The sequence below is a fragment of the Carassius gibelio genome, chromosome B19 (genome assembly GCF_023724105.1).
Source record: "Carassius gibelio isolate Cgi1373 ecotype wild population from Czech Republic chromosome B19, carGib1.2-hapl.c, whole genome shotgun sequence".
NCBI classification, from domain to species: domain Eukaryota; kingdom Metazoa; phylum Chordata; class Actinopteri; order Cypriniformes; family Cyprinidae; genus Carassius; species Carassius gibelio.
In genome coordinates, this window is record NC_068414.1 from 11,696,344 (window position 1) to 11,840,522 (window position 144,179).

A 144,179-nucleotide genomic window follows, 5' to 3' on the forward strand; every position below is an offset into this window, starting at 1 on the left:
GATTTATTTGCACATTCGCACAATGTTTTGACATTTCAGAATGGTATGTTCCTTTGTTTGTTATTGTCTCTTAGTACTTTTAGATACTCCGTTATTTGTAAATGTTTTGTTAGCTTCTAATATACGGTTTAATCCCAATTAAAGCTTTAACACAGCAGAGTACATGATTGCGCTGTAGCATTTTTGTAACAGTAAGAAGCGTTTGCTAGCGAGAATTGCTCGCCTCCATAACAACTGGTAAATCCTGGAGTTTTCAAACAAAAATGGGGTCTAATGGGGGCGTAACCTTAACAAAAGTTATTTGTTTTAAAACGAAAACGCACTGGTGTAAACGTAGCCTAAGAGCCACTGCTTTAGAACATTGATTTTGAAACTTGTGAATCCATTAGAATCATAGAAGACAGAATTGTGATTCATGTATGAAGAGATTCTTTTGTGCACCCCAAGTTTTGATGGCATGGCAACATGCTCTTCTCTAAAGCAGTGCAGCATGGCCTCGTCTCCTTTGTTGCATGCCCCCAGGTTTATGTAAATTTCTGGGTTTGTGATGTCACCAACCCAGGAAGTAGCTCGTTGTAGTCCCTACCAGCCTTGTCCCCAACAAAGTAAAGCATAATATATACCCCAATAATGAGATTACATCCGAATTTACTAATCCTTACAAAAAAAAAAATATATATTTTTTTTAAATGCCCCCTTGTTAAGGAATTGTGGTACGACGTGACAAAAAACATTTTCTTCAAAATCCAATGTGGACATTGATTTAACTATGTTTGATATATTTTGTTATTTTTCTCATTGTAAACATAGCACAGAATATATAGGAAATTTATTTATTTTATTGGAAAAATATTATATTTAAAATAACCATTTTCTTTAACATGCCTCAAACTACTGTACCTAACTATAACAGACAAAAAATATTAACACCAAAAAAAATTGTCAGATTTGTGAAACTCTGATCTGCTGAATATTACATTATTTTCATTTACTACCTCTGTATTACTTTGTTTTATCTATTTATTCTTATTTCATTTTTTTTTTGTCTTCCTATATGATTTCTGTATTCATAATGTCATCCAATGCTGTATTTAATTGTTGAAGTTAATTGTTTATACATAAAAAAATCTGAAAGACAAATCTCTTTTGCAATTGAACTTTCTGCATTGTAACTTTGCAGATATTGTTTATGCTCAAAAAGCAACATTACACACTAAATAACGTTAAAAAAGAAAAAGAAAAAAGTGTGTAATCAAAATCAACCACCCCTTTAAAACTAAAACTAATACTAATAATAGTAATAGTAATAATAAACTTTTCCTTTTTGGCCAAGTTGTGCAGCCCAGTAGCCAATATTAAAATAAATATAATTAAAATAAAACATTAACTGCAAAAAAAAGATGATATATTTGGTCTGTTTACCTGTTTACAAGTCACTTTTGACCTGAGACTTGTTTATATGGAAGCCCGTTCCCGCCACTAAATCAAACAGGAATGAAGTCAGAATTGCGAGATGTACAAATCCACAATTGCGTGTCATTTAACCATTAGTCAACAGCAGACTTCAAGTAAATATTTAACATCTTAGGGGTTCTGCTGACAAATATTAGGAAACCCCTGCACCGAGATATTGTCATCTGTAATAAAAAATAATAATAATAAAAACAATAATTCTTTCTTTATCACAAGCATGGCAGTTACTCTAGTTAGTAACATTTTCCAACTATAATGATTCACAGACAAATAGAAGTGTTTTAAAACAGAGTTTAATTTCCACATAATAATCACATTTCCAAAATTCACAGATTTTCACTGTTTTGAGTGAGCGTGGGAAAGGCGAATACTAAGACGGCTGTGACACACACTTTCACACAGTTTGTGTCTCCGCTTTCACAGCAGCCACAGGCAGCCAGACAGGAAGGGCCGTTCACACACCGTCCTGCCCCAGAGAGATCTCCAAACACACCCCAGATACATGTGATGCATGTGACCCTCTGGGGCCAGGACCCGCCCCATACACAAGCAGAACCTTTCCTACCTGGTGTGTGCTTACGACCGACACGCTGAACACACCGCCTCCACCTCACCGTCTCAGACACACACGTGCACCTCAAAGACACTTTATCTCACATCAAAAGCACACATTGTTTTTGATCGATTTTTTTGGAGCATGCTCAGGCATGACTAGAGTAACATGAGCTTTGTCGAGGAGCGTAGAGTGAACTGTGTTGAAAAGCTGTGACCTGGAGCTCTGTCGCCCAGACAAAGGTGCCTCTCATGTGCCCCAGACGTGGGATATCCCTCTCATCTCATACCAGCCAGCCACACAAGCGCAACTCCCCGCCTGGCTGCTCTCCAAACACACATTTATTTTTCTAAAGAGCTCATGAATGCTTCAGAGTTGCTTTTCTCCTCTTCCACTGTCCCTCATCTGATCTGACAGACAGCAGGAGAATTTATGGCATGTGGAGAGAAGGTTGAGATCTTATTGCAGGTCCTTGTTAGCAGTGCTGGGTAGATTACTTACAAACTGTAGTCTGTTACTGATTTCAGTTAACATGACAAAAATTGCAGTGTGTTGTAATGTAATCTAGATTACTTTATGCATTCTGACTACTTCTGGATTACTTTTGACCTGAGACTTGTTTATATGGAAGCCCATTACAACCACTAAATTAAAGAGGTATGAAGTCCAAATTGCGAGATATACAAATTCGCAACTGTGAGAAAAAAATTTGTGACTTCATATCTCACAATTCTGACTTTATAACTTCCAATATTGACTTTATAACTCACAATTGCGTGTTATAAAGTCAGAATTGCAAGATATGAACTCCAAGCCTTCCTGCTTGTTTGTTTTTAATATAAAAAGTTCAATATTTGGCAAAAGTAACCAAAAGTGAAATGAATAAGCCTCAGGCTGAAGAATTCAAAAAGCTCAAACAAACCGTTAAACTGTGCCTCCATTCTGCATTCCACGGAGAAAAAGATGCAGTTGAAGAGAGTTCAACACTTTCTTCTCAATTACATAACAAAATGATATACAAATTTTTATGCTTAAAGGTACAATTTGTAAGATATTTGTAGTAAAATATCCAAACACCACTAGGCTAGTGTTATATATTTTCTCCAGCTGATTACTAACAATATCTGTAATGTAATGTAATGTAACCAAACGACCCAAGAAGAGTTTGGGACAAGAGGAGAGAAAGAGCGAGGATCAATATTGGTGTTGCATTTTCTAGATGGAGAGAGCCTCGCGACAAACTTCAACTAGAAAGAGATGCCGATCTCACTTGTGTTTTACTCGACAGGTAAGTTGATTTGATTCGTATCTTTACAGAAAATGTATACTATTATAACGATCAACAAGATCAGTATTGCAGGGCATACACGCCAAACGCAGGACATCGCGTCTGATACATAGTCTGATCACGTCTTTACATAGACTTTATGTAATCTACTCGCGCAAATCGTTGAACTCGCGTTTGGAAATTATGACATCAAACACAACATTTATAAAACTTTACCTCATCCGTTAAATCCATGATTTATCTTTCCGTCTGATTGATGGCCGTCAGCGGTTGGGTAGAAGACAACAAATCCCATCATTCCATGCTCTTTCTTAGCGTCATCAAACCACGTGATTGTTATTGTTTTGGTAGTGTGCCCTCTAGTGGCAGGTCCTACAACCTGTACCTTTAACTAAATATTTAATAATCGCAGGTTTGTGTAATTTCCTAAGTTTGCAGTTTTTGAGGAATACTGAATCTGTTTGTAGCCCAGTGCTAAAACACATTTCAGTTATCTAAGTGCTAAATAATTTAGATTAATTAAGGTTCATAATTATACATTAGAACTAAAGAAATTATCTTAAAGATATAAAAAATTTGAATTTAGAAGTAAGCTCAAGAAACAAATTTATTGTAGTTCATTTTCATTCTATTCATTTAGGGTAAGTGAAAGGGATTATGGGAGTTGTATTTTTGTTATATAATTGTTTGTTTTAAGTATGTGTTTAAATTTATTTTAAGGGTTTTGTTTAAAGAATTTCATTGGTAAAGTGAAATGTGTAATGTACCAGGTAATATTTTGATGTTTGGTAGTAAAAAAAATAAATAATAATATATGACGTTTGGTATGCATGGAATGACGTGAGGTGAAAGGTAAACAACCGGGAAAAAAAAAAGAGGAAGAGAGACGATATAGCGGAGCAGAAGTTGCTTCGAGAAATCGCTCCGTGTTTTTAGTGTTTGGACATTAAAATAGAACGTGACAAACGTTGTATAGTTTCCAGTTGGACTTTGGCTGTGTTTGTGCACACAGTCGGACTGAATTGTGTTTTGCCAAAGCTAACATTTCGCCGCCGAGAGGAAGTCTGCCGTGTGAGTGATTTCCAGTCCATGGACATCGCGTGTGAGAGACTTGCCTGCCTGTGACGGTGCGGTTATTCGACGGACGAACTTCATTTGGGATTAAGGTATCTTAAATTTGTTTTTTTCCTTGCTCCAAAGGGAGTGAAGGGGTCATTTTGTTTATTGGCCACGACGAACACAAGCAACGCTCCAGGCCTGCAACGGTTAATTGTTATATTTTAGCTCTTTTGCCGGCTAGGACTGGGGTGGGTGAATCACGTGTAGTGTGTGTGTGAGCGTGGGCCCGCGTGCATGTTTCATGTTAATGTGTTATGTACTGTATTTTAGCTTACTGTTAAATGTTAGCTAAAGTGAGGCTAATGTGGCCTACAAGTTTCTAAGCTCTTACTACATTTTGAGGTTATTGAAGTACGAGTAACATTTTGATTTCTTTTACATTTTGAGGATAATTCAAACTTGAGGTTTGAGGTGATTTAATTTTATTCAATAAGTGAGTATTTGTTGAATACTTTTCTTCATTTATACATATTGTGTATTATTTGTTAATTTATTTTTTGTTTATTGTGAGAATTCATTCTTTTGGTGAATTTAATATTTTATTTATTCAGTAAACCCTATTTTTATTTAATATTTTAATAACTGAGTCCTGAGTATTTATTTAGTGAAAGATATCATTGGGTAATAGTTTTAATATGTAAATAATATTTCATGTGAATATAGTTTAAGTCAGTTACACAAAAGTAGGTACACAGGGTTGTGGTTTAAAAGTTTATTAGTTATTCAAAGCACATGTAAAGTTACACAAACAGACAGTTAAACAGGTTGTCAGCAAAGATTCTATAGATTACATACATTTTACTGGGATTAAGTTAAGAACCCAGGAACGCCCTTTAGTACCAGGAGATAGGCCTAGGGGGCGCTACACAAATTGGAGGCACCGCTGGGATCCTTTGCTGTAACTTCCTTCCTGTTAACGTTGCTGATGCTCCAGAGAGTGCTAATTTGAACTTACATTGCTCTCTTTGATCTGGATAGAAAAAAATGGAATTAGGAAACAGTTCTGCTTTGCAACAAGAGCTGCTGGATTGGTGTAACGATGCATTGGTTCAGCCCGATCATGCATTACTGTTGTTGGATGTTCCAGCTAATGCTGCCATAGCCTTTATTGAGAGCACAATTGAAACTGTGAAAATATTTGGCAGAGTACGTGTTCGTTCTTCGAAAGAAGGTCCGTCTAAAACAAGTTTGCTGGTGCTGTGTGAATGTCGTGAAAAGATTGATCCTTCTCGAGTCCCTACTGAGGTATTACCTAGGGATGGAGATCCTCCATGGAAGATTGTGGTTGTCAGAGACAAAGAGTCTGGTCCTGATGATTTTTCAGCAAAACTCAGAAAACTTCTACAAGATGAAGGCAAATCCATGACTGATGTTCAAGCTTTGCTTTCCCCTTTTCCCACTAGTTCTCCTGAAGCAGTGATTCGTGCAGTTGGTGAGCTCCTGGAAAAGACAACGAAGCATTCTAGTGATTCCACTGCTTACAAGCGACTGCGTGTTTTCTCAGGGGTGGTGCCTACCCCGGCGGGAGAGGAAACTATGGAGAATTGGATAGAGCAAGCTAAGTTGATGATAGCAGAAAGTGATTGCGCTGAAAAAGAGAAGCGTAAGCGCATTGTGGAAAGCTTAAAGGGTCCTGCCCTTGAGATCATCAAGGCAGTTAGATTGTCTAATGGTGATGCTAGTGCATCTGAGTACCTGGTTGCCCTTGAAAGTGTTTTTGGGACTTCAGAATCCGGTGAAGATTTGTATTTTGCGTTCAGACTTCTTCGCCAGAACTCCGGTGAAGCACTGTCTGAGTTTCTCCGTCGAATGGAGAAGTCATTGACCAAAGTAGTTCAGAGAGGTGGACTACAACCTACACAAGTTGACCGGGTGAGAATTGAGCAACTTCTTCGTGGTGCTGTAGAGTCCGACTTGATGTTGCTGAAGTTACGGCTGAGAGAGAGAAAAGAGTCCCCGCCTACTTTCTTGAAACTACTGAACGAGATTCGGGAGGAGGAGGAAAATGAAGCCGCACGGTGTAAGCTTGATGCAACAGTGAAACCGGTGATCCCAAAAGCGCAGCCACCACCAAAACCGACTGAGATTCAAGCATTGAAAGCTGAGGTCAAGGAGCTGCGTGCCAAGCTGGAAGAGTCACGCAAGGCACCAGAATCACCTGAAGCCCCAAAACAGAAAGAAAAGATGACTTCTGAGAGTGCTGAAGCACGAATAGACCCTGAAGTACAGAGCTTGAAGACTCAAGTCCAGCAACTGCAAAAACAGCTGTCTTTAATGAAAGTAGAGGGCAGTGCAACCCCGAAAAGAACGACATTTCAGCGGCAAGCTGTGAGCTCTTATGAGAGAAACAGGCCCTCAGTCAGCCGTGATGATTTCTTTTGTTACCGATGTGGTGGCGATGGGCACATTGCCAGCCAGTGTCAAGAATCAGAAAACCCCCCGGAAGTGATCAGAAAGCTGCTCCGTGCACTAAAGAGAGCCAAGGGTGGGAAGAGTGAGTCGATTCCACATCCGACTGTGAGCAGAGATGCACACTGCAAGAAGAGCCATGTTTGTAAACCTGCTCAAAGTAACCTTCCTAGTGGTTTGGTAGGTCCCGCCTCCACTATTTGTGTTAAGATCAATGGCCATTCATGTAATGCCTTATTGGACAGTGGATCTCAAGTCACAATAATATTTGACAAATGGCAAAAGAAATACTTGCCCAATGTTCCCATCCACCCCATCACTGGTCTTTCAATATGGGGTTTGAGCTCCTCCAGCTACCCATATCAAGGCTACATAGTAGTAGATGTGGAGTTTCCAGCCACACTTACAGGAGTGAGTGAGTCTATCTCTGTGTTAGCATTAGTTTGTCCCGAGTCAAGTGGCCCAGACCATGTTCCTGTCATCATTGGGACGAATGCCAACTTATTCCATCGTTTAGCTGCTCTTTGCAAAGATGCTGACATTCCAGACTCACAGGCTCACGCTTTCAGGATTTTGCCACAGACAAAACCAGTGAAACTCTCCCAAAGCCAAGAGGTGGATGTGGAAGAGCCGAAGGGGGAAGTAAAATGGATGGGTCCGGGTCCTCTATCTGTCCCTGCCAGAGGTGAACGATATGTCGTCTGCAAAGTTGGATGCAAGGAGCCCTTAGAAAAAGACATAGTCATGGTTGAAACACCTCTTTCTGTGACCCTACCTGCTGGAGTGCTCATTCAGCCGGTGGTGCTAACATCATCTGAGCTAAATGTCAACAGTTTCGAAGTACTGCTGAGAAATGAGACATTGAGAGAAGTCACTATGTTGCCTGGAACTGTTCTTGCTCATGTGTATCCCACTGACACAGTTATGATGGCTCAGAGACCTAAATCTACCTCCAAGGTCCTTGATGAGACATTGTTTGATTTTGGTGAATCTCCGATTCCAGAGGTCTGGAGAAAAAGACTGCGTCAGAAACTGTCCCAAAGAGGTAATGCATTCTCTCTTGATGAGTGGGATGTGGGTCTCGCCAAGGGTGTGGAGCACCACATAAGACTCAGTGACCCCAGACCATTTAGAGAAAGATCCAGACGCATAGCCCCAGCGGATATAGATGACATACGCCGCCATCTAAAAGATCTGCTGGCAGCAGGCATCATCAAGGAATCCAGAAGTCCTTATGCGTCACCAATAGTAATTGTCCGAAAGAAGAACGGAAGTGTTCGCATGTGCATTGATTATCGCACCTTGAACAACAGAACAATCCCTGACCAGTACACCACTCCGCGGATTGACGATGCCTTGGATTGCCTGTCCGGCAGTTGTTGGTTTTCTGTGCTAGACCTTCGGAGTGGGTACTATCAGATACCTATGGCTGAAGAAGACAGGGAAAAAACAGCTTTCATATGTCCCCTGGGGTTCTATGAATTTCAACGGATGCCCCAAGGCATAACTGGAGCCCCAGCAACCTTTCAACGGTTGATGGAGAGAGCTGTGGGTGATATGCATCTGCTCCAGGTGATTGTCTATTTAGATGACATCATTGTATTCGGACGAACCTTAGAGGAGCATGAAGACAGACTACTGAAAGTGCTTGACAGACTTGAAGAGTGTGGTCTGAAGATATCACTTGACAAGTGCCAGTTTTGTCAGCCACAAGTAAGGTATGTTGGGCACATAGTTTCTGCACTAGGAATAGCCACCGATCCTGAGAAAGTGAGTGCTGTCAAGAACTGGAAGTTGCCTACAGATCTGAGATCTTTAAGATCGTTTCTCGGATTCTGCGGATACTACCGACGGTTTGTTAAGAACTACTCGGCCATAGTTCGACCACTCACTGAGCTCACAAAGGGCTATCCTCCTAAAAACAGGCGCAAGGCTGCTCAAGAGAAGAAGCATTATTTCAAAGAGGGAGAGCCTTTTGGGGAGCGCTGGGACGAAGAGTGCACCAAGGCATTTCATAACATCATTCACTGCCTCACTCATGCCCCAGTGCTAGCATTTGCTGACCCATCAAAACCATATGTACTCCATGTAGATGCAAGTCTGAATGGTTTAGGCGCTGTTCTCAATCAAGAATATCCTGATGGTCTGAGGCCTGTTGCTTTTGCAAGCCGCAAACTCAGTGTCCCTGAGCAGCGATATCCTATTCATCAATTGGAATTTCTTGCATTGAAATGGGCAATCGTGGACAAGTTTCATGATTATCTTTATGGGGCTAAGTTCACAGTGAGAACAGATAATAACCCGCTCACATACGTCCTAACAACGGCAAAGCTCAATGCAACTGGACATAGGTGGTTGTCAGCTCTTGCCACCTATGATTTCAAAGTCCAATATAGACCAGGTCAACAAAATATTGATGCTGATTTGCTCTCACGTCAGTTACCATCCACTGAAGTGTCACCTGACTGGGATGAGATATCTTCCCCTGGGGTTAAAGCCATCTGCCAAATAACCACTCCATACCTGAAAACTGAGTCAAGCAGACTTATAGATCAATTAGGAGCCAATTCTAAGAGTGTTCCTAGCATCTATGCCTGTCCGACACAATTGGAGATAAGCAACTTAGAACAATTAAGCCACCATGAGTTGAGAAGTGCTCAAGAACAAGATTCAATCATAGGTGTAGTAAAGAAAGCAGTTGAGACTGGCCAGTTTCAGTCTATGGCTAAGAATCAAGATCCAAGCATAGTGCTCCTGCAAAGACAAAGTCCCAAGCTGATTGTGAAGAATCACCTTCTCTTCAGAGTGGTGAACAAACAGTTTGGAGACAAAAGACAACAGTTAGTCTTACCTGAGAAATACCGTCAGATGGTCCTGCGCTCCCTACACGATGACACTGGACACTTGGGAGTTGAACGGACGACTGAACTCTTGAAGGAACGATTTTACTGGCCAAGAATGACCACTGAAATTGAGAGTTACGTCAAGAACTGTGGGAGATGCATCGCAAGGAAGTCAATTCCACAACGAGCTGCTCCATTGTGTCAAATTACGAGTACAGGTCCACTTGACCTAGTTTGTATAGACTTCTTGTCTATTGAGCCAGACTCCCGAGGGATCGCAAATGTGTTGGTCGTAACAGATCATTTTACCCGCTACGCCCAAGCTTTCCCGTGCAAAGATCAAAAAGCTATGACTGTAGCCAAGACCCTGTTTGAGAAATTCTTTGTGCATTATGGATTACCTTCACGAATCCATTCCGATCAGGGACGAGACTTCGAAAGTCGCCTTATCAAAGACCTTTGTGTGATGTTGGGCATTCGTAAGTCTCGAACCTCACCATACCATCCGCAAGGTGATGCACAACCAGAAAGGTTCAACAGGACGCTACTGTCAATGCTAGGAACTTTGGATCCTGCCAAAAGGTCACAATGGAGTCAGAGCATCAGTCAACTAGTCCATGCATACAACTGTACGAAGAATGAGGCTACTGGCTATTCACCATACTTACTAATGTTTGGAAGGGAAGCCCGCCTGCCCATTGATGTATGCTTTAACACTTCTGCTGATGAGAAGGATGCAGTAAAGTACCAACAGTATGTGGAGAACATGAAAAAAGATCTGCAGAATGCGTACAAGCTTGCATCCGACGCTTCACAAAAGAACCATGATAGAAACAAGAAAACCTTTGACAGAAGAGTGAGACATCATACTCTGGAGCAAGGAGACAGAGTGTTGATAAAGAATCTGGGATTCACAGGTAAACACAAGTTACAGGATAAGTGGAATTCATTGCCATATATTGTTGTGAAGAAATTGCCAGACTTACCTGTTTACAGATTGAAACCTGAAAGAGGAATGGGAGGTATACGGACACTTCATAGAGACCACTTGTTACCCATAGGAGAGTCTGTGAGGTTGCCGACCCCCGAAGAAAGCAAACCGAACACTCATCGCCCTGTGACCAGAACCCAAACAGATCAGAAGCGGGTAAGAAAGGAAACAAGGAAGGAGGAAGTCAGAGAAATGAATGCTAAAGATGGATTTGAAGAGTCCTCATCTGATGAGGAATGTGATGTGTCGTATTTCCCTCTGAGAGATGATGTGAGCGAACTATTCAGATCGATACCTTCCATTGCTTCTGAGAGAAAAATCTTACCTGAGAGTACCCTAGTGTCTGATAATTTGGAGCAAAGCCATACTCAAGAAGTTGGAGAAGCTGGAGAAACCCTTGTGGATGATAAAGCAGGAAGTAGTTTACAACCGCAACCAGACCCTGTGGATGCCTCAGAATCAGAAGAGGGAGAGCATCCTGCTGAGTGTGAAGGGGTTGAAGATGAAGTGCCTGTGGAAGAACTTACCTGTGAAACCCGTCCTAAAAGACAGGTAAAACCTGTGACACGCTTTACATATGATGAGCCTGGGAAGCCAGTTTATAAGCCCCTTACTGTGGTTCCCATAAGTCAAGAGCCCGAAAAGAGGAAGTGCAAAACACTTTGGTGTCATCCCATGGCCCAATGTTTTAGATGCTCTCTTGCTAATCCTTTCCCTGAAAGAAGAGGACTTATTCATGTCTAAATGATAGCGCATGAGGACATGCTAGCCTTCAGAAGGGGGAGAGTGTAGCCCAGTGCTAAAACACATTTCAGTTATCTAAGTGCTAAATAATTTAGATTAATTAAGGTTCATAATTATACATTAGAACTAAAGAAATTATCTTAAAGATATAAAAAATTTGAATTTAGAAGTAAGCTCAAGAAACAAATTTATTGTAGTTCATTTTCATTCTATTCATTTAGGGTAAGTGAAAGGGATTATGGGAGTTGTATTTTTGTTATATAATTGTTTGTTTTAAGTATGTGTTTAAATTTATTTTAAGGGTTTTGTTTAAAGAATTTCATTGGTAAAGTGAAATGTGTAATGTACCAGGTAATATTTTGATGTTTGGTAGTAAAAAAAATAAATAATAATATATGACGTTTGGTATGCATGGAATGACGTGAGGTGAAAGGTAAACAACCGGGAAAAAAAAAAGAGGAAGAGAGACGATATAGCGGAGCAGAAGTTGCTTCGAGAAATCGCTCCGTGTTTTTAGTGTTTGGACATTAAAATAGAACGTGACAAACGTTGTATAGTTTCCAGTTGGACTTTGGCTGTGTTTGTGCACACAGTCGGACTGAATTGTGTTTTGCCAAAGCTAACATTTCGCCGCCGAGAGGAAGTCTGCCGTGTGAGTGATTTCCAGTCCATGGACATCGCGTGTGAGAGACTTGCCTGCCTGTGACGGTGCGGTTATTCGACGGACGAACTTCATTTGGGATTAAGGTATCTTAAATTTGTTTTTTTCCTTGCTCCAAAGGGAGTGAAGGGGTCATTTTGTTTATTGGCCACGACGAACACAAGCAACGCTCCAGGCCTGCAACGGTTAATTGTTATATTTTAGCTCTTTTGCCGGCTAGGACTGGGGTGGGTGAATCACGTGTAGTGTGTGTGTGAGCGTGGGCCCGCGTGCATGTTTCATGTTAATGTGTTATGTACTGTATTTTAGCTTACTGTTAAATGTTAGCTAAAGTGAGGCTAATGTGGCCTACAAGTTTCTAAGCTCTTACTACATTTTGAGGTTATTGAAGTACGAGTAACATTTTGATTTCTTTTACATTTTGAGGATAATTCAAACTTGAGGTTTGAGGTGATTTAATTTTATTCAATAAGTGAGTATTTGTTGAATACTTTTCTTCATTTATACATATTGTGTATTATTTGTTAATTTATTTTTTGTTTATTGTGAGAATTCATTCTTTTGGTGAATTTAATATTTTATTTATTCAGTAAACCCTATTTTTATTTAATATTTTAATAACTGAGTCCTGAGTATTTATTTAGTGAAAGATATCATTGGGTAATAGTTTTAATATGTAAATAATATTTCATGTGAATATAGTTTAAGTCAGTTACACAAAAGTAGGTACACAGGGTTGTGGTTTAAAAGTTTATTAGTTATTCAAAGCACATGTAAAGTTACACAAACAGACAGTTAAACAGGTTGTCAGCAAAGATTCTATAGATTACATACATTTTACTGGGATTAAGTTAAGAACCCAGGAACGCCCTTTAGTACCAGGAGATAGGCCTAGGGGGCGCTACATGTTCTTGTGTGAGTGAGATGAGTAAATGCATGTTCACATTACGTCTAGATCTACAGTATCATCATGTTCACACTGCACAGCTCTGCAATTACTCCTGATTTCTCTCAACATGGCAACACAAGAGCTGTCAGTCAATACATGGAGAAACTTTTTTTTGTGTGTGTGAGAAAGTAACTTGAATATGTAAAACGATATTTTCATGTAAATGAAAAAGTAATCCATTGCTTTACTCGTTACTTGAAAAAAGAAATCAGATTACTTAACAAGGATTACACACATGTTATCATAACCAATCTGTAACACAAGCCCCCGTTGTCGTTCGAAGCCTAAAACAAGTCTTAGTTTATTACAATATACGTGTATACAGAACTACTGAGACAATGTTTCTTTTAAAACATAACTCCACGGCTGTGTGCAGCCTGCTTGATATTATTTTCAGCCTGCTTAAATTTAAATATAATTTTCATATCATGCAGGAGTAGCTATAGGATAAGATTGGGGAGGATACTGATTGAGAGCAATGTGTATTTACTTTTAAATTATACAAGACATAAGTTCAGCATGTGCAGGGTGATGATGATGATGCATCAGCCAATGTGTTATCTGATCATTTAGTTATCATAGCATAAAATGTTCAATTAATGAGGGTCTCCCAGAAGGGTCTAATTTGAACTTATTACTCAAAAATAAAAATGGTCATTTTTATTCCACACATCCAAAACATGTGCATGCCCATAAATCCTTTATTAGCAAAAAGACACACAAAAAAAAAACAATGATATCTGAAACTTTGACATAATACAGTGGTCATAGATCACAATTTTCCAGAGACACTCTAAACAGCTTCAATTGACCAATTCTCACAAATATTCAGAATGAAATGACAACATTATAAAAAGAATATCTGTTCACCAAAAGTGCTGAGATGAGATTCTGTGCCATCTATGGTTGAAAATCTCATTCTGTGTAGTGCAGTATGCTAGTGTTTAATTCTGATCACAGCCAGAGAGGGAACTTTATTATAATCTTTTATAGAGCCCAATTAAACACTGACTGCTTGGTGTTGTTTCTTTAAAAATAGTTGCAGTCGCTTAATGCATTTCCATCTTTGATTTAATTTGACTTCAGTCAAATGAAGTGAACAAATTGTGGCTTTCAAACATAAGTGCCTAAAGCAGTGGACCAGCTCGAATCACACTGAATAATCTGCATGCACTAATAAGCACTTGCTGTCTTGACAGCTATTGCTGCTTTCAAGTGGGTACTGATTTTGGTTTTCCTGCTCTACAGTTTCACGTCACAGATGATATAATTGATAAAACAAAAAGTGTTTACAGTGTTGCATCGCTGGCTGTGTGATTATCATGAAGTGGCTCTTCAGAATCTACATGCTTATAAATGCTACTTATTTCAAACTGAATGCAACATTGATTGAAATGACACTGTTACATCATCACATGACCTCATTACAGTTATGAATCCAATTTTGTGTCGAATTATCTTAACGTCAGGAGGAAAGATCAAATAATGAGTCAGAAGTGTTAAAATCACAGATGTACAGTAATAGCTCCTAGTTTATGTATCACACTGAAACGTTTATCGCATTGCATTCACTATTCTGTCAGATGAAGAGGGTCTTTTGTGTGTAAATCTGTAAACTGTAGACAGAATCAATTCTGGAGGAGCATATCACCATGCTGTCGTGTGAGTTATAGCCTACGTAAAACCACTTTTCCAAACGCAGTATATCAGATCTGTGGGTACACTGGAAAAACATGAAAACGTCTCAGATCAGTTCCAGAAGAAGCTAATAAAACATTTTAATGATTTTAGGAACTATTAGTGGGGAGATTTTCATTTATTTTCTTATGATATGCAGTGATTTAATGATATAAATAACATTAAATATGTCCTCACTGAGATAAGCAAACAGAGCAACTATAAATAAACATTTCAGTGAGCGATCCAACAGAACAGCGTCCAGGGAACTTGCATGGATCAAACTGTTTTCTTGGCACTCAAGCGTCATCAACCAAATCCAAATCCTCGGGCTGGATTTACGAGATACTAGCGCCATCTAGTGGCACGGAATATCATGTTCAGAAAGAGCACTCCTAAAAGGGATCTGTCACTGGCAAATATTAGAGAAATGTTGCTATTGAGAGAGGGAGAGAGAGAGAGAGAAAGAGAGAGAGAAAGCGCTGATCATTTATTTCATTTATATTATAACTATATAACTAGAACACATAAATACAACTAGAAGTTTTGATTTATATCACATTTCAAAAATCTTCTGTCACATATTCAGTAAGTGCACTTACCTTGATGTGTTGACAAGCACACTAAAGCACATGTGAAGTACTTGATTATAACTTGAACTGCAGTTATTTAATATTATATGTATTGTTAATATTAATGTTAATTACTTTTAAATGTCCTAAATTTCATCTTTAAAAATGTATAATTACAAATATATTTAAATTCATGATGTTCTCATAGACATTAAAGTATATTTCAGTCAATGCATTTTGCAATACACAATATTTCAAAGACAACAGAATTATGAAATGACAGGATGTACTATATGTGGTTAAAAAAATGTCTAAAGTTCAGCTAATCGCATTTAACCCTCTGGTGCTCTTCAGTCACTTTAGACAGAAAGAAATTATGTTTAGATTTTTTTCTTTTAATCACAGCTTCATCGCAACGGTATGAAAGTAACTTTTATAGCATTTGGTATGTGAACGCAAAAAATAATAATTTGAGGGCATTCAGTTCACACTTAAATGTATTGGTATGGCTATAACCATACACTCAAACCGAGAATGAGAGATTGAAATCATATCAGACCCAGAAGGATTAAGCTCTGATAAAACATTCCTTTTTATTTTTATTATATTTTTATAGAATTGTAATGTTTTGTGTAACACAATGCTTTCTCTGCGACCAGGTTTGACGATAGTAATAATAATTCAAAAACTGACGCTTTCCATTCAACATTTCTGACATTTATAAGGCTCCAGAATGCATGACGAACTCCAGACTGGTCTGTTACTACTTGGTATTTATTTGTGCAAATGTTGCAGAGGTCTTGAGAAACACAGGATCAGTATCAGCATTCATAAATAACATTCAGTTTGCATATCAAGTCAAAACCTGGATAACAACACGACACCCACATTCCCATCCGAACACAAAGTGTCCATGCATACAGCCGCACATGAGTGCAACGATGAAGGACTAAAACATTAACGTATTGCTGCATTGAGAGTTAGTGCATTAAGACTGTTCCTTTACTAATTACTGATAGACAGCGGTGGGCAGGAATACAACGTGAAGAACAACAGACCTGACCAGGTTTAGAGAGAAACACTCAGATTAACTTTTCAACTAGATCTTCCACACGGTGATCAGGAAACTCGGAGGCTTCATCTCATTCACATTAGCAGGTACTTGTGCACACTATTACCATGTTCAAACACAATATGTTACAAAATCATGCTCAAGTCCTTTGGGAAAATGAGAAGATTCTTGTTCAACATGATGGATCAGGGCTGCATCATGATGGTGAAATGGTTGATTGTGATTATTTAACTCTAAATGTATTATCACAACTTTTGTCTTTTTCACTTTTATTTTACATTTCATCAGAATGATTTCACTTTCATTTAAGCCCAAATCAAGAGATTTAGTTGCTGCAAACAGCAGAAACGACCGGGTAAAAGAATACACATCTTTTATTTGAGCAGAATATCTCAGAGATGTTTTTAGCTCAAAAGTGCTTTTTCCGTAATGTAGAGAAAGCGTGTGTGAATGGTTGCCTAGTTGGAAAGATTAGTGTTGCTCATCATTTTCAATTGAAAGTAGTTTCGGAAAGTAGCTAAAGTCTGTCCAAAAAGCTGCTAGATTTGTCGCTAGTAGCTGCATTTCCATTACCCTTTAAATTGCACAAACTGAAACTGCAAATTGAAAATAAGCTCAATGGAAACACGTCAGACTCCCATGCATCACAAAAAGGTCCTATGCTCGCATGAGGTGGTTTTTCAGGAAATTCAAAAATGAATATTTCGCAAAACTCCAATGGAAGGTTTTTCACATTTACAGGTCACATGGGCGTACGTAAAAGTCACATGATCATTCTTTAATGTACTATAACTTCCAAGAAGCACCTCATATGCGGCCACTCTCAAGTATAAAGGGCTTTCCTTGCCATTAATGCTTAAATAACCCTTAATTACACTGTGGCACGTTACGTCTATCACAGCCATTGAAGCTGAGCATGGCCGCTTAAGTCAATGCTCATGTTTATACCAGTCGTGCCACAGCATGTTTCAGAAGCATCCCAGAAGAGGCTCGGGTATACGGTGCTTCGCTAAAGATAACGCCTCTGTCTCCTTCTAAAAATAATGGCTAGTACGGTGGGGATGATATACATAAACCTATCAACATCCAACAGCATGACTTATCGCAAGAGGAAAAAATTGTGTTTAGGTCACTTAACACTGGTTAATGGAAACATTGTCATTTTGCAATAGCTTTTTATCAACATTTATCAAATGTCGCAAAAGATTTGTGCAAATCTGTAATAGAAATGCATCGTGAATTAAAGAAGAAAAAAACAAGCTTATCGATTAGCTGGCGACACTGATTAAGTAAACCACTGGTCAGAAAATGTATCAATTCATGAAAGGAGCTATGATTGCGGGGGATTTAAACTCTTGACATCTGGCAACCGCAAACATAAATTGAGTCTTGACACCAATGTACAAAAACGCAAATGACAAAATAAACTGAAAGGTTTTCAGGACAAATTATCAGTGGGCAAATATCACAGAAAACCGTGATGGTGATTATAATACAATTCATCGTGAAGCCCTATGACGGATGAAGAATAATTGTGAGCTATATTCTCCAGGCATGCTCTTATTTTTGCATAAAGATGTTTGGTTCTTTGTTTACTGAAGCCTTGCCAATGCCTCCCCAATGAGACCTAAAAGGGCAGAGAAAAGCATCCCAGAGTTCATGTCCACATCAAGGACGACAGTGTTGATGTTCTGATGAAGCACATTTTGGATTTCACTGTTAAGATTGGCAATTGCTCTGCTTTTCACTCTTGAGACCTTTGTGCTTGTTTATATGGAAACACTTTTCCTGTTTCCCAGTCATCGATCTGTTAACAGAAGTCCATACTCATATTTGTTCTCCAGGTTGCCGATTTGATGGTGTTCCTCAACAGAAGAATAATACAGTCGGCAGTTTCATAAAGCTGGAGATCTTTCTGGTACTATCATACCTGTTTGTTTGAAGTCACAACCAAAGCCAAAGTCTCATGAAGACAAATTCAAATGATCCAAGAAATGCATTACCATGCACCATCACAGGACGTTGCAGGTCCGATTGCTCAGCGCAGAGAACTGAATTTTGGGTCTCTGTTCTTGGAGTCTTTCCGTCTTGAACTGTGGCTGTGATAAGGTCTTGGCGAGGAGTTGGAGGTCTTGTGCGTGTGATGAGTGGTCTGTTTTGCCTTGGATCTGTGGTGGGAGTGATGTTTGTGAGGGGTGTTGGTCGACTGGCGTCCTTCAGTGGTTTTGGGAGGGTGGGGTTCAGGTGATGGGACGATCTCTGGAAGAGTCTCCAAGACGGCCGGCATGGCTTGAGGTTTGGCCTGCGGACAGGAGCTTGTGAGGAGAGGAGATCGAGAGGCCGTTTCCAGCAGACCTTTGGTTCCCTGTGTGCACTGTGGAGGATGACAGGAAAGATGGATGGAGGGTTATGATGGTGATCAAGAACCAGGGATAAGGGAATGGGTGTGACAAAGACAAAAAAAGAAGTAGATTTGTTGTTAGAAAGAGTGGAAGTAAAATATTTTGAGGTGGTTTAAAAGGAAAAGCTAATATACAGTAGCTGAGCAGTAAAGCTTGAGCCAACCAGATATCAGCATCACTGATGACTCATGCAGATGATTCATCTTCTGCTATACTGAACTAAATATGAACAACTGAGTCATATTGAAGTGCTCGTATAAATTCTGCTAGGAGAGAACAATGGAAATTTACAGCAGCAAGATCATGAGATTAGACAAAATACCATCTTAAAGGGTATTTCACTGAAAAAAATTAATTATATGGTAATGTATTCATCCTTGTGTTGTTTAAAACTTATCTTATCTCCCATACATTAAAGGAGATGTTTAGCAGTAGATGTGCTGCAAATTAAACATTCAAACTTGGCCCCTCCTCATTGGTGGAACACCATAAGAAGCCACGCCCCTGTTGCTGACATCATCAGTGTTGCCAGATGGCATTTTTGGGTTTGATTGTGTGGGTCAAAATTGGTTTGGGTGGGTAAAAAAAAAATGGGCTAGTTTGAAAACAGTTTGTTATATTTTAATGTTTACATTTTATAGGAAAGTAACAAATTTGCCTATAGAAGGCAGATGTGATGATTCATGAGTGATGGGTTTTTAACACAATAAGGAATCAGATTTAAAAATGTGTTGCTGTGTTTTAAAGTGATTTTTATGTAAAAGTTCATACATTTAAGTTGTAGCTACAGTAAAAAGTGAAAGAGCTGAATATAATGGGGTGGGATTTTCTTGAAGTGTGCAGGTTTTAAAGAGATTGTGTGCTTAAATTAATTTAGCCAATCTGGCAACACTAGACATCATATCAGGTACCAGAACACATACAACCCAACCGACTCAAGACTTCCTGTGGAAAGATAAGTGATGATTTAACTTGTTTCCCAAATATTGTGTTTATCATGCATAATAATTCCTTTTTTTTTTTTTTACATATATGAATGAACACACACTGGCTGCAATTTGCAAGCAATTTTAGCCATCTCCAGGCTTGTTTACTTGTGTCAGGACAGAGGAAATTATTGGAGCTCTCCAAACTTTGAAATAACCAGAATATGATTTACATCAGTCTATTTACTGACTGTTCTCATATGACAATGTGTCATTAAAGATGCATATTGTAATAAATAAAGAATCAATATGATCTGAAGCACTTCAAAAAATAAAAAGACAAATAAAAAATAGAGCGAATAAGACTGAATAATGTAAATGTTTTTTTCTGGTTCCTCTCACAAAGCTATGGCATGGCGTCAAAATTTATATCATATTGATAGATCATTCTGACTTACTGATTTTTTTTATGATAATTTTACAGGAACAAGTACTGTAAAAGCTTGAACATGCATCCATTGTATGGAAAACAAAGAGCTTGGACATTCTGCTTAACATCTCCTTTTGTTATCCACAGAAGGATTTGGAACAACATGAGGGCATAAAATGGACTTATGTTTGGATGAATTTCCCTTTAAGATTCTGGTCCATGGCATGATACTACAGCTTGTGTGGTAGTACCACACTGACTAAATGAAAGTCAAAACATTTATACACAAACGAAACATGAAATAGTGGTAAGTGGTCAGACTGGGAGGAGGAGGAGCAGTGCTGATCGTGTGCTGATGCTGTAAAACATCAGCCGTCGAGCATCAGCACCATTAGCTCTAGCAGCAGCATGCAGACCGAAAGCATGTGGAGCCAATGTGACACCACCTACAGGAATATATAAGTGTGCCCCAAACACCGGCCTGAGTCTTACCAACCTCCCCACAATCCCCTACTTCTGCCAACTGAAGCATCAGCCGGCACAAGACAGGGCGAAATCCAGGCAATCTTTCTCCTAAATACACATGCACACACAAACACACACACACACACATATAGAGGACAAGGGTTAATGCGCTAAGACCGATAAGTGTGTAATGCATCAGAGCATGCCAGGAAAACATACACAACTGTGAGTAAACAAACAACTGGATACCTACATAACAAATATGCATGCATGACAAGAATTATGTGGTTTAGTTTGAAAAATATTTATTTAACATTAAAATGCATTTTTAATATTTACAAGCAGAAATATGTTCAAAAAGTACAAAATGTCAGGAATGTTCCTAATTTCAAATTTAAGCCCATGCATTTATAATACATAAAACCCCATAGGGACATTTCCAGGTCACATGCAAACCATTTCACAATATATGCACATGCACACAGACACAAACACACATCAAGTACTGGATCCCTACACTACTGTGCAGAGATGCATTAGCACCTTAATAACTTTACCATTTTCCATAGTTTAATGTAAGTGATATTTACCATAGCTATTTATTTTGGACTTCACAGAACAGGATGACATGGACTTTTCCGTAAAGTTACAACCAAAGAAATGCACATAAACACTAGAGCTTTTAGCTATTGGTTTGTTTGTTCACTGATGAGAGGCACTTTTGTTTTGGTGATATAAACCAGAAAGATCAAGGCACATTCACATTGATAAACAGCCACAAGAAAATTCAAAAACTAAAAACAAACATGTTGCTTGTTTCTTTGAACCAAACAACCCAAATTATACAAACAAACAAACAGCTTGAGTTGTTTTTACATGCTCAAAACAAACAACTTTAATAAATTAATGAAAAATAAACAACATTTGTGAGAGGTGTTTGCTTATACTCAGATGTTTTTCAAGAGCACCACTGTGCATCATAATCTCAAGTCTTTGAACCATCGAAGAGCTTAAAAAAAGAAACACCATCACCTGAAACTACAGCGTCTTTCCTGCTCACAAACTGTGAATTCTACCTAGTGTCACAGGAAGCCAAAAGTTTCATTTCCTTTTTTTGTAATAAGATGCTGCACAATTGTGCAATGTAACTGCTACACCCATTGCTCTATAAACCATAAACACTCTAACCCACTATCTACAAGGGAGCCAATCCATAGAGAATGAGTCCGTTAACAATTATTTCCCTTTCAAACTCAGAGTAAACAACACAAATCTCATCTATAGAAGTGACTTTAACCAGCTGTAACAGCTCTCCTCAACACCAAACAGATCTGAGACAGCCGCACTTGGCTGTAGCCCAGCAAGCTGAAGGCTGTCGGACATCTAAATGAAGGGTGCGACCCATGCCAAAACGCATCAAACAACGCAGCAAGAGGAACAAATGCTGGCTTTGGATCAGACACAGGAAGTCAGGCTGTCGAGTGGCTCTGAATGGAGATGGCAGGTTGCTGTAGGGTTACGACCGGGGGTGGAGGAGGAGGAGGTCGGCCTGAGGTGACTGCTCGTCCTACCATGTTTTTGTCGTTTTTAGCAGCTGGGAGCTGGATTTCCACAGCACTGGTCTGGACGGAGTCATCGGAGGGCACAAAGCCTCGCCTGTCAATCAAACTGACAAGACGAGAGGAGGCAAAGGAATTACATCAAAGCCACAGTGATAAACAGAGGCTACATATTGTGGATCCTGTTTTTACTGGCACACTGGAGACCATATACACTCATCTACACGCGTCTCACCTGGGAGGCATGGGTCCACAGAGCACAGAACAGCAGTTTTTGATAATGCTGTTGTAACTGTAAGGATTTCCAACATCCTCACCTCCACTTTTCCCTGACCAGGAGCCTTTAATCTGTAATAAATACACATACAGTCCATGAAATATCTAGGCCTACATAATAAAAATATATATATATATATTTGTATGCATTTTCTATTTGGTTTCATTGTGAGTATTTGCGGCATGTTTCTGTAATTAGTTATGGTTATGAGTATTTGCGGCATGTTTCTGTATTTGGTTTCACTGTGAGTATTTGCTGCATGTTTTTGTATTTGGTTTCATTGTGAGTATTTCCAGCATGTTTCTGTATTCAGTTATGTTGTGAGTATTTGCAGCATGTTTCTGTATTTGGTTTCATTGTGAGTATTTACAGCATGTTTCTGTATTTGGTTTCATTGTGAGTATTTGCAGCATGTTTCTGTATTCAGTTATGTTGTGAGTATTTGCAGCATGTTTCTGTATTCAGTTATGTTGTGAGTATTTGCAGCATGTTTATGTATTTGGTTTCATTGTGAGTATTTGCAGCATGTTTTTGTATTTGGTTTCAATGTGAGTATTTGCAGCATGTTTCTGTATTCAGTTATGTTGTGAGTATTTGCGGCATGTTTATGTATTTGGTTTCATTGTGAGTATTTGCGGCATGTTTATGTTTTTGGTTTCATTGTGAGTATTTGCAGCATGTTTCTGTATTTGGTTTCATTGTGAGTATTTGCAGCATGTTTCTGTATTTGGTTTCATTGTGAGTATTTGCGGCATGTTTCTGTATTCAGTTATGTTGTGAGTATTTGCGGCATGTTTCTGTATTCAGTTATGTTGTGAGTATTTGCGGCATGTTTATCTATTTGGTTTCATTGTGAGTATTTGTGGCATGTTTCTGTATTTGGTTTCATTGTGAGTATTTGCAGCATGTTTCTGTATTCAGTTATGTTGTGAGTATTTGCAGCATGTTTCTGTATTCAGTTATGTTGTGAGTATTTGCAGCATGTTTATGTATTTGGTTTCATTGTGAGTATTTGCAGCATGTTTATGTATTTGGTTTCATTGTGAGTATTTGCGGCATGTTTCTGTATTCAGTTATGTTGTGAGTATTTGCAGCATGTTTCTGTATTCAGTTATGTTGTGAGTATTTGCAGCATGTTTATGTATTTGGTTTCATTGTGAGTATTTGCAGCATGTTTTTGTATTTGGTTTCAATGTGAGTATTTGCAGCATGTTTCTGTATTCAGTTATGTTGTGAGTATTTGCGGCATGTTTATGTATTTGGTTTCATTGTGAGTATTTGCGGCATGTTTATGTATTTGGTTTCATTGTGAGTATTTGCAGCATGTTTCTGTATTTGGTTTCATTGTGAGTATTTGCAGCATGTTTCTGTATTTGGTTTCATTGTGAGTATTTGCGGCATGTTTCTGTATTCAGTTATGTTGTGAGTATTTGCGGCATGTTTCTGTATTCAGTTATGTTGTGAGTATTTGCGGCATGTTTATCTATTTGGTTTCATTGTGAGTATTTGTGGCATGTTTCTGTATTTGGTTTCATTGTGAGTATTTGCAGCATGTTTCTGTATTCAGTTATGTTGTGAGTATTTGCGGCATGTTTATGTATTTGGTTTCATTGTGAGTATTTGCGGCATGTTTTTGTATTTGGTTTCATTGTGAGTATTTGCAGCATGTTTCTGTATTCAGTTATGTTGTGAGTATTTGCGGCATGTTTATGTATTTGGTTTCATTGTGAGTATTTGCGGCATGTTTATGTATTTGGTTTCATTGTGAGTATTTGCGGCATGTTTCTGTATTCAGTTATGTTGTGAGTATTTGCGGCATGTTTATGTATTTGGTTTCATTGTGAGTATTTGCGGCATGTTTATGTATTTGGTTTCATTGTGAGTATTTGCGGCATGTTTCTGTATTCAGTTATGTTGTGAGTATTTGCGGCATGTTTCTGTATTCAGTTATGTTGTGAGTATTTGCGGCATGTTTATCTATTTGGTTTCATTGTGAGTATTTGTGGCATGTTTCTGTATTTGGTTTCATTGTGAGTATTTGCAGCATGTTTCTGTATTCAGTTATGTTGTGAGTATTTGCGGCATGTTTATGTATTTGGTTTCATTGTGAGTATTTGCAGCATGTTTCTGTATTTGGTTTCATTGTGAGTATTTGCGGCATGTTTCTGTATTCAGTTATGTTGTGAGTATTTGCGGCATGTTTATCTATTTGGTTTCATTGTGAGTATTTGGAGATCAATCTGTATTTATTTACCATTATGGGGTCAGCTGTGGCCTAATGGTTGGGTCGCAAGTTCGCAACTTATAAATTATCTTAAATTTAGCCTAAATAGTTGAGTGTATTAGAAGCAAAAACAACTTGTGCACTACTTAAGTTATGAAAGGAAAACACTTACATCCTCATTGGTAGTAAGATTTGCAGCTACCAGGTATGTATGGAAGCCTGAGAGGCCCAAAATGGACCAAACTGAAAAGAAGCAAACCACTAGCTCAAGAGCAGTGAAGAAAGTAAAGGAAAACTTCAGAATTGGCACCAATAATGAATATTAATAGCACACAGTGCAGGAATATTCTGGGCTAAATATAACTCTATCATCAGAATCATTTTGACTGGTCCCTCGGTTTGTAAAAACATTGCACTTATAATGAAAGTGCACCAAACTGTTGAGCCCTGGATATGAAACGCAGAGGAAAAAAACAGATATCATGGCCATGGATTAGGAATTCATTCCCTTGTTTTAGTTAAATCATGGCAACACTTTAACTAAACTAAAGGGAATAAATCAGTACAATATGGTCATGATTTAACTAAAACAAAAGAAAAAATACAAATGTGGCCATAATATCTATTTCCCCCACATGTCATGTGTGGTACTCCATACAGAAGTGTTCAGAGCAGAAATGTGACATTTTGGGTAGCTGGAACAATTACATTAAGAGGCACTCAAATATGTATTGTAAAAACCATGCAGACTATACTAGCTATATCATACGATCACAAATACTATATTTTACATTGCTGTTTTTTCCAGTATGACTTGCCCCATAGATTAACATTGTAAGCACATTGCTACAAACCTAATTTTCATTTGTTTTTATAAACTGAGGCACAAGTTGACATTATTTTCTGTCATTTCTTGTTCATTGAACTTCACTTGTATTTAACCCAGCGCATTCCTTTATGGCAATAACAGACTCTTTGTAAGTTAAACATCTGAAATCACACAACGAATGAAAGGATATCTGGCAGGACTCTCTTGGAGAGCAATAACCAACCCATTTCCTCCTCGTGACCCTATAAAAGAGAGCATTAGTCACTAAAAGCTTTTATCAGATCTTAAGTCATTTAGGTCCAGTAAGAGATTCACATGGCATCTGTGCTTGCCTTTATAAGATCAGCATACTGCAAACAAACCAACTCTATGATGGGAACACTACCAGTCTATTATCTGGACAAATCTTACTAAATTAAATAGCTTATGCTTAAAAAACGGAAATTAGTTTTGTTTAAATTGTTCCAATTCGGAACAATGGAACATTATAATGTTACATTTAAAAACCAACAACTCCTTCAGTGCTGTTCAAACGCATCCCATGATGCACCTCATGAAGTACATGTCTCTATTATAAGTTACACTATTATTCAAAAGTTTTTGGTTGGTACAATTTGTACGGTAATATTGTGAAATATTATTACAATTTAAAATAACTGTTTGCTATTACAATACATAGTAAAATGTAATTTATTTCTGTGATGAGAGCTGTATTTTCAGTATCATTACTCCAGGCTTCAATGTCACATGATCCTTCAGAAATCAGTATAATCTGCTGATTTACTGCTCAAGAAATAGATTTTATTATTATTTTTTATTATTAGCATTTTAAGGAAAAGCATGATTTATTAGAAATTTTTTAGGATACTTTGATGACCAAAGTTTAAAAGAACAGAATTTATTTGGAACACAAATCTTTGTGTAACATTATAAACACTTCTAAAGTCCCTTTTTAGAAAGGCAAGAGCTACTCTGGTTACTCAACTGGAGAGTGGCACGATCTCACTGAACGAACACACCACTCAGAGATGTATGTATTTGTTTGAGCTCACAGAAACAGGAAGTGTAGTCAAGGAAAATGATATGACACATACTCAGAGCCAGGTGTGTGGTTGCACAAGCGAAGATGAAGGTCGTGAGGAAAGACAGCGAGACGATGAAGGCGTAGAAGAAGCGATAGTTTCGTTTTCCCACACAGTTGCCGACCCAGGGGCAGTGATGATCGAAGCGCTCTGTCAAACACACACACACACACACACACACACACACACACGCTTGTGAATTAAACAGGCTGCTGGCTTAGGAACAAGTGTGAACTTCAGATATCAAACTGCTTCATCAACCTAACGCTATAAATAACACCGCTAAATCTGAGAAGGATAACATCCTACATGAATTCACAAGCAGAAGAGTGTGAAAACTGCACATAATAAACACTCTGGCAATTCATATTGAATGTTAGGAGTAGAGTATAGTCACATAGTTGAATCTTCGGAGCAGTGTTTGCCTGTACAAAAACAGGAGCAACTGTGAAGTAAAAAAAATGTACATTCTTCATAGAGGAATTGATTTTTAACTAAATAACAAGCAGTTAAAGACAGAGCTACTGTGAGCTCCAGTCTTGTTAATCAATGCTACATGCATTTACTGAAACCAACCGATTTAAATTTGATTGGGTCATTTGCAATGCTTCATGGGACTCTACTGCTTTTCCTCAATAAGGTTGTAAAACCACACAGTTCTGAACTTATTTTTCATTTTCAGACACTCAAAGCATGTGGTTTTGCTAACACTTCAGATTAGGGAACACATTCACTATTAACTAGTAGCTGATAAGCTCTTCTAGATGATGGGCTCATGTTGCTTTCACAAATGTGCATTACAGAGACTCAAACTCAGAGCAGATGTAGAGCTGAGTTTATGCGGAGCAGCATTTACTGTGAGACCCGGGTCAACTCTTCTCTTGCAGCACATACATTGAATTAAACTACAGCTTTTGCAGTTTGATCATCCCACTAAGCCATATCGCACTTCCGGTTTTTATTTCAAGTAATACTGCAGCTCCAGCATGCATCACTGGACACACACACACTGCGATGTTGCTCCAGTTATGTCTGACCCAGTGATATCTCCGGCACATCAAACAACGTTAATGCACTTAGACTGGTGAACTGATGTGAACTGATAATGCATACCTGGAGTGCAGTATAAGCAGCTCTAGAAGCAGATGCATGAATTTAAAATGTTTACTTATAACCTCTAGTATGAGCAATAGTGATAATGAATCTTGCATTAGCTATCTCCACTAATAGTTATCATTAAAAGCATGCGAGCACTGCTGTAGACTTCTGGAGGCTCATCTCACCCACACAGTTGTCACACAGGCTGCAGTGGGAGGTGCGCGGCGGACGGAAGATCTTGCAGGTGAAGCAGTACTTTAGTTTAACCACCTGCTGGTTGATGACGACCTCCTTGGTGCGCGGCGGGGGGCGGTAAGACGAGGACGAGCCCGTCGGGTTGTCTGCCAGAGAGGAAAACACATTAAAGGCTCTTTAGAGTTTGCTCGAAACAACTGAAACACTTCCTGTCTTTTGAAATTAGGTGAACACTACAAAAACAAAACCACTGGCACAAGGGAGAACTGTTTTATGCTTGAAGGAAATCAATTTAGTGTAATCATTAGAGCAAAGCGTTGTTTAAAGGTGCTGCAGTGCTTTCACCACTTCACATGAAAAAAGATCCATTAATAATATGCTACATTAAAAGCATTAAGCAAGGAGGCAATCAGAAAACTTTGTCTCATGAAAAAAACGATACGTCTAATGTTGGATTTGTGGTTGTTTAAGTCACACAGAGTAAAAGAATCTGTTAAATAAATGCACACCACTGTATGAGGTTTCATACAGACTCAACTAATTTTAAACTCACTTCTTGTAATCTTTCGCTATCATGATGAAAACAGCTGTGTTCCAGTTCATCAAAGCAGCGACACACGCACCTATACTAAATTTATTCTAACGTCGATTATAACGATGGCAACAGATGTGAGTAAAGGTGATCGCCTCTACAAACAGACAAGCACACGAATAGTTCAGAGATTTACAGACTGTACACATGAAATAAGATTTTGCATTCAACTGCTGATTTTTCCATTGTGCTTCTATAAACATGTTGCATCTTTTTCAATCTTGCAAATGGCACAAAGTGGTCTAAAACCATGGCACACATGGCAAAGTTATATAAAAAAAGAACAACTACTCTAGACACTGCTTTTGCACTGACACAATGAAGATCTATAGATAATCAAGTTGCTTCTTTTCATTTAAGAACACTGCAAAAGATGATGCCCATTTAGGAAAAAGCAGCAAATGAATGACCCCTTAGAGCCGGTTCACACACATTGAGTTTTTGTTTTTATCATGTCAGATGCATGAAAGTGGATTGGAAAAATGTGATTAAAAATTTTGCATTGTTTTTGGTGTGTGAATATATGTGTTGCATCATTTGCAGTGTCTCACACACGGTGTTCTAAAAGCATGGCACATTAAACAAAAAGATGTTTAAAAGATAACTTTTTAAAAACGTCTAATTCCACTACACTGCAAAACATGTTATTTTTGGGAACGGCCTCTAATATGTGATTTTCTGTCTGTGCACTAGAATTACTTCTTTTTTTTTACTTGCTTTATTCCAATCCAGTCAAACATATCAGACGTACACAGTATTGATCCTCAAATTAAAGTGGGCCAGCAGTACACAACACAACAAAATTTAAAAAACAAACATAAGCTCACAACACAACAGAAATGCTCCCAACCACTAGGGGGCAGTGTTGGCAGTGAAACACTGAGGATTGTAAGTGATTGTTCTTAATATGTGTGATCGGATTTTAAATGAACAACGTGTTTTTACTAAATGTTTTGAAATCCTGGTAATCTTCATGTATCGATTCATGAATTGAGCAGAAAATAAATCAATATATTTTTGATTTGGACAGTTTAGCTCTGGGCAGCGTTCAAGCGTAGCCCCACAAAAAGGACAATACATGGTGAACTGAAATAACGTCAGGAGCAAGCAGTGTTAAAACTAATCAAGTACTTTAGACTGCGAATACTTGTGACATGCACACAATTGTCCGTTTCTGCAGACCAACTGCCCCCTAGTGGTTGGGAGCATTTCAGTTGTGTTGTGGCTTAATTTTGTTGTGTTGTGAGCTTATGTTCGCTTTTTAATTGCATTGTGTTGTGCATTAGGGCTGCACAATTAAATCAAAATTTAAGCAAAAAGGCAATAAAGTCGCAATCAGACAGAAGCTGTACATCTTTAAATGCTAACCGACATAGCCATTATCACTGCTTAGAATACAAAGAAATATTGTGTGCCTTAATTATTCTGTTTAAGAAGCCACATCGTATCACACAAGGATTTATTTCAAATACACGACTGATCTCATGAAGTGAGTTTGAAGTAAAAACATGCTATTAATAGGGATGCGCGATAAAAATCTGCTGATATTTAATGCATCTTGTCAGTAAAGCCGGTTCTGTAATCAGAAGTAAATCTCTACATGTGTGTGATTTCACATGGAGCACATTCACTACACAAAGCCGTTGTTCACCGACAAGCTGCGCCAAACCACGATCATATTTTGAGCAGCTTGTCAGTGAACAACGGCTCGGTGTAGTAAATGCTGCTCAATCTGAAAGCAGGTGATGGAGATTTACTACTAATCATAGAACCGGCTTTACTGACTAACTGTGCATGTCAATCGCGATTAATCGTGCATCCCTATTGGGCCACCGTATCAAATGCTCTCAAAAACAAACTTGACTTAATATCTGCCACTTGGATATAAATTCTGATTTTAAATTTCGACTTGCAACAGATATACCGCAAATAGCAAACTTGCAACATTCATCACAGATATAAAACATGACAACTACACGCAAACTAAGCCTTTATTCCAGAAGCAGCCTGCAGTGAAGGTCAGAGGAGGACAAGTAAGCCAGAGGGCTATGAATTCATCTTGAAACAGAAAAATAAAATAAAATGCTGTCACAGAAAAAGAGACACGTCATGCACTTCTCCATTTCCCAGTTCCTCACAAACACATCAGTCTGAACCACTTGAGCGGATCAGAAATTCTACGATGATGATTATTTTTATTATTGTTCAAACTAATAACTGCAGCTCTCTGACTGGCAGATTATATTCCTGTTTGGAGGACATCTGAGATAATGGATGAGTCTGCACCGCAATCATGTGACCTCGTTCAGAGAGAAACATACTTCTCACTGCAACAACCAGACGTGAATGTGCTACTACTGAGCAGGTGAAGATCTCAGTTTGAGTTCTGAGGAGTGTGTGTTCATGACAGTCGTCCTCTGTAATTAGGACAGGATGGAGAAGAAGAGATGGCAGCACGTCCACTCGTCCAGGCCAGTGCAAAGGCTTATTTAGCATTCGGCTTTCTCTGTTAGAAGCCAAATTCCCAAATCAAACCAGCTCAGGCACTTCTCTCAAACAAGGTTATTATTTACTTTTATGCATTTAGCATACACTTTTATCCAAAGTGACTTACAGCAGATGAAAAGGGCCAACAATATCCATGATCTGCTTTCCAAATCATGGTCACTTTAGCAAAAAAATTGCAACAGCAAATCTGAGTGTTAAAAGTTTAACAAACTAGAATCCATGCAGTCAGTGATTTACCTCACAGGAACTTCCAGATCGTAGGGACTGCTATTGAGACGACTATATTTTGTCAACAGAATTTCATTACACAAAGGTAAGTGTGAGTGCAAATTTACAACATTTTGTAAAAGATAAAAACTTGTGGAAACTTTGGCAAACTTTTGCAGACAAAAAGGTTGACCGTCTGTTGTTAATAGTTACGTGATATATGAAGCTCACACAGAAGTCACTCTCAAACCAAGCAGCTTCCAGACGGTCAACGATGCAAATCCACGGGACCAACGTGAACCCGATGCAAAATTAGCATTAGGAAGTCTTTCGTGTAAAACTCTTAATCCAAACGGATACTTTGCACCATGCAAAATTTTTATAAGGTCTTATGCTAAATATGCAACAAACGACACAAAGTCAACAGTCCAAGACGTCCATCTAGTGCATGTTTAAAAATGCATCATATAAATAACAATTCAATATTATATTTTCATTTATTTGTCAGCCAATGTTATTTCTGTTCATACACTGTAAAACTAAACAAAAAAAAGCTGTTTCAACAAAGCGTTGTGCTGTCTTAAAACTTTGTTCAACTTGAAACAATTTAGTTTTTTTTAACAGTGTAGTCGATTTACTTTTTTTTTTTTTTTTTTTGGTTTTAAAATTGAACATTTGAAATTACATGATTCTCTTTCTATATCTGTATTCATGAATATGGAGGACCTTAATGCATTTGCCGAAATGTAGCAGCGACAGAACACACTGCACTGAGCCCTCCATCCCATAATGCATTGCCCTAGACTTGACCTTACATATCCATAGAGATGAATGAAGCAGCAGCATCACACATCACATTTAGTCAAACCTAGACTAAAAATGCTAATCAATCCGGTGTGTTTCTGTAGATGATAACTGATAGCAGTGCTGTAGTAATCCTGAGACGAGTGCTCCTCACCGATCTGCTTCTCGACGTCTGCCGCCTCCTCTGGTGTGGCCCGGGGCAGAATCCCTGGATCCGTGAAGCTGGTCTGGAGGAGAGAGACCATCACAAACACAAACAGGACCCCTCCGATGGCCGGGATGCAGCCGGTGAGGTTCTGCACCAGGTACGGGCAGCTGGAACCACACAACACCTCCGTCAGCAAAACACCAAAATATACAGATCTGAGCGTTAGAATCCAACACAGTTTCTACTTAATGTGCTGCATCCACAGGGAAGAGCTGTACAATACGGTGATTAACGCCACAATTAAATGAGCCACGTTTAAGTAACCATACATTGTTAATTAAGTCCCTAAAAGTGACCTCAACACAAATGATGTCCTGAGAGAGACTACAGTCACTGTGTGAAGCAGAACAGGGAGATCTGCTCTAGTGTTTATATCACAGTTATTATTCTTGCCTACTGAGTATATAGTTACTATTATTATTATAATAATAATGAAGGTACTGCATACAGATAACATTGAAATTAGCTATGCTAGGGTTGTCACAATAGAAAGCTATGTTTATCTTGTTGTTGCAGCAATATTATCTTCATTATGTAGTTTACACTTGACTTAAAAATGAAAACCCTTTCATTTCTATTTCATTATTTCCTTTTCGTTCTACAGTGAACACAAAATCTGATTTCTTGACGAATGTTAGATTAGATTACATAACTTGTATTGACATGATAACATTGCTCACATTTAAAAAAAAAATAGCAATACATTATTCATCATGCACTCATCTTCCTTTATTCTTCTTTTTTACCTTTTAAAATTTCAAAGTCAAAAGTAATTTAAAAATGATCTTAAAGTATAATGCATCACATTACACTTGCAATTTGTGTAATGCACTCTTTCCAGATCAAGAGATCTTTAACAGTATCTAGCTTGAATTAACAAATACGTCCAAATCCATTGGCATTTTGAAGCAGGTGTTTTTTATTATTATTATTATTATAGTTTAAACCCTGAGCTGCACAGTCTGTGACTCGTCTAATGTGTTTCAGACAGTGCTCGTGTTCTCCAGAGAACAGCACACTTACTCGAATATGAAGAAGAGTCCGCTGGTGAGCAGGATGAGCGCCAGTGTGAGCGGCAGCACGCCGCTTTGACGCGCCGCGATGATGCGTCCGTCGCAGCAGAAGCGGTTTTTCCCGGGAAACACCTCCCATTTCCTCCGGAGTCGTCTGGACGTGTGATCGGGCGGAGGCGTCGCGAGCGCCTGCGGATCTATCTGCTGATATTCTCGGTTTTTCATCCTTCCCGGCGATCAGCGTCGGTCAAACATCAGCTGCTGCGCGGAGAGATGTCGCGCGATGGCGTCATGCTTTATTAGAGAACAGACCGCAGTCCGATCGGCGCGCGACGTAACGCGACGTCACAGACGCGTCCTCGCTGCAAGCTTCAGTAAAGCGGCGGCTTCGCTGTGGTCCTTGGTTTAATAAAAACCTTGGTGTAATAAATGACGGACGCAGAGCGAGCATCAGTGTTTACATGAAGAGCGCAATGAATGATGATCCGCGCGCAGATGATGCTCGCACACAGGATGTGACGTAACAGTCCTCAGATGCTCTTCACATGACAGCAGCTGCCCAATATCTCTCATGGCATAATCTGTTGAAAGCTTCTCATGGATTAACCATCAATGGTGTTTAGAGTCATCCTGACATATCTATCTATCCATCCATCCATCCATCCATCCATCCATCTATCTATCTATCTATCTCTCTCTCTCTCTCTCTCTCTCTCTCTGTCTCTGTCTATCTATCTATCTATCTATCTATCTCTCTCTCTCTCTCTCTATCTATCTATCTATCTATCTATCTCTCTCTGTCTGTCTATCTATCTATCTCTCTCTGTCTGTCTATCTATCTATCTATCTATCTATCTATCTATCTATCTCTCTCTGTCTGTCTGTCTGACTATCTATCTATCTCTCTATCTCTCTCTCTGTCTGTCTATCTATCTATCTATCTCTCTCTATCTATCTATCTATCTATCTATCTCTCTGTCTGTCTGTCTATCTTATCTATCTCTCTCTCTCTCTGTCTGTCTATCTATCTCTCTATCTCTCTCTATCTATCTATCTATCTATCTATCTATCTATCTATCTATCTCTCTGTCTGTCTGTCTATCTTATCTATCTCTCTATCTCTCTCTCTCTCTGTCTGTCTATCTATCTCTCTATCTCTCTCTATCTATCTATCTATCTATCTATCTATCTATCTCTCTCTCTCTCTGTCTGTCTATCTATCTATCTCTCTCTCTCTGTCTGTCTATCTATCTCTCTCTGTCTGTCTATCTATCTATCTATCTCTCTGTCTGACTATCTATCTATCTATCTATCTTTGGACATTAGTGTTAAATATCTTGTATGATTAGCTCTTGAGTTCGTTTTTTTTTTCTTTATTGTTTTCATCTTTTCCTTTTTCCAAAACTAAGAATTGCAGCAGCTACAAGGATTATTATTGAAATGTCTCTGAATCACTTTTAATCCATCAATTTAACCCTTTTGAGAAAAGGTTATAATCACAGTTCTACTTTAAGTAAATACTATTCATTTATAATTTTTATTAATCTTGAAAAAGATTTCACTAGACAAACAAACTTCAAAAATAAAATTCACACTGATATGATAATCAGAAATGTTTCTTGAGCAGCAAATCATCATATTAGGATGATTTCTGAAGATCATGTGACACTGAAGACTGGAGGAATGATGCTGAAAATACAGCTGCACATCACAGAAATAAATTACATTTTAAAATATATTCACATGGAAAACAGTTATTTTAAATTCGAATAATAATTCAAAATTGTATTGTTTTATTTGTTTCAAGAAATGCAGCTGGCATAAGAGGCAAGAGGCATAACATTAAAATCTTCCCGACCTCAAAGTGTAAAATTCAATAATATCTGCTAGCATAAAAAAAAAAGACTAAAAAATAAATTCAGTTTTACATTTTTGTCCATACAGTGGGTACGGAAAGTATTCAGACCCCCTTAAATTTTTCACTCTTTGTTATATTGCAGCCAATAAAATACTGTTAAACCAAATTAAATCATGTCAAAAATGCTTTTCATTCTGAAAACATGTAGCACTTTAGGGTCACTGTGTTGAGTGAGAAAAGCTGTTTTGTAGTCAAGACTTAAAAATAAAATAAATCTAACTAAAGAAATATTCACTTCCACACACACACAGAGAGAGAGAGAGAGAGAGAGAGAGAGAGAGAGAGAGAGAGAGAGAATCAGTGACAGCTTGCCCCATTCTCACATCATTTGTGTTTGTGGGGCCGGACACGGCTTAAAAGTACTCATCCAGTTGAATCAATCAATATATTCTAAAGCTACAATCAACACATTCTGATGCAGCTTCAATTTAGCAGAGTATAAATGCCTCTGTGATCCCATTCATACAGTTCACATAGTAGTGTTCATACTCAAACATCCCTATTTCATCTATTTATATTCCAAAACCGTTATTTCAATGCAACACAACTAAGAATTTTGTTATTTATATTAAAGTAAAAAAAATTATATAAATATTAAGAGAATAAAAATGTAGTTCTGTGTTAACTGTTAGTAAATGACGACTGTGTTGAGTCATTCTGTTCGTTCTTCTGGAAGTGTTGCAAAGTATTTTGCATCCTGTTGCATTTCTGAGGTTAGAAATGATAAACTATAATTAGATTAGTTCAAAAGAAAAACACATACTTCATGTTTGTGACTAAGTGAAATGAAGGACTAAAATAAGAACCAGAAGGAAGATATAATGGTAGAGAATTAGATCTTCTCTATCTATTATATCTTATGTATAATGTATGTGCATATATATATATATGCACATACATTATACATACACACACAGAACAAAATTATAAACGCAACACTTTTGTTTTTGCCCCCATTTTCATGAGCTGAACTCAAAGATCCTAGACTTTTTCTATGTACACAAAAGGCCTATTTCTCTCAAATATTGTTCACAAATCTGTCTAAATCTGTGTTAGTGAGCACTTCTCCTTTGCTGAGATAATCCATCCACCTCACAGGTGTGGCGTATCAAGATGATGATTAGACAGCAGGATTATTTCACAGGTGTACCTAGGCTGGCCACAATAAAATGCCACTCTAAAATGTACATTTTTATCACACAGCACAATGCCACACATGTTGCAAGTTTTGAAGGAGCGTGCAATTGGCATACTGACTGCAGGAATGTCCACCAGAGCTGTTGCCTGTGAATTGAATGTCCATTTCTCTACCATAAGCCCAGGGCCTCCACATCCAGCATCTTCACCTCCGAGATCGTCTGAGACCAGCCACCTGGACAGCTGCTGCAACAATCAGTTTGCATTACCAAAGAATTTCTGCACAAACTGTCAGAAACCATCTCAGGGAAGCTCATCTGCTGCTCGTCGTCTTCATCGGGGTCTTGACCTGACTGCAGTTCGTTGTCGTAACAGACTTCAGTGTGCAAATGATCACATTCGATGGCATCTGGCACTTTGGAGAAGTGTTCTCTTTACAGGGCAGATGGCAGACAGTGTGTACAGATCTTTGCAACATGGGGCCGTATATTGATCTGTACATCTGTGTATAAGAATGAGTAAAGCTGTTTGTTGTTAGGAAGACAAAAAGATTGAAAAGTTTAACTTTTAGACTGGTCTAGAGCCCTGCATTGGGGAGGAAGGAGATATTTGAGTATCGGTTCATTTTTGTGAAGTGCACCATGATTATTTTCTTTATTTTATAAAAGCACAACGTTTTGTTGATAGTGAGTGCACACAAATAAAAGTAACCCTTTACAGTTGCGAATGATGCATTACTCTTACCTTTATGAGCAAAAATGATGGCGTTTCCACAGAAAAAATTGCAAGTGATTGTGCTGGCATCTCCATGTCCTGCAGAGCACACCTTAGCTAGATCTTTCCGCACAAACGATTGGATATAGAGCACATTTATCTAGGTTTAACATTTAAACTTGCTTGAACTGTTTTTTTACAGTATCTATAGATTTCATTTTATGTGACAATAGACGTCACATAATTGTGACATAATTGTCGACTATTAGACATATGAATAAGAGTGAGTGCGCACGTTAAAATAAAATATCATTTTCAAATAGAGTAAATTGATTACTTCATATGAAGCGTTCAGATGCAAAAGCCTCTAAGTGCCGTTTGAAATCTTCTAAAAATTAGCATTTTTATCAGGCTCCCATGTGTAGGTTCTGTAATTTCACTTTAATGGCAATGAATACTTAGTTTATTTTCTTTCCCAATAAAGTAAAATAACTGAACATAAACATAGGAGCATGAGAAGATAATCAATTTAGAAGAACATGTTGGATGGCACTTAGAGGCTTTTGCATCCGACTCTTCATATATAACTTTCTACAAGCCTAGAACTTATTTTAGCATTCACTTATTACTTTATTATTATGCAGTAGATCCTTATGAGTGTGTCAGCGAGTCACAATCGATCATATATGGGTTAAAGTTGCCTTATAGTTACTATAGCAAAACTTACTATAGTATTTTTTCAGGTGGGTTTAGAGAGCAATTCCTGTCCTGTTTATTAATTATGTCTATGTATTGGATAAAGCAATCAGCCTTGAATGATGGTGTTTTCACTGTAAACACAAAGTGCTGTTATCTGCGCATAACCGCTAGATGGAGCTGTGGGATCAAACATTATACTTCAAACTCAGCCTGCTTCCCTTATTAAAAGGGTTTGGTCTGATATAACGACATTAATGCAGCCACGTGTCTGCGTGCTCATTATGATTCAAAAGCGCATAACATGCATGTATAAAATACAAAGAATTAATAATCATTGAGGATTTAGAATATGCTTATAACACAATTGTAAAACACATTGGGAGGGATACATCTATAACAATGCACTGCTTTCTAATCACTCGGTTTGCAGTATGAAACATTTACACCGTGAACAAGAAAGCAATTTTTATGTATGCATGGAATGTGCCGCTAATCCCACAATGCAATGCGGTGGCTTTGACCTTGACTTTCCCGCCTAATGAAGTAAGTGTAAGTAATTACAGCTGCAATTTTACCATCTCTTTGAGCCTACAGTGTTCTTCATTTCATCAAGCAGCCTTGGTGTTTCTCGACACGGTTAATACTAAAACCATACTGCAGCAGATGCCTGTAGAGTCAGGCCTCCAGTCTAGTCTAGTCCTATCAGTTGTGAAATTGTGGATAATGCTGATTACAGAAGTGAACAGATTTTTGCAGGTTACGGTGAAGTAGTGACAATGCAAGCAAACGGGACATGTACTGAAAAATTATCAAACGAAATGGGAGACTCGAGTTCGTATTGAAGCACCTACCTGAATTTTGACAACGTTTTGGTTGTGCAAATCACTTCTGTACTGATATCACTGTTCTAGAATAGATTAACGAATATTAGTTGTGTCACCAATGTAATACATAAGGATTTGGTCCTGTTAGGAAGCTTGTGTGCCTGAAGATCAATTGCTTTGTTCTGAAACCGGGATTGAAATTATTGCGTTTTATTCTGGGTTTCACACTACAAGTTTCTAGACGTAACGTGCGAGTAAAGATTGTCGTGTTCACATATGCCCAAACGAACCAAGCTAATGGGGTAAACACGCCAGGTATAAAAGCACCCTTAATGCATATTAAATTTGGATATTAACTCTAATAATTATTGGACAGCAACTATGCACAGATGGTTTTTGACAGACTGCATCACAACATCTGAACATGTATTTTATCGAAGTCTTGCGACTACACTTGAAAATCAGTGGCATATGAAAATTTTACTTCCATTATAAGTGCTTTACTACTACCTTTTAAAGAGAGATTTTAATCTAAATGTTTTTATGGTAAATAGCGATGCAACAAATGCAGTCTATAGAGCTTGACGTGTATTAAATTCATAGACCTCCAACTGCATGATTATAAAAGTCGTTACAAATGAATCAATCACACGCGTTTTACCAAGATTTAATGTACATTTATTCTTAACACGTGGAACATATAGTATAAAGATTTCATACGGAATAAATGATTTCATTAAGCCAAAAAAGGGGGGAAAAAAGGAATTTACAACAAGTTTTTAGCTACATCATCTGAAATACAAATATGAATCCATAGCACTGGAATCGACTAAGGAAACCGCTGGGAAAGAGGGAAACCAAACTCGTTTACTGTATCTGTTCTGATGAATGATGATGAAATCAGTTGGAGTAATGGACTTGTCTGGTTTGATATATGCCTCTAGAGCTTTAACGAAAGGAACTGAAATGTTATGTGCATGGGATCGCAAGGGCAGAAGATTGCATCCCTACAGTCAGAGATGTGCGGACAGGAAGGTGGTAAATAAACACATGGCAATGCGCAATGAGAGATCTGTAGAGTGAAACCTTTAATTCGTCAAATATTAAAAACGGTGAAGAGCGCCATAAGATGAGAGAGAAAGAAAAGAGCAAAGTGTAATTTACAACATCATTATATACACTGCAGCCTGGACTGCATCTAGAGCTCAAGACCAGTCCTAAGAGGTGATTTCTTTAAGGGTCAAGTCATACAATCGAGGGACAAAGAAGAGGTCGGGGTGTTGTAGGTTCACGTTACTTTGGGGGGAAAGCCATTTTTTCCTCTCTCAACATGAACTAAAATCATCATTTTTTTAAAAACTACAGTTTTTTCGCTGCCAAGCCAGCGTTATCTCAGTGTGAAACAGTATTGTTACAGTATGTTTACAGTTTTAAGGTGTACAGTACAGAAAAAAAGTCCTACAATCTACTGCACAGGCCTCCGATTTACATGTCTGTTCACAGCCAATGACCTGGTTCCTTTAGGGCTAAGTATATATATAATCCAAGTTACAGCAATTAATACCACACACCAGAGTCTGAGAGTCCGTTTAGCCTCAAGAACCAGATAATGGTCGCCTCCGTGCCCGTCCTCACGGAATTTCCCCCAAATTCACTGTAAACGTGACAGCAACTTTGGTTACAGTTTTGTTGTTTTTTGTCTTTTCGTCATTATTTTTCCTTATAAAAAAAGTCCAAAGGGCAGCGCACTCTTGCAGGCGAGAATCTCAAATTCGTATCCATACGTGTTAAATCCGTCGCGACTTATATCCGTCCTTGAGAGCGAAGCAAGGGTAGACAAACAGTGGAATCTGAGGTGATTTTGCATAAATTAAAAAAAATCAACATACAGTCCATCAGTTTCGCTGTTAAATTTTCTCCACTCACGCAGACACACACACACATTAAAAACAACGAGTGGGGAAAAACATGATCGCCCCCACGGCTGTCATGACTTGCCGATCAGAAAAAGTACGTCACAGATTACATGGGACACCAAAGAGTTCATGAGCGGGGACACTGATATGTCCAGTAGCCGTGACTCATACAGCCTGAACTCCGAGTGGTTCTCTTCCACTTTGGCAAAAGCGTGCAGGGCACGAGCCGCCCGCCGCATCATGTCCACACTAGTGGGCTCGAAGTGCGCACCCTGTAAGTGCATCAACGAGCCCTGACTCTGTTGGAACTGGGTGGCTGCAAGACTGTCCTCCAAGAAGCCAAGAAGGTTTCCTACACTGCCTTTTTGCACAGCAATAGCCCGGGCCGTGACGCTGTCGCCTTGCGCCAGGTTGGCTAGCAGCACCACCGCCATCTCCCTACAGACGGGCACTTTGCGGTCGCCAACCATTCGCACGAGAAAGCCGTAGAGCTTCTCAAGGCGGCTGAAAGGCGGTGTAGCCAAAATGAGGTCAACATTGTTATCCTGGATGCTAAGCTTGCTGAGGGTTTCCAGGACAAGTCTCTGGGGAGACAGAGTCCCGTTGAGCCCCAACGTGGGGAAAGGGTCAACAGCTTCCGCTGAAGGGCACACGGCCCAGTGGAGCAGTCCATCCAGCAGCGGCAGGCAAATACTTTCAGGGTAGATGGACAGATCCAGCTGGCCTGAGATGTTCGCTAACGTGACCAAGCAGTTTTCCCGCAGAACTTCGAGACAGTCCCACCACCACTCATCTCGCTCACAGCTGACCCCTTCGTCTACCTCTTCCTCTTTCTCGTAGGTAACCAGGGCCTGCTTGCGTTCAGGATGCCAGTGGTGCAACAGCACCAGCCGGCCAAGCAAAAGCAAAAGTCCTGGATGCTTCGACATCTCCAGATCATTGCCAGGAATGAAGGAAAGGCTGCGAATGATGTTGCAAACGCAGATGCAGCGGCGGGCGAGAGAGTCCTGCCAATCCGAGAACATACAGAGCGGGGTCTCGTCTTTGCTGTGTGGCTCGTCCTCTAAGATCTTGATATTGCGACTCTGTAGCGCTAGGTCGATGCCAAATAGAAACTTATTCTCCTTGTCACTGTTTTGATTGCCTCGGACCGCTTCCTCCGTTACAGAGCCTTGCCGAGCTGAGAGTACGTCATCAATGGTGGCCGTTATACTCGTCGACGTGCTTGCTGTTGTAGTGCTTTTACCTTCGGACGATGGTTGGACTGGGGATGGTGGAGGTTGTACTTTCTGATGCTCTTCGTTTATCTGAGGCTTCTCAGCATCCTCCGTAACAGTCTCCACTACTTGAGACACCTTCTTGCGTGGCTCGACACTCACTGGCACCCGTTTCCGATGCTTCAAGAGCTCCGTCCTGCTCTCAAAATGGGTTTGTATGTGTTCTGTGGTGTCTCCACCACCCACACTCCAATGAATAAGACCGCTATCAAACGCTTGTCGCCGACCCAATTTACTAGCGCGCCCAATCACAAACAGGTCTTTTTTCCTCAATATCTTGATGGGAAGCTTGTCGAATTTACTAGCCTGCTTTGGCTTCTCCTGGGAGGCACTGGTGTCCTGCAATGGGGTGGATGATCGGAAATCTTTGCAAGAATTATCTTCGCCTTCCCTCTCTTCTACATCATTCTTGTCATTAGATTTTTGGACCAGTGTAGTCTCCTCTTTCTCTTGCTTGACCTGAACCTGTGACGTCTGCACAGTGTTGCTCTCTATATCTTCATCGTAATCCTCATCCTCCTCTTCCATCTGCTCTGCCTCTGGCCCTTCCTCATCAGACATCTCGGGGTCAATGGCATCTGGGTCAATTAGTGTACGTTGCCCAGGGTCGCCAACCTCATACTCTTTCAATATGCCAAATATCTCGATTAGGCACCTTCGGAAATACTCAACAATGAGCTCAAGGAAGCCAGGAAGCTGAAATGAGAAGATAAAGATCAATTAAATCACACTAGTTGACTAACCTGGCCCATCTCTAGTCATATGGTCTATACCAGCGATCACAATACTCGGTCCTGGAGGGTCGCTGTCCTGCAGAGTTTAGCTAATTAAACACACCTGAAGCAGCTAATCAAGGTCTCAATAGGTATACTCGAAGCTTCTAGTCAGGTGTGTTTGAAGCAAGTTGAAGCTCAACTCTGCAGGTCACCAGTCCTCCAGAACCAAGTTTGGTGACTCTGTTCTATACAAACTACTCACCTGATTCAGATTAAAGTTAGAAATGCTGTTGTCGTCATACAAAAGAATGTTAATGGTATCCAAAGCCCAAGTGCTCTCAGCTAACAAGCCTGATTTGAGGGACATCATGACTCGCCAGGCCTCTGGTGTTCCTAAAACCAAACAAAAGCAATTTTTAGACCACCCCCAAAACCAAAATGGATTGGGACACAAGTACTCATGGGAACAATGCAATGAGCCTCTTACCAATATCCTTCATGGTAAGCCGACGCCGTGGTTTCAGAATGGGCTGCGTGGCCTCTGTTGAACCTGGTGGGAATGCCACATCTCTCCGAATCAGAGGGGGCTGCACTGGCGCCTGGGCAATGTGTGATGCAGGAACTGGAGGTCCAGCCTTCTGGATCTTCATCCCTGCGTGCATGTATAGAGACTTACTGGGTGAGGTCCTGTTCTCCATTGGTCTTGGCATGGGTGCAGGGCTGGACACTTGTGGAATGTGGTTCTGGGAGGACTGAAGGGACTGAGGAGGTCTGGACATTGGCGGCCCAGAGGCCCCAGGCCCATACGGGTGCTGCCGCTGGTTAACATGGCCAGCCCAAGGTCCCTCGTGGTTCATGCGCTGATCTGAAGGCATCATGTCTTCAGAACGATTCATGCCATGGTAGCCTTGACTTTGGGATGGGACACCAGAGGGCCCCTGGCGATTGTGATAGTTTGGGTAGTTCATCTCATTACGCCCAGGCCACATGGGACCTTGGGGTCCATCGGGAACTGAAGGCATGGAGCCACTCATGGAGCTACCCATCATCTGTGGTGGCATGGAGGGCTGGGAGTTTGGACCACCCACGTTAGGTCCTCGATCTCTCCCAAAACCGAAAGGAAACTGGCTCTGTGGGCCTGGAGGGCGTCTTTCTGCGCCTGGATAGGCATTATACTGGTTATACATATCAGGTTGGGACTGAGGTCCACTTGGAGCCTGGGGTCCCGGCTGCTGACCACTGAAAGGGTACATGTCCCCTTCATGACGCTTTGCAGGAGGACCGTAAACACCATCAACTGGTCTCTTCTGTGTGTAATTCTGTATTTGAAAATTATAATTTTTTAATATTTAAGGCAATGTCACATCTAATAACAATGTTATAATTTTAAAAAGATTGTATTTCACTGACCGGTTGCTGTTGCGGGTAAATTCCTGACTGTTGGTTTGGGTATGGTCCACTAGGGGGAGCACCTTGGCCAGGGTATTGATTACTGTAAGAATCAAGCCTGCAAACCAAAACATACTTGTAGTTTCAGAAAGGCCCAAAAAGCATGGACGCTCAAAAGCAAATAGCATAAAATGTTTATTAAATGCTAACCTCTGTTGCTGTGGGGGCCGGTTGGGTGAGTACATCCCTGCATCTGAAGGCATCATGTTAGGCTGTGGACCCATACTGCCATCTGGGCCCATACTTGAATCTGGTCTGTGAGGAAATAAAAAAACAGCAACTGAAGACACAACTCCTTGGTTTGGTTGTGTGTTGAAATGTGAAAAAACCATTGCAAAGCGACTATAACGTGCAACATTATCACTCAATCTGATTTCTGTATTAATGGATTGCTACAATAAACTCACTGGCTACACTTGATGCAAATACTTGGAATAAATGCACTCACCTTCTCTCATATCCTGGACCATATGGGTACTGTTGTCTTTGACCCATCTGCATATTTCCCATTGGTCCTGGGGGGCCTCTGTTATATTGTTCAGTTATGCCACTGTTTGGGCCTGGACCTGGGCTCATGAACTGCTCCCCTGCTGAAAATGTAAGCAGAGAGTCAAACCGAGTGTCCTCTTTTGTATACTAAAATATAACACACAACCTATAATTTTATGAGTTAATTACCACATGCCAAATCATCAAAAAGCACAATCTACACTTAAAAGTATAACAGTCACCTTTTCTCATTCCACCGAACGGGTCCTTATTGGGCTCATAAGGGCCCATGCGGCCCATCATATCTGGTCCACCCATACCAGGCTGATAACCTGAATTGGGGGTCACAGAGTTTCGTCTGGAAAAAGCTGGATCCCCACCGTCAGCAAACGGGTCCTGCAAATTCACACTGCTCCTGTGTGAGACAGATAATGTCAGATGTACTCTGGCCCTTGACAGTCATCCTGAATATCCTATCCCAAAACTGAGAGACAGCATTGAGATGTACCTAGCACCAGGCATGGGCGGCATCTGAGGGTGCGGTGTTGAGGCAGGTGTAGGGGGCTTCAGGTCTCCCCCTTCGGCCATAGAGCTGCTGGTCGACTGAGGCGTCTGAGGACCCTGTAACGATCCCGATCCAGCTGGGAGAAAAAAAAAAGATTGGATCTGTCAGTCAGCAAATCCTAAAAGAGGTTCAGTCGACATCATATTGTGTGTAGTAAACACTGTGCTTTAATAAGAACCACAAACCAGAAAACCCAAATCCTTGTCCACATGACTAGAATTTAAACATCAAATACATTCCCACAGCCTGCGATTGTCGCTTTCACAGCACTTTTTACTGTCATTGTGGACAGACAGCATGCCAACACGCAGCGACACGCTTTCGAGGAAATGCGCTGAGCTCGGCTCATTTGGCAACCTTCCCCTGCCTGAAATCACGCTGCTTTTCATGCCGCTTAATCTCATTTGAGGACTTTCCCCCACTGGTGACACAGGGAGAGGTGCTCTGCCAGCTAAGTGCTCAGAGACTATCATCCTTCGGTTTAAAGCTCCATATCCCAGCATGAGAGAGTCTCCATTACTAGCACTCAACCAGCAGCTAACACTTACCATGCAGATAAGTGCTTACTCATGTGTTGAAGAAGAAGAGATGAGGCAAAGCTTTACTTTGACGTCACCGTTTCTCCAAACGCTCTGTCAGATGCCAAAAGCAAGGAACACACTTTGCTAATATACACTCACGGTTTGCTGTAATACTGACCTTCATCTCCACACTGTTACCTCAGATCTCGGGTGAAACTTTAAAATATTTTGTCCGGGATGCCATGAGCCCGGAGACCAGTGTTGGGAGTTACGTATTACAAGTAACGTGAATTGCGCAACAAGCTTACTTTTAATAAAGTAACTATTAAAGTAATGCATTACTATATTTGAGTTCGACATTTTCAAATAAGTGTACTAACTGACAGCTCTCAAGAATATCCTTTATGTACTCAATCCCATTTTAGTAACTAATGTGTTTGCTGCTGACCTACTAATACACAAAAATGACTTTAGATAAACATATTTGCGTTTCATGATTTATTTATTTTTTTTATTGCTGAAGCTGCATCTTATTCTTTATACAATCCAGAATGGCAGCACAGCCGAAAGGTTGTGGAATAAATAGTGCTCATAAATGGCTGTTCAGTTAAAATGTGCAGTGGCTTGGACCTGAAAACAGTATTTCCTTATGACCCGACTGAAAGGAGCAGTAAACGATTTCAGAGAAACACTTGAAAATTTAAATGAACACTCAAACAATTGTGAATACTTGCTAACTCTCGGTTCTGTGCGTGCTGGAAAAGATACTGTATTATAACTGTATTATAGTGAAAAAACCGAAGCGGATTGGAGAGATCAGGCCAAGCACCACAACATTCTTTTAGCCAGTTAGCAATAGGGTGTTTAACCTCCATGATGGGGCGAGAGAGATAGAGAGAGCCAGCTGGAGGTTTGTAGACTGTAGAAAAAGAGATGGCCTAGGCATTAACAAACAGGAAAATATCTCAGAAATATAACCAGTAAAGAAGATTTATGAATGAGCTAGGACTCCAATTTATATTGGAAAAGCTTCCCAGCGCTGGATGTTAGAGAGTGGGAAGGACCGAAAAGGATGCCAAGGTTGCTTTATTTCTGCTCGACATGTAACATTGGCTCTACCATTTCACAGAACCAAGACATGCTGCTGTAGATTAGCATTAGATTCATCCATACTTCAGAGAGGCGTCTGAAGGGTGAACAGTTAGCCCATGCATGCGTTGCATAGCATGGGATGAATTTGGGGGCAAAGCAATGAAGGCAGGGGTGTGTTTGTTTGGGTTTTTCTTAAATTACTTACTGCACCTTTAAGTAAACTGCATAGGGGTCCAGACCAAAAAATAGATGTAAGAATAAATAAATGTTTTCCCCAGTTTGAAGCACTGAATGAGTGATTACATATAGGCTCTCTTATAAATCAGCAATTATAGACGAGAATTGTAAACAATATTGCCAATATCCACACAGCTGACAGCTGTACCTGTTGTAGTTTGTTGATGCTGTGCACTTTTACTTGCGCGTGTCTCCGTCACTGACATCCCTGGCTCTGCTCAGCTGAGCTGTGTTTATCAGGTGTGTGTCAGCGCTGCTGTGCTGCAGAGATCAGCACGCTTTAAAACTGATCTTTACACTAAAACTCTGATGTGCATCATCCCAATTTAATAAGCTGAACATAAAAAATGCATTCAATAAGTCATAGTTTTGGTCGCATATGCAGCCGTTTTAGTCTCAGTCTGGAGCCCTGCTGCACTTTGATCAGTTTAATCGCTTATTAACCCAACAGATAAACCCGAAATCTGACCGAAAATAGACCGAAATACTCAAATTAACAAGGGAGGCCCCATGTGCCTCATTCCTGATCTAACTATACTGTTACTTCACGTCCTTGAGTGCTCATGCCCGTCCCTCCAAGGCCACACGCCTCACTTCACTTGTGTGTGTGTGTGTGTAAATGTCAGAGTGAATTGAATGAAGCAGAGAGTGAGACACACAAATGTGTGTGGATGAGCAGCATGTTTGAGCGCCACATGTTGCAGCTCATCTTGCGGCCAGCTAGAGGATGACTCATGCTTCCATTCATTAGCTCGCACACAGACTGGGGTCACCGGCAGGTCAGACATATCCTTATCTCACACTTCACTCCTTAGACACACACACACAATACTTCAGCCTCCCTCCTCTGGGCAAGTACATCACACTAATGTAGATAAAGAGAGGGGAGGGTGGGAAAGAAAAAAAGATGAGGAAGAAAAACCCAGCGTGACTTTACATGCCACCACCACCTTCGTTTTTTTCCCCCATTCATCTTTTTTCTGGCTTGGCTCAACCCTCCAGGGGGTTGCCTCTGAATCCTGAGGCCAGGAAAAAGCCGTCTGCAGCAGGGAAAGAAAGCAGTCAGCCCGGAGCACCTGACCCAGTGCCAAGCAGACATGCTCTACATCACAGGGGATCCCCTTCCTCGCCCCATTTCTCTTGTAATCTCAGTCACTCTCTACTGAACTCTCTCTCTGGCTCAGAGTCTTTTACATGGGACGCCGTTCTGGACTGAAAAAGCTGGACGGAGTGAAACCGAATGGAGCGCATAACCCATCGGTCTGCTGAAGCGTGTTTAACACCCAGGCTTTTAGCCAGCTTCATACAATAGGCCGGACACACTGCCATTGATGCAGACAAATGCTGTGCTTGCTACAGTAAACACGCTCGGGATGCCTGTCCGGTGCATTGCTGCTTCTGATTAATGCATTAAATAATCATAAAAAAAACAACATGAAGCACTGGGAACTTCAAGGACGCATCTAAAGTCTATCAGTTGCATATGTGCAGATAGTAGTGTGTTCATTCTGATGATACACACAGTTGAAGATGATAAACAGTCACACTTTTCAACCATTTTAACGACTGTTGTTGTAGTTTAAAAAGTCATGAACTTTCACTAAAAGAACAAATGGAAGGATATTCATTTGTATTTATATACACCTATATAGATCTTAGAAAAACAAAAACAACAAGAAAAAAAATAAAACAACAAGAAAAAATAAATAAATAAATAAACATCACATTTTAGGCCTAAATAATTTTGTAGGGCTGGAACCACTGATCAAAACACTGTGACGTATTGCATGTGTACAACGTAGATAAACTATAGCAGGTTAAGACGTGACTAAAAATGATGCTATTCATAATAGGGTTGGTTGAGGTTTATAAAATTGTCGTTGGACGAGGTCTACAGTGAAACGATGGACGATGACATTGGTGGAGGCGGGGTTTGTTGTGGGGTGTAGTTAGGGGGTGTGTCCAAAGCATGAATCCTTATAAGGCATGGAAAACAGACTCTTCATAGATCAGTGTATAGAACTCATTATAATCAGTGATGCTGTCAATACTGGATGCAGCGCGACATCATAACCGTCACAAACAGTGTGCACGATCAGGAATCTCGAAATTGAAAGTGAAACTAAAAAGCGATCGTGCACTCAAAAGCAATTTCAATGACATGCATTATAGAGTCTCGCTGATGCCTGAAATATAAATGTAGTATAATTACCTAATGATATAATATTCAAAAACATATTTTCCTCCCATCTCATATTTATTCCCTTGAGAGTTTCCATAAACACGTCATTATTAGGTGTGCGGAAGATTGCGGGGATCACGATGCCGGCTCAACATCATGAAGTCTACCAGCCATTTGCGATGGACGATTGCATCATCTATGGGACCAATCCTAAATAATACTGTTGTGTATATTGGCAGCAAAACTCATTAATATTTCCCAGCTCTACTCTGAACACAGAAGGGCATAAATAAGCAATGCTATCCCAGCAGAACAGAGTAGTGTGGTAGCTAGCAGTACCGTAAATCACTATAAACAACACAAGGAATGAGCGTCAATCATTACCAGCTGTACTAAACCACATCAAAGAAAAACTCCATTGAAACAAGACATGCACACTATAAAGATTCACATTAATCTAGCTGTTAAAGGTGCGTTATCGGAGCAATGGGAAAGGGTTTATGTCAAGGCAGTAAACCTCTTTCAAGGCTGATTATATGTCCGTTTCCTGGAAAAAAAAGATCACATTGTATCTGCATTTGGGAAACTGGCGCATTTACCTTTCCTTCAAATTTATCGCAACTTGCTTCAATTCTGCATAACACGCCAAACATACATCAGAATAAGAAATGCTGAAAGAAAGCACTAGTCAGAACATTTTTCTGAAGACAGAGTGTGGAAATACACAAATGCAAAATGGCATTTTGCAACCAAGCAACAAAGTGCAATGAAGACCGAAGCACTAACACTGAAAAGAGGTCTTTCTGCATCAAACCCGGCAAGGACATGAGGTTGGACTGGTTTCATATAAAAGAGGTGTCTGCACTGACCTGGTGAAGGAGGCTGGACCTTGGCCTGGTTCTTTTTAGGGTCATTGTTGAAGATGTCGGGCGGCGGGTCTTCCCCTCGCTCGATCTTGCACTCGAAGGCGTACAGACACTGGATGTACTGTTTCTTCAGAGAGCTGGCAGCACTACTGGAGGTGCCCACATTCAGGTTAGTGGCTATTTCCCTCCACTTCTTATTCTTGTTCACCTGATAACGGCAGACAGACAGAAACAATGACTGAGTGGATTCAAACCCAGCACATACTGTACAAATATAGCTAAAACTAACATAGTCTGACTACAAAAGTCAACAAGAAATCATAAATGACCCTATAAAACTGTCGTTATGTTCTGGTTCTTATTGTGCAAATCATATTACAATTATAATAACAACCAAGGCTGTGTGGATAGCAAAAATAAGATCTAATACTATTATAATTCTAGTGATCAGCTCTAGTTTTCATTTCTTATTCAGATATACAATACAACATTTTTTAACTTAAAGTAACAATGCACATAGCATACACAGATTACTGGCTGTCAAGTACAATATGAACAATGCTTAGTGAGGTACACACATTGACAGAAAACAGCTTAGACTAAAAGATTGTTCTTGAGATTTAAAAAGCCATCTCGGTATCAGTTGAAAATTATATTAGATATGGCAAATACAACCTTAGTTTATCCTATTTTCGGTAGCCGAAATGTGGGTGCTTTACTAAGATTGTTTTAATCTGCAATCCAGTCAACTATATAGGAATCAAATTACCCTCTAAATTAGAGCCCAATGAAACCCTTTTTATTTTTTTTCAAAAAATTTCCCTTTTTCCATTTTTAATGGTTAAATTTAAGTTTATTAACCAAAACGCTTTATTAAAAAAGTCTTAATATCAACAACAATTTTACTGCAGTTTGTTAAGTTTAACAAAAATTGAATTTTTAGGGCCCTATGAAATTTTTTCTGGTATTCAAATTAAGTCATAAATGTTTTGTTTCTGTGTGTATATGATGATGTGCACATACTTACTGAGTGAGACGGCAGATGCTAAAAACACAGCTAGCGTCATGCACACTTCAGTATTTATATTAAATGAAACCTGCGCCACATGCAGGATTCATATATGAATGGTCTTTTTGGGGCAGAATTTTCAGACGCTAGTCCATACCCAAATTCCGTGACATTCCGGCTTATACAGTAAATTCCATTTTTACGACCGTGTTCCCCAATTCCGTCTGCGTTTTCCATATTGTGTTGCGTTAAAAGCCTTGTTTACACCCTTTCATTACCTATTAGCTCCTAAAAAAACCTTTCTGTAAGGGTCAGTTTCCATATCACACCTGAGTGAGGCCGCCAATCTCTTTGACGGACACGTAGAGGCGGAAGAGGTCCAGGGGCTTGCGGCCCACCGCGGGGAGATTGTTCATGCCCATGGCTTTCTCCTCAGTAAACGCAAGGTAGCGATCCACCCACATTTTGCGCTCCGGTTCTGGCCCCAGCTCATATAGACGGGTAATCTTCTCATTAGTGGTGGTCGAGGAATTGGACTTCTACAGGGACAAAAAAAAAGGAGCAAAAAATGGTAAAATGCACCCAAGTATTAGATTACTGCTGTTTAGTTATGGGGGAAAAATTCCCCAATGCAATTTTTATAAACGGGAAGCACACACTAGTGGGTATATCAATGCACTGTATATGTGCAATGTGCATTTCAGCGGAAAAGCATTTTCATTAATGATGTATGAAGCCAGAAAGCCCTGAATGTGCGTTTCTCCTCCTGTAGTCTCCAGCTATCACAGCTCTCCATACAGAGGATCAGTCAAGAGCCGTTCACAGGGCTCAGGGCAGACCGCCCGCATCAGCCCGGGCCCGACCCACTCAAATATTAATAGCTCTTCACCTTCTTCGATTCGGTCTTAGGCGTCCCATCCACTTTGTTATTCAGCTTCTGAGATTGGTTGAGCTTGTCCATGCCAAACTCTGGACTGGGAGCCATGCCTAGGAGACAAATGCAAACACTGTGTCACTGTGGGCCAAAAAGCATTTCATCCTCTTCAAAAAGCTCTACAGTTTGAACTCTAAGCAAAAAAAAACTAAAATGCTAGAAGCAAAGCAAGTGAGTCACACTGCTTACCGGCCGAGTTGTTGGACATGTTTCCGGGCATAGGGTACGGTCCCGCTTGATTCATCATACCCTGCATGCTGTTCATGGGCGGGGCATACGGCGACCCGGCTCCCATCATTCCCTGGTTGATGTTGGGATACCCAGGCGGTCTAGAAGAGAAATGAATGAGAATTTAGCTAAACTGGATGTTTTCTGTGTCTGTCTGGATAGGGGTTCACGCTCCAGGCACACCTGTACCTGTGTAATGCGTTGGATGGGACATGGTGCATCCCCGCCGCCGCAGCGGGATCCTGAGGCTTTCTGTTCATCCCAGGGGGCGGACACATTCCTGACGCCACCTGAGGAGGCATGCCGCCCATGTTGGGGCCCATGCCAGGGCCGTACGGCCTCGTACCCATCTGCCCTGGACCCATGCGTCCCGGAGGCATCCCTCCATACGGCCCCCCTCCACCCTGCCCTGCCATAGGGTTCATGTTCCCGCCCATGCCAGGACCACCCGGATAGTTAGCGTTCGGCATGCCTGCGTAACCCTGAGGCCTCGGGTAACCTGTGCAACAGATTTGAAGGTTAATGCACACTCTTGGCTTGTGTAAAATGTGTTTGATGTTCCTTGAAAAGCATCAGTGTTCAGTCGAATCTAAGCTTCTCACCTTGTGGTCCGTACTGGCCACCCTGTGGCCCAAAGTTGCCCATGGAGTTGTTCTGCGGGAAGGAACCCATCCCACTATGCATTTGGCTTCCAGATGACTGCCGTGGGGATAGAGTTGAGCCGGGTTGAGGAGAGCCGTAAGGCATCTGGGGGTTCCTCAGGTAGACTGTAGAGAGCAGACAGAGTCACGCTACAGTAAACCACCCTCCAGGTTATGCTTTCATGCTAGGAGTTGTGCTGCGGATCCAAGCTGGACTCATGAGCACAGCCAAAGTACACATGAAGATGGCCATGTTTTGACCAGTCTGTCAGTGAACAACGGCTCTGTGTAGTGAATGTGCTCCACGTGAAATCACAGATGTGTAGAGATTTACTGCTGACTACAGAACCGGCTTTACTGACAAGATGCGCATTAAATATCAGCAGATCTTTATCATGCATCCCTAACAAAATCCTATAACCCACTGATCTATACATGTTCTCTATTATAGATCAGTGCTGTGACCGCTTCTGTGTATCACTGAGCAACACCTTTAGCAACATAAACAACCAATAACTATAATGTATTTTGGCAGAATTAACAGTTTTTTTTATTTATTTAATGAAGTAGGAGTTACCCCTGCTGGTGTAATGTTACATCTTTCATCATTAATTTTGAGACCCCCTCCTTCCCCGTCTAATAAACACTTCTCAAGCGGAGATATGCTGATGTGTGTGCAGCACGAGTTTCCGAAGTGAAAGAGGAGGGAATATTACTGTAGTTATTGGTCTTCTGTTTCAGACATGATTCTGTGTGTCTGTCAGTGTCTGCAGTGCCGTGAATCAGTCTGCTTTAAAGCTAAAAGACTGAAAACAGATGTTTTCTCATGCTGAGAGATAAGATGTGTGTGTGTGAGTGAGTGAGTGAGTGGTGTTAAAATAAACGACAGAGCGGATAAGAGCTCCTCTTCTCTTGTTTTTATTGGAGCTCCATTAGATGAGGCATGTTCAGACCATTCTCTTGCGTCCACTGTTGCTGTCAGGAACTATTTTTTTAGCAGAAGGACAGCATTTAACAAACCTGCTTCAATACACTTTTTTTGTGTGTGTGTGTGTGTGAAACAAAGTGCCGTGCTTCACTCAGACCAAACATTTAATAAACACAGCCTTCACCATTAGAAAATAGCCTTAATCCATATTGTGACTTCATTAATCGTGCAGCAAAGATCAAGTCACAGGACTCACCTCTATCCTGACCCATGGAGGAATGTAACATCCCATCCGACTGGACACTGGAGGGTCTGGGGGGCATCTGGGTTCCTATAAGAGGGGTAAACGTCACAGTTAAACTAATGTGACCCTAGAGCACTAAACCAATCAGAAGTAGCTCAGGTATATTTGTAGCAATAGCCAAAAATACACTGTATGGGTCAAAACTATCGATTTTCTTTTATGCCAAAAATCATTAGGATATTAAGTAAAGATCATGTTCCATGAAGATATTTAATAAATCTCCTACTATAAATGTACAGAAACTTAATTTTTTTTATTTGTAATATGTGTTTCGAAGACTTCATTTGAACAACTTTAAAGGTGATTTTCTCAACGTTATGTTTTTTTTCACAAACTGCATAAATGCGAGTCCCACCAGGCATGGCTCCAGGGGAGAGGGGTCCCGTGCGAGAGGCCGGGCCGCTGGCGGGCGAGCCCACAGGTGAGGGCGATGGGCCGCGGATCCCCGGCAGGTGAGGGGAGGTGTGGGGCGAGAAGGGCGACTGTGCCGGGTTGCTCTGCTCGCCCTGACTGCTGGACACTCCTGATGTACTGACGCCCGGACTGAGAGCACCCTCCGCGCCTGTGGGGAGGTCATCGATGGAGCCCGACAGATCCTGCACAGCACAACCAGACGGACAGAAACCTGTTATCAGTGCCAAGCCTCTCTATTACTGCTGCTCCTCCCACACTGTACTATCACTCAAATCACACGCCTGGGTTTACTGAAGCCCTGAGGGGACACATGAGATGAGAGGACCAAATATTTTAAAACTGTTGTGCTCGCTTCTCAGACATTTTGCTGCTGATGGAAATATGAGATGGGAGGAACGATCTATATTTTTACGATTTCACGATTTTCACGATTCTCATATTTTACCCATAAGTGCTCTATTTAAAAAAATAAATAAAGGAGAAAATAAATAAAAGGCTGTGGCTGATAAAATGAGCAATTATTGAACAAATCTAGCATCTCAACTGAAATCTTCAAGAGACCATCACCTAAACATCTATATACTATTCAGATCTGGAGAAAAGTTTAAAGAGAGCACTCAGAAGATTCTCTGGATTAATGATTTATAGTTGTACATTTGAGTAAAACCAAAGTTGTGTTTCATCCTGTAAACTACTGAAGACCTTTCTTCTGAAATGTAAATAAAAATGTTCTAATTTAAAGCATGAAATGACAATCGGTCAAAACAACAGAAGACACCATTCTTTCAGACGTGTTTTTGATTCATTTCAATACCAAAGTTTTAACTTCTTTAGAGTTAAGAATCCATATTTGGTGAAATAACCCTGATTTTTAAATCAAATGAAAATGCTATTTTCTCCAAACGCAAAAGAAAAAGTTTGAAAGAAATGCTATCAGACCCTTATAGAATAAAACCAATATTCACATTACTCAAGCCTAGACCATGTACATCTAGTAAATGCAGAAACTCAGAATTTAGGTGGTCTCAGCTTTTTTCCCCCATAGCTGTATATTTCTGTTCATCCAACAAAAGTCCACACAAATAAAATGGTGATGCCCTCAATGGCACAAAATCTATTGAGTGAATCAAGCAGTTTAATCCAGGCTTTCTACACAGATATAACAATATTCATGAAGCAAACATGCGTGTGACCATGTGTCTTTGATTCTTGATGGTTTTGCCTGAAAACAAGCCTGAGAGAAATGAGCAGTGAGTCCATATGGGCTGTGATGCTGAAATCACTCTGGCAGTCAGACATAAAGCCTCCCGGCGGAGGCGTGTGTGTGTGTGTGTGTGTGTGGGAATATTTACACACTCGACTCGTGTCACGTGGAGCGCATGTGTTCAGTGAAAATTTGCAAGCTCATCTGCCAGTCAGATCAGAGAGGGAAAGGGAAAAGAGTGGGAGTGGAACGAGAAACACACACACACACACACACACACACACGAGGCCGACTGGAGCATGGCCAATTATTCCCATAGAAATCTCACACTCGCAGACTGGCTGCGGCCCCAAAGTCGGCGGTTTTGCACTTGAAACGGTGCCTGCTGCTATTTTTGGGCCGTGACCTGCTGGGGGATCCCCAGAGGGAGAGACAGGAGGAGGACGCTGATTCAGACACACACACACACACACAGTGTCTGCATGACCCAACTCTGCTCTCCAAACAGGAAACAATCCTCGGCGGATTGGTGTTTATGTTGGCATGTGTGCGTCTAACAGGAGATTCCTGTGTGTGACCCATGAGGAAGGTGTTTATTACCCGAGAGTGTGGCGTAGACCCAGAGTCGTAATGTCTGTGTGTGTGTGTGTGTGTGTGTGTCCACAACATGACGCAATGGCACTTGGGAAAATGATCTCAAAGCATCACTGATCCCAAAGCAAGGGCATTAATTAATGAAGAGACTCTGAGGACTGAGGCTCTGTGTGTGTGTGTGTGTGTGTGTGAGTGTGTGTACCTCCAAAACAAAAACAAAAAATGCACACAAAGAAAAAAAATTATCTGATTTCATCTGAGCCTATATAAGATTGGGTAAACTGATCAAAGTTCATTTATATAGAGAACATGTGTCTTTGCAGCTTACTTTCTCATTCTTAATTAAACTGCCTTAGTGAAAATACATCTTGACTCATGTTACAAAACATATCTGTATTAAATTAACACTGTTCAGTTAAACACTCTATTCAAAGAATGCTGGGAAAAAATATCATATTAAAAAACCTGAAGACTGGAGGAATAATGCTGAAAATACAGCTGACAAGAGAAATAAATTACATTTTATATGATCATAGAAAATAGGTTTATAAATTGCAACACCTTTACTGTACTTACTGCAAGTTGATCAAATCAATTCATAAATGAATTAAATACATTAACTGTAGCTTAAGCGCACTTAAAGGATAACTTTTTTGTCCATTTGCAGCTAGCTTTGTACAGTTAGACTGTAAACGATCGTGGATTATGTAAATGAACAATCATTTGTTCTGCTAGATGAAGCAAAACCTTTGTGTGACTTGCTGACAAATATATGTGTGTGCAGGTAACATGGAGAAAGTTCATTTACATAGACTACTGACATAGAAACAATACAAAGCTGGTTGAAAATCAGCAAAGTTGTCTTGTAAATGCAGGCTAAGTGCAAGAACGCTCCATTACTGTGACATTAATATTTCATCTGAAGAGAGTTCAAACAAATCGGAACATCTCATTAAACACAAAGCACAGTGAGACAGTTTCACAGCTGAAGCACTCGAATCACACTCCTTAACTGTGGCTATCATGAGACCAGTCTTCTGACCGACGGCTGAGCGGCGATCTTAACCCCTTCAGTCCTGAACCTGTCTGACCCGGGACTCTCCTGATGACACAGAGGTCAAGAGCAGCTGCTGAGGTCAGGGCACGAGGGAAACACATCACACTGCCACTGTCTGACCAGAGATCACAGACAGACACTTGTCCTTTACTCTCTCTCTCACTCGGTCTCATTCTCACTCGCTCACTCACACACTCTCTCGTTCACTCGCTCAGTCACTAGCTCGCTCTCTCTCTCTCGCTCGCTCTCTCTAGCTCTCTCATTCACTCGCTCAGTCTCTAGCTCGCTCACTCTCTCGCTCACACACTCTTTCTCTGAGCTTCAAACAGAAGCACATATGTGCTTCTTAAAACCGGAGCACACTGCATGATTTCTGCCCTGATTCACAGTCCAGAGAAGTCCACGCTGGATGCAAGATTCCAGGGCTGTAAAATCAATGGATTTTGAGCTGCTCGCGATTAATTTTATTGTCGATTAATTTTACTGCTTTTATTGTTGCGGGTGATTTTAATCACTGCAAATTAAAAACAGTACTCCCCAAATTTCACCAGCACTCCACCACCATCACACTTAACACTGGCGTACCACAGGGCTGTGTGCTGAGCCCATTCCTCTACTCCCTTTACACCCACGACTGCAAGCCTGTGCATGGATCCAACTCCATCATTAAGTTTGCAGATGACACCACGGTGATTGGCCTCATCAGTGACAACGATGAGACTGCCTACAGGGAAGAGGTACAGCACCTGGCCACATGGTGCGCTGACAATAACCTGCTCCTTAACACCAATAAGACCAAGGAGCTCATTGTGGACTTCAGGAAGAAGAAAGGAAGCACGCATGACCCCATCCACATTAACGGGATGGTTGTTGAACGTGTCTCCAGCTTCAAGTTCCTGGGAACCACCATCTCGGAGGAACTGTCCTGGGCCACAAACACCTCCAGCCTGGTCAAGAAGGCTCACCAGCGCCTTTTCTTCCTCAGGACATTGCAGAAGAACCAGCTGTCTTCAGCCATCCTGGTGAACTTTTACCGGTGTGCGATCGAGAGCATCCTGACCAGTTGCATCACAGTCTGGTATGGGAACTGCTCAGTGGCTGAACACAAGGCACTGCAGAGGGTGGTGAAAACTGCCCAACGAATCACAGGGACACCACTTCCTGCTCTTGAGGACATCCAGAGGAAACGCTGTCTACGTCGAGCTCGCAGCATTCTCAAGGACTCCTCTCACCCTGACCACGGACTGTTTAACCTCCTGCCCTCCGGGAGGCGTTTCAGGAGCCTCCGAACAAGGACCACAAGATTCAGGAACAGCTTTTTCCCTAAAGCTGTCTCCTTGCTGAACTCTGCCCTCTGACACCCCTCAACACCCCCCACACCACACATAGACTCCTCCCCCTCTTCAACACTCTGATTTATTATTTACTCACAACAAGCAAAAAGTAACTTGTTATTACTTGCACTACTGCCTGTTCATCCAGGAACACTGTATAATCCATTTGCACATTGAAATATTTTTTTCTATGCACTTTACTGTCCATTGCAATACTGTAAATTATGTTCATAGTTCTGCCTATAGTGTACATACACTTTTACATAGCCCATCTGTATAGTATGTTCATAGTACACCTATCTGTATATCGTGCTTATAGTATTTAATATCTGTAAATTATGTCCATAATACTTACCTGTATAGTTATTGTACATATTATAGACCTTTATTCTGTACTTACTGCTTATTGCACTTCTGGTTAGATGCTAACTGCATTTCGTTGCCTTGTACCTACATGTGCAGTGACAATAAAGTTGAATCTAATCTAATCTAATCTAAAATTGATTACAAAACAAAAAAAGTGTCAATATATACAACATATATTTCTTAAACATATAATGATTTAATAAAAAAAAAAAGGTGGGATACAAGATGTCATTTCGGGTAAAAAAAAAAAAAAAGTAGATTTATTATTAGTAGATGCGTAATGCTTATATTATTTAGAGCGCGACCAATAATATTCATCAATAGTGATCTGTACCATGATGCATTGCATAGCATCATATTTGTTTTCATTGCATCGCATTGTGTTCATTCAAATCATATTGCACCGCATCAGAAGCTGTTTCACAGGCATCTTTTAATTATGTTTTTTATTAAATATTTATTTGTGAAAAACGCTGTCATCTAAAGTACGTTTATTTTACACATTTATTCTTTAATCCATTGTCAAATGATTTCAAATTTCTTAAATGATAATACAAAATAAAAATAAAAGATATCAGCAGTCAAAAAAAACAATACCGGTCGACCAATAGTATACACTCATTTTTAATATGCAAGCGATTTTTTGCAATTAATCGATTTTACAGCCCTGGTTCATTCAGTCGTTGGAGATCAAACGTATATTTTGAGCCAATTTCAAAAACACTTTCATTTGACTTCTGAAAAACATTAATAAAAATAAACGCCCAATAAAAAGCGAAGAGCTGCTTAGCGGTTGTCCCTGAACTGTGAGAGACTGGCTATATACTGGTGTGGCAGCCATTTTAAGCTCAAATTAGCGCCAGTGCTAGCCTGTCTGTCAGGTCTCAAACAGACCAAATCTAGTCTATTTAAAACACTTCTGCAGTCCAACAAGATTAGCAGAAGCAGTGACTCTGCCGAGTCTAAAAACAAGCCGCTTCTATCATAAAACAGTGAGTGGTCTACAGCAGCCATGTTGATTCACCACAGTGAGACACTCAAAGAAATCGTTTCTGAACTCTGTTCTGATGCTGTTTGTGAGGAGCTGAGGGGAGATCCTGTCAGAGATGAAACACAGACACAGACTCTGTGTGACCCTGGCCGGCCAGGGACACCTTTCACTCACACACACACACGGCCATTCATCTGCTGCCAAAACAGCAGAATGAGGAAGAGAGGAGAGAGGAAAGGAGGACACACACACACACACACACACACACACACACACACACACACACACACACACACAGCCGCATCGGTGAGGCTGCCATAGCAACCGTCTCCACGTGCTTGACACATTAGTGCAAAGTCGCGACGCCTCTCCCCCAGTGATGAGGTCACGGCGCAGTCGTTCACACACACACACACACACACACACACGACGCACCGGCACGGATGTGTTCACTCACACAGAGCAGATTAACCATACGATTACAGAGCCACTAATTCTTGCTCTTCACACCCAAATCAGAGCAGGATGAGGGGTAGAAGTGTCCCCTACACAGTGAGCAGTGGCTGTACAGATGACAGCCATGAGGGGGAGCCAGCAGCCCACCGACTGAGAGGAGCGGGCATCACTGCCTCACACACACACACACACACACACACGCACGCACAGAGCCTGCTGATGTTAGGGTTAGGGACGTGAACAGACGATGCAGTCAGGCTCTCTGGACCCCTCTCTGGTTGATCTTCCAGCACCGTGGGGATCTATGGATGGAGTCGTGTTAGTGAGCATCCTTCTGGAGCACCCAGAACAACCTAGCAACAGTCTTACTGCACACTAGCAACCGTCCGCAGCACTGAGACTGTGAGGGTTTCATGGGTGAGCACCACTCACTACAGCTGGGCAGTTTTTTACATTTTAATACATTTTAAAAACGTGTTGACAATGACCAGTTTCTCGTTACACATGTGGAAAGAGGGTTGATGCATGCTCGAGTCCCCAGACAGAGCCAAACCCAAACTCAGAGCGCACGAGACACTGAAGCCCCCTGATAATGAGCGTCTCACACTTCACTCTGAAGCACAGCGGATGTTACTAAACCAGTCCAGATGCATCATGAGCGAAGCTGTAACAGTCAAGGATTTGTCTCTGTTCACATTCAGGGTCTTCTCAAGTCAGGGCTCTTTTTCTCGACTCCGATGCTCAACAGGTAAACTGGCTGTTGCACTGCATCTCATCCTTTACTCAATACTCCTATTAAATAACACTTCTCAAAAAAGCATTTGAAGACTGCAGTGGTCTGGTGTGAACGCCCCCTGATCTCCTCTGGAGCGCTGCCCCGCACTCAAAATCACTCTCTGATGAATCACAAATAAAATACTAAGCCTCCTTTTGGCACATAGTCGTTACTGAATTTCCATCGGTGTGAAATGCTCAACTAATCCAAAAACAGATCAAGTCCCAGGACTATGGTTTCTCTGATGAATCGCAGTGGTCCCGTCTGAAGTACTAACAGAGAGGCCTGGAGCACAAACACTGATGTGACTGAGGGCGAGCTCTTTTCTGCTTCTACCAAACACAAGAGTGGCGTTACAGGATACAAGCCGCGCTCCCTGAATGATGGCGTGTCTACTAGGGCTGCCAAAATGCCTGAACATTTTAAATTTAAATATAATTTAAAAAGCATAATTTCAGTAAATGTGGAAAAAAATAACTTTTGGCTTCTCTCCTGAGGCCACAAGAGGGTACATAGGAGTAAAATGTTAATATATATAAACGCACGATTCTTCAACACTATAAAAAATAAACTTTTTTTTTTAAACATGAGCTACATAGTGATGGGGGGAAACCACTATTAAGTCTCGAGACATGATCTTAAACTTTTACATGACTTTCTAAACATGCGGCTCTCTCATGCAAGACGTGAGTGTAACGGTGATAGATGTCCTTCTAGGAAATGTGATAAATGTGTGTTCTGCGTGAACGGCTTGGTTTCAGTTTTGATGTAAACAACATCTCTGCATTGATCTTCTCCGTTTCCACAATATACTGAATGAACAACAGCAGCGCTGCATTTAGTGACTTCAACCCGATAGAATAAGAAAAACATTTAAATGGAACGACACTTGTAAGTGTCTGATAAGGCTAATGTAGATTTTTATTTTAAATTCAACAAAATTCAATTTCTTTTGACAGCCTTAAAGCCCATTCACACCAAGAACGAGAACTATAAAGATAATTATAAAAAACAATATTAGTTTCCACACCAGCGAACGATATATTGTCTGTTTACACTTAGCGCACATGTGTCTGTCACTTAAAATTTTTGGACATATTTGTAGTATTTTTCCCTTTTTTTGTTTCATAAACGTCTGAAAATCAATGAATGAAGAGTGTAAACCATAAACTAAATGAACCAGCTCAGAGATCGAGCACACCTCAGCATATGATTCAAAGCAGGTCTGTGACTAACAAATATTTAGATAAATGACTGATTAATCCTTCAATCAGGTTAAAATACATTTTTATTTTCCCCATTTAATTAAATGCATGACATCAAATCTAATTCATTGATCATTTTCATTATCGATTACTTTAAAATTGAGATGATCAATTACTACAATGACTTAATCGAACAGTTGTTGCAGCACTAATTTAAAAGTAATTTATAATCTACTCCTCCTATGAAACACTGCAAATGACCATTTAAACTACTGCAATATATCTAGGATTAAATGTAGTTTATTACAAAAAATATAAAAAAATATACCAACAAAGTTGTTTGACTGTAGGGAGACTGACACGATTATGCCATTCATCTCCAACGTTTTATGGGACTGCTACTTTTGGCACAGTGTTTCCATGGTAACAGCGACTTCTCTGATTGGTGGATTTTTCTGTAGCATTATGGGTAATGGAGTTCTTCACTTGGAATTCTGCAATTTAGCACTTTTCCGGAATAAAAATTCCGAACATTTCTTCCGCGAGTTGAAATCACACTGACTACAGGCTTTTACAGAAACATACATCATCACTTAACCTCGGAGCTCCTGGCGTGTCTTGAAACCTCTCACACATTAATCACTACAACTCGATTTATCCATGGGGAAAATGAATGGGGTTTTTCCGGAAGCGCTGTATGCCACGGTCACTCTCTCCATGAGTGATTGAACGTCTGTGACTGGATTTAGCAGTAAACCAATCAAAGCTGGAGCCACTGAGCCAAAGACTGGCAAACGCTCTCGGTGTCTTTTGGCATTTCTCATCCTTTTTTGGTCAATAGAGGGTTAGGGTTAGAGTTAGTAAAAATAGCCTTCGTGATGCACTGAATGATTTTGTAAACCAAACGTTCCTCCATCAGAGCTGTAAATAACCTCTATTCACGTGCTTCTGGATGGATCTCTGCTGTTTGATGCTGGCGGGAGGCGTCCTCTGTGTGACTGCCCTGGGGGTCTATTGTGCAGGTCACAATAGTAGCGGGAAGCACAGATGCTTCGGAAAGGGAGGCAGCCACGCGTCTGGGTGGAAACAGAGGGACAGAGAAGGAAGGAGAGGTGGATACTGGGGGGCTGGGTGCCTGACACAGAAAAAGAGGAGGAAAAAAACCAGCCTGTCTGCCTCCAGTCGTCTTCTCCAGAGCAACGCCCCTCCCACAGCAGAGCGGCCCCAGAGTCACTGCTGGAGACACCAGAGAACCCAGATCTGCACACAGATTCATCTAACGATTCAGATTCGGTGCTTATCATCATCTAAATGGATGCTACTATGGTGGTTAAAAAATAAAAAAATAATCTCCATATAAAAATGAGGTTGCTGCCATTTCTACAGATTTTGATAAATTTAAAGCTACTAATACTATCAAATGTGCATTTCTAAGAGATAATATTATTATTATTATTATCATCAGGCAACACAGACCTGTTTCCTGATTTGAAACCTTATTGCTCAGAACATGCAGAAACTACGAGAAAAACACTCATTGTATTTGAAGCCTACACTGGAAGCGCGTCCGTCTGCGTCATACTGTAGTCGTCTGCTCGCCGCCTGATTTAAAGTACACCACAGATATACAGAGGAGTAAACAGCACAGCAGAGTCTACCGTCACATGGTACAGTCTGTGTAAAGGCAGCTAATGTGACCAAACATTTGAATACAATAGATTACGGAGTCATTTTAAAAACTGAGATAGTTCTAAATAAGAACGGGTTCTAAACTCTAAACCCATCTGCAAACCTACAAGAAATAGCAACTCAGTAAAGAACACTGGATTGATGCAATTCTCAAAAGTATGGAAGAGGAAAGAGGAGGAAAAACAGGAATAATGGGAGAGGCAGTGGAAGGAAAGACAGAGAGAGAGAGCGAGAGAGTGCTGCAGTGAGACACGGCCTTTGTGCTGCCGTCAGCCGAGCAGGAGCGCTGAGAGAGAGAGAGAGAGAGAGAGCAGGAGGGAGAGAGAGAGACAGAGAGAGAGAGAGAGAGAGAGAGAGAGAGAGCAGGAGGGAGAGAGAGAGACAGAGAGAGAGAGAGAGAGAGAGAGAGAGAGAGCAGGAGGGAGAGAGAGAGACAGAGAGAGAGAGAGAGCAGGAGTGAGAGAGACTGAGAGGGAGAGACAGAGAGAGAGGGAGAGAGGCAGAGAGAGAGAGAGGGAGAGAGCAGGAGGGAGAGAGAGAGTGAGAGAGAGACACGGAGAGAGAGAGTGAGAGAGAGAGCAGAAGGGAGAGAGAGAGAGAGAGAGGGAGGGAGGGGAATGGAGGGCTGAGAGTGGGTGTGTGAACGAGAGAGCAAGAGACAGACAACGAAGAAAACAAAAAAACTACGAGTAAAATTTGATGCAAGAATCCTTAAATTAAAGTGAAAACTGCAGCTTTTTTGCACCCAGCTTGATTAAACGGTCGCACAGGACGAGGGGAAAACTGTGTGCGCAACAGAGAGCGCATGAAGGAGAGCAACGGCCCCTGAACCTGAATAAGCCACGTGCACACAGGAAGACCCAGAATAGCAACAGGAAACACGCCCCAGACTGAATACTGCAACGGCACAGCCGCGCAAAACAGGACGAGAGCAGCACTGAACCACTGCCTTCAACAGCATTCAGATCACACAGACACACAATCAGTTTTCAGTTCAAAACAGACTGTTGTTCTAAAGGCTCACAGTAGAAATATACACTAATGAAATCTGATGATATTTTATTCTGATGAAATTGGGAATAGTGCCTGTTAACATGCAAAACGCCACCACAATGCTAGTGTGTGTAGTGTAGTGTGTGCCAAGGGGAGTCATTTCTCCATCCTAATAAAGCATTATTGTGGCGATGGTATAAAGTGTCGATCAGAGACTTTATCACAATTCATAGCTGACATGCATCATGTTTTATAGAGTTATTAAATGCAATAAAATGTCAAATAACTCGATGCATGATGTGTGGAGTATTCACGCAAACACAGCTGATTTATTCCTCAAATCAATGTAAAACACTGAAGCATGCACAGTATAAATAGCAGTATAAATTACATTAAGAAATAAAGTCTGTGAGAAGTCACAATTAGTATTTTTTTATTATTATTACCCCATGGTGGAAATAGGCTTCCATACCAGTCCTATTCATCTCCACCAGGAAAAAAAACGTTAAGTCGATTACTTTCATATTTTAGTAAAATACTATAACTATACTCAAACCACATTTTCTGAGGCATCATTCATGTAGCACAAAGAGTGCAGAAGTGAGCTACTGTTGTTGAAATCACTTACGCCAAGTATTCGTGAGTATAACAGTCGTGCTTGCTTTAGCAAACACTATTAATAAATATAAAAGCTACAAGCAAAAAAAGAGAAGCATAAATACACCAGACAGCACAACAGAGAGAGAGTAAGAGAAGAAGGGACAAGAACAATGCTGTTAGATGGGAAACTAAGTGAAAAGGAACAGGGCAGAAAGGGAGAGGGAAGACGGATGGAAAGAGCCGCAGACATCTGACAGTACTGGAGCACTTGGCACTGGCGCTCTGTCAGGGTGGGAATGTGCGGAAAAATGTGGGTGGTCTTCAACTGATGTCATGATGTCAGCCGCTGGGGTTCCTGTGTGAAAATGGCCCAGTGTCTCGCTCGCTCCAACACACTTTTACTCTCTTCCCTTCTATTTCCTTCCTTCATCCTCAATATCCTGCCTCAATCCATCTCTTTCCTACTAAATTTCCATCTGCTTTCATCTCAGTGATCATTACAAAACTCAATTTTTGCAGCAACTTGCATAACTAAATAATAGTTTTAATTAACTCTTTTTAATGAACTTTTCCCGCCACTGACAAAATTCTGACCTCCATCTTCAACTCACCCTCGAAGTATCCTAGATGTATGTGACGTTCCTCTTTCAGAATAATCCAATCGGAGTTATATTAAAAATTGTCCTTGCTCTTCCAAGCCTTTCAGTGAGGTTAGTAGGTGTTTGTTGTAAACGGTTCAGAAGACGTGAAATAAAGTGTGAGCATCTGTAATAAAATGTCCCTCACGCGGTTCCGGGGGGTGAATAAAAGGCCCCCTGTAGCGAATCCAGGCGTTTTTGTAAGATAAATATCCAGATTTCAAACGTAATAAACACTTTTTTTCTAACATCTGCAGACTGTGGGAAGACGTCGAGATGGAAGCTGGATGACGTTTGCGTCGTGCGAGCCTCTGGGAAATGTAGAAGCAAAGAAAACAAAGTTTCCTTACTTAGCAAAGTCTCTTCTTGGCTTATTTCGAAAATCCTCCAACGTATTTCTTTACAAATCCTCATTTTGTGCTCCTAATTCATGACCATTGTTTTGTTTTGGTCTCTCTCCGTGCTCGTCACTAACCACACAGCACGGATGAACTACAACATCCACCTGCACGTCTTCTGGTTCCCCAGAGTCAGCAGAAGTGAGATATAAAGTGTTTATTACATATAAAAACTGGATATTTATCTTACAAAAATGCATGGACTTGCTACAGGGAGCCTTTATTCAGCCCCTGAAGCCGTGCGAGGGACGTTTTATTTAGGGCTGTGTTTTTCCAAGAATCTGGTGATATGATACGTATCACGATACAGTGGTTGCAATACGATATACATTGTGATACTGTCAGTAAAGCGATAAATTAGGATATTTCTTATTTTAGGAATAGCATAGATTTTTAAGAAAGCTATCATTAAGAACACAATTCAATTCAAGTGTATTTGTATAGCGCTTTTTACAATACTAATCGTTGCAAATCAACTTTGCACTAAATTTCTACAATATTTAGTCGCTTTTCAGTGGTGACTGTCAGTTTGTGCATATGGCAGAATGAAATGTTGATTCAGGAACTAGTTTAGGACTGTGAAGCTTTGAATGAGTTGACGGAAACAATCTATTCCGTCTATGTTATGATAATCACTCCAAAACGGTTTAAGACGTAGTCTTTCACATAGTCTTATACAGGAAAACTATTGTGTACTGTTTACTAAAGAAAAATAAAATAAAAAATCCACAATGTTGCTTTTTTCATGAAACAACCATATTCAAGTTTTGATAATAAAAATAATAAAAACCTATGAAGCTAAAATAGAAGGTTATTGTTTAAAGAGCTCTGTTCTTTCTTTTGACATATTGCATGTTTAAATATTCATACACCAAAATATTCTGGGGGCCATGAAAAGGCTGGCAGGGTGTAAGAATTATCTGTAAATTAGTAAAACCAATAAAATTACAATTTGAGAATGTTTTGTCTGTTTGCACAAGCATGTTGCCCATTCGATGGATATTCAACAATTGTACATGTACACATTTAAAAATGCATGCAATTTTGATGATCCCTCTCAATCTACTGAATCGTAGCATACACAATATATTCCAGTCCCATTTTCTCGTAGCGTCTCTCTCGCATTCCCAGCGGGCCGGGCCCCTCGGAGTCAGAATTACTACTCAATAAAACCCTTCCACTGGGAGGAAGAGGGGAAAAACGAGTGAGCATATGACTACCATGTGACCTTCCCCTCCAGGCCCAAGCACACTGACTTAATATGCATCTCAGAATAAGATGCTGCAAAAAGATTACAGACAACAGTTTAAGTGACGATTCAAACAGAGCACTTACAGGACACTGAGGATATTCACTGGGAAAGAAAGAGTATGAGAGAGATATAAAAGCAGCGGGGAAAGTAAGGGGCTGAGGGTGAAGGACCCCTGAAGTCACAGAGTTTAGGAGTACAGAGGGGAGGCGGATACTGCTTGGGATTAGCCACACTTTGAGGAAGGGCCACAAAAGGCCGTAAGAAAGGAACTGGAGGAGATTAGAAAACGACTGGAGGGAGCGTTCATGTTCTCTCACACACAGAGAGGATATATCACTTCCAGGGCGTCCCACAATTGAAATCCCAGGCTATTGGAAATCTTGCCACGCCAGATCTCTGTCGCTCGTATACGCAGACATAAACACCATTATCATCAACCAAATGGAAGAGGATTTGATTTGATCCTCAACCGATATGAACCGCACTGCACTGAGATTAATTTGGGAGATGAAAAAGAAAAAACATAATTCAAAACTAATTAATCAGGATCACGGCAAAAGATGCCCAGTCTTTCTGCCGATGAAGACGCAATCTGGGAAATCAGTTTTTTGGATTCAGATCCTCTTCAGAATCAGATCGGCTCCAGCTTTCTGTCCTTTTCCATCTTGGCGTGCATCAGCGTACATATGACAGAGACATTATGGTAAACCAGAGCGCGTCTACAGAGGGATATGCCAAATGGGTATTAAGTAAGACAAATGCAAGCTCATGAAAAGCTGTCTGAAGGTAGAATCTCGCCAACAAAAACCCACAAGTCCAATTATTTTTGTTGTCAATATAACTGCCAAACACAGAATGTGGCTTCTCATTTACAGCAGTAAGACTTCTTTTAAAAGCATCAATGCTGCAGGTTATTTAGGGGACAGTGAACTGTGGTTGTATCGCGTACTGTTAAAACAAAAGCACTGATGATGCCCCTTTATCATGGTGGCTCCTAACCAGGGCTTCAGGGCCCTACAGGGGCCTCAGCAAACATCCAAGGGAGCCAGAAGATGACCTTTCATTGTAGGAAAATATACTGTGGAAATATTTTATATTTTAAACTCTGGAAATATTTTCCAAACATTAATTTTGCCATTAATTGTAATAATAATCTAGTGAGATTCTTGAATGCACATGCAGCCTGACAATAGCCGGTGCTCCACATGGAGATCTGATCTCACCATCATCAAAATCTGTCTGTGATTACATGAAGAAACAGATGAAACCGAGACAAACTAAACCCAGAAGAACTGTCGCTTGAAGAAACCTTCCTGCAAATCTACCTGAAAAACAATGTGCAAGTGTACCTGGACGAAAGCGGTTTTAAATGCAAAGGTTGGTCACACCAAATATTGATTTGATTGATTTAGTTAATAGAAGTGAATTGATAAAATCAATTTATGACAATATTTTTGAAAGCATCCTTACTTTACAGCATTTGTACACAAGTGCCTAAAACTTCTCACAGTACTGGAGCTTCGGAGGCAGGTTTCTTAAAAGGTCTGGAAGGCATTGCTACAGTTCTTCTGAATTTAGTTTGTCTCAGTTTCATCTGTTTCTTCATGTAATCACAGAAAGATTCGATGATGGTGTGATCAGATCTCCGTGTGGAGCACCGTCTGTTGTCAGACTGCATGTGCATTCAAAAATCTCACTAGATTATTATTAAAATTAATGGCAAAATGAATGTTTGGAAATGTAAACTGATATTTCTTACTGATAAACATAATGACCCAGATTGTGAAATACATTTATTAGCCTTAGAGTATGGGAAGCTTGGGAAATGAAAGCATCCAAGGAGCGTGTGAATGCTATGGATTTATTAGAAATATTTTAATGTTCATTAATGTTATCCATAGTTCTTTGTGGCTTTTCTTGTTTTTTAAAGAATCGGTAAAGAAAAATTTAACACAACACAGAGTTCTGTTGATTAAAAAACTAGTACTACTAGTAATATCAGTATTCCTACACATTATCAGTGACATTAGCTCAAACAGAAAATAGATTCACAGGTGGAGAAAGTTAAATTGAAGAAGATTTTAAAATACCACTTTATTCTTTGGAACAATGTACACTGATAAAGTAAACAGAAGTTTTTGACTTCTCGTCAATGCGCAAAATGTGTTTTACTGATAACATGCACAAAATATAATGCTGCCTTTATAAATTTGGCTACAGCAGCCACAACAGAATCAAATGGCCAGGAATGCTGTAAATATCGTTCAGTAAAGATAACACCACATGCATGAGAACAAACAGTACACAGAGAGCTGACAAAGTGTACGGTTGCTAGACGTGTTCATTCACTGCAGTGTAAAGCAACGATTATCAGGAAACCAGCTCAACCAGTCAAACTGGTCCCTATTCACTCGCTGCAAAGTCTCTGTAGTTGGCAGCTTTAATCCACACCAGCGTTCATGCAATCAGTCCTCAGAACCAAACAAATAAAGAGGACAATTCCAGGTGGAGAAAGAACTTTATTTTGGTATCAATCCTTGTAGACTTCAAAGCAGCAAGGAGTAGCATATAGACCCTAAAACAAATAAACCCTGCACCAGTACATGAATGCCCAGTATTGCTTGTCAGCATGGTAGTACCATTACGCTTCTAGCAGTTGTTGTTACACAGCTGGATAACTCGCTCGCAGGTCAGGCAGTGATTTGGAGGTGTTTTACCTTTGGTGTCGGCCCGGCTAAAGTCAGCAGTAGGGGCTAATCTACCATGAGAGCAGAGCATGAGGGAGATGTTAGTGGAAGAAGAGGTCAATCGAGGGCTACATTATTGCCTTTCCCGCTGGCAGCCATGGGGATTCCTGGGATTGAATAAAATCTCAGCCAATCTAAGTCACTGACTACGTAAGAGTGAAATGCATAAAGAAATTAGGAAATCACATCCTGAGGGCATCCCCCACTGGCAGAGACTGAACGATCTCCGTTCTCTACCTCATTCATCCCTCTTTTACCTTCTCCAGCCCTCCAGCTCCAGTCATTTGCCAGCTCTCCATTAGACACCTCTCTCTCTCATTCTCTCTCTCTCTCTCTCTCTCTCTCTCTCTCTCTCTCTCTCATTAATTATCGCAGCTCATTTGGAAATTTCGGAGGCACTGTTGCTCTAAATGAGCTATTTGTATCTGCTAACCTATAAACACACTCTCACACCATATCCTGAAAGACAGATGATGTGCACACCTTCGAGTTTTCACTGACCTGGTTTCCAAAAGCAACTAATCTCATGTAGCCGACTTCTGGCGTCTATGCTTATCTTGGACTGCAAGTAACCTTGTGAGCAACGTGTAGCATGATATGAGGTTCGTGCTGGTTAAATTAGATAAGTCAGTGCCACCACAATAACATCCAGATGCAAAAAAGTATACAAACTTACTCCTGTAAGACCACGGTCCTGTAGAGTTAAGCTGCAAAGAACTCCAGCACACTAATGGGCCGTTCACACAAAAACACGTTTTTCTATTGCAATGTGCTACTTTTCCATTGTTTTTTTATGTAAATGTGCTAAATGGGCATGTATTAAGATGCCGTTCCAAATTAAAATATTTTCAACTTACACGCAGTGCTGCTCAACATATCAGTTCCAAAACAGGGGAACAATCAGAAGATCTCAGAGGCGGGGCCAGCGCTGCAAGCTTTTGTTTACAGAAGTTGGTGTGGCAATGGTTTTATTTGCTTTTCATTAAAACAACTTCTAAGAGTGGTCTCGTGCATTTTTAGATGCAAAGACGCTTTCCGTGTGAACAGCCCCTTACCTTTAAATTTCTAGTAATCCTGAGGACCTTGATTAGCTGGTTCAGCTGAGTTTAATTAGCCTAGAACTGGAACTAAACTCTGCAGGACAGTGGCCCTTTAGGAGCAGGACTGGACACCAATGACAAATGCTGTGTTCCTTTTGTACTCCGAAGTTGGAATCTTGAAGGAATCGGAAGAGTGCCAACTTCAGAATTCAATATGGCTGCTCAGTGCTTCAACAGAAGAGAATCAGTAGTAATATTGTTTAGTCCTACTATTGTTTGTCTGTCTCTCTGTGGTGCACCCAGTAACATCCAAAATCTATTTGTGGACATGATACTACACCATTATCTGTGCAAAATACCACTTTTTATGCGTTTTAATCGACAATTATTAATGACATTGGACTTGTCCATCTCCGTTTTCTGAACTCTCTATTGAAAAAAAAACAAAATTACAAACATAACACTTAAATTTTATTTATACATTATTAATGTGTAATATGTTATATTTTTTAAACAAATTATGAGCTCTTTTACCATTTACAACTCTTTTACTTTAGACCATTTAAAAATGTTAATAAAATAAAATGATACGGTTATCTTTCTGAAAAAACAAATGCAGTGATTAACATATAATTTCATTTAAAGTTATTTTCAAATCTTCAATGTACTGTCATTATAAAAGATCTTATATATTATATTTCATTTAATTCTAACAAATTAAGTTAATTAAAAATAATTACATATCGGTATCGGCAATTGGCCAAAATGAGTTGAAAATTATCTGCATATTGGATATCGGCAAAAATACAATTCAGTGCATCCCTTAATCCAAACCCTGTTTTTAGAGGAAACCCAAAAGTAAACATTTTCCATTTCAGGTTGTGGAGTCCCAAGTGAACAGCTGATGTTTGATTAGGAAGAGTTTGAAAATGTGTGGGGTGCCTCCAGGAACGGGTTGTGAAACACTTCTGTAAAGCTTTGTCTATGACTACAGTCGTCCAGCCAACTATCCCATAGAAAAATTCAAACAACCCAAGGCCCTTAACAAATTTGCCCAGTGATTTGAGACTGAAGTGAGGACTGGGAAGCTTTTGCATATTAAGTCACAAAAGTATATGCTAGCAGAATTGGTCAAGTAAAGATATTCTGCTGAACAACCAAAGCACTTGCAAGAACTACAAAACTATTCCCCTTGTCAAAAGAGCTGGTCTCCAACCGTTCTGAAAGCTTGCATGGCATGAGGTAAATCTGGTTTGAAACCTTCATGAGACTCACAGGTAGGCTGGAAGGTCGTCCCTGCATGGTCTCCTCTGGACCTCCCTTCCCGGACCCCATGGGCTGATTGGAGGAAGGAGCTGAAGACTGAGAGCTGAAGGAGTCTTGAGATAGCTCCTGAGGAGTAAAGAGACCACAATAAAATGTAGAAGCACTTTTGAAAGGGCAACAAAGATAGTGTTCATCAAAGAAACTCCAGGTATGTGGAGTAGTCCGATTACCTGAGGTGGAGGAGGAAAGCGCTGGAAGGGCGACTGCTGCTGCTGCTGCTGTTGAGACTGCAGTGGAGGGGTTTGGGAGTAAGGTGAGGGCTGACCTTGTCCTGAAGGTTGCTGGGATGACTGAGGGGGCGCAGAGCCGGGCAGCTGTGATTGTGGCGGGCCCTGCTGCTGTTGTGAGGGTCCCTGTTGCGGAGGAGGCTGCCCTGGAGCCGAAGCTGGTTGCGAGTATCCAGGCTGCGACCCCTGCTGGCCCTGAGATGGACCCTGGGACTGAGGGGGACCCTGGGACTGGGGAAAGGGTGGCTGTCCTGACTGTGACTGTGGAGTCTGGGAGTATGGAGGCTGGCCCTGAGGGGGGCCGTGGGGGCCCTGAGGTTGCCCGTAAGGGGCCCCACTTTGGCCATGGGGAGGACCAGGAGGTTGCTGGGAGTAAGGGGGCTGAGAGACCACTCCAGTGGAGGGCTGCTGGGAGTATGGAGACTGCTGGGGGCCTCCGTGAGGTGAAGGGCCCTGTTGTCCATAATAACCACCTTGGTTCTGACCATAACCACCTGGGCCATGCTGTCCATAGCCCATCTACAGAGGAAACACAGCAGGAACCAAATAGTCCATCAGTTAACAAGCAAAGTAATTTTACAACATAAAACTTTAAACTAGAGACATTTGTGAACAATCTGAACAGAGTGGTGTGACAGACACAAGTGATGAAGCTCATATGTGTTTGCAGTAAGGCTGAAACGATTCCTTGAGTAACTGGATTACAAAAAATGATCGAGGCAAATTCCTCTGCCTCGAAGCCTCTTAATTTATTTTAAATCTCGTCAGGTTCTTTCGCAATCATTTTTTTTTTTAATGTGGCACAATGCGTTTACACCACCCACAAAGCGGAAGGAGACACAAGGAGTCAGCAGTGTTTTGATTTGAGGGCACGGGCAAACGTAAAGAGAACGTCGTGGCGTGTGTCTATTGCAAGATAAAGCTGGCATACCACAACTAGGGCCCTATGATTTCCGCGATGCAGAAAACATGGAGGGAATTGCAGAATCCAGTCATAAAAACGGAATTTACAGTTTAATGTGGAATGGCATGGAATTTGCCAAATTTTGAATTAATTAATAAAAAATAGGTCATTGCACTTACATCAAATATGGACTAATATCTGTAAATATTAAGCCGGAACAGTTTATTTAAATATGAATCCTGCATGTTCTGCGTGTCTCTGTTAATGAATGGAGCAGAAGCGCGTCTTCGTCTATTTTACACACACACAGTGCGTGACGCTCCGGTGATTTCAGAGTCTGCTGTCTCACTAAATAAGGATGTGAACACATGAACAACATCTCCAGAATTGCTTTGACCATTTGATTTGAGTAAAACTAGCGTCCAGGTTTTGGAAGCGCCTTTCATTCGCTTGTGGATGTTTGCGTCGCAAGAGATATTGCATTGTACTTGCACTGCTGCTTTATTTTAATACGGTGTAGCAAATTTTGCAAGTAGGTTAACTTCGTTATCCTTTCTGCAAAATGCTCCCACATAGTAGCCTACTTTTCGCTCGCTTCATTTGACTTGCTCAGCTAAATAGGTCTATAGGCATGTGTTTGCGCATGTCAACACGCCCAGTGAGTTAACATATATTACCATACAGCAAAAAAAAAAAAAAAAAAGTCTAACTGATAGTATTAGGGGTCGACCGTTCACATGTAGCGCCTAAAACGCATGGAAAACGCTAGGCACGTCACTTTCCCCTCTTTCCAAAGTGCTTGGGCAGTTGCGCTCCTGAGGCGTCTGTAGTTGCTAAGCATCCATCAGCTGTGCGCTCTGTTAAAACCATAGACGGTTTAAAAATGTTACAACAAGGAAATTTCAGCAATGGATTTCCACCACCGAAAAACACTTGCTGCTGTTAACTCTGCTACAAGATTTCTTTACGAAGTAAAAAAAAACTCTTCAGTGTATGAGCGCACCCCATTTTTCAAAAACAACGGGGAATTTCACCCCGAAGGAAGCCGACTGAGTTGGTTCTTGTCGCATGACCTGGTGTGCTTGCGCCATTCTGAAAAGTTGAGTTTTTTTTTTTCATTTATGAGCACGCATACTGCTCTTCTACATTTGAATTCATGAACTTGAGCCCCCAAAAGATGCGATATGTGAACGGCCCCTTAATCAGTGAAAATGTTTGCTTTCGGTTAACTGTCAATATGAGCATCCATAACTGGCATATACACACAATATAACATACAAACAAAATTAATTAATTTTAAGCCTCACGTTTACTTTTAAGTCAACATGTTGGTATTTCTTGCTCAGAATCTGCCACAAACACTCTCTCTCGCTCTCGTCCTTGGTGGACATAGACGGCAATACACTTTTGCTTTATTTGAACACAGCTTGATGATTTTTTTTGCATATGGCCTGGTTTACAAATGTTTTTTGAAGTGCAATTTTGTTTACATCCATTTGGTATTTATTCAAGTGCATTTTTAACATAGACTGACAGTCCATTGCTTTTTATTGTTTTTTGGTTGTTTTGTTAATTTATTGTGGATATTTAAAATGTTTTCCATTTTCAGTGTTAAATATTCTCTAGAAATAAAAGTTTATTGATCTTTATTGGTTTATTGAAAAGGTGTACCTGCGTTATTATGCAATTATTATATTAGTTGAAACTGGTCTTTTACATATATTACAATACCGTTTATTGCAATCATTTCTTGGACAATTTATCGTCCAGCAAAATTTGTTATCCTGACAGGCCTGTTACCTGCATTGTGAGACGGTGTGTTCATGTTTCACAGTTTCTGAAAAGGCTCACAAGGCTTGCAGCAAAGAGACATTTTTTAGGTTTCAGCAGGCCTGAGGTCAGTGTTTTACCGAGCTCTTATCCATTTGAAATACCAGTGTGCACACATGCTTTCAGAGAAACGCTTGAATTTCATTACTTTCAGTCAGCATACAAAAAAATGTGACCTTGCTGGAGAGTGTACTGTGTGACACAAAAGCCTGATGGTGACAAGCTGGGCACTTTCCCTCTCAAGGAGAAAGGAAATATAAAAACGGGGAAGAAAAACGCCTCTGACAGGGAGCTTTAATAAAAACAACCTGAAGTGCATGCTCTATGCCAGTCTACAAATGGATGGCACTCCAGCGCATCTGCTTACTCGACACAAGCACAATGGGGCACCCAGCGCAGACAACAGGATGAAGAAAGGCAGGCACTTGAAGACTGCCATGTTCAAAACTTCAGACGTGCGAGGAAATCCCCATGTGACAAACCTGAGCCTCGCCGTGACCTCATAACCACCTTCTTTGAAAACACAGATGAAAAGACCCATGAGCTCATGCTGCTATGATCAAGAATGTCTTAAGACTGTCAGAAGCCTTCAGGTTCAAGCTGAGACTGTGAAAAACAACAATCTGGAGCAGAGGAAAGGTCTGCCCCCTGTGTAAACGAACAGAATGACTGGACCTGAAGTCTACTGTATGGAGCTAAAATGGTCTCAAAAAAGTTTCTCTACCATTTTGAAGAATGTGGGTAAAAATAAAGAGCTTCTGGCCCTTTTATTGACTTCCATAGTAGTTTTTATCTTTCTTTTTTTTCTCCATATGAAGAATTTTTATTTTTGGTTTAACTGCGCTTTAAAGTGTTGTCATTACTATTAATTAGCATTGTGCCAACAATTGATTGAAAAGGCGTTTGTGATGTTTTAATGCACCAGCAACAAGTGAAGCCGAAAAGTGATGGAAAGCGACTCTTTTACAACCCATTCAGCAAAGGTGAATAAATATAAATATAGATTTAATTTCAGCATTGTTATGCATGTGTAATTAAATATTGTGGAAACATATACACTGCCGTTCAAAAGTTTGGGATCTGCTGCATTTACTTGATAAAAACACAAGAAATAGTTTTTCTGAAATATTATTACAATTTAAAATACATTTATATAAAAAATAAAATATAAATATATAATTTTATTGTTACAAAGTATAATCTTTAATAAATGCTGTTCCTGAAAAAAAGACACAATATTATGCATTGCAATGGTTTCCACATTAATAATAAAATAAGCATATTGATAATGAAGGAAGGATCATGTCACACTGATAAATGCCTGAAATTCAGCTTTGCATCACAGGAATAAACTATATTTTAAAGCATAATAAAACAGAAAACCATTATTTGATTCATTTTAATAATATTTCACTACGTTAGTGTGTTTTTTAATCAAATAAATGCAGCAGATCCCAAACTTTTGAATGGTAGCGTATGTCGACTGCATTGGCCATTAGTCACCCTGCTCTCTAAATTACACTGGCCATCCCAACAAAAGAAAACACCCCAAAATCCCAACAACATGAACATCTGACCTGTTGTCCATACTGCATTCCACTCATGCTCCCGGGAGTGCGGCCCTGCATGCCCATAGGATACCTCTGGGGTCCCGGGGGTCCGTAACCCTGTCCTGGGTAAGGAGGACCCTGTTGGGAGCCAGGGGGAGGCCCCTGCTGCTGAGAATAGGGGTTTCCACCACCATAGTGCTGCCCTCGAATTTTCCCCACCTGGTCCATGGGGCCTGGAGGCTGAAAAAGACAGAGAGAATGAGGGTAAGTGCTAATAATCCAGAGGCACAGTTAAAATCAGCGAGTGCCACACAGGAGAGGAAATTACTGTGGAACGTTTCAGTTCCCCACAGCATTGAGAGAACTGAACGCCAGGCATCTGGGTCATTCGTTTTCTGATAGCATTCACTTAGGCATCTCTGGTTAAGATGAAGTCAATGGAGATCAATATCAAGAGAGGCTTGTTTCCGCTGTTAAGACTGAAAACAATCACAATGCCATGACAGAGTATTAGCCGGAGCATGGCGAAGTCACACCACCCCAAATCAAAAATAGATCCGTACACTTCAAACACAGTGCCAGCGAAGGGAGGGGAAACTGGCAGTGAATGAACGAGAGCATGAAAGCAGCGGTTCATCAATCTGCCAGGGGCTGGAGACTGGATGAACAGTCAACTTCCCTTTGAAAACAGACAAGAGGAAACAAATGTGTGTGGAGACTGGAGTGTGACCCGAACATCAGACGAGAGTCGGAGAATTACAAAGAGATGGGAATAAAGTCTTTGGGATGATGGGACTAGAAGACGGTGCGTGGGAATTACACAAAGACAACCGGGACAGGAACTGAGATGAACTTAAATCTGGCGATGAACTGCTCCGCTCTGTTCTGTTTGAAAAGCGTTCCCATTCTGAAGTGGTTTTACGAGTCTTGAAACGAATAGTAATGTAACATGAGATACAGAAAGAATAAAACTACATCGTTCACATTATAAACCTGCAAAACGGTCTACAACGCAAGTGAGCAGAGCTGTGCAATTAATTTCATTAAATCACAATTTACGTTTCTCGATTATCCAAAATTTATAAGTTAAAAATCAGGACCAAACCAATCAGACTTTTTTTTTTTTTTCCTGACTAGATTTTAATTTAATCTTCCCAAAACAATCTGGAATAGTTGGAGAGATTAGAAATGTTTGCGTTTCAGATTTTGAGTCAAATGTTTTAACAGTTTTCATAAATATTAAGTATTAAGTCATATGATAAATATACCCAGTTAAGTACATGAGGTAAAAAATAACATACAAATGAGTGAATTTGTAAAAATAAACCTCAAATCACAAATGTGATTAATAAATACTGATTATAATTGGAGCAAAATAATTGTGATAAGTTTATCAATTATTGTTTAACCCTACTACTGAAGGTCTTGAGTCTTTCATTTTGAACTCAAGTATAGCATAATATGAAGCTGTCATTTGTCAAACTATACATGTAAAAAAAATCTAATTTTACCAAACAGTTGCTGGTAGGCACTGACATATCATGGGGGAAAAACTATTTGGTTACCAACTTTCTTCAAAATTGCACTCTCACCAAAAATAAGAGGGGCTGCAACCAATGCAGTGTGGACCGCTCAGATGATGAACGGACCAAATACAGTTTTACAACTCAAGTTCAGCACAGACAAAACGTTCAGTGTTCATTTTTGACAATACACAGAGTCCTATGATTTCTGCGATGCGTAGTTGGAATCAAGGAATGAATTTTACTGTAAAACAGGGAATGTCACAGAATTTGCCCAATTTTTAATGGAGGCAGGTCAGTACAATTCAATCAAACAGCGATATGGACCAGTGTCTGTGAATGTTAAACCAGTCTATTATGTAAATATGAAATTTGAAGAAAACTGAAGTCAAATCACATACACAAACAAATCTTTCATGGCAACCCATCAAAAAAAACTGTGGGGTTTAACTTGAAGAAATTGTGATAAATATAACTATTCAGTACAATGTGCATCTTGTTACTACTGCTGCTGTACTGCTACTAATATAAGTACTGAACCTTTACTTTTAGGAAGAATCATTTTTTCCCATGTTTTAATGTTATCAGTAAACCTCCGTTGTGAAGCACTTTGACAATTTCGATTACAAAAAACATTTAATTACATAACACAATAATCAACCATTTTGATCATTACTCCGTATTCATTTAAACCAATAAATCAGAATCCAGTTAAATTTAAATTAAAGAATTTATTTGAAAAATGCAATAATACTTTATAAGGTTTATATTTAAGCTAGTATAAATGTTATGATTTTAATTAGTTAGACAAGCTTTTTAATAAATAAAATTAAACTTTAACCATTTGGAAAACCAAAAAAAAAAAAAAAAAAAAAGGAATTTAGAAAAATATCAAATAAAACAGATTTTACGGGGCCTAATTATAGCAGTGTTTACATGTATAAGAACAGTAGATGCTTGATCTCGTGATGAAGCATGAGGTAATGGAAAAGGATGAAGAAGATGAATTATCCTTGAACAAAGATCTGAGCAGACCTCTGACCTCAAGTTGCCATCTCCACTTACAGTCTTGGGATCTTACATGGTTAGAAGAAGTAAGATTTAATGCCCCTGCCTTAAGAACATGTCCAGTGGAAACCATTACTTCAACAACAAATTCATTTTTGTGCGTGGCTTTGAGGAAACGGCCCACAAATCCAGACGGCAGGCCAATGGACGTCTAATTCCTCCTCCTGCTCGAGACTGTGGTAAACATGCAGTTGGCGGCACGCTCCCGCATCCAGTCTGAAAACCGCTGAGGTTGCCTTCACACAGTATCATGTAGATGAACTACCCCCGGCTCCTGAAGTGTGGGAATGAGGGTGGGACGAAGGGAACGACAGTTGTGAAGAAATAAAGTGCTTTTAATTCATCCTCGCGCAAGGTCAACATATCTCGCCATCTCTCGTTTTTAAACAGGCAGACGTACTTTATTGATCCCTGAGGGGAATTCAAGGATTTCCCGCCGCAGTCTTACTCGCCGAGGGCCACAGCTTCCCCTTTCACTTTTAAATGAATGATACTAGTTAATAACAGCAATAACAATGAGCCAGGCGTGGGATTTTCTCTTGAAACACCCCTGACTTTCCTGAAAACAAGACCTTGCAGGATCTGAAACCAATCTGAAACGGGATATTTAGGGAGAAGTAAACGCAGGGTGGAAATTACTTATTAACAACTGACTGGATCAGGAAATAATAATGCCGAGAAGAATATTTTACTTCCATCTTTCAAGAAAAGCTCAAAGTTACTCTAAGAAAAAGACACAAGTGTGAGCTATATTCTTAAAGAGTGTGTTAAATAAGGAAGACTAAAAAACTATACATTTTGATTCAAGAATCATTAATTTACAGCAGTAAACCATGTAGATTGAAAAAAAAGTTATAATAAACTTTAATAAACAACTTTTCTTTCTTGGGTTTATCTTTTCCTATTGGGTCAAAAAGTTAAAGTTAACCAACAGCACATGGGATATAGGCAACATCACACTAAATAAACACTTGAAGATTAATTAGAGGAAGAGGAGGTTATTACTATTGGATTTAAAAAAAAAATAAAATACTGTCTTTGGGAACAGAAAGCACATGGGGTTGGCATTTGTTTTTGTTTTTTTTTAATTCTTATGCTCGCCTACACTGCATTTATTTAAAATGTTAAATAATTTACCATTTTTAATATATTGTAAATGCAATTTTTTCCCTGTAATGCACAGCTGAATTTATTTTAAATGTATAATTCAAATTGAATTTAAAATATATATTTTTTGTAACACAGTCTATGTCTTTACCGTCACTTTTGATCAATGTATCCATGCCTGCTGAATAAAATTATTAATTTCTCTGAAAACCCAACCTCAAACTTCTGAATGCAATGTATACGTGGTTTATTTGGATTCTGAAGTTGCTTGTTTCAGATATTATCTCTAGCGTCTGTGAATCACTGGTCAAACTGAAGTAATGTTAAACTCCGCTCTCAACCCCTCCTCCTCATCCACCAATCAATCGCTCGTCCCAGGCTGATCTCCTTCCTCTCTCACTCCCTCTCCAGAAAGGGAGGGGAAAAAATAAATAACTGCAATTAGCACATGGCTAATCTGCATAGAGGAAAGCCAAGCAGTCTTGGCAGAGGAGGTTACACCGGGTGGAACGTCTCACTGTCTGCTGGGGAAGCGGGAGGATGTGTGTGTGTGTGTGTGTGTGTGTGTTGGACTGAAGTATGATAGCACAGATAGCGCCGGCTCTACTGAGCCAGACAGATGGATTGGGTACGGACGATAAACAACTGCTGCTAATTTAATCCTCCACACGGACAAACGCTCCAGGCCTACAGCACAGGACGATTGTTGTGCCAAAACACCAACACACACCAACTCTCTTCACAGCCTCGTGTGTAGTTCATCCAGGAGCGTAGAGCTGAACATGTACAGGCACGCCGAAATCAGGACCAAGCCCAGAGATGTCAGCTCCTCCAAACGTGCTGCACTCTTACTGAGGGAATTTCACAAATACACTCAACTATAACAGTTCAATTAAATATATTGCCCGTCAATAGCATCTTATTCTTCCCATGGCACGATGTATGACGCTCCCTCTTAAATGAAATGTCTGGTACATATTGTATCTGGCAGAAAGATAAATCATTTTTGTGTAAAGATTGATTGATTCCCCGTTTTATGATTTAATACAAATCTGTTGTTAAAAATGGCGTCTAATGAAGATGCATGGATGAAAAAATGTCTTGGTTGTATGATGTTGCATAAATCATATCATACTAAATCTATTATTACAACTACTACTATTATTATTATTAATAATAATTCTGAGAAGCACATTCAGTATTAAAGTATTTCCATCATTTCAAGTTAAAATGCTTTAACTTGGTGGATTGCTGTGACGATCTCAAATGAAATATAAGTGTGGAAAGCGAGCTCTGTAGATGAAGCTGATGTCCTCATGCTGAAACACAGATGTGTCACGTATGTTTGAGTTTGAGTATCAGACAAAACCATATTATTAGTGTTTCTTCCTGCTGTATGATCAGCTGTTTCATTCACCCACAGAATAAAAATGTCCAAAGCTTATAGTTATTGACCTATTTTATTGCGATTACATAGGGTTTATCACCCAGCCCTAATTTAAATAAGATTTTTTTTTTACTATTCTCAAAAAAACTTCAATTTGTAATGTTTACTGTCTGAGGTCACGAGGCAATGCTTTCGAATCCTCCGGACTCTCATTTGCTCCACAAATGAGATTGGGTCCTCTCTTAGACGAGTCTCATCTTCTCAACAGCAAATTCTCTTCATTTGTTGAGTAAAGGACCCGCTGAAGGAGAAAGCCGTACTCCCTCAATTCTCAATTACACCTCACCGGCTCGAGGAATACCCAAGCTATAAATTGAGAAAACGACCACCAGTGGCGACACGGCAAAGAGGAATTATTAGTGACTTTTGCAGTCAACAAGCTTTTCCATGCGCTCGACTCACGTAATGGTACTTCAGACAAACTCAACAGCCCTGACGCTCCTGCAACTGTCCTGATGAACGCCAGAGAACCGGAGCAGATTTACAAATACGGAGAAGACCCACTGATCTTCCAGCATTTCACATACACGATGAATAAAGCACTATATCCTAATGTAATTTAGTTCTTCCCACCATGTTTACATTAAATATTTATATATATTACTGGGGTTATGTATATGATAATGCTAAAAAGAACAGTATTTGGTGTGATGCAGAGTTTACACACAGTTTAAGGTTGAAAAAACACATTATTTTCCATATACTGTACATTATTGTTTCTCCACTATGCCCAGTCTTTCTGAAATGCGTCGATTTTTTCAAAGCTCATCGGTCTGAAGCAAGGTGTGCTCTGATTGGCCAGCTATCCAGTGTGTTGTGATTGGACGAATACCTCAAGCGTGTGATGGAAATGTCACGCCCCTCACTATATTTGAAAAAAAAGTTACGCCTTTCTTTGCGTGAACATTTGGGCGGTGTTATGCAAATCTTCCCACATAGTGATGTAAAGATGTGGGGGCGTGTAAGAACGAGCCGTTTTGGGAGGGCAGTTTTCACGATTCATTAACAGCTCATGTACCACGGTAACTGTTGTTTCTATAACCCAAAAATACAACTTTATTTTCACTTCGTTTCGTTTTGTACATGTTTAAATGACTGTGGTGGCTCAAACCGGCTTAACTATTGACAAAATCTAGTTTGGGACCACCTTTTAAAAGCCTTACATTATAGGATGTTCATTCAGTATTATTCATATTCTTAACAGTCTTTATTTTTGTGAAAAATGTTCCTTGTTTTTTAACATATATACATATACACACACCTATATGGTCAGTGGGCCGTGGCTTGATGACCATTTGAAAAAATGTGGGTCTCAAGGCCAAACCAGTTCTGCTCAAAAGGTCTGCTCATGACCATATCTACAGCAATGTTAGCATCCACACTAACATTATAAATCCCTTATAATACATTCTGTATTAGAATACTTTAATACCTTTTTTTGAAATTCAACCAAATGTAAAAATTCTAAAGTTAGTTGATTTAATTTTGGGGGGAAATGTTTTGCATGCATGCAAAAACATGAGATAAAACAATAATACAAAATCAATAAAAACTGTTTTTAAAAAGAATAGCTCAAACTCTGCAATGTGGAAAAGCAATTTTCTGACAATAAGGGAGACTTTGACTCATTATCCACTATAGGTAAATAACTAGAAGAATAAAGTGCAGTAAACTTATTTGTGCAACAAACCAGCATGTTAATGATTATGATGATAAACTAAAATTTGACAAATACCAGTTTGCAGTATAAATCAGCATAATGAACTGCTTTTGTAAAAAAAAAAAAAAAAAAAAAAAATGGAAGTCAATGACACCGGAAGAGACACATTATAGTTACATCCAATCTTACATAAAAAATAAGGTTGATACACACGTGTGAATACATATCAGTTAAAATCTGTTATTTTAAGTCAAATATAGATGCAAGTATCTAGGCAGCTGTAAACAAACAGACTGCTTCACGTCGTCCTCTCCCCACGTCCAGCCTCATTTGTTTGAGACACATCCCACTCTCACATTAGCCCATGTTTCTTATCTCACTCGTGTAAATAAAGCAGAGTAAAGCGGTTCAAAACATCCAGCATGCTACAGCGAAATCTCTCCCAGCTGACAGACTTCTAGCACACTACAGGACCAATGTGTGGGAGATTATGGAGTCACCGTGTGATAAAGTGGCATGTGTTTCCAGCTGCACTCAGTCCACGTCAATCCCAAGCTGTCCGAGTAAGCATTCCTTTAGGAAACGCCACCATGGCTGACTACACTGACAGCAGAGATGGCATGTTTCTAGCTAGCGTGTTGATTTGGACCCGCTGTTCAGACAGTGCTTTTGAAACATCAGGAGAAGGTGGTTAGCTTCACTGCTCTGTGGTGACAGCTGTGAGTTAGCAATGCCCTCAGCACACGATTACAGAAAGAGACGTTAGAAAGAAAGTCAAGACACATATATTGCCAAGGCCTATATATATTGCCGATGAAATGTTGAGTGTTTTTTTATTTAGCTGCTTGACCAGTGTGTTTGTTTTTTTTTCAGCTGATATGTCAGAACTTTATTTTTACGTTGCACTGGACTTCTAGATACAGGGCATCAAGTCATCAAAAAAAATATTTAATTGCTTTAGAAGTCTAAATCCCAAAGTATACTTCTGTGTTTGTGCATATGCAAGTTGTATAACAGATTTCATAAAAAAAGTACGTGCACCCGTGCATCACCCAATTTTTGTAACCACGCATATTTTGTACGCACAAGTTTGTTTTTCACTAATCAGTTGTTCCACAAGGTGGCAATCAATTGCGTTCAATTGGCAAATCAACGTTGTTTCACATTAGATACGGAACAACAAAACAGCAACAATGACATTGACAAGCACTCGTGTGAGAGGGTAAGGAGTACAAACTTCATAAAAAACCAGCGCAGACACTGGAAAATGGAGCATAAAAGGCTATGTGTTTGACTGTACACACACTCTAATGTACACTTAAACTAGTGTTGTCTAAAGTACTGACCGCAATATTATTCCGTACTGAAATTTTAAAAACGCCCATTTCCCGCTAAGATTTGAGCGCTATGGAGCGGATTGTTAAACGGTGCTGATTGGTCATTGTGTTCACGCGCTCGACAGATACATCTGTGATAGGGTTCAATGATCATCGTCTAGTTGTGGCGTAAATGTGCGTTAGGTTTCTATTTGCATAAAAGCCTACTGAATATTAAAAATTTGGCACTGAAATAAAGCACATACAAATATTTCAGACTACACCCTGACTGATCATTCACGTTACGCTGTAAAAACGTAGGTTTGTTTAGCGGCTTCAGTCCTTTGCATACTTCTCAGATACCGTTGGATTGTGGGCATGCAAATCCTCAGGCCAGTTTTATATGAACGGAGAGACTCCACATAAACAACATAAGAAGAGCACTGAAGACCACAAGACCACCTTTACGTTCTGATGTAAACCCTTTAGAGGAGCATCAGTCAAAAACTAGTCTGTTTTCCAACAGCAAGACAAAGTGTCTTCTAATTGATTAGGTGTATTTGCGCCAACTTGAGTGACACACAAGTAGGCTTGTTGCGATAGTCGGTGTTTCCGGTGATACACGGTGTTTAACCCACCTACCGGTCATAGCACTTGACCACCGGCACCGTCCCCATCGTGTTGAAGTTTTAGCCTATAGAAATTAAAGCACTTAATTCAGTTAGTGACTACGTGCCTTCGTAATTTAGCGTAAGCGGAACGAGCGCCACAGTAAAGCAGCAGGTGTCCAATTTCATTTATCATACGAGGAGCGTGAGGCGAGCTAACTGGCAAAGGATGGCGGAAGATCTGGTTTCATAGCGAAATGCAAAAGCACCTATTTGGAAATATTTTGGATTCAAACCAAATGCCAACAGGGAACCTTAAAACTTTAACCAGGCAACCTGTAAACTTTGCCTGATGAAAGTGGCAGCATCCGGAGGTAACACTTCGAATTTACATGCACATCTTCAAGCACACCACAAAAATGAAGCGGCCAAGATGGGTCCAGTGGCAAAAAATTAACCACAAAAGCCTGACACACAAACGCAGCCTTCAATAAGTGGTGCATTTGCGCCAAGTTTAACTAAGTTTTTGATGTTCGTTCGTTTCATATTCGATGGTTGTGCGGTGTTTTTTTTTTTTTTTTTTCAAAAAGGCATGCACTTTATTTAACGAATAGTGAATTTTTTAAAATATGATTTCTTGTTTGATACTTGCACGATGTGTGCAGTGGTTCGTTTTGTTAATAAATGCACTTTAAAGGTGTTTCATAAGTGCTTTTGTTTAGTTTTTGCATGGTGTGTTGTTATTATTCATTTTGCAATAAAGATGTGTGTAATACAAGCGAGTGTCTTATTGTTTTGTGTATTTTTATTAAGAATAAAATAAATTAACCCATGATTAATTCAAACAAATGCTACTGAATTGCCGCTAATTAAAGTGAAAGTAAATTGAGATGTGTGCACGTATGCACAACCGCATTTTCGGCCACAACGAAATCCCCGACACGCAACCCCGGTGACACCGGGATTACCGGTTTTTTTACACGTCGATTAACCGGTGGAAAAAATCTGTCACCGCAACATCCCTACACACAAGTATGGTTAGACATTGTAGTAGTACAACATGAAAAGCAGGGTCTGAAACCAACTTTCCCACCAATCCTCATGTTGTGGTTTCAGATAACTGGGCTTTAGTGTGATTTCTGATGTGTGTGTCCGACTCAAAAGGTTAATGACGTTCTCTGCACAACACACACATGTGTGTGTCATGTAAACGAAGCCTGCAGACTCCAGGACCATAAGTTTGAAGAAGGAAATTACTATGCTAATCCGCTACATTTTAAAAGTAAATGTCAAAAGAAAATACATTACCCTCGCATTTCCAAACAGCCCTGTGGAACTGCTTAAATGTGACATTTCCCCAATCACAGAGGAGAAAGGGAACACCTCATCATCAACCGCACGCTACAGCAAATGATTAGCACTGAATTTCTAACAACTGATTGTGCCAAGGTGGTCCTTAGATGGGTGTCTGAGACTATTCCTCGCTGCACGGACACGCAGAACTTCCAACGCAGAAGAAGTGAAGGAGAAAAGAAACCAGGGACACTGCAATGGAGAACCAATGAATACAGCCAAAGAAGATGCATGTGGACTTGTGTGCAATCAGTCCTAGACAGTATACAATACAAAACTAATCAGGATTTGTTTTTTTTTATATATGCATCAATGCTCTGCAGCTGGTGCTACTCTTACAACTCATTTGGTTGCTTAAAAAGCATTACAATAAAACGCATCAATTACAGTAAGCATTTATAGGCAGATGTAAAGTCTTTTTTCTGATGCGCATCAATAAATAGACACAGTTACATGGTTTTGTTTTTGCAGCTGTAAACTAACTAAAAGATGGTGAATAACAAATGCATCTGAAAACAGTTAATGTTTAATATACATTAGCCACTGGTAAATGCAACATTCACTTATTTACATTTAGATATGAATAAGTCAATGTGTCAGCAGAATACTGATGAAAATGCACTGCAACTTCCCAGCAAGTGTTTCATCTGGATTCCTCTTTGTAGAGTGTAATATTTTCACTGGCAGTGCTGTAATTAGTATGCTCACAGTGTGCTGTGCTTTAGCTGAGAGACCAGCGCTTTTCAGTCCTGCAAGTGAAGCAGCACAAAACGGCACATTTTGGACGCCTCCTTTTAATTTACACAGAATATTTTGATCATCCTGAGCCGGCTGCACTAGATGCACAAGTCAAATCTACGTCTAGTTGTGGCGTAAATGGGCATTAGGTTTCTATATGCACAGTAACCTACTAAATATTAAAACTTAGTTAAATGCAAACATGTACAAACTAAATAATTATGGAGTATGAAATGGAAATGAAACTTCAAACATGCATCATGTTGACATTTATACATATTTATATTAAGAGAATGTATTATGTGAATGAATTACATGAAGCTGATCTAAACAGTGCAAATTGGTGTTCATGGCAAAAAAAAAAAATTACGTAAGTAGTTTTTTGAACCAATATTAATTTGTTGCCTCCTTTAAGACATATTACTGAATGTTATAAACATAAAAATGCCTAATGATATTTCAAGAAGAGTTGTGCCGATAGACGATACGATATTTAGAAATATCGCCTGGGGCTAATGCCTTTGACGATAGCAAAATTATTATGTTATGTTAGAAATAGCAACTTAAGCTAGTATGATTATGACAATAATAATTTTTTCATAAATATATACGAAAAAAAAAAACTGTTGCTTTTAGGTTTTTTTTTTTGTTAAACCGAACCATTCGGTTCACCACACACGGCTCGTGCTGGGACCGCGGTTCAATTTAAATTTGACAAAGCATCTGTAATATGGTTTGCTATAAATAGCACGTAAAACAAACTGGGTTCAACTAATATATGTTTCTGTTGATGGATGTGCATTCTGGATTCCCAGACATTGCAACAACAGTGATGAGGAAAAAAAATAAAAAATAACAAAAAACCTGGACAAACCATTCACTCTTGATCAATGTGAATTAATGCTGGAATATGAGCAGTCATTTATTCCGTCATCACCCGGGTGCTGACAGCGCGTGAGCACAGCACACGTTAATATGCGTTTAAACTAGGGATGTCAACGATTAATCGATGATCGATTAATTGTCGATAAGAGATGCAATCGATTAAGGCTATCGATGGTCGGTTAACCGATTCAATGTTGGGCTGCGTGCGGCTCATGCGCACTCAACACGTGCGAGCGGCTGTGAGTGACGGTGACGATATATAAAAGCATCATCATTCATTCACAATGTACAAATTAAGCTTTTAATGTGATTTAAACTAAAGTACATTAAAATAGAAACAACATAAAAGTTCTTCAACATTAAATGCAATAGAAATGTAGTTACTAATCATTTCATCAGATAACTGTTTTATATCGTGCGCTTTGCAGGGCTGCGGGACACAGTGACAGGACAGGTAGTCTATTCATTCCTACAACTTGTTAATTCATTCCTACGAATTATTAATGTGGCAATTGTCCATGTTTCATTAATTTTGTTCCCTAAATAACCCATGATTTAAGTGAAATAAGGGAACAAATTAATAAATCGAACGAATTCTTAATTCATGAAATCTTTAATTTCCCTTCCCATGTTTACCACAGTAAGAGATGCGAAAACAGTTATTAAAAGCGAAAGATAATAAAATAAACCTGGGAAATTAGAGGGTTAGACTATGAAGATTTAGGAAAAGAAACAATGCCTAAATATACTGAATTTGTGGAAATTCGTGACCAACCGGCAAACCAGAACAAAGCCGCGTAAATGAAGACTATGGGGTCCAAAAGCATGGTCGCGATCTAACATTTTCCAGTTAACCTATTATTCCTCTAATAAACAAAGCTTTTATACCACACTTGTCATAATCAGATCTTATCATTTCTAAATAAATAATTGCTGGATTCAAAACAGCGATTAATAGGCGCTGTGACCGACACATTCCTGGAGCATTCACTGCTGTCACTAAACGGTGACGCCGAGCATCGTTCACAAGTTTCTGCATGGACCTGACTAGGGCACAGGTTCTAAGCCCTGGGACAAAATGGGATGCTTTAAGGAAAATTTATAGTCTACTAAGTAATAGGCCCAAAATAAAAATAACAATTTGTTTTCATGTTTTTTTTTTTTTTTTTTTAAATAGGCTATGCGAAATATATCCGACTTAAATAGGCTAATTAAGATTAACGGATTTAAAACAGAAGTGTGGGCGCTCCATAAGTTCACAAAAAAAAAAAAAAAGGATGACAACTCATTCTGTTTGTTTGCTTTATTTTACAAGAGCACAAATCTTCTGTTTTTATTGTGAGTGTGCACAAATGAAAGTAAACACTTTTGCGGAAAATATATATATTTTTAATGTCTCAGCTGTTTCGATCGCGCCGGAGCCTGCTGCACACGTAGCCTATATTCTAGCGATTCAAACTTACATCGCAGTCTGTTCATTATCAAAATAAAATGTCAACTAAACATTAAAAGGTTACACTGGTCAGTTTAAATAGACCGTAGTATACCGGTCCACTCTGCTGTTATGCCAAGGACGTTTTTGCTCATATGAAGAGGATCATCTTTTCCGTCTATATGCGAATGTAGGGCTGCACGATTCTGGATAAATTGAGAATCACGATTTTTTGATCTCATATAGAGATCACGATTCTCCTACGATTCTTTATTATTATTATTACTATTAACATTATCATTATCACACGTATATAAATTAATTATTTTATTTTGCAAGGATTCTTTAAATTGATCAAGTGTGACAAAGACATTTATAACAAAATATTTCTATTACACACAATTATTGTTCTTCTGAACTTTCTATCAAAGAAACCTGAAAAAAATCTACTCATCTGTTTTCAACATAATAATAATAATAATAATAATAATAATGTTTTTTTTGAATGGCAAAACAGCATATTAGAATGATTTCTGAAGATCATGTGACACTGAAGACTGGAGTAATGATGCTGAAAATACAGCTGCACACCACAGAAATAAATTACATTTTAAAATACATTCAAGTGAAAGCAGGTATTCTAAATGGTAAATATATATCAAAACTTTACTGTTTTTGCTGTACTTTGGATCAGATAAATATAGTTTGGTGAGCAGAAGAGACTTTAAAAAAAACATTACACATCTTATGGTTCAAAAACTTTTGACTGGTAGTGTATATATAATATATTTAAAACCCCAGTTTTTTTAATATTAGAATGATGAAAAAGTTGTTTAGATCACTGATTCAACGACTCACTCATAAACCTACTACACTTGTTTCATTTCTGGATGAATCAGCGTTTTTGAATGATTCTCTTGAATGAAAAATTAATTCATTGACAAATAAATTAAGACACTTGTCGCCACCTATTGGTGAAACAATGCAATCGACACAAACGTTATTTAAAGCGCAGTACTTTCAAAAGGGGATTTGTTATATTTTGATCGCTGCCATATAGACATCAATGTTTATATTTAAACTATAAACTTTATCCCAGTATTTCTGTGATAATATAAATGACTGTAAGAAAGATATAATACTGTGTAGTTGAAAAGACTGTTTGTGAAGATGTTTCTTAACCAAACATGGTAAGAGCTCTCTCTGTGTCAGCGGCAGTGCGCGCACGGATTTGAATGATCCGGTAAGACTTTGTCAAAGGTTTAACAGACTCGGGGAATCGTTGTCTTTTAGAAATGAGATCGAGAGGGTGTCTGAATCGAGATCGCGATCTTTTAACGATTAATCGTGCAGCTCTATGCGAATGCGTGTTAAGTACAAGCCTAGTTTACATTATAAATAATAGTTTAACATTCAAATACATTGCGAATATGGAAACATTTCGATTTGTGCCGAATGAGACATGAGCAATAACCTCCAAATAAATCTAGCCAAAGCCGCGCTCGCTCATCCTCGTCTGCACGCATGCACTGTCACGATCTAATGCGCTGTATGCCGGATTTTTTAAAATCTGACATTTTCTAGGACAGAATCCAGCAGGATCAAATTAATTTGAGCAACTGTGTTTTGGTGCAGCAGCGCCGATGTAGTTCACTTAATGTGCAGCGCAGTCACACGCGCTCCACATTTCGGATAATTTTATACAATAATGTCAGTTGAAAACATTGCAATTGTGCTTTAAAATACAACAACGAGCACCACAAAACCATTTAAAGAGGCGCTTTCAGCGTTCTCCGTGCGGGATTGGAAACTGTCAACAAAGTAAAATGACCTCAAAAGTATGGCGCGCTCTCTTCATTTTATCAAATGATCATAATCGCATCTATTCATTTTATAATCCTGCTACTAGCATTTTATTCAGACTAAAACCTCTTTAATTCAAGTGAGAAAGCGTTTTGTGTGTGTGTGTGGCTTTTGCACATCCTGTCATACCGCTGACTGCGTGCCTGCAATAGACGCATTTTGCAGTATTATGGTTAACGATTAATCGATTAATTGATCGTTAATTTAAACAACGATCGATCATGGAAATAATCGAAATTTGACATCCCTAGTTTAAACTAAACTCATTTAAGCTTTGTCAGTTTAAACATTTAAGAGCCAAAAGGACACGAGCTCGCGCGTGCAGTGAGAAGAATTGTGCATGTGCTCCGCGCAAACCCGCGGCCCAGAACGTGCACAAATATTAAGATCTCTCGAAGTAGCTATTGCGTTTAAATGGACAAATTCACACAAATAATTATGTCAAAATGGCCGTCTTGGTAAGTATCCTACAGCAGAAATAGCCGGCAATCTTTCATTTATACAGTCCAATATGCAATGCTGTTTTACATTTGATTACTTTATTCAATTTCTGTACCTAAAAACTTATGCTAGACCTGCCCAAAAAAAAAAAAAAATAGTAAATCACTGTTTGTATCTTTACTCTATTGTATTTATTTGTAGTAGAATATATTTTTTTTATTAGAAAGTATAGTTTTTCCATAAACATTGCACATACCGAACTGTACCGAAAACCGTGACTCTAAACCCGTGAAACAAACCGAACCGTGAAAAAGTTGACCCATGCCACCCCTAGTTTCTTTGTATTTATTTTAAAGGCAACATTTATTGTCAATATTGGGCTTGCGGATCATGTGGGTACTAGGGTACTCTTTGCTGTGTGTGGATGACCATGTCGGTCAGCCACCACCGAAGACCAATTCTGAGAAGGAAGACCTCCTCCAGAACCAGGACTGAGAACCAGCTTTAGTACAGTCAGCATGATAAAACCTCTCAAGATGTGTTCAATCAGAGTCAAGTGAACTCAAAACCAGCTCAACTATATAAGCCTTCCTGAACACCGACTAATCAAGTAGTCATTCAGACAATCCAGCGACTAGACTGTGTTGAAATCTTTACCTCAGAAGTACGTTCTTTGCAATCATCAGATATATCTGGTGCACAGTCGAATGCAAAGCAGCATACAGCTTGAGCAAGTGAAAAGTGAAGAAAGATGCATGAGAAGGCCGAGCCAGAGGAACGTGAGGAGTGGAGGGCTGCACGAGTGCTTCTGCGTGGGTACAGCAAGCGTACGAGAGGCCAGTGTGTGTGACCTAAACGCTCCTGAAGAGACGGAGGGATGGCCGGCCGCTGGAGCATGCAGCATGAGCGGGTCACAGCTTCTCCCAGCGTCTAATAACACGTGCACGCTCACACACAAACATTCATAAGTGCACAGCTGTCACCGGCAGGCAGCAAAGGATCATTCACAAAAACAGCCCCCTCCTGGCTCTGTTTCCCTAAGTATCTATGACACAGAGAGAGAGAGCATGTGGAGATTCATTACTCAGCAGTGCAGACAGTGTGCTGTGGCAGCAATGGTTCACTCTTTACCCTGCAGGCGACTGAGAGCGTGCCCTTCACTCGAGGATGCTGGGATAGGATTCTCCCTCTCAAACAGCAACTCACTGCACTGGCTCTGGGTCAGAAGCACTGGTCTGAGAACAGTTTTTTGGACAACAAAACTTTACATGAGTGACTTATTTAAAGAGGTGTTTCCTGTGACTAAGGTAGCTATGACATCTACAATGTAGAGAGCAGCAGAATTACAAACTAACAAACAAAGTCCTCATGTTCTTTTAATGTTATTTTTAATGCAAGTCTCAAGCAGTAGGATTATTTATTCACTATACTATTTATTATTAAAGTCTCATTTCAGTTTTAGTTTGGCTCTAGTTTTGTATTTTTTGCAGTTTATATGAAAAGGTTGTGGTACAGCATACGACATATGAATAATCAAACATAAAATCAAACATATCCTGCTGTCACTTTAAGAGCCGGACGCATCCAAACTACTGTTACACGCGTATTTTCATTCTCAACTCTTTACGTTCATTTATTACATGAACGATGAAGGTATACACATGAATAATCACCAAGCGCAGCACTTTGACACTTTTATTTGAGCGTTTAGATGACGTTACGTGTCCGAGTCCTGATCCGTCTCGGAGCGCATTTCTCTTCCAGAAGCACAAGCTCTCTTCACGCTTTTAAAAACATGAAGTAATAGACTTCATTAAATTTAGCAAATGTGTCATTACATGATTTTTTGCACGGGAAATTGGGCTTTTATGGAGGAACGAAAGCGCAGCACTGCAAAAGGGGAAGAATGGAGTGAAATAATCATTTTATAAGTATAAATCGTATATAGTATAATTCATAAATCGAAATCAAACATTTTTATTTATTTATTTTGGGGGGGGGGGGGGGGGGGTGTTAATTGCACAGCCCTATGATATATGTAAACACCTAAATTCATTACAGTCCCATAATGGAAATTACACAATTTCCCTCTTTTCTCATTTCAATTTCAAAACTCTTGGTCAACAATCCACAATAATTGCTCAAAAACTAGTTCACAGAAGTCTCATAAAATAAATAAATAAATAAATAAATAAAATGAAAAAATAAATTAAATATTTGACAAGGGGAGAACTGTCTGCCCGACTGAGCCTGGTTTCTCACCGGGGTTTTTCTCCATCCTTTCACTGATCGAGTTTTGGTTTCTTGCCTCTGTTTTGTGAAAAATTACATTTAACACCACATTTTACATACAAAGTATCTACTTGTTAATAAATGGCTTTTGGGTGAAAATTATGGTTTCTGGAAATAAATGAAAATTTGTAATTTTTTAAGTAGTGCTGTCAAACGATTAAGTGCATCCCAAATAATGCATGCATTTAAATTATATTATAAATAAATATATTTAATATATAAAATGTAACATTTTTCTTAAATACATGCATTTGTGTGTATTTATATATTAATTCTGATAATTTTTCTATAGTGGTTAATATAGAATATCTGCATGGTTTTCCTTATTTGCATTAAATTCATTATTCACCAAACACACAATCTGATGCCCTAGTTTATAACGTCAAAATAATCTTCTAAAGAAAATCGTTTTACTCATTTTATCTTCAGGACATTTTATCTCTGGGCTAATTAATCTGACGTGAAACAAGCTCACGTGCAGGAAAAATAAATAAATAAATAAAAGCTTATGGTTACAAATAATAACTGCTAGTTTATTTTGGCACTCAAAACATACAGTGCCGGTCTCATTCATGCAAATCTGTGGTGCCAAAACCCTCAACACCACACATTTCTCTTGCTTCAAACACACAGATCTATGCACTATTTTGAACTGAAGGGATGAACACAAGCTAAAACCAGCTCCACACATCCTTTAAATAAGTTCATGTTTTCAGCAAACACTCAGATCTCAATCAGCACTTTATACTGTGCAACCAACACAAATGCCAAGTTTTAAAACTCTCACCGAAGATTTAAAGCACTCTAGACAAGAACGGATTCATTGTTTTAAGATAAATATTCTTGTCTTCCCATCATGATTATTGCATAACAAACCGTAAGAAGATCTCTGCCTCTGAGGGTCATTAAAACCCTTCATTTCCTCAATGAGAGCCCAGCCATCACGGCTTTAAGCTTCATTCTGTCATTGAGAAACAAGAGGAAAGGTGTGATCCTGAGAAAGAGCGAATAACACGGCTGACGATCACAGGACGCTTGTGAACTTTTGACATATATGTTACAAATCTGCTTTAATTCACAACAGCATTGGAAAGATTACACATGACGTTATCAGAAAGAACCGATCCATTATTGAAACGCTTGTGAATCAAAGTTTGTTTTTAGTCAGTCTTAGTTTATTTTGGACTGTTGAAAGTGATCTACAGTGAGCACTTGCATTTGATGAAAAATATCCTTGAACGTTTTCCCCCAAAACCTTAATTTCTCTTCACTTGAGTAAAGAATGACCTCCCACCTCTTGGTGTAAATAAATCAGGAAATTCATATTTTGGGGTGAACGGTCTCTTTAAGATTTGGATGCCACAAATATCAGGATGTCACAAATAACAAAAATACAGCAGTTCCACATATTCTGTATTAATATAGCATTTCACATATCAGGAAACCGGGATGCAGACAGCTTGGATAAGACAAGAGAAGCAAACAGCACATGAGGTAACCCAATTTATCAAGTTAACTCCTTTTTATAAACAATGCAAACATTTTCAGAGCATGCAAAAAGAAAAATACATCACTAAAAAGTGTGCAACCCAACTAAACAGATTCATAAAATGTGCAATTACGCTTACTAAATTAACAAAGGATGCACTGCTGGAAAAATAACACACGTGTATCTTTATTGCATGCATTTAAATAAGACCTTGAATTTTATTACTCAATTTAAGTGTTAAAAACAAACCAGACTTCTGCATGGATGCCCTTTGCTTACGAAATGCTACAAAAAAATGCAGCACAAGTTAAATAAAAAGAGTTTAAAAAGACTTAATTGTAACATCAGAAAACATATTGCATGCACTCAAACCCTGTAAAGCGCGTGCATGCACAGCGCGAGTGTAAGTGTAGCAGCTCGTCGGCTCTCTGCTGCATTAGATGCAATTATAAATGGCCAGGCGCAGGAGAATAGGCAGCCAATCAGAAGAGAGCTCGCGTGTCAACCCAAGACCAACTGTCTCCTGCCTTTGACAGAAGGATTTTACCTCCATAATTCAAATCCCAAAGCAAAGCAGCTCGCTGAACTTCCTCACAGCTCTCAGTCTGTTTACACACACATACACACTAAAAACGCCTCAAAACACACCCGAACAAAACACGTTTCAAAGCCAGTCGAGCTTAACGGTCGACGGTGTTCACGTTCAGCCCCCGGATGTGAACATATTCAGTGTTTTTAGCGTCGGAGCAGAGTCAGGGAATAAACTAGCCGTGATCAAACAACTAACGTAGCGATAGCATCTCGCACTAAACACGGACTTTCATGAACAGCATCTGTGCTGCACAAACACCTCCAGTGCCTTCAGAGCTGACGTTAGCAGTTAGCCAATACATAACCAGTCTCCCTTTCCGATTAAAACTGGGCCGAGATACATGTTTGTAACGGACTTCTGACCGGTCTCTAGATGGAAACACATTAGACGGCTAACCTTTTTTAGGCTAGTCAAGCGGTTTACACACTGCTGTATGCACGCAGCCTCGAAAATCAGCATTACTTCCCAATTCCTCTCGCCCCTCTCACCCCAGCACACAACTAGCCCGAAGTGAGACAACAACACAGCTCAGAAACAGCTAATTCTCTGGACTGTGTTCGCTGGAGAAACACAGGCAGCCATTTTAGACCAGACTGAGAAACAATGGCAGACTCGCTCTCTCTCTCGGTTTACCTGGCTCCGGTTGAGGGTTTGTCCGGTGTTCCCGGGGCTCATTGGAGAGGGGTGATGGCTTCTTTGTTGCCAGGCCGGATGTCCCCCGCCGTACTGCCCCATGTCCGCCGCTCCTTTAGCCGCCTCCGGGCCGAGCTCTGCGGCGGGGAAGCTCTGGTAGCCCCGGGCCGAGCTCGGGGAGGTCAGGAGCTGGTTCAGGGTCGGGGTGGACGTGGGCTGAGGGGTGCCCATGTTGTACCTCTGGCTGTTGTAGGAAGCGGCGGTCACGTTGGCGGTAGTTCCTCCCGGCGGCGGCTGCTTGCCTGGCGGTCCCCCGGATGGAGGCGGCTGGCTGTTCCGCGGGGAGTTCACGCCGTAGCCCTGGCCTTGGTGGTACGGAGTCCGGTTTGGGAAGGCGCTGTAGTTGTTGAAGTGGTTCTGGTAGCCGTGCTCGTGTGAATTGGGCGGGTATTGGTCCATCCCCGCCGGCCCGGCCATGCCAGGGCTTTGTTGTCCGCCATGTTGATGAAAAGCGGGCCGGTTGTAGTGCTGGTTGTAGCCGTAAGGAGGCGGAGGGAAGGCGGCCGGGTGTTGTGGAGCCATACCGGGGTGGTTAGTCCCGTCGGGATCATTCTGGCTGTTGTTATTGTTCACCCTGGACGGGTTCCCGTTACCGTTCTTCATGTCAGGGTCGCCTGCTCCTCCTCCTCCCCCGGCAGCAGTGTTCCCCACATCGGCCCCGTCGCGCAGCTCCTTCGGTCCTGGGGATCCGGTGACGGTGCTCTCATGCGGCTTCTCTCCGAGCACCGGCTCGTCCTGCGGCTCCCGCTCCGGTTTTCTGAGTTCGGCGGGAGGGCTAGCGTTGAGAGTGGCGACCTGAGCGGCCATGATCTCCCTCTCTCTCTCTCTCTCGTTCACCGCGAGTCACTTTGAATATAAACACAGCGCTCTTATGAAGACGTTATAAAGCCCGCGTCCCGTAGCATTCCTTCCGCTTTCAGACCGGAGTCGGTCTTCTCTCCCGAACGCGGCTCGAGCGGAAAAAGTTTCCAGGAGAATATAAATAAAGGTCCCGGGAATGGATTTAACCGACACCAGTGTGTGTATGTGTGAGTGTGTGTGTGTGGAGGGGGGGCCTCTTACAGAGCGAGAGCGCGAGAGAGAAACCGATCAAACCAGCACGAGGCTCCGCGAGACACAGCCATTTTACTGAGGCGCGCGGTCACGTGTAAAACGCGTCGTGGAGCGCGGGAGCGCGGATCCGGAGCGGAGCAGAAGTGTATCCTCTCGAGCTTTTTGACATAGTTTGGGTTCCAGCACGAAATACGCCTGCGAGCCTCGGCTTTTATTGTGAAAAAGTGCATAAAATATGTGTTATTATTTTATCTTTTCAGACTGAATCTTTAGTATAATATTTTTTTATTATTATTTTATATTATGCTTACACTAGCACTATCTGTTCTCAATTTCTATTACATCTACTAGTTTCTTTTCTTGTTTTATTACAAAAAAAAAATTAGTAACACTTGACCTTTAACACTTGCACTCTTTACAATACTCTCTTTCTTTTTTATTTAAGAAATGTGCCACTGGAACAAGAAACCAGACTTAAGGGTCAATTTACTGAAATTAAGATTCCTACATCATTTGAAAGCAGAATAAATAAGCTTTCCATTGATGTATGGTTTGTTAGGACAATATTTGGCTGAGATACAACAATCTGAGGGTGCAAAAAAAAAATCAAAATACTGAGAAAATCGCCTTAAAAGACGTCTAAATGAAGTTTGTAGCAAATAAGCAACACTAACATAAGTGCTGCTTCTGACTGGTTCTGTGCTCCAGGGTCACGAATGATCCTCTGACACTAGTGTCATCTTATTTTTTTTATTTTATTATTATTATTTTTTTTTACATGTGATGTGCATTTAAAGATCAAAACTACATTTTTCTTAAGAAAATGTGTCTATTCTAAGCTCACTGTTGCAATACATGCGTGCTGTTTCCAGGACATTATATTCCACCTCCATGTATTGATAATACCTTTGTATCTATGCCTCAGGTCCCTCCTAAACTGGCATTTATTCACCCATGCCAAAAGAAAATATGTCTTCAGGCTGAGCGCACCTCAAACCGTCTGACAGGAGACCTCTTTCATGTCACCTGCACAAACAGTGTGACTTACAATCTTAACTTTTAAAGGGGAAATGTGTCATTTCAGTGCCGAAGTGGCATCAGACAGAATTAATGATCAAGAGTAATGACTGTTTTCAAACAGGTTTCCTGAACACTCCTCCCATCTACCATTGGTCAGGAGAAAAGATAAGCCCCACCCCAAACTCACACCATGGTTATAAAGCCATGTTGTAAATCAGTATCAAATATTTTATTTACTACAATAGTATTATATTTGTATTTTGAATTAGAAACTATTTTTAGATTGTCAGTTTTCAATTGAATTTTATTTTATTTTATTATTATTTTTATTTTATTTCAGTTTTAGTAATTTTAGTTTTGTCAAGGCAACATTTCAAATTTTTTAAATCTAATGTTTATACTTTTTTCAGTTTTATTTCAGTCAACAAAATATTTGATAATTTTTAGAATTAATTTAAAATATCTCCCTATATTCCTTTGTCATTTTTAAATCTAGCTTTTGTTTTTTTATATATATATTTTTATTTAGCTTCAATTTATATTTATGTAAGTTTTTCATTAACTTAAGTACTATTTACCACAAATCTTTTTTTTTTTTTTTTTTTTTTTTTTTTGCAGTTAGTTGATGAGACAACATTTCTAATTTAGTTTGAAGTTGAAATTGTTCATTGTTCAAATCGTACAATTATACAAAAAATCTACATCACATGAATGTACAACAAAGCATAGCTAATATACAGAAGTGTTAAGGCCCAGTGTGTTCTTGCATATTTCGGAGAGGGTTTATTGCAGCAGCATTATGTTTGATCTGTGCAGAGGACAGCATGAAATTACAGCCTGTGTGCTAATGTGTATGTGCGCATGTGTTCAGAGAGAGAGAGAGAGGGATGGAAAGGGAAAGAGGATGGGGGATGGACCGAGAGCAGGAAGTGAAAATGAAAAAAAGTGAAATGCAGCGCAAGCCAGAGAGAGAAAAAACTGCGTAGGCCGCAGCAATCAAATCTGGCACACCAAATCCAACCCCAAATTCAACAGCGCAACGTGTATTTGGTTTGGTAAAGAGATAGAGCAGAGCTAAGAGACAGCTCAGAGTAAATAACCAAATGGAAACAGCTATGCTCTTTCCCCCACTCAAACACTGCTCTCTCTCTCTCTCTCTCTCTCTCTCTCTCTCTCTCTCTCTCTGTGTGTGTGTGTGTGTGTCTCTCTCTCTCTCTCTCTCTCTCTCTCTCTGTGTGTGTGTGTGTCTCTCTCTCTCTCCCTCTCAGTCTCTCTCTCTCTCCCTCTCTCTCTCTCTCTCTCTCTCTCTCTCTCTCTCTGTGTGTGTGTGTGTGTCTCTCTCTCTCTCTCTCTCTCTCTCTCTCTCTCTCTCTGTGTGTGTGTGTGTCTCTCTCTCTCTCCCTCTCAGTCTCTCTCTCTCTCTCTCTCTCTCTCTCTCTCTCTCTCTCTCTCTCTCTCTCTCTCTCTCTCTCTCTCTCTCTCTCTCTCTCTCTCCTCTCTCTCTCTCTCTCTCTCTCTCCCTCTCTCTCTCCCTCTCTCTCTCTCTCTCTCTCTCTCTCAGAAGCAGAAGCAGCAGAACTTTGCTGTGTGGGGGAAGGGAGGCTCTCTTCGATGCAGAACCTGCGCCTGCGCCTGACCTGTGTCGCTGCTGCGGCTCACAAACTGGTTTTTACTGTTGTGAAGTAAAATAGAGTCAAACTGCTGTTCTAAACGCGCTCGTGTGTGTGTGTGTGTGTGTCAGTCGCTCACTATATCAGCAGAAGTGCAGGGAGAATGTAGACAGACAGGCAGCAGAGGGGGTTGGGAGCTCTCTCTCCAGCATTTTTGCATTTAAAATCAATTTAATGTCTGTTTCGAAGCATTTCTGCTGTTACTCTGGCAAATTAATATGAATGTGAAATCAGAATTGCTTTCTTAATGCATGTTCCTAGTCATATTGCGTGCAAATTCATTGGTGCATGTTTTTTTTTTCTTTACCAAGAAAGTGTTTTTATTCATATTCCTTGATCAGAATATGTGGCGCTCCCTCACCGCAGAGGACGCATGGCTGTCCGATAATGTTAATATACATAGGAACATCTCTAAGTAGTCTTTGTTTTTTAGCATTCTAGCTGCATTCTATAATCAACACTTTCCCCACAATACAAACAAGTCCAACCCTACACTTTTCCTTGAGGAATATCCCGTTTTATCTCAAAATTATGTCAAATTATGGAGGTAAAATGGTTTGCAATGGTTTGTCACATTGATTTTTTCCCCCTCCTATAAATTTATCTTGTAAGTTTATTAGACATAATACATTTTTCCCAGTGCTTGAAATACACACTTGTTCTTATATGTTTGCCTTAACCTTTAACAATACTTAATTGTGTTGAATGTGCACCTGTAGTGTATTTCAAATCTTAAACGCAATTAAAAAAGAAAAAAAAGAAAACATAAAATATATATATTTATATATTACTAATCAAATAAAAAGACAATTCTGTCATTTAAAATAATATATTACTAATCAAATAAAAAGACAATTAAGTGTACTTAAAATATGCTTTTATGTTTCTTAAGTGCACTTTTTAATAATGTTAAAGTATATTTTTTACGGTAAACATTTTAAATCAATGTTTAATAATCTTGTTTTGAAGAAGTGCACTTATTTTGATGTGTTGACTATGTGACTAATAATATTCAAAATTAGATTTAAATTTAATATGAATATAGAGTTATAGTATATTTAAGTGTACTGGCATTAACATTTAGTCATTTAACAAACGCTTTCATCCAAAGTGACCTACAAATGAAGACAACAGAAGCAGTCTGAACCAACAAAAGACATATACTTCATTACAAAAATATTTAAATACATATAGAAGTGACATTTAAGTATGTTTTAGTTGATCATAAATACTTGTCAGTGCATTGAGCTGGACATTTTAACCATGTTTTAAAAACACTTGAAGGCATTATGAAATTACATATAAAGATATATGATTACTACTTAAGAGGGTCGGAAACACTTTAAAATGTTCAGCTACTCCCGTTTCATGTAAATCCACAAGTACTTTAAGAATATTCTTGTGAAAAAGTGTATTATTTCTGTGATAAGTGCTCTTTTTAAATGAAAGCTGTGTTTTTTTTCAAGAGGGGAAGGTTAAGCTGAAATCTAGAGTTTGGTAAAAAAATAAATAAATAAGTAAACACATGAACACAAAAACAATAAACCGATGGCAGGCTATTGAGAAGGAAAGGCAGATTTTAACAGCACTTAAGCAGATAGGCAGTTGTAATGGGAAGATTTAGGTTGAATGCTAAGAATCCAGCACAAAGACCTTTAGATCCAGGGCTCATTGAACGTCGTTGACTTTAGGGGCCACACTCCTTTCAAACACTTGGCTCCGGCCGCAGCTCCTGGGCTTTCAGACCGATGGAGCAGGTTGTATAGCAACACAAATGCTTGGCCACCCGCTCTCCCCCACTTGAAAAGAGTGAATCACAGATCCTTCCACCTACATGCAGTTCACATTCACTCTCTTAGTCATAGTTGTCCAAGGATAAACTAAGCGTCTTTACCTCTAATTTCTGCTGTGAAAGCCTTCTGATGAACTCGGATGAAGAGCTTTCTCAGAGTCAGATAGCAGCAGGCCTCTGGCATCTTTGACAGCGCTGTGATCTACGACTGTTTACTCGGTCCCCCTCCACCACGCAGCTACCCATGAGTCTGAGCGTGATGCATCACCTGTGGTCCGCTGCCGAGGGCTCTCCCAACCACCCCGCGCCTGGAGCCTGGCCAGAAACACACTGTATTCAGAAGATTTACACAACCTTACTCAAATATTAAGCACAGAACCTCACAGGAATAGTAAGTGGAAGCTATTTATTACAACAGCCTGTTGATTTGCGGTGAGCAGCCACTGGTTAGAGTTATTAAGAGAAGCTCTGTTGGCTTGAAATTAATATTTTGACCTTTGCATTAATTGTAAGCCAACATCTTTAATTCCAAAGATAATAACGTTTGAAATTCATTAAATAGTGGCCAGGGGATTTGGGAACTTATGTCACATTTGAAGTGATGATGAATGTGACTCAAATGCTGCTATGCAAAAAATGCTGTAACAATAGGACACAATATATAGTGTTAATATGAAGAATTTTATTTATTTTTCACTTCATTGTGCTGTGGTGGACTGGCTAATTTGTTTTGTTCTGTTTTATTTCATGTATTTAGAATTTTGCACCTCACTGCATTGTGGTCGACTATCTAATTTGTTTGCTTTGTTAAATTTCCTGTATTTTTTATTTTGCACTTCATTGCATTATGATCAACTGGTTAATTTGTTTGTTTTGTTTAATTTCCTGTAATATAAATTTTACACTTCATTGATGTAATATGCGTGGGTGTGCAAAGGAAGGCGCATGACGAAGGAGATAACAAATAAGGCTTTTTAATAATCCACGGGAGGAAAAGGGAACATCCAAAAATAAATCCAAATAATAGAACTTAACATTAATAGCGGACAAAAGGGAATTAAACAGATAGGGTATTTAAACACAAGGAAAGTAATGAAAAGAACGGGAACAGGTGGGGATTAATCTATTAACTAAACTAGGAATGGAACGTGACAAAATAAGGGAAACGCAAAAGGAACAAGTCCGTGAACGTGACAATTGCATTTTGGTTGAATGGCTAATTTGTTTTGTTTTGTTTTGTGTCCTGTACTTTGAATTTCGAACCTCATTGCATTGTGGTCGACTGGCTAATTTGTTTGCTTTGTTAAATTTCCTGTATTTTGACATTTTCACTTCATTGCATTGTGGTGGACTGGCTAATTTGTTTGTTTTGTTAAATTTCCTGTATTTTGAATTTTGCACTTCATTGCATTGTGGTGGACTGGCTAATTTGTTTTATTTTGTTAAATTTCCTGTATTTTGAATTTTGCACTTCATTGCATTGTGGTGGACTGGCTAATTTGTTTTGTTTTGTTTTATTTCCTGTATTTTGAATTTTGCACTGCATTGCATTGTGGTGGACTGGCTAATTTGTTTTGTTTTGTTTTATTTCCTGTATTTTGAATTTTGCACTGCATTGCATTGTGGTGGACTGGCTAATTTGTTTGCTTTGTTAAATTTCCTGTATTTTGACATTTTCACTTCATTGCATTGTGTTGGACTGGCTAATTAGTTTTATTTTGTTTTGTTTTATTTCCTGTATTTTGAATTTTGCACCGCATTGCATTGTGGTCGACTGGCTAATTAGTTTTGTTTGGTTTTATTTCCTGTATTTTGAAATTTTCACTTCATTGCATTGTGGTCGACTGGCTAATTTGTTTGTTTTGTTTAATATCTTGTATTTTGAATATTGCACCTCATTGCATTTTGGTTGACTGGCTAATTTGTTTTGTTTCCTGTATTTTGAATTTTGCACCGCATTGCATTGTGGTCGACTGGCAAATTTGTTTTGTTTTATTTTATTTCCTGTATTTTGAATTTAGTAACGCATTGCATTGTGGTCGACCGGCAAATTTGTTTTGTTTTATTTCCTGTATTTTGACATTTTCACTTCATTGCATTGTGGTCGACTGGCTAATTTGTTTTGTTTTGTTTTATTTCCTGTATTTTGAATTTTGCATCACATTGCATTGTGGTCGACTGGCAAATTTGTTTTGTTTGTTTTATTTCCTGTATTTTGACATTTTCACTTCATTGCATTGTGGTTGACTGGCTAATTTGTTTTGTTTTATTTTATTTCCTGTATTTAGAATTTTGCACTTCATTGCATTGCGGTTGACTGGCTGATGTCCTAGCAGAAAATCTTATGTATTATTATTTTTTGTTGTTGTCGTAGTTGTCTGTTTTTATATAGTGTCGAGGTCTTACAACATATTTCTGGGACATTTTTTTTTTTTTTTTTTTTTTTATGACACCAGCTGGTTTTGAGGTGATTCTTAGCAGATAATTTTTTCTCAGTTTCTTACAGGTATACTATAGCAAACCCTCATGGATAAAGAAGCACACTTTATCATTCTGTTAAAAAGAATACACTACAGAAATACTATACTTTAAAATAATAATCTTAAGTGTTAACTGAATGTAATGTTTTTGGATACTGTACTGAATGTTAACTGCAATTAGATTCAAATTAATTTAATTATAGGTTTTTTTTTATATTAAATGCAACGATTTAGGTGTTTTTGACCCACTTTGTACTTTTTTTTCTTCCTTTCTTAATTTTCAAGGACTCCTTTCATTTTACTTATGTGGTCTTTGAAATATTAAAGTGTACTACCAATAAATATGTAAACTAAAATATGCCTAATGTAATTTCTAATCTTGTATGTCGCTCATTTAAATATATTATTACACATATTTTATTTGACATTTTATTTCATTAATATTATATTGTCTGTAAATACAGTTTAGATGCATTCACTTGTTTGCACATTGTATTTTTTTTTCATTTCTCCAGTTTGAATTGGAACATCATATGTATATTATTTTATCTTGTATTAAAAAAAAGAATAAATAAATAATAAAAATACATATAATTTGTCCCTGTGTTATTTTCTGACTTCTAATGACATTCGTACAGTTTTAAGGATCCAAATACTTTTTTAACTTCAGTTTGAGCAGTCTATATATATTTTTCCATCGTTTCAAACATAACTGACAACTATTAGTAAATTGTTTGCTTGAAAAATGTTCTTTTGCTGTCTTTCTTGAAAATAAATGACATAATTTGTTGCCTAATGCAATGACATAATATCATTTCATGAGCTTGACTTAATTGTTTGTTTATTATGCTCACAGTCTGAAGAAAGGGAAGCAAAAAGGCCTCGAAATATCCAACGGTAATCAGTGTAAACGTGTAACAAGTCGTGTGAAAGATTTGAATCACCAGAGAGGTCATGAAATGTGCCTCAGTTCAGTGTAGACGTTTGTATTCGGTATCATCGTGACAATCAATTCAGCGCTGACCAAATCTAGCACTTTCCAAAAGGCAACAAATCATACTCTTTTCTTATAAGATGCTGAAAACCGCTTGTAACTGACACGTTATAAACCACATTGTGTTTATACAGCTCTGAGGTGAAAGCCACAGGTTTTGATCCTAAACCAAAGTCATCTGAGGCTATATCTTTGTCTTCATAGTGTGACTCAACCACACAGATTTGCATGCTTGCTACATTTGCAGTTTTCCTCGAAGTTCACTGAGAATCTTTGTAACCACACTCAGGTTTTTCTAGAGTTTTAACTGCAAGAATAGATAAATCCTGTGTACCGTAAATTAATAATCATTTCTGACCCAATCAAAAGACCCTGTCAGGCATGAGAAAAAGAGTCCTCAAGGCAGGTACTTTTTTCCCCATTTTTGGTAAATCCCGTGGAATCCAGTCTGGGAATGGAGCCACTGGATTGTCAAGACAACTCAATAATCCAGAGTGGAATTTTCTAACAAGCCTGGAGTCTGCTTTGGCATAGAAACACACGGTTCACAGTATTGCTCGTGCTCATTCAGCAACACATCCCGGGTGTGAACTCTAACTGTGTTCTTCACGCGAACCAAACGCATCCAGTGCATTGTTGGGTAGCTGTAAAACACACTGTCTGGAGCGTGCAGAGGAAGGAAGTGGCACTTCGAGCAGACGAGCAGATAAGCAAACTGACCAGACTAATACTCGCTCTGAATCCTGAATATTTCATCCAAACACTCCTGTGATCAAACCAATGGAAACTCCTTCTCATTGGACGTTGTTGGTGATATGATAGTGTAGTGTAATGAGCAGAACGGTTTTAGCATTTGGCTGAAACACCTGAAATTTACATGAGTGACACCGTGCTGGCAGCTGCACACTCAAACACGATCAAAACACTGCTCCAAACTCAGCGTCAAGAGCTGAACATTGGGCTTTGATGAATAATAAACTACAGAAGAGTATTATTAGAATCAGTTTGACTGAGGTTACAGTGAACTACTGAAGATAGATATAACATATATCTTGATTATTACTTTGGATTTATCTACATGGCTTTGGTTTGGGTACAGACTATCTATCTGGCTATCTATCTATCTATCTATCTATCTATCTATCTATCTATCTATCTATCTATCTATGAATATATTAGTGCTGGCCAACGATTAATTGCGATTAATCACATCCAAAGTAAAAGTTTTAGTTTATTTAATATATATGTATGTTTATTAAGTATATATAAAGACACACAGACACAGTATATATTTAGAAAATATTTACATGTATTTACGCATATATATTTATATTCATGTAATTTATATTATATATAAATATATTGAATATAAAAACATATTTTTCTTAAATGTATAGCATTTGTATGTATTTATATATACATAATAAATATACTCTGTACACACTCATATATTAAATAAACAAAAACTTTTATTTTGGATGTGATTAATCGTTTGACAGCACTAACAGACAGGAAGGAGAAGAATGAAGAATAGTACAAGCTTGAGTTTTTATAAGAGCAATTAATACTTTGCCAGGTGAAGAAAAAGCTGACTGATCCATCGCAAGATTTGTGCTTACAGTATGAATGACTGACTTCTGGGAGAAGGTACAGATTTCCACATTATAAATTCGCCTGTATACATGCAATGTTTATTAATAGTTCAAGGAGTTCAGATTTCCCCTTGAGGACATAAAGTTTGCTTTCACTTTGAATGAATGATTTGATAAGATTTGTTTAATTTAATCATTTTAAAAGTAATTTACCATCATGCAATCTCTGTTTTTTGATTGCAGGCTATAGCAGATGTTAGCAAGTCAGGCACACTTGGAGGCAATGATGGTGATAAAGTTTGGGAAGCAAGAGACTTAAAGTGATAAATACACTGCAGTCATCATCTACTCACTCTCATGTACTCTAAAACAAAGACTTGCGAATTAAATCTGTTCAACATAAATAATAAACTGATTGTGTGTCTTCAGAAGACTTGAGGCATGAGGCTTATTCATTTCATTTTCGGTGTGAAAGGGCTTTTACACTGTTTGTTTACAAAGTTTGTATTTTAAAAACAAACAAGCAAGCCCAGCCCAGATGAGAAAAAGTAACGCAAAAGTAACGTGACATTAATTTCCATAAAAAGTAACTAAATAACACAATATGTTACTTTTTTATGGAGTAACTCAATATCGTAATGGATTACTTTTAAAAGTTACTTTTGCGGGACACTGTTTTGTGGCTTTTAGCTTTTCAAGGTCATGTAATGTGCAGCTGAAAGTATTCATATTGATCTCAGAAAATGAATCAAATTAATTACATCATCAAGCTCAGAGGCGTATTCAAATGTTTTGTCGAATCAAATCCTTAGAATGTCTCTCCCCCAATACCTTCTCAAAAGTTACTAATATGCACCTATAAGGTACTTATTTGCACACTTTAGCATACTAAAGTGTTTTATTTAGCATAAGTACTGCCCCAGTGACAGATAACCCCTTTTTCTTTTTTCTTTTTTTTTTGAGAGTGTAGCAATACAGTGCAACAGTCATAATGCAATGATAATCTGGTTCATTTCTTCACAGGAGGACTGAATTTTAAAGAAAGAACTACTGTTAACCAATGGTGGGCAAATTTGGGTTTTTGTGGTATATGCTTTTGTTGAAGCCATCAGCCCACATCATTCATTTATTTATTTATTTATTTTAAATAGTAGAATTTCTGGTTAGAAACAATATTTTCCATGACTCTGCAATTAAATATCCACCAATCATTATTTTTATTATTTTTTATTTATTTTACCTATATGGGAAAAGTACTTCCAGATCCAAGGCCACTGAAAACATGGGTTAGACACTTTTATCTTAAAAGTGTTTTGGTTATCTAAAAAATACCAGCCCACCTTTCTGATTTAACATGACTTCCAACAATGTAAGGAAAATTACATTTGTCAAACCATTTCAAGCGCTCTTTAAGTGCCGAAATGTCCTTTCACTGAGAGCAAAATAACAGCTATGAAATAACAGGCAGTTCTGGTGTTGGTTTGTTCAATTTTTTCCCCATGTGCTCGGCTCTGTGTGTTTCTAGCGAGAGAGAAATCACAGCAATAACTTTTTATGTCTCATTGTTTCTCTAATAGACAATGAGATAACAAGATCAAAGTGAGATGTGCTATGCCTGCGGTTTCTCAGATTTTTCCCTGTATACTGTAATTTCATATGTATCTCATGTAGAGATCTCAACAATGTCTCAAACCGTGCTCGCCCTTTCCAAGATACCAAAATCTGTACTCCAAAACTCAGTTATGAATGCAAACATTTAAAAAAATTAGCTTAAAAAGGATTTTACAGCTCTGTACTCTTACTGTACAGTATGTCAACATTTGTGTCTCTTATTAATCCTCCAAAGGAAAACGTTAAAAAAGCTCATACTTCATTGAGTTGTATTACATCCAAGCTTTGAAAGAGCAGCATCTGTACAATGCAAATTTCCAGGCACAACAAGCTGGTTTGTCATGTAACATCTGCTGTGCATTTCCAGTGAAACCCTAATGATTCAATCCCTTGGATGGACACTTGTTGAGGAGATGAATTATCCCTATAATCTTGAGGCCAAGGAAGTGCCAAGTGAGCTTTAGAGACGCTTCAGGTGACCAGTAAGAGATCAGGTCCTGGAATGGATGCTATGGACATACTACAGATGGAAAGAGTGAGTTCATGCCTGGAGCCGCTCGTATCAGTCTCTGAGAAGATGAATGGATCCCGTGAAGAGCAGCGACCGCCCAGGATCAAAAAACCTCAAGAGTAGGGCCATAAAGATGAATGCTTGTTCAGTTGCATGTGTGTTTATGTGTTGCTGTGGTAGTAACAAACTCCAGTACTTAAGAGGGCGATAGAGTTCACTTCAGATGCCTTGTCTTTAAACCGAGAGTGTCAGTGTTCAGCTAGCTAGCTGTAAACACCTCTACACTTTAACTAACTATAACTAACTTTGCTCAGCAAGAATCTCTTTAAATTGTTGCGCCGTGACGGTAATTGACCTGAACGAGGATCTGACAGCAGAAGAAGATGGTTTTAGCTAAAGCCCGCTATAGCGCCTCTCATGGTAATGCAGACAATGCACTGAAAAAAAAGGTAAACATCAAACTTAACTGGTTTTTATAACTGATAAGGTTGAAATATTATCTGATATCACTAAATCAAGCGAAGTACATACATTAATTTATACCAAGAAGAAAAAAGAAAATGAATTAAAAAAACTGAAATGTTTTCAGATGCTTGCCTCCACGTTCCTGCTGAACTTAACTAAAAATAACTAAATTATACTCTAATGTCATTTCTACTGAAACTTATATGCCATGTGTTTACAAATATTTGATGAAGTACACAATGATGAAGTTGCAATTTGGTGCATTTAAAATCCATCGGCTTTAAATGTAATATTGAATAACACACTTAAATGAGAAAATAGCAATTATAATATGGAGAAGTTAAAATTATAATCAAGTACTTTACATGAGCTTCAGGCCACATTTACTTGACAACAATGAAAATATTTTCCTTTGCATTTATTTGCATATAAAAGACAAGGACCCTTTTCACACGGATTCACAAAAATGTATATAAACACTGTTTTATTTATGCCTGGCCAGTAGATGGCGCACACATATGCGTCACTATAGACTGAACACGTAATACACACTCGCATGAAGTTACCGTTTTTACAAATGTGCAGTTTCATAGTTTTCAAGGAGACAAAAACAACATCATTTTCAAAAACTTGCACTTCGAAACCTGTTTTCGAACCCCGTCTTTGTGTAAACGACTAAATGCAATTTTTATTAAATTATTTTCAATTGAAAATTATGTAGTACACACCATCTTAGAATGTCAGTCAACACATTTATATATATATATATAAGTGTACATTACTACAAGTACAGATTTTTATAAAACATGCGTTTAAGATTTAAAATTCTCTAAAGTGCACATGCAGTACAATTAAGCGCGTTTCTTTTTCACAAGGATAGCTACAAGCGTTTGCATTAGCATGCTTCAGAGTACTTTTCTGGTCTTGCTGCTCTTTCTGCCTGCTTTTTAGTATAAGATCGCTCATTGCCCCTCAAGAGGCTGGTAGTGTGCAGAAGTGCCTTTGTGCTCCTGGGCTCATGTAGGGTTCTGCTTTAGACTTTATCTTGTTTGCCGTGTAAGCAGCGCTGTGCACCCAGGGCCCGAAATTCAAATACAGGGAATATATTAACTGTGCAGATAAAGGGAAGGGGGAGGGGAAGCAGTGCGGGAAGCAGACCCAGAGGAGAAATACAGAGAAGAAGAAATAACGTGCAGAAAAGTGCATTTAGAAGACATAATATTTTACTCTGCCTGTAATTCTAATATTTGGGATATATTAATGGAATCACATATTTCTAAACCTTCACCTCTCATCCGCGGTCTGTACAGGGTGACTGTGTGGTCCACCTCCGGGACAGCTGGGGTATCTCTGTGTGGAGCGGCACACTTTAGCCGTGACCCTAAAGTCACAGACCCTAAACTCTCCAACAGCACCCACCAGTCATCTGTGTGAAAACAAGACGTGCTGCTGCCCTGCAGGGGGTCTGAATGCTCCTTGAGGGGTTTGAGCTTTGGGGGAGCTGGCGTGGGCTTTTGCCCCGGGGCAAGTCTGGAAGAGGTGAGGTTTGGGGGATATAGGTGCATGGGCAGGATTTGGGCTACACTGAAGTGCTGATGAGAGCACTGCGCTGTGATTGCACTAATGTAGCCAGACCTCCATAATGCAAGAACGGTTCTTTAAAGAAAAACACTTTGAAGCTTAATTATCTTAACCTAAGGTTTGCCATGTGATACACTTTAACATATGTATTACAGAAGTATTATCAATTAATGCAATATACTTCAATGAAAATTTAATGTAATGATTTGTACATGAAAATAATTTTTAAGTGCAATTAAATCATAATGTAGTATAGTGTAAAATTATATTTAAAGCAATTATATGAACGTAAGCCTGTTGAAATATGGTTAAAATGTACTGACAGGCATTTATGATCAACTAAAATATACTTTAATGTCATTTCAGTTGAAAACTGTGTATCATGTATTTAGATATATTTGTAATTACACATTTAGAATGAAGTTGCAAATTCACACTGCAGTTTAATCAGTGTGCTTTCAGTTTGTAAGTCAACACATTGAAATCAGTGTACTTCTTTAAAACATGATAAAAGATTTTTGAAACGATGATTTAACATGTACTTTAAAATAACTTAAAATTTCAACATTATTACAAAGTGACGTTTTGTATTTGTAGATAAACATAGTCATACAAGAGAACTCTCTTTAAGCACACTTATTGGGCTTTTATTCACCTGTTTTCCCACATGAAATCAGTGGCTACACATTTTCTGAGAATTCAAACACATGACATTCACAGAGGTCCGTGTGTGCGTGTGTGTGTGTGTGTGTGTGTGTGTGTTTCATGCACAATCCTGATATGATCTTGCACAATTCAGCAGTCAACATTCTTGTGAATACAATATTAATTCTAAATAAATAATTATCATTTTTATCAAAATGTAATAGCTTGCTCTGCAAATAAAATGTATTTTCTTTGTACAAATCGCTCTTATTTTTCAACACCTCTCCTCCAACCACCTGGCAACATTGTGGTATGTAACACACACTTTTCACAATTGATAAAAACGTCCCACTCTGCATTTGTTTCTTCTTCTTTCATTGGATCTCCTGTTTCAAATGGAAAAATATCTTATAACAAGTGTAGAATGGATTATTTTGGCTAATGTAATTTTATGCCACCAATTGTGTAGTACTCACAGCTCTGTTTAACACATTTTTACTTGTTTAAAGGGATAGATCCCTAAAATTAAAAATTCATCATTTACTCACCGTGTGTTCCAAACCTGTGTACGTTTGTTTCTCCTGTTGAACACAGAAGAACACTTTTGAAGAATGTTGGTAGCCACATAGTTGCTGGTAGCCACTGACTTCCATAGTATGGAGGAAAAAAATACTATAGAAGTCAATGGCTACCAGCAACTGTTTGTTTACCAACATTCTTTAAAAGATCTCTTTTGTGTTCAATAGGTCATACAGGTTTGGAACAACAGTGTGAGTAAATGATGAAAAAATTGTCATTTTTGGGTAACTATACCTTTAAATGTATTCAGTTGAATTTCCCACATTTCCTCACAAAAAAAAAAAAAAAAAAAATCCTGCCAGTTCAATCTGGGCCAGTTTACAGAGTATTACCACCAGATGCTTTTGACCTGTGACATGTGTTATTGGAAATATCTGGGATCCCAGAGCTTTGGACAACATCGGCGCTCATTTGGAAAGGATGCTGGGATTGCCTCTGAACTAATCGGGCATTAGCTCAATGCTGGCACCCGACCCTTGGACACGGCTCCTGGAAAAGGGCAGGATGCCCGCTATGGAGTTGCTTGGCAAGTGCCACTGTCTGTCATGTTTGGCCCTTCTTGAAAACAGAAACAGGACTCGATGATGCTGATGTTCAGATGCCGTTGTCTTTAATGTTTAAGGCAGGTCACTGCACAGGTGCAAACAAACAAAGCTCTCGCTGTCAGGATACGTGCGCTAATGAAGAATGACTGACTTGAGCAATATTCATCAGCCGAAGAAAGAAAAGACCAAAACGCTGCATATTTATATCTTCCTTTCTGATAGTAGTCACAAACAGAAGAAAAGACTAGTACTTTTGAAACAAGGTTACGCTGTGCACAAATCCACCGTTCATTTGATTCTGGCAACACAGGGACATTTTTAGATGAGAGAACATGGAAAGGTGAACTATGAGATGAAACAGCTTCTGCTTCAGTCCATTTCATTTGTAGTACAACACAGCTTATCTTAAAAGAGAAGACTATAGATGTGAGAGAATATAGCAACCAGATCACAAAACACAAGATTTCACACGGTCGGCACCCAAACTCAACTCCATCAGGTGTCCTTGTCACTAGACTGTTGCTACGTGGTTGCCAGGGTCTGCTTGTTAGTTACTAGGCCATTGCTGGGGTGCTCTAAGTAGCTACCATTCTGTTACTAGGTGGTTGCCAGGGTGTTCTGGCTGTTGCTAGGGTACTGCAAGAAGTATACTGTTAGTAGGCGGTTGCCAGGGTGTTCTGGCTGTTGCTACGGTACTCAAAGAAGTATACTGTTAGTAGGCGGTTGCCAGGGTGTTCTGGCTGTTGCTAGGGTACTGCAAGAAGTATACGGTTAGTAGGCGGTTGCCAGGGTGTTCTGGCTGTTGCTATGGTACTCAAAGAAGTATACGGTTACTAGGCGGCTGCCAGGGTGTTCTGGCTGTTGCTAGGGTACTCAAAGAAGTATACAGTTACTAGGCAGTTGCCAGGGTGTTCTGGCTGTTGCTAGGGTACTGCAAGAAGTATACTGTTAGTAGGCGGTTTCCAGGGTGTTCTGGCTGTTGCTAGGGTACTCAAAGAAGTATACAGTTACTAGGCAGTTGCCAGGGTGTTCTGGCTGTTGCTAGGGTACTCAAAGAAGTATACAGTTACTAGGCAGTTGCCAGGGTGTTCTGGCTGTTGCTACGGTACTCAAAGAAGTATACGGTTACTAGGCGGTTTCCAGGGTGTTCTGGCTGTTGCTAGGGTACTGCAAGAAGTATACGGTTACTAGGCGGTTGCCAGGGTGTTCTGGCTGTTGCTAGGGTACTCAAAAAAGTATACGGTTACTAGGCGGTTGTCAGGGTGTTCTGGCTGTTGCTAGGGTACTCAATGAAGTATACCGTTACTAGGTGGCTGCTAGGGTATTCTAAGTAGTTACAAACAGTTGCTAGGTGGTTGCCAGTGTCTTTTAGTTGATAACTAGGCCATTGCTACAGTGTTCTCAGTAGTAGGCTATTGCTAGGAGGTCGGTAGGGTGTTTTGGCTGTTGCTAGGGTGTTCCAAGTAGATAGTAGGTCACTACAAGGTGGTTGCTAGGGTGTTCTGGATGTTGCTAGCGTGTTCTAAGTAGATATCTGACCATTGCTAGGTGGTTGCTAGGGTGTTTCAAGTAGATAGTACATCACAGCAAAGTGGTTGCCAGGATCTGGCTGTTGCTAGGGTGTTCTAATAGTAACTACGCTGTAGTTAATTACTAAGCTGTTGCTAGGGAGTTGCTATGTAGTTACTAGACCATTGCTTGCTGTTTTCCAGGGTGTTGTAGTTGATTAATAAGTGGTTTCGAGGATGATCTTGTGATTGTTAGGTGGAATCCATAGACTCGTCAGTGAAACCATCCAATAAATCAACTGAGTGTAATATAATGTATTATTAATGTCTGACTTATGCGAAAAAGTTTCATATTTAAGGTCTGCTCAAATAATGAACCCTAAGTATGAGCAATAATAACAGTGATGTCTAAACAAACACTACTAACCAGAAACAGCTTATTCGCTGATCAATAACTGAGCGTTATAACATCAGATCTGTTTTAGCAGACTCTGATGTGCGTTCAGATCTGGTGTTTATATATATATATGCACACTGACAGATAAAAGAAAACGGCTGTATTTGCCTGTTAAAGACAATGAAGCACTTGCTCTGCAAGGAAAGCAAAAGAGAGAGACAGAGAGGCCCAGCAGCCCAGAAAAAACACCAGAGGCCCCGTTATGCAGAAACACAGATTTAATGTAAGGCTGGGCTCCCTGTTATGGTCGACAGAGAGACGGAAAAGCTGGTCTGGATCTGACAGGGAAGGAGTGAGGCATGGAAAAAAACAGCTTTCCGTGCTCGTTTGTACAGGACTCCTTTGAACTGACGGTCCTGAAGGTGTGAATAGGGTGATACTGGCTCTCTATATTTATGGTATTTAATTTAAGGATTATTAATCACTGTTTTGCTGCGTGTGTTTTTTTTGTGCTGGTACAGGCCTGTCATGGATTAATAAATATGACCACCTGCAGGTGGCAGCAAGTGATTCATTAAATCATTCATTTAAACGATTCGTTCAAAACGGCTGATTCATTCAGAAACAAAGCAAGTGACTGGCTTTATGAAGTGATCTTGATTCATTGACTCAAATGATTGGTTCAAAAACAGATTCATTCAAAAAAAAAAAAAAAAAAAAAAACACAGTGTTGCTCTGAGATTCACAAATGCTCTGTTGATCTGCCAAACAGAAAAAATAAAACACACACACACAAACACAATAAAAAAAAAAACTAAAAATATTTAGGAAAACTGCACCGTTGCTGGCATGATATTACTAAACCACACAGGGGTATATTTTGCTTTCATAATTTGATTTATAGGACAATTCTAACAGGCTTCATCACGAATGAATCTTCAAGACGTGTTTTTTTGTTTTCTGCAAGGTGAGTGGCATACTCGATAATGTCAGCTTGCATATCATTACAAAAACAATTACGATATTATCGCAGATGATAAAAATCGTACACCCTTAGTCCCTGTGAAAACTGCTCACAAATGGGTCACGTTTCAAAAGCCAGAGGCTTTCCTTCAGGATTTCCTGTTGTCCACAATGCCATCCTGCATTAAATTAACAACCTACACCCCGGGGAAATCAGGGCAACTTGCTGTAAATTGACAAAGCCCACACCCTTCCACTCCCTTATTTATAGTTTCAAGCTCAATAACCTTGTTATTAAAGCAGGTTTACAAGAAGCTCGCATGCATCTCTGAATTGGATATATGAAGTAGAAAGGTTACCATCTGCCACAGCGATAAACAACAATTTAACAAAAGGTGAAAAAGTTGAAGTGAACGCTTCAATTGGATCTTCATTTTCAATAAAGATGCATTAGTGAATCAAAACCTAAAATGCACTATAAAAAATATCAGTTCGAGAACGCCTGGATGCATTTTTATTGTCCACTAGATAGCAAATAAGAAAGGAACGCTGTAACAGAATAACATGCCAGTTGCAATGTCGAAAATTCAGAGCAAAGCTGACAGGCGCGGATGCTGTTCAGAGAGAGACGACGGGTAAAGCATGCTATTTCTGAGCGAGAAACTCTGTATTGAAATTTTGCATTGAACAAGTAATATTTATTCCCCTGTTCGACTCAAATTCTGACCTTTACTCTAATATCAAATAAATAAATAAAAGCCCATAGGTGTGAAAACCTCTTGCTTCATTAGCTCTATCACGCTGCATTTGTCAGTAAACTGCCATCAACAGATGCATGTGATTTATGCTCATTAAGCTGCATGATCTCCATGGACTGTCTCGTGCTTTTAATTATGCCACTGCATTAACAACTAGTCTGTTTGTATACACACTACAGACTATTGTGAGTGATCAATGTCATTCTGTACTATAACAGAGTCTTACACAAGTGACAGGTGCATCCTACAACCTAATTCCTGTAAAATGTGTAAAGTTTTTACAAATTATTCAAATAAAATCTGTGCAAAAGACAGTGGCATAATATTTTAAAATATGTATATGTGTGTGTGTGTGCGTGCCAATATAAGCATAATAAAAAACACAGTGCACATATATTATGTAAACAAATACATTTTTTGAAATGTGATTAATCGCATACATTTTTTGTGAAGATATTGTATTAACTGAGAATAACATGAACTACTTGATTATGTATTTTAAGTATTTCAGATTAAAAAAATTACTTAAGATATATATATATATATATATATATATATATATATATATATATATATATATATATATATATAATAGTAATTAATAATTGTATATTATAGTAAATAATATTAACTGAAAAGGTAAACAAAAGTTAGCATGAATGCATTGTAAGTTGCTTTGGATAAAAGCGTCTACTAAATGCATTCATTTAATTAAATTTATTTCAAATAAATGTAATTAAAATACTGTCCATCTGTGACCCTGACTGACCAGAGGCTTCATAAACTGAACTGTTGGCATTCATATTTCTCCATTACATTTGTGAGAAACACCAAAACATTGCATTGCTTAGCACAAAACTATTTTTGTGTGTTTGAGAGTGACTTTACTTAGCGATGGTGTTACAATGTTTAAAAAAATTGAGCTAGAGCAACACGACACAGCATTTTGTCCCAACTTAACTATGTTCAATCCCCCCGAGTCTTTGTGTTTGGACTTAACTAGCCAGAATCATTAGCATTAGCAGGAGAGTAAAGAGTAAAGCACAAGAAAACATCAAGTCAGATCATCTCATCGCAACAGCCTATTTGTATCGCATTCTTTTCCAAAGTGAATGGAAACAACGGTCAAAAACAATCAAAAGGTGCTCCTTTAGAGCAGTCGAGACAGATCCCAGTGTGAGAGTGAGCTAAAAGAGCTCCCCGTGTCCTCCACAGCCACTTCTCATCCACTGCTTAATCTCAGCCGCAATCATGCTCAGTGACAGGCGCACAAAGCCAGACACAAGCACAACAAGGCCTGTCTATTATGTAACCAGCGACAGCTGGGCGAGCAGAGGAGGGGCGACCCAGCCGCCCCGGCAGCTCTCTGTGACACCCAGACGTGACAATCAGGAAGAGGACAAGGACGGAGAACGTGGGGGGTGTTAAGGATAGAGCAGGATGGATGTGGCTCATGCTAATGCAGGAGGAATCAAAACACAGGCAGCGTGAGGGAGAAGGATGCTGACCTTTCTCTCAGACGGCCGTCACGCAGACAAAAGAGTCCGGCCGTGTTTAGGAGTGTTTCGGTGCAGCAAAAGCCTCGTTCAGATATGGGACGGCGAGAGAGAGTTATTCAATTTTAGCCATCTTTTCACAAATTATTATCAAATTTCATAATTATTTCAAAGCAACACATTCAATGAAATGTGAAGTTTTGAAGCAGAAAGACTAAGAGTATTATTTTTTAAAACGCAATCAAATGATAGGCTTTGCAACAAAAGTAAAGAGACTTGTGAGTGAGCTTAATTCCATTGAAATGTCCTGAAATTGTGAGGAATTGAAAAATAAGGAGAATTGTATAATAATAATAAAAGTCCTAAAAATGACTTCCTTTTCTTAAGCTATAAATATAACTCTTATTTTATTCTATAACATTATAAGTTAAAAAAGTACTCAGTAATAATAATAATAATAATAACAACAATAATAATAATAATAATAATAATAATGTAAATGCATTACAGTAATTTTGGAAGAAAATTAAAATAAATTTGGTCACAAAAAAAAAAAAAAAAAATGTCACACAGCAAAAAAAAAAAAAAAAAAGAAAAAAAAATGGACCATCTCAGTGGTGCTATAAAATCATCAATGTGTATCAAATTTTTGCTTAAACCTGTACACTGTCAAGGAACACAAGTTTTTTGTTTTTTTCCAGTGTGCAGCTGGACCAGAAAAAGGTCTAAACGTCTAGCTGCACCACACAAAGGGAACTGACTTTTCTTTATTCTTCTAAAAGGTGACACAGTGTCACTGTGTTCAGAGGCGCCCAAATATTTGATTGAGCTTCCGTCTCGTTCCTCATGACGAGGCGTTTCTGAGGAGCCCGTCTGTGCCAGAGAGACATGTACTGGCAGACGCTCCTGGAGCCAGAATAGCAGGAGCTAATCAACAGGAAGCGGAAAGATTTGGCCGAAATCCCAAATACTTGAGTCAAATCCTTGATACCCCTGTCGAGTGTGCCAAAAAGCGACAGGGCTTCCTCACAGGTCTTTACACCAGCGCAGGACTAGCAGAATGAAAAAGCACTCACAGAGAGCCATTACACTTATTTAGATTTATCATGATAATTAAACATACCGTTAATATGAAATTCCAAACTTAATAATAATAATAATATTTTTATTGAATAATACAAAAATAAAAAAGCTATTTTATTGGTTTCTAATTTTTAATTTAAAACAATTAACATGATTTAAAATGATGGTGCTGTTTGTTGCACAGCCTGTATGTAGTTTATGCTGCAATTCATTAAATATATCCTAAAATATATATTTAATATTCCTATGCTATATATATATATATATATATATATATATATATATATATATATATATATATATATATATATATATATATGCATACATTTTTTTTTTTTTTTTTGGACAAAATTCATGAGATTCATCCATTCACATACATTAGATTTTACAATTCTCATTATAAACCTATACTTTTACTATTAAAAAAAAAAAAAACACTGGCCATTAATACAATTGTAGTGCATGCCTGTATGAGTAGACTCAATGCAAAACATCTTGGGATCTTTATAAAGCATTGCATCGATAAAACTTCCCGACTCGTGTAATGCATGAGTGCGCATATTCCCGTCGCATTAACTACAGGACTATCAGTGTATCTAGAGGTCAGAGTACAGAGGATCCTGCTCCCCAGAGACTACTGCCTTCAGCTCGGACTGGGAGCGTTTCGAGACGCTTTACTCCTCTTCATTTGACCGTGAAATAAATAAACTAATATTTACATTTTCTGTTTCACTATTTAAGTACCCCACGTAGCTGATCCCGGTTTAAAATCAAGCCTCAGTGTTCTTCTTTGGTGGTTTTTCGTACTTGAAAACATTATAGTCCACTCCAGGTTTTCAGTGTGATCCTCGCTTCAATTTACTGTGTGTGCTTTCAGAGCCGCAGCACGCGCTGACAACCTCCGGGACTCCTCCGCGGCTCACTTGTGTGACACTGAGGGGTTTTTAATGCAGTGAAACTACTCGACGTCCAGTTGCTGTATTTGAGAGTGGCTTTCCATAAAATGTCACGTGGCTCGTTTTTTTATGGACCGCTGAGCACTTTAAAGTATTCGAGAGGGGGAGGATTTTAATTAACTTAGGCACTACTTCGCTCATCTGCCCTGTCTCTTGCACATACAATGCATTCCAGTGTTGCTCCGCGCGTGATGTGGCCGGGCCTGCCTGCTGTTCCTGTAAACTCCCGCCTTTACTGAAGCACAGAGAAATAAATGCCGCTGAAGTCGAGCCGTGTGTGTGAGAGTTACACAGCTAGATTCATATTAGGGAGGCTACTGTTAAACATAACCATTTTAAATAAAGTTTTAAGATTTTAAGCGAAATTACAAGGCAAGTACTTAATGTAAACATGAACTAACACATTCATCGAAGATGTGGCATGATATTCTGTAGATACTGTGGTGCACATGCAGTATTGCAACTGCAACTGTTTTTACATAAAGATAACTGGCCGATTTATTTAAATCTGAATGTATTTCTATAGTAAATTTCTTACTTTATAGGCTAGTTCACTTGAATAAAGGCCTATCTGTTGCTATTTACCCACCATCGTGTTAATTAATATGCTCTCAAGCTTTTGTTTTCCCACTGAAAACTAAATGAATTCTTCGGAATAGAAGAAATTTAACTATATAATAGTTAATGAAATGAAAATGTTTTATTAAAACATCTCTATTTTGCATATTCAGATCGGTAAATAAATGTAGCATGTAAAGTCTTTTCGGGACTGTTAACGTGACACCGTTTTGTAACTAAAGGTTACGGCAATTGGTGACCTGAAAACGCAAACTTTTAAAAGCAGATCGCAAAATGCACGTTTCTGAAAATTATGTTTTCTCTTTGTAAACTGTGAAAATGCGAATTTGTGACATTTTTAGTCTATAGTAATATACGAGCACAGTGGTTCTTTACAAAGTGACATCGCCATCTACTGGCCAGGCATGAAAAATAAAGCGTTTGTTGTCACTTTCGTAGATCCGCGTGAATGGGGATAATTTTAACAATGCTGTTGTCTGTATGCGAAACTTCTTCATTACTAGTTTGTAATAGCGTTTGTTATTGCGTAAACACCCTTAGACTGCGTCATATAGACTAATATAAGAACAATGTAAAAATTCCTCTTTTGTGCTGCTCCACAGAATGACATTAAATTAGTTCAGAATAAAAATGTCAGATATTTCTTTTCGTTACTCCTTTATTGGACCTTTATAAGTCCATGAGCGACAAAACCATTTTTCTCTTTTACTTTTATATGCAATAAAGAATTAACGATTGCATTTATCAACGGGACCATCAGTTTTCCTCCATTAACCTCAGTCACGTCTTCAAAACACTTCAAGAAACTTTTCTCCATGACATTTATTAACACTGGCGTGCATTAGGATGTAAAGGTCCAGAACTGAAAGCGAGCGATATATCTTCCCCTCAGTCTCGCCATATCTTAAAAGAGGTTTGCTCGGGATAATTTCATGAAATGTCAATTAATCCGAAAGCCTTTGCTGTTTTGCCTAGCGCTCTTAACAGGAGGAGGGACCGTCGATTTCGTGGCTGGAGTTGTGGGGGAAATGAGATTCCTGCGGCCCTAAGTGACAGTTTACGGTCTCTGATTTGGTTTGGGAAGAGATTGCCAGGCAACAAAACCAGCCTGAGTCCTGAATGAAACAGCCATCTGTTCCGTGGCCCGCTAAAACTGAATTAATTTCACATAATCCTGGAATTCAGAGCTAGATTGATGTCTTGGGTAAAAACACTGTAGTTCCCTGAGCCCATCGTGGGTCCGTCTGATCTTATAACCTGGCCTCCGTTGTTGTCTTTTTGGAGTATAGCATATCTGGTGCCTTATGAAAAGAAATAGAGCATATTTTACATTTCCTTTGCCACAAAGTACAAATCCTGAAGATCTCCCTCAAACAAAAGCAGTAAGCAGACAAAGGGCGAGTGGGCCGGTGCATCTGCGGTGTAAACCAGGTCACACAAGACTAATCCCTCTGTGTATGTGTCATGTTCGGAGGGTTTACCTCGCTATCCAAAAACCAACGCAAAGAAAAATACAGGCCCTATAACCCCTCCAGGATAAAGTCTTGAGCTCTACTTAACTCCCTTTCACCATGTTTTGCTCAATATCTTGAATGTTTGATTGTCTGAATTTAGTCGTTTTCTAACTTCTGAATTCTTGATGACAATAATAATAAAAAAACAAGTGACGTTTTAGTTTAGAGACCAATTCTTGCTATTGTTTATGATAATGCAAATGACAAAGCATATCTGCTGTTAGCAAATATTAATGGTTTATTCTGCATGACCATATTTAAGATCCCTATTAATAAGCAGCAAATTAGGAGTTTATTGAGTCAGAAGTAATAGTTAACATTTAGTAAATCGTGAGAATTGCAACTACCGACCTTAAAGTGCCGAAGTTATGGCTGCAATCTACTTACATTTGACCATGTTTTGCATTTAGTCTCATCTCTATGTAGTAGTGAAATCACACACCTGCTCTCCGGGGTCAGAGGTCACTGGAAATGTGTCATAGCAACCCGGAGCACATTTTCTGTGCAACTGTTAAACGCAATGAGATGTGAAGCACCAGTGGCTGCGGTGTGTCTGAAACAAACATGAAGCGAAGAGGTCAAGAAGAGACCGACCCATCAAAGACAGATCAAACTGAGCCTGTCTACAACATCTGTAGCAAAAGGAACAAGTTTATCTCCTAATCTCTGATATCACAATCATGTCTCAAACTGCGCTCGTTCTCGCTTTCTTCTTGGGCATGGTCTTATTTTTTTTTAGAAGAAACAGGTTTGAATGAAGGAAGCCTGAAAAAAGGACAGCATTGGCTGTGAGGAAGGAGCGATGCTTTATAGTGCTCTCGACTCAATTAATTAAATGGTGGTTCTACAGTTTGGAAACGCATTGACAGCATAAAGGAAACATCTATCAGGAAACACAGCGAGGATGAGATCCATAAAGGATTTTAGACAGCAGCAATATCTTTCAGGACTGTAATTAAGTGTCTGAGCTTGTAAAAGCAATAATTAGACTGGTGCATAGCACACTCAACACTGTCATCTAGTGTTTGAGGAGGTGAACTAAACTTTATGGTATGTATTGAATATTTTCAGAAGCACTTTAACGTGTGCAAGTCTAGATATGGCAAATTTAAGACTGAAGCTGCATTGATTCACATTTATTGTGTTACAACTTTAAGGTTGGATACACTACTGTTTAAATGTTTTGAGGTTGATAAGATTTTTGAAAGAAGTCTCTTATACCCAAAGGCTGCAGTGTTTGATCAAAAAATAAATAGTGTGAAATATCATTACATTTCAAAATGACTGTTGTCTTTTTAAATACACTTAATGCATATTCCTTCAGAAATCATTCTAATATGATGATGAACAGGGTTATTTTATTGTACTTAACTAAATCTGAAATCATAAAACAAATTTTGTTCCTTGAAATTACCTTAAAAAAAAATTATATATATTTTATTTCAGCTAGTTGACAAGGCAACATTTGGTGTCCCAAAATAACTGAAACTGGAATAAAAAAATTATAAAACATAAAGAGACATATTAGACAAAAATTATTAAAACCTTAACTTAAATTAAAATGGAAATAGAAAACATAAAAATGAAAACTAATTTAAAATCTGAAAAAAACCTACACTAGTATCTCCGTTTATAGAATAACCCTGCAATGCTGAATAAAAGCATTCATTTCTAACAGAAAAATATCACTGACCCTAAACTTTTGAAAAGCATATGGTCACCAAGTTTCTGTTTGTTTTTTATTTGAACGTCTTCTTTCTAAAGGGACAGATATTTCATAGTGTCTCGTAGTGCTGGGTAACAATTAATCACATCCAAAATAAAAGTTTTTGTTTCTATAGTATACTGTGTATATTTATTATGGATATATAAAGACACATACATACAGTATACATTTAGAACATACGACTTCACTTAACGGCACGATGAAATGAGACATGATTCACATTATTTTTCATGGCTACTTTTTGAACTTTATTTACTTAAACATTTGAATATGTCTTTTCATGAAAGGACAGTGAAAACACAGTGTCATTCTAGCTGCTCATTAATGAAAGCATTACATATTAGTGTTAAAAGCTGGAATACAGACATTTTTACTAAATTAAATGTTCACCCTCATGATTTTGAGAATAAATGACCTGTAAATTAGCAACCGTCTTTTCCAGATCGCATATCATTTGAGCAGGTCCCCCTGCATGCGGTTTCTCTAATTATAACAGAATGATTACACCTGTCATCTTTAGCATATCCAAGAAAAACTACAGCACAAAGAACAAGAAACATTATATGACATTATTTTGTATTACTTGCATCAAGCAGCTGTGCATGCTTTTAAACAGCTTCAGATCAAATGCATATGAAGACAACAAGATGCTAAGTAAGTTGAAGCCCATTTAAAATGATGTTTGGCTCTACAGTGTGATCAAACCAAAGCATGCATCTGCAGACGCTCTCTGAGATGCAGGGAAGATGCTCTGTGGCCGAAGCTGCTGCAAAACTCATAAAGCTGGAAGGAAAAATGGATGGGGCTGAATCTATAGGGAAACTATGATGGGATTTGCAATAACGCCGAGACTCGGAAGACAAATTATCTTTCACAAGGACAATGAATATATATGAATTATTTTTCTTCTTTTTTAAAATATTTTAAATGTTGAGAAATACATTTGTTTACCTTTGACAAGCATTTAAACTGATGACTCTTTGTTGAATAAATTACAGTTTGGTGCTGTGTCAGGTTTCAACAGAAATGTCAAGACTTCTCAAGGCACTTGAGAGCGGTTCCTTCCTCTCAGTGGTGCTGGAGGAAAAGGGCACTTACTGAAGGACCCGAAGGGCCACTCGTTCTCCCTCTCACTCCTTCTTAAATTCAGCACGGCACGTGAAGGGCCACCCGAAGCCTGATTTATGGACCTCTCACTCTCCTTCCTGTGGACAATGAAGTGTCTGGTTATCAAAATCCCTCTGTGATTTACAGTCTCTATCCATGGCTAATGGAGAACAGAGCAGAACGGGGACCGTGTCAAACGTGTGGATGCTAAATGAGCAGCTATAAGGGAGAGATTTTACTGCAGGGGAAAAACGAACAGATTCATTTTGAATTCCATATTTTTTATTGATATATTTGCTTTTGCTGTAATTTAAGGAAGTCGGGCTAAAAAGTAGGGCATCCATATTGATACAACTGATTTGTTTAGCATAATATGTAAATTTTTAGAATTTATTTTGTTCAATAAATCTACTGTCATTAAACATGTTCATTGTAATTTTTAAAGTCAAACTTTAAAGGACATCCTGTAATAATTTAATATGACTTAATATATAATATTTTATTTTGTGATATGATTCATATCATATATTGATATTATGGTTTCATTATAAATATAGTAGCTAAATATATAGTAATTATATAAATGCAGGGGTGATGTTTACTCCAAAAACCACAACTACTTTTACATTTAGGTTTCATGTTTCCCATTTTTGTGACAAAATAAGGCAGATTAGTTTCTATACTCTAATTAATTCAATTTCAATTAGCACTGCATTATTCAAGTAACTTATTTATTACCTTGAGATGACATATATTGTCGCAGTTGTGTTAAATGTCTTCAAGTTTCATCAGTCCAAATGTTTCTGCTTCTAATCACTTATACAGAGATAGCTGGAAGCTTTTGTCCACATTAGGGATTTCCTGGCACGTCATAAGTTTTATGAGGCGGTTTTGGACTTTCTGCATGAGAGCGCCCTCTGGTTTTGAGCATGAATGAAACAGACACTGTGAAACAGTCCCCCACATATGCCCATGCATTATGGTACATTCGTATGCATGTATGCAAACATTGTTATATTTTTTTTTCATGCGGGATAATACATTGTGTGTGATGCCAGTCTTATGTCACGATTTGTTATGTCTGTATGTCTGATTTGTTATGGCTCTTTAGTTCAGCATTCTCTCTCACCTAGAAAGGTCTTCACTTATATTCTAACGTTAATTAATTTATCACAGTAAACAATGCTACAATAAACTAGAATAAACAATAAACTGAGCTTTCAATCTTGTTATGAATGGGGTGAAGCTGATTGGATGGTTCTTGTCACATGATCTGCGGGGCACTTGTGGCATTCTGAAAATGTGAGATGTTTTCATCTCGCTGAGGCATAGACACGACTGGGGAAAATGAGCGTGTCGAAACCTTTTCACTTCTATCATGAGCGTGATTGCTGTGCGTCTACATTTGAAATAACGAAATTGAGCATGCAAAGGGCACGACATGTGAACGTCCCCTAACATGGACGGAATTTGGGTGTCTTCAAATACAAAATAATTGCGTTAACGCAGGCGAACAGTGTGTGTGGACAAAGTCAAATTTAATGCATTATGTTTAAAGACGTTTGGCCCTGTCTACCTTCCATATTAAAAATCACTTCTACAAGCCTATCAATGATCAGCCGGATGTCCACAGGCATAGTGAAACGCACGTTTACAAAAGTGTTGCGCTGATTGTTTGTGCCATCTAGTGGTTTAGAGGAGAATACAATCACAGATAGGGTGCTACAAATTATCCAGATAGCAATGCCATCTTTTATTGATTGATTGATTGATTAATTGATTAATTACGGCTTCTCATATACTCTCAGGGTCTAGCTATATCCACGCAGGTTAGAGTTTTGCATAACCTCTCTTGAAATTACCAAAATTAGCAGAGAAATGAGAAATTATGCATCAAAAACTTTATTGACAAATGCATATACGGAGGATGAGAAGAGCCCATCTGCCCCCACCTATCCTCACCATATTTTACAGAAGCACCATAGAGAGCATCTTGACCAGCTGTATCTCAGTGTGGTGTGGAGGCTGTAGTGCCTCTGACTGGAAGGATATGAGAAGAGTGGTAAGGACAGCAGAGAGAATCATCGGCACTTCTCTTCCCTCCATTCAGGACATTGCAGAGAACCGCTGTGCATCTCGGGCCAGAAAAATCTGTAGCGACTCCTCTCACCCCCATTATGGTCTGTTTATTCTGCTGGCCTCCGGAAAGAGGTTCCGCAGCATGCGGTGTAGGACCACCAGGTTCTATAACAGTTTTTTTCCCCAAGCCATCAGACTGTTGAACACTTAGAACACTTTGTTGCATTGACATTTACACTGTACTGAAACTGTGGCCTATGCAAACGAAATTTCGTTCTGTACACACTTGTTGTATACTGAATGACAATAAAAGTCTGTCAAGTCAAGTCATATAACCAATTGTAATGTATGATGGGAATATGAAAACATACTGCATAGTAGGAATGATGCTGCATAGCCAATGCATTTTGTGAAAGTACTATTCATATTTTGTCACGTACAAAACATGATGTAAAATTACACCAATTGATCAAAACCCAACATACATACTGATGAAGCAGGTCGACCTAATTAAAGGGAATTGACATTGTGTGCTGTGATTCTCATGTAAGGCAAGTGGGAAGGTTTTACTGATGCCATTAAATGAAGTCATCAGCGGGAAAATGATTGAACTAGTTTACTCATCAAGTAGTTTCATATTCGCGTTACATTATCTCTCCCTCTCATTTGAATATCTGCATCCATCCTTCACCATCCCATCATGACTCCGGGTCACAGCTAACACATCAAGATTTATTCATGCTGACAATGAGCTCCTCTCTCTAATTTACTCATTGAAATTAACATGATTGACGTGTTCATTTTATCACACTGTGAGAAGCCCCTCCCTCCCCTCACCCCTCTGTGGCCATGCGATCTGATTGGCCGAGACAGGGTGTAATCATCGACAAGCCCATTAAAAGCGACTGCGAACAATTATCTTACTAATTCAGAAGATTCTTTTTAATTTGCCACCATATAATTGTCAATTCTCAAAGTGTAATTGCTATTTTTTCCATGCAGTCCTTAAGTGTGCAGGTCAGGGAAGGGTATTTTTGGCTTGTAACCTTTATCAACAAATGCAAATCTGGAGGAGGAATGTGCTTGGCTTATCTGGTCAACGAAAGTGAATTTTAATAGTCTTAATTTGTATGCTGAGAGCCTTGCAGACTTGCTTGCATTAGTTCTGATGTTGCATCATTAAAGTGCCTGTCATTTGTATGCAACATGCTATTAAATAATTACATCACAAATTAAACTAAATGCTTTGTTGAGAATAACATACTTCCATATTATTATTAGTCTTGGTATTTTTGTAGACGACAGGTTCTTCGCTTTAGTATAGTTTGAGCTCACTTTCAACAGGTGACATAAAGAAATTAAAAAGAAAATTTTGTAGTGTTTGTATTATTTGTCCAATTTTTCACTTGACTGTCAGTTTTGGCTCTTTTTTATTTTTTATTTTTTTATTTTATAACTCTTTAAACATATGATCAACATATGATAATAATAATAAATGTTTCCTGAGCAGCAAATAATAATATTAGAATGATTTCTGAAGATCTTGTGACTGAGGGTAGGTCGGTGGGTTCGCCAGATCAGGGGGATCGGATCACCTCCTGATTCAGACGTTCAGTTTGCCCTTTGGATTTAGGGGGATAACCTGATGTAAGACTGACATTAACGTTAAGATGCTGAAAGAAGGCAGACCAAACTCTGGAGGTGAATTGGGGACCTCGATCCGACACGATAGGGCTGTCCAATTAAATCACATTTGATTGTCTTCAGTAAAGCCGGTCCCATGACTACTACTAAATATCCATCACCTGCTTTCAGATTGAGCGGCTTTCACTACACAGAGCCGTAGTTCACTAACAAGCTCTAACCGGCTTTACTGAAGAGATGCGCATGACAATCAAATGTGATTAATTGCACAGCCCTACAGCACGATGTCCTCAGGAAGACCATAGAGGTGGAACACTTGGTTGCAGAGTAATTTGGCTGTCTCAAAGGCTGTGGGGAGCTTGGGTAAAGGGATTAGATGACATGCTTTGGAGAATCGATCGATGATTGTGAATATGGTGGTGTTACCTTGGGAATTAAGCAAGTCGGTGATGAATTCAATGCCAATGTGAGACCAATGTAATGTGAGGCGTCACACTCACCGTTCTGGGCAGGAGATATTCAGGTGACCCAACTGACCACAGTAAAGACACAGTTAATACTGCATACGGTGTTCTCGTTCTTCAGGTGTGAGGTGAGTGTATCCCAAATGCATGGGTTCAGCTCCGCTGATGGCTTCATTGGCAGAACAAAGCATGTTTCGAGCTGAACGTCGGAAATGGATCAAATTGTCAATTTGAACGGCCAGATCAAAGAACTCACTCAGATTCCTTCCTTCATCTCGACAGGCCAATTCTGACTGAAGCTCTGTGTTTAATCCTCTCTGGAACAAGAGCTTTAATGTGTCCTCAACCCACACAGTCTGGGACGCAAGAGTGTGGAATGACAGAGCGTACTCAGCTGCCGAACTCCCTCCTTGAGTCAGGTTTAATAACCGGTCACCCACGCCTCTCTCCTCAGTTGGGTGTTGGAAAACCTCACGGAAAGTTTGGAGAAAGGCTTCGAAGGTGGAGAAGGTCAACCGTCAGTCCTCCATACAGTGGTACACCAATCCAATGCTCTCCTGGTCAGCAGTGAACAAATGAAAGCAATGCGGCTGGAATCTGTGGGGTATAGCAATGGTTGATGGTTGACGAAGAGTTAACACTGAATGAAGTAAGAAGTCCTTGCATTTAGCAGGATCTCCATCAAATCTCTCAGGAAAGTGAGTCGTGGGCTGACTGGGGGTGTCGGAACTGGGAATGGGTTGCTAGGAACAGGTGGTGAATTAGAGCCAGCTCCGGGTGGTGACAGACTGAGGCCTTGCTATGCTCTGACCAGATCCTCGGTTGGTGTGGTGAGCCAGTTTAACTGGTGTTGGTGCTGGGAGAGCTGAGACGCCTGAGCAGAGAGTTCCCTATATACTTGCATGATCTCTGCTGGATCGCTATGTGGTGAAGTCTTCTGTTGTGACCCATCAGAATGCATTAGATCCATTTGCAGCTTTATTGAGAATAGTCAGACAATACAGGGTCAGATACCGGCGAGGCAAAACTATGTAGACAAGGCTTAGACAGAACCTTAACCAGGCGAGAGATCAGGGCAGGCGGCAGACAGACAGAGTTCAGAGAAGGCAATCTGAGTCGGGGCAAGCAGAGAACAATCAGGGAATCGAGAAACAGTCCAAAGTCAATACACTAGAAAACAAAAACAGGTAATAATGCTCAGAAAAGACAGCTAGGGCAAATCAAGACTTAGCAGTGACTAAGCGTTTGGTGACTGCTTATATATGTGTGTGTGGGCATGTAAATGAGAGTTTGTTAATATTCAGGGGATGGTTCCCTCTGGTGGTGAGGAGGAGGTGGAACGGGAACTAGTGATGCGCGGGTCTGGGTTTATTCCAACCCGCGGGTCCCGCTTTTATGAAATTATCTGGCCCGCCCCAGCCCGCCTCGCAAATAAGGTAAAATTTCTTGACCCGCCCCGCCCCGCCCCGCCCCACCCCGCACATCGGGGACATCACGGAAGTTATGTTGCTACTTAGACCTTCGTATCTTAACCTTATCAATATAGGCTATGGGTAATTGCACTATGAAGTTCTTCCCACAGCATGCGCAGCTTGTGAACAGCTCTGTGAACTGTTTCATCTTGTCAAAAAGAGTTACTCAAGATGTGACAGAGCATGTGACTTGTTGAATGTAGTGAACGAATACGATCTTCTCGTAGGTGAAAGAGTTGAATGAACTGATACATCTGGTTCGTAAATGAAATGAATGAGAGTACCTACAGGGTCAGTCGGCCAAGCATGTAAATCTCGATCAGCAATCAGCAGATACAAAGCGCATTTATTGGTGCACATATTCTTGTTTTCCTATTTTGAATACAGAACATAATTCCACGTTTTGGAATTTCCACCACTAAATTCCATGCAACATAAATTTGTTTATGTTGACATTTCAAAATGTCTCACTTTCAACATTAGATATGTTATCTATATTATATTGCGAATCAAATATAAGTTTATGAGATTTGTAAATTATTCCATTACTTTTTTTACTCACAATTTGTTCCAACTTTTTTGGAATCAGGTTTGAACAAAACAACTAAAGAAATAGATAAAAACCCATCAGATTTTTGTGAAACGTACATTTTACATACATATACTTTTATATGTCACAGTATAAAAAGGCAAAAAGGTTTAAATTATACTTGCTTGTGCATAGAAAGTAACTATTAGTGCATAAGAAATAGCCTAAATCTTCATATTATTCCTTCTAGGTATTTTATTTTATTTTATTTTGTTTTATTTTTTACTCAAGTGTAAATTTATAGATATCTGTTTCCACCATGGGATGAAGAAATTAAATAAAAAACTGTAATTGTTTTATTGAATTTGAATTTATCAACTTGTGAGATTGTTACAGAAGAGGTTCCCTTTAGTGATGCGCGGGTCGTCTCATAACCCACGGGCCCCACAGGTCGGGTCGGGGTGGGTTAAGAAATTGGCACTTTATTGCGGGGCGGGTTGGGGCAGGTCACTAAAAACAAATTTATGTTGCATGAAATTTAGTGGTGAAAATTTGGATTCTTTCAAGAGATTCGTTGATTTTCAGTTCGTTCACCAAAATGATTCATTCACTGATTCGCTCAGTGACCATTTCTTCATATTACACAAATACGCCAGCAGTTGGCGAAAAAGAGTGTCTTATGTGTTATGTCTCAAGTCAATGAACGTATTTACTTGTGACAAAAAACCACGAGGTTTAATCGGGGATTAATTTTTGAAATCCTCATTTTGGATTTCATGAGAGCTACACATTCCAAAAAAGTTGGGACAGGTAGCAATAAGATGTCGGAAAAGTTAAATGTACATATAAGGAACAGCCGGAGGACCAATTTGCAACTTATTAGGTCAATTGGCAACATGATTGGGTATAAAAAGAGCTTCTCAGAGTGTCAGTGTCTCTCAGAAGTCAAGATGGGCGGAGGATCACCAATTCCCCCAATGCTGCGGCGAAAAATAGAGGAGCAATATCAGAAAGGAGTTTCTCAGACAAAAATTGCAAAGAGTTTGAAGTTATCATCACCTACCGTGCATAATATCATCCAAAGATCCAAAGAATCAAAATTTAAAGATCTTTTTGGAAAACTGACGCCATGTCATCTGGACTTAAGAGGACCAGGACAACCCAAGTTGTTATCAGCACTCAGTTCAGAAGCATCTCTGATGGTATGGGGTTGAATGTGTGCGTGTGGCATGGGCAGCTTACACATCTGGAAAGGCACCATCAATCCTGAAAGGTATATCCAAGTTCTAGAACAACATGTGCTCCCATCCAGACGTCGTCCCTTTCAGGGAAGACCTTGCATTTTTCAACATGACAATGCCAGACCATCATGGCTGCGTAGAAGAAGGATCCGGGTCCTGAAATGGCCAGTCTGAAGTCCAGATCCATAGAAAGATATTTTAGCCCAATATGCTCCCATTGATCCTACATCAATGTATTTTCAAAGGGACATTCCACAAAAAAATAAAAATAAAAAATGTTTGTTGTATATGATTTAAAGCCATTTTTTAATTATATTATTTAATTGTATTTTTTAAATAGTTGTAAATCTATTATTTCAGTATTTCAGTGAATGTATCTAAATGAGGCCTCTGAAAGTAAATTCTTGGGCAAATTTTGCTGCAAAGCACACACAGAATGCATGTTTGGTCTCAACCAAACATTTGACGCGAAACTCTTAGCATGTAGAGTTCAATAGAGGCTGTCTGGAATATTACTGCACAGATTCTCAATCCCATTCCCCTCCCACTCACTTCACCTCTCACTGCAGGCAATTCAATTACCTCTCATGCAAATTACGGGTGCTTTCATTTGGAAAGCCACGCCTGGGCGCCTCATAAGACTTTCTTACTCCCTGATCTCCCTTAATTAGCCCGCTAATGCACCCGTTTGTCATACTTCTGAGCGCCTGAAAGCAGCATGAAGAATGGAGGCACTTCTGATGGAGGGATGATGACAAGCGACAGAGGAGGAGTGGGGGTGTAGATTGGGAGACGGATGAAAATAGCTCAGGACCTCAGACAGCAAAGCTGGAAGTGTAGTGTGTGAGCAAATGGCCTTTAACACACGGATCAATAGCGCTGTTATTGAGCATCGAACATCGCTGAATGTGTAAACGGGTTTAGACAAAGAGAACAGAGCTCTGAGTACACAATCCAAATGACTTCCACTTGTCCACAATGTCCTTTACCAACACATGCAGCCAGCTGCTTTGAGTGGACATTTTAGACATTTTTAAAGCGTTGCTATTTAACTAGCTGGCTATCATGTGATTGGATTATTTTCACCAGCAGAGGATGCTGTGAGCTGATTACTTGGTCTCAAGCCGCTTCTGTAGCCATGAAAAGCTTGTAATAGAGCAGAGCGCTGTTATCATCAGTTATCAAAAGAGATTGCGTTATATACATATTAAAACAAAGTAATACTGTTTGTGTGCAGTTTATGTACAGTTTAGGCCGATTGTTTTGCACACAATAGGCCTATTAAACATTCCTGAAAATTCCGCTGTCACAACAACAATTCATATAAGATGTCTCTTATATGAATAATATAAAAAATAATAAACTAATCAATTACACTTGCAAAATTAAATTGGCAGAAAGCACTACCTTTTAGTCTCTTTGAGCCTAAAATGCTAAATATTAACCCTGACTAGGGATAGAAAATATCCATTCCCAGAAGCATATTTTTATAAACATAACATTTTAAAGATTGTAGGTATGTAAACACAGTTATGAAAATGGTAAATACAGTTAGAAAATAACATTTGTTGTTTTATTTATCATATTCAGTTATCCTATTTATTGTTTTATTTTAATGTGTTTTTGTAAAACCATAATTTTGCTATAATTCTAGCCTACTGTTTTGAGATGTTTGTTATTTGTAGGGGTTTAAAATACTTAAGTAATTTTACTGGATTACTGTACTTAAGTATTATGTTTAGGGTTTTTGTTCTTTATTAATGTAAAATGTAAACTGATTACTTACTGATTTTACTTGATTACATTTCTGAAGAAAAAAATGTACTTTTTATTACTTACAATTTTATTTAAACTTAAGAAGCACTCATTCATTTTTTGCATTTTTATTTTATCTCATGCACATTAAATATAGTAAACATAAACTCAAAAGTACCATTGATGAGGTTTGTTTTCACGAATCAAGCACACACATTTCAACTTCAGTTATAACTTTAACCAGGTAAATTTTGGGCATCAAAAGTTTGCTATCAAATCTGAAGAAGCATTTTGATATATATATATACAGTGTGATAAACATAATAACACAAAACCATATTGTCCCTGTTTTTGAAGATAATAACAAGTGAGATTTCAGTGACATTTTGACCACTGAACTAGGAAATGTCCCCGGTTTTCATTTCAGAAATCTGGTCACCTTACTATAAGGTTGTTGCTATGCGGTTGCTAAGGTGTACTGATTGTCTTGAGTATTGTTAGCATGTTGAAATGTGGTTGTGGGTGTTGCAAAGTTGTTGTCAGGGTGTTACTATGCAGTTGTTCTGAGTTTTGTTAGTATGTGACAGTTTAGTTGTGGACGTGTTGTTTGGTTGATGCTATACAGTTGCTAAGGTGTTCTGGATGTTTTTGAGTGTTGTTAGCATGTGCATGTTGTGAGTGGTTATCAGGGCATTGCTTATGCAGTTGCCAATGTATTATGACTGTTTTGGGTCTTGTTGGTTTGTTGCAATGCCGTTGCTGGGATGTGATTGGTTGTCAGGCTGTTGCACTGTTTAGAGTCATGTATGTTACAGATTTGTTGTGGATGTGTTGTCAGGTCGATGGCTATTTTAAGTCTTCACCAATGAAAAAAATAGCATTTGCTGGTTATGTTTTGATGCTGTTTAATGCAGGTCTTTTGCTGGTTTATGCTGGTTCTTTGCTGGTTTATGCTGGTCCTTTTGCTGGTTTATGCTGGTCCTTTTGTTGGTTGGGTATGTTTTGATGATGGTTTATGCTGGTCCATGCTGGTCCTTTTGCTGCTTAGGTATGTTTTGATGGTGGTTTATGCTGGTCCTTTGCTGGTTTATGCTGGTCCTTTTGCTGGTTTATGCTGGTCATTTTGCTGCTTAGGTATGTTTTGATGCTGGTTTATGCTGGTCCTTTTGTTTGTTGGGTATGTTTTGATGCTGGTTTATGCTGGTCCTTTTGCTGCTTATGTATGTTTTGATGCTGGTTTATGCTGCTCCTTTGCTGGTTTATGCTGGTCCTTTGCTGGTCCTTTTGCTGGTTTATGCTGGTCCTTTGCTGGTTTATGCTGGTCCTTTTGCTGGTTTATGCTGGTCCTTTTGCTGGTTTATGCTGGTCCTTTTGCTGATTTATGTTGGTCCTTTTGCTGGTTTATGCTGGTCCTATTGCTGGTTTATGCTGGTCCTATTGCTGGTTTATGCTGGTCCTTTTGCTGGTTTTTGCTGGTCCTTTTGCTGGTTTATGTTGGTCCTTTTGCTGGTTTATGCCGGTCCTTTGCTGAATTATCCTGGTCATTTTGCTGCTTAGGTATGTTTTGATGCTGGTTTATGCTGGTCCTTTTGCTGGTTTACGTGGTCCTTTGCTGGTTTATGCTGGTCCTTTTTCTGGTTTATGTTTGTCCTTTTGCTGGTTTATGCTGGTCCTTTGCTGGTTTATGCTGGTCCTATTGCTGGTCCTTTGCTGGTTTATGCTGGTCCTAATGCTAGTTTATGCTGGTCCTTTTGCTGGTTTATGTTGGTCCTTTTGCTGGTTTATGCTGGTTCTTTGCTGGTTTATGCTGGTCCTTTGCTGAATTATGCTGGTCCTTTTGCTGCTTAGGCATGTTTTGATGCTGGTTTATGCTAGTCCTTTTGCTGGTTTATGCTGGTCCTTTGCTGGTTTATGCTGGTCCTTTTGCTGGTTTATGCTGGTCCTTTTGCTAGTTTATGTTGGTCCTTTTGCTGGTTTATGCCGGTCCTTTGCTGAATTATCCTGGTCCTTTTGCTGCTTAGGTATGTTTTGATGCTGGTTTATGCTGGTCCTTTTGCTGGTTTATGCTGGTCCTTTTGCTAGTTTATGTTGGTCCTTTTGCTGGTTCATGCCGGTCCTTTGCTGAATTATCCTGGTCCTTTTGCTGCTTAGGTATGTTTTGATGCTGGTTTATGCTGGTCCTTTTGCTGGTTTACATGGTCCTTTGCTGGTTTATGCTGGTCCTTTTTCTGGTTTATGTTGGTCCTTTTGCTGGTTTATGCTGGTCCTTTGCTGGTTTATGCTGGTCCTATTGCTGGTTTATGCTGGTCCTATTGCTGGTTTATGCTGGTCCTTTGCTGGTTTATGCTGGTCCTTTTGCTGGTTTATGTTGGTCCTTTTGCTGGTTTATGCTGGTTCTTTGCTGGTTTATGCTGGTCCTTTTGCTGGTTTATGCCGGTCCTTTGCTGAAATATGCTGGTCCTTTTGCTGCTTAGGTATGTTTTGATGCTGGTTTATGCTAGTCCTTTTGCTGGTTTATGCTGGTCCTTTGCTGGTTTATGCTGGTCCTTTTGCTGGTTTATGCTGGTCCTTTTGCTGGTTTATGCTGGTCCTTTGCTGGTTTATGCTAGTCCTTTTGCTGGTTTATGCTGGTCCTTTGCTGGTTTATGCTGGTCCTTTTGCTGGTTTATGCTGGTCCTTTTGCTAGTTTATGTTGGTCCTTTTGCTGGTTTATGCCGGTCCTTTGCTGAATTATCCTGGTCCTTTTGCTGCTTAGGTATGTTTTGATGCTGGTTTATGCTGGTCCTTTTGCTGGTTTATGCTGGTCCTTTTGCTAGTTTATGTTGGTCCTTTTGCTGGTTCATGCCGGTCCTTTGCTGAATTATCCTGGTCCTTTTGCTGCTTAGGTATGTTTTGATGCTGGTTTATGCTGGTCCTTTTGCTGGTTTACATGGTCCTTTGCTGGTTTATGCTGGTCCTTTTTCTGGTTTATGTTGGTCCTTTTGCTGGTTTATGCTGGTCCTTTGCTGGTTTATGCTGGTCCTATTGCTGGTTTATGCTGGTCCTATTGCTGGTTTATGCTGGTCCTTTTGCTGGTTTATGCTGGTCCTTTGCTGGTTTATGCTAGTCCTTTTGCTGGTTTATGCTGGTCCTTTGCTGGTTTATGCTGGTTTATGCTGGTCCTTTGCTGGTTTATGCTGGTCCTTTGCTGGTTTATGCTGGTCATTTGCCAGTACATGACTAGCATAAACCAGCAAAGAACCAGCATAAACCAGCATCCCAGCATCAAAGCACACCTAACCAGCATATGCTGTTTTTTTTTCAACAGCACATTACAATACAGTTGTGGGATGTTGTCACAGTGTTGAATCTTTTGATCTTTTGTGGCATTGCTATGCCATTGTTAAGGTGGTTGCTAATACATTCTTAGTGGTTGCTATCACCATGCTGTGCTGTTTCTATGGTGTACTGTCTGGTTGCTAGGTTGTTTTCTCATAATGGTTAAATCCCTCAAATAGGAAACTAGATTGTTGACCTGGCAAATATGGCTAGTTACTTAGCAATAGCATTAGCACTCTCTGCTTCACAAGCAGATATGGCTGTGTTTGTGTAAACACTTACACAGTTCTCAGCTGGCGTAACTAGCAGCACATGCTGTGATTGCAGGAGTCTGTGTGTTTCCATGATGGTTTAAAGAGGGATCTGATGGCCATGAATAAAATATTACAATTCTGAGTTTGGTTTTATTCATTCATTACCAGCTATGTTCAGCTGAACCTCTCTGGTTGTATTCATGAATGTCAGGCAGGAGGAATTAATTGAATTTTCATAGAAATGAAACCGCACAACACACCAGCTGTTTTCAAGTCTAATTTAGTTTATTTAATCCTGCCTCAAAATGTGTTTACAGATTGTGTGTGTGTGTGTGTGTGTGTGTACTTACAGTATTTAACTGTATTTTATGCACAGAACTGTATAAGTGAGCTAAATTTGACATAAACTGCTTCATGCATAAGTTTTTGTAAATAGCTGTATTTTAAAACAATAGTTGTCTGTGGAAAGTATAAACATTATTTTGCACAAACACAATCATTTTAATACACTTTCTAAAAGCGGCTCCCTCTGTCTGCTGGTTCTGAAGCCTGAAACACCAAACATCAGTTTCAACCCAACACAGTACTGAGTCGATAACTAATACACTGCAGTCTGTTGCTGACTTCTAATTGCATGGCAAAAATTGTTAGTTTAATTGTTATTTATTAAGTTAGTTACATAATCCATTACATTACACATTACATATAATCAGATTACTTTTTGATTACTTTTTACTTTGAATGTAATTTGTTTATCACATTGAGTTAAATAGGATAATCATGTACCATATTTATATAAAAATACAAGGAGAAAGAAAATATATTCCATTTGTTGTTAGTAACAACATGAAGTGCAGCAAACATAACATTACATATTTATAAAAAATACAATAATAATAATAAAAAGTAGATTGCATAAAAATTCAAACACAGATCAGTGACGTGTTGGATTGATGTTTGTGCTTCTGTAGATTTCTCCACATGATCATGGAGCTCAACTGGAGTGACCATCAGGATCTTGGTCAAATTTGCAAAGATGCAAAAAAACATATTCTTTGGTATTCCATTATGGTGTATGGAATGTAGATTGATGTGGAAAAAAAGTAATTTAAAGCAGTTTAATATAACAAAATGTGAAAGTGTTAGGGATATGAATAGTTTTGCAAGGCATTGTATTAAGGCTAAATAAATCACTGTGATAACATGATAATAACACAGAGTGATAATTCAGACAAACATGAATGTTTTCGTCTGTAGTTGAAATTTTGAGAAAACACTTCTTGAGACTGAAATATTTTTGTACAAAACCATGACTGGTGACTGATCTGTGTGTGAGTCTCCACAAACTGAATGTATGTAAGCAGTATTCTGTTTTAGAAAGGAAAATGTCAAAGACAAAAAGAAGAATTAGGGAGAATCCATACATTCTGAATGGTTTATTGCTATTTTGTGAATAATATGTACTCGTGTAATCAATAAAAAGTAGCTGTAATCTGATTTTAAAATGTAATATAATCTAATAATCACAAGTAGACCGAGCTAATTGTTGGAATCTGATTATATTATCCAGATTACATGTAATCAATTGCTACCCAGCACCACAACTATAGCCTATTAACTAAATCATAAAGGCAAGTTTATTTAGACTGCAGGGAATATCTGGTATACAATCAGTCCCTAAACAGACAAAGAAAGAGACTGTGTTCGCTTGTTTCTTTCTGTCACTCTACTGATGCTTTAACTATGCTGTATGAAATTCAGTAATGCCAAAACAGTGCTCTGAAAAATCGAATTGTAATAGCTCTGTTTGTCCAGCAGAGGAAGCTGCAGCATACATATTGACTGCAGGATGTAGTTCAGGATCTCTGCAGCTGCTGTTCTTCTCTCTCTCTACTAACATTATTGCTAAGTTCATTAGCTTTGCTGGTTGACTGCTTGTCATTTATTAAAACTGATATTCAGTATACTAACTGGGATACCATCCATAGACAGAAACGGTGAATACTATGACATAATGAGTGCATAATTCCAAATTCCACAATATACTGACACCATCATTCCAGGCTCTGGAATACTGTAAAATCCCAGGATCTATAACATTTGGACTGTTTTATTCTATGCTCTTTTCGGTTTGGAGTCTTTAATTTTACATTCTATATTATAATGGACCTATACTATTAATTATACATTCTATACCGCAATGTATTAAATCTGTCACATTTTAGAACACTTTCACTCTATAATTCCATGTTCGGTAAATGTAAATGTCTATATACATGATTTTTGTAAATGTTTATATACTTCTTTTTTTTATCATACAGTTTCATGTGAATTTGCCACCTGTTCACAGTATAGTTATGCTCTCTAATTGTGATTGGGTTGAAATACTAACGCATGGGAACACAAACTGATGTGTGAGCTGTATCAAGTCTTCAAGGCGAGTGTGTGCAACACAGGCTTTCAGTTGTATTTGTTTCCAGTAGCGTGTACACACATTACTCCAGATTCATGGAAGGCCGAGCCCATTAAAACCTCTAATCTTATTCTCATTTGTACAGATGTGCACGACATGCTTTGGTTCAGTTATAAAGGCTGGGGGAGAGTTTGAACAGGGCGAGCGGGAGGGATCTGCAGAAGTGTCACCAAACCATGAACAGATCCACAGCTGTGTGTCTGAAGAGCAGAACCAGAGAGCTGTTGAAGAGCTGCTCGCGCTTCTGAGCATGAAAACACCCCATACTGACTATCATACTTCTGACCCCTGAGGTATACAGTCTTGAGAAGTGTGACAAAAAAGTAGTGAGAGTTAGTTGTGAATTATCAGAGATATTGAATCTATAATTACAAATTCTACATAAATATCTTAAAGTGTGTTTTGAAGATGAACGAAGGTCTTATAGGTTTGGATTGAGGTTGAGTAATAATGATTCATTTCCATTTTGGGGTGAACTAACCCTTTAATCTATAAATATAAGTTCTAGCACATTCTGACCCAATAGTTCCACGTTCTGTAATATTTAGACTCTTTAATTCCACATTCTCTAAAATAAAGAACCTAAGTCCTATAGCATTTAGAATATGGAATTCTAAAATATGGAATGTAGAGTTGAAATAACAAATTATCATTTAACTTGCAGATTCAATAATATACACAATTACAACTGCTATAATAATTTGACACTATAATTCCATAAATTTGATCATCTATAGTTGCAAGGCATAGATTCTATATATATTTAGAAAATTCCAAGCTCTATCAAATTGTTACTCGATTTTGACTCCAGAGTTCCGAGTTCTATATTGAGTTCTTTAAATCTAGTTTATAGTTCTATAATAAAGTGACTCAATATTTCCAGGTGTTATAATATTTTGACTGTAATTTTAGTTTTCTCAGGTTACACCATGAGACAGACTCATCTTAGCAAAGGAAAGCTGAAGGCTGTCTGCAGTTTTTCTCCGCACCCTTGTGCAGATGTGAATGAGAATGACTGCTGATATTACATGACTGCAGAAGTGTGATGAGAGCAGACGGGTCTCTGGCTCCGCGGCCTGTAGCCTGCAGCTATTGAAGCTGTCCGCATGGGGCCAGGCACTGGGAGAGGCAGCTAAACTCTCGCTAGGGGTCCTGTGCGCAGAGACAACACTGACAGACGACAAACAGGAAGCGGAGAGAGGAGGGAAACCTGAAAATCCTTTCTAAATCCATAAAAACTATAGAGAGATGCTGCTTTTTTCACTGTAACTTCTTTTCCTGATCTCAAAATTGTACATCATTTAAACCAGTGCCATGCTAAGAATCCTGTATAACATGCTCATGTAACTCACATTTTACAAAGAATCAACAAGCGTAAATCATAAATGTGATGTTCTGAAGTAGAAAGACTAAGATATTATTAGTTGTTTTTAAATAACAATAATTCTTCAATGAAAACTCCAATGCTATTTTCTTTTTATAAATTACATAAAATATCATAAACATCATATAATTAACAGTAGATAATAATAATAATAATAAATTAATTGTTTTTTTAAATAGGCGTCATTTTCTGAAAACAGATATAATTTCTTCCCTTTATCTTTTGTTGATGAAGTACAATATGATCCCAGTCATGTTCTTGATGGGGTTTGTGTGATTCGACCAGCAGCACAATGACATTATTATAAGGGCAAAATACATAAACCCTCCGACATGAAATTATTATGACATACACTGTATGTGTCACAGAAACTTTTACAATACGAAACACGAAAACTAACATTTGACCATGATTCACGATTAGTTTGCAGGATAGCATGAAATGCAATTCGTGTGATAATATTTACATTTAAATCGAGTCATTAAAATGAAAATATATCAAAATATTATATGACAGACTTATAATTGACATTCAATAAAGACTCACTTTTTCTACAATAAAAGTCATTGAGACGTCAGTGCCACGGGTTTGATTGGCAGGGAAACACTGACTGCACATAAAGAGCAGATTTACCAAATGCTTAAAACATTCATGGAGATTGAAAAGGCTCCTGATGCTAGCACTAGCACAGTAACAAGCGAGCAGTCCACCGGATGACTCTGTTTAGGACGTGGTGGTCTGATATGTTGGCCGAGGGTGTGATGGGATGTGTGTGCATGCGGTGAAGCTGACGAGATTAAGAGGTGGCTCTTCTCACGCTCTCAGAGAGGGGAGGGCAAGTGATCTCCAGCTTCCTGCTCTCTTCCTCACTTCCTCTAATGAACGAGAGGCAGGATTCATCTGCAGATTTACAGAGCTTCACACTCAACGAGCATCTCATCATCTTTAAAAGCTGTTTCGGCATGAACTTATCATTAAACCATGAGCTTTGTTGATAAACCCAGCACAGACGGTATGATTCAGACTTG

General features: G+C 39.2%; 2 protein-coding genes across 3 annotated transcripts; both read right to left on the reverse strand.

Moving 5' to 3' along the window:
* Window positions 1-16,037: 16,037 nt before the first annotated feature.
* On the reverse strand, window positions 16,038-33,700 carry LOC127979283 (palmitoyltransferase ZDHHC18-B-like). The gene is made up of 9 exons (XM_052584633.1): window positions 33,181-33,700; window positions 32,104-32,264; window positions 27,829-27,984; window positions 26,558-26,695; window positions 25,654-25,705; window positions 24,807-24,909; window positions 22,369-22,481; window positions 22,146-22,242; window positions 16,038-18,725 (listed from the first exon to the last, which is right to left on the reverse strand). The coding sequence occupies exons 1-9, from the start codon at window positions 33,393-33,395 to the stop codon at window positions 18,390-18,392; spliced, it is 1,371 nt and encodes a 456-aa protein (XP_052440593.1). The 5' UTR covers window positions 33,396-33,700; the 3' UTR covers window positions 16,038-18,389.
* Window positions 33,701-39,526: 5,826 nt separating this feature from the next.
* On the reverse strand, window positions 39,527-99,065 carry LOC127979263 (AT-rich interactive domain-containing protein 1A). 2 transcript variants are annotated; one of them, XM_052584589.1, is made up of 20 exons: window positions 97,854-99,065; window positions 77,434-77,646; window positions 73,066-73,641; window positions 72,845-72,961; window positions 54,172-54,412; window positions 53,769-53,843; window positions 52,546-52,710; window positions 52,133-52,442; window positions 51,905-52,044; window positions 51,671-51,768; window positions 51,111-51,320; window positions 49,776-49,980; window positions 44,818-44,950; window positions 44,552-44,724; window positions 44,269-44,407; window positions 43,971-44,075; window positions 43,782-43,878; window positions 42,859-43,690; window positions 42,634-42,764; window positions 39,527-42,351 (listed from the first exon to the last, which is right to left on the reverse strand). In XM_052584589.1, exons 1-20 carry the CDS (start codon window positions 98,718-98,720, stop codon window positions 40,450-40,452), a joined length of 6,729 nt encoding a protein of 2,242 aa, XP_052440549.1. In that variant the 5' UTR covers window positions 98,721-99,065; the 3' UTR covers window positions 39,527-40,449. The 2 variants fall into 2 exon arrangements, with proteins under 2 accessions (XP_052440549.1, XP_052440548.1); XM_052584588.1 differs by having other exon boundaries at window positions 44,269-44,410; window positions 97,854-99,064.
* Window positions 99,066-144,179: the final 45,114 nt, after the last annotated feature.

Excerpts from the sequence above, each read along its gene's own strand:
- LOC127979283 (XM_052584633.1), bottom strand. The coding sequence starts at position 33,395 with ATGAAAAACCGAGAATATCAGCAGATAGATCCGCAGGCGCTCGCGACG. Across the intron at positions 25,706-26,557 it reads AACCACACACCTGGCTCTGA|GGTCACGAGGAGGAAATGGG; the intron begins GTATGTGTCATA and ends TCTCTTTTATAG. Across the intron at positions 18,726-22,145 it reads CTAAAAACGACAAAAACATG|TGCACACAGGGAACCAAAGG; the intron begins GTAGGACGAGCA and ends CATCCTCCACAG.
- LOC127979263 (XM_052584588.1), bottom strand. The coding sequence starts at position 98,720 with ATGGCCGCTCAGGTCGCCACTCTCAACGCTAGCCCTCCCGCCGAACTC. Across the intron at positions 52,045-52,132 it reads CCATCCAACGCATTACACAG|ACCGCCTGGGTATCCCAACA; the intron begins GTACAGGTGTGC and ends TTTCTCTTCTAG. Across the intron at positions 43,691-43,781 it reads TTTACCCGCAACAGCAACCG|AATTACACACAGAAGAGACC; the intron begins GTCAGTGAAATA and ends TTTCAAATACAG.